We start from the raw sequence: 144179 nt of genomic DNA on the forward strand, positions 1-144179 counted from the left end.
AAGCATTTAGTTTCCACAAATCTAATAAAATTTGATTACCAACATTAATTAAACCCTGTATAATTAGTATTGTTTAGAAATCTTTGTCCTAACTGTATGTACATACATACAATGTACATACATATCTTTATTTATTCAATCTTGAACTCTCATAAAAAAAAAACAGTATATAAATTCATCTCATGGCACAGTTATTGCTCATATGCATAATGTGTTGTGGTTGACGCATTGCGTCCAAACTTATTAGTGAGAACACACTACAAGAGCAACAGCGTTCAGCCATAAATGGCTTCGAGTATTCCTGGTTGCATACAAGGCGTATGTGTAATGCTAAGGTGGTTAACCATTTTACATTGCGTATGCGTAATATTATCAGCAACGTATCCCACATGCTCAAAGATGCTTTTGCAGTAATGACAGCAAATACTCTTTCAGGATTACTCAATTGTTAAGTGAGCAAGTAACTACGTATGCCAAAAGACCCAAATATATGTACATTCAAATAGAAATGCATCTTCAAGGGGTTCATTTTAGTATTACTTGAGCTCTGTAAATAATTTCAAATGGCAACTGCAAGCCGCAAGAAATCAGATTTCAATTCATGAACATCAAATTAAATTTCTGTTTATTTTGAAATCGTTGTTGCTTTTTTTTCTGGTTGTCGGCGTAACCCTTACAGCAACAGTGCGTATGCGTAATGTGGCTTTGGCAAATGCCAAATCAAAACCAAAAGGGCCAAGTAAATTGACAAAAGCTCTGCAGGCTGGCACTCAATGGCTGGAGGCCGCAGCAGTAACAGCAACAGCAATAACAAAAAACCGCAAAATCCCTAAGCCGCTATAACATTTCTCAAAATGCTGCCGCGTAAGCCGCTAACAGAGGCAGCTGCAGCCAAGCAAAACGAACGTACGCTCGTAAGCCAATCCAAACCCAAACGCAAACCTAAACCCTACCCAAGGCAAGCCAAACAAAGGCTTAGTTGAGTTGAGAAGCAAGAGCAATAGCAGCAGCAACTGGAAAACAAAATGCCAAAGCCAAAAGCATCAAATCAAAGCAAATGCAACACTCAATTTCTATTATCGGTATTGGAAATGGCAATGGCAACAGCAACATCTATATTGCCCTTTCAACAAATGAAAATGCCATCAAGTCTCCATCGTATCCACTTCCGTGTTCATCTTCTTTTTGGGTTCTTTATATTAAAAACCGCGTAATGGAGTGCAACTTATTGCATGTGCGGCAAAAGGAGCTGAGTAGAAGCCAACTTTGTGGGCTTTGTGTGTGCAAATGTGCGGAAATGCAATGAAAATGAGAGCGAATACGAATGCATAAAACCAATATTAAACTCAGCAGAGTAATGGCAATTCCCATTGATTTCACCAGCAGACCCCCCAGGGCAAATATCTGTCGATTCATTTCGCAATCGAACAAATTGACCCTCAACGTAGCGTATTGAGTAAAGAGAATGGTATTTTTTTACTCACCATGGTTTTAATCAAGATGAAAACCTCCTCTCTCGGTAGCTTTCGATTTGTGATTTTATTTTCCATTAGAATATTTCGAAACCTATTTAAATTTCCCATACAATAAAGAAATCTTGTAAATTTTATAATTTCTCTTGTATCTCATTGTCAGTTGAGGATAATCAATTCGGACTTTTTTTATTTTAGTTATGATTAAACCTTCAAATGTTTAACTTAAACTTAAGTTATATTAAACATTAAACCGAAAAAAGGAAAGAGAACAATTTGCGTTGAAAAATTACCTTGTAGACGATCAAAATGCTTGGCCAATAACCCCAAGGAACTAAGGAGGACTTCACACTCTACCATATATTGAGTATGTAACACACATGCACACACATAGATTTTTTCACACACATAGACCCGTGCACTTGCCATGCATGAGAGCATATATGGAACACCTAGCCAAGCCAAGCTAGAGAAGAACCAAACCAAGTTATACAGTATGTTTTATATGTTCCTTACCGAATAAGTGAGTTAAGCAGCTCTTGCGCTTTTTTATTTTTTGGCTCCCTTTCCCCATCTTTTTCCTTTTTTTTTTTTAATTTGAAAAAATTGTCAAGCATCAAAATACTTTTAGAGAACTTGCTCTGGCGATGCCTTTGCACAGCTACTACGCGTTCTACCTTTTTTTTTTTTTATTTTCACCCGCTTACTACCCACCTGCATACCAAACACACTTGTCATAATTCACGTGCTGTGCGTACAAAATAAATCAAATAAATTATGGTGGTAGATATGATGGGAATGGAAAGAGGAAAGAGAGTGAAAGTAAAGTGAAAGAAATGGCATTGGTTTGGCCTATTCATATGCTTGTGTGCAGCAGCAGCAGCAGCTTAACTCACCAAGTAAGGCATAAGCATATAAATGGCAAAAAGAGATGCAAAAAGGATAGAAAAAGGCAGAAGTAACAACAGCCAGCAACAACATTATAATCAGCAAAAAGAAAAAAAAACCCGAAGCAACAAAAAAAGAGAGAAATATTAATGGAGTTTTCATGTTTATAATGTCATTAGCTCACAAATGCTGCGGATGCTGTTGCTGCTGCTGTTGCACATGTGCCGTGATTCTCTACCACATATTTTCTGTGATTTTTTCTCTTTTTTTTTTTTGTCCTTTTTTGCGTCTCTCTCTTTTTGCGCTCCATACAGAGACAGCTATAAACATCATGCAACATACACACACACACACAGTGTAACACACATAGACACCATCTATAAATGTGTGAACACTAATGTGCACATTATGTTGAGGCCATTATGTGAGCCAAAAGGCATTGGGCAAGAGCTAAATGTGGGAGTTGGAACTGAAGTCGGAACTAAAGTTTGCCTTAACTCCACCAGACCATGCACAATGAGTTAGTTGCCAAGCAGAAGGCGAACGCAAAAAAGAAATTGTGGGCGTAACGTATGGTGTGGTAGATTTAAGGGGTAAGCAAGTTACAAACCCCTTTTCTTTAACTCATTTGTTTTGCTTAACACACACACACACACCCCAGGATCAGAAACAACAACAACAAACATTTTGGGTGGTTCGTCGGCTGGTTGACTGTGTCTTGGTCGTCGCGGCTCTAGCGTAAAACAAGAGGCGTGTGAAATACCATTTAGCTTGATGTGCCTCCTTCAAGCATGGGAAAAACACAGATGTACACCATGTTTACATTAGTATGTGAGTGTGTGTGTGTGTGTGTGTTTTTCTATGGTTAAAAGTCGACCCACTAGGACATTTACACATACCAAAGGGCAAAGCTAATATAAGCACTGATCAATGTTTAAAAAAAATAAAATTGTCCCACAATAATCATGCCAACTTAAATAAAGTTTCATCTTAAAACTACTCAGATGTTGGCTCAGCTTAAGAAAATATATCTAAACAAGGTTTAATTACAATTGAAATTTCAATGTGCTTAATTATCTGTTGAAATCAAAAAGATATCGTATTCATCTTACATATTTTTGATTATATAACATTATAAGGGGGAAAGCTAATTACCGCTACATTCCTTGTGTTCCTTTTTCAACAGATTATTTAATAACGGGAGATTCTATAAAAAGTGTTGATTCAAATTTTCTATTGGGCCTTTTTTTTTGGGGGAGCGTTTAAACAATGTTGCAACAGTGAAATGTTAACATGTGGTTTGGCTCTCCATGTGGGCTCTGCAAATTTTTACTTTAACTGCACATACAAATATAAGTATATATGTACATATACATATATGTATGTGTATATAAATATTATGAATAATATAAACTTAATGACTTGCCACTTTTGTGAGTGTGTTAGTGTATGCGTGTGTGAGTTTATGTGTCGGGATGCGACTTTAAAGTTAATTTTCATATATGTACCTACATATATACATAAATATATATCTTGACGTCTTCATTGATGTCGTGTGAGGAAAATTGTCTAAGGGGTGGTATATTTTTGCTGCTGATTCATGTCATCCATACCCATTCCAGACCCTGCCGCAGACACGTATGTATATGGGCAACCACAAGCCACATTTTCGCGCCTTTTTGTCTATTTTATAATGATAACATTTTCATGTTTTACAATGTTGTAATTTTTTTGTTTTTGTCTTTAATGCTCTAGAATATGAGTCCCACCTCGCCACCAGCAGGGCAAGTAACTCTTTTAACCTCTCCAACCCTCCTCTCGTAGCCCGTTTCCCATCATTAACTTATTTTTGTGCGCTTAGAAGTTTTTCAGTTCAGTTCACGCGAGACATGTGCAGTGTGAGGCATTTACGGTTTTATGACGTCATAATGTGTCATCATGGTTGATTCATTAATTTTAAGTACTTTTTTGGGAAACTATTAAGCAACAGCAAGAACAGCAGCAGCAGCAACAATCTTTGCCAGATTTGTTGTCATTGCTGTCAATGAAAAGATTACGTTTCATTATTAAAGAGCTGCAATCAGCGCATTCTTCCGGAAACGGAAGTGAATTTCCAGTTGTTCCTTATGCACTTTTCCTTGTTCTTGTTATTCTACTTGGGACCACTCACCTCCTATACTCTGATTCTCTGCATCAAGTCAGTTGCCAGTTGCAGAAAGTTTTTTTACGCCAACTGCAACGTTGCGGCATTTACACCCGCGTTTAGTTCGCCTTTGTTTGAGGGCAAGCAAAGTTAGTGCATTTCATTTATTCATGCCTTCTTGACCAGCGTCCAACATTCAACTCCGGCTCCATCTACTTTTGCGTCTCTCTACTTTTATTTGTTGCGTTTTCTTTTCCGTTTCGCGTTGCAGCAACAACATCAGGAGCATGTCCTATGCTAAATGTAATTTTCCGTTGTTAAATCCTGTTTTTGTAAAACTTGTTTCCAAAGTGCAAAGGAAGTCAACTTGAGCGCAACAAGCAAAACACAGAAGCAGAAGACCAGAAAACAAAAAAATAAATAAAAAAACACCAAAAACAAGACGCAAAACAAAAAAAAAAACAACAAATATTTTCCTTTTCTGTAGAAGGGAAAATGTGAAGCCTCTGCTTTTTCTACATCTTAAATGAAATGCAAACAGGACAGGCAGGACATTCTAACGGCGACTTAGAAACTAACTAAGAATTTCTCCCTTTCGGCTCCTTCACTCTTTTACAAACTGGCATAAAATGTAATCTATAAACAAAGTGAGGCACTAACAATAAGAGGAAGAGAGAGAGTAAAGAGAGGGCTGCCAAAGCGCCAATCTAGCAACAACAATTATGTCCATGCCAAAAGAAACGAAAATTGGAACTGGATGTGGTAATGGAGGTGAAGTAAAGTTTTCCTGCGGCTCTCTCGAAGGATAGCGGAAGTGTAGAGGCAATTCTTATCAAGCAACGCAATGCATAAGTGATTAGGCGACAATGTCAAATATATAAACACCGTCCAGAAAATTATATATACAGGCCGTAAAATGAATAAAGATACTTAAACTAAAGCAAAACGTTAAAATTTCTTAATTCTGAATTGAGATGTATAAAAATCTAAATATGTTCAAATTGCCAATTATGCAAATATGTTATCTTAACTATATGGTTCTATTAATCACTGTATATCAAAAACATCTCGAATTACATTTGCTTTACAAATTGTTGTCATATTGCGCCCCTTTCACTTGTTCTGAAACCATTTGATGAAACTGTATCTGATTTCAAGAGCTGCCAATTCAATGCAAACAATTGACCATGGTTAGCCAGCTCAGCATTTGATTAAGTGCCAGTTGAAAATTGAATGATTGTAAACCGATATAGGACCGAGGTTGCCAATGGCCCAAACGGACGGAGATGCTGTGATGCGACGATGGTGCGTGCCGAGTATTTCGAGTGGGCAAGCCTTGACAGTGTTTGGCGACATGGCCAAGTATAATTACATACCGCATGCCAGCGCCTTCTGACATATCAGAATTCAGGGGGAAAAAAAAAACAAAAAAATTAGCAAAAGGAAACCGAAATAACAGCAGACAAACGATTGTGCGTATGAGAGTAAGTGCGGGTGATGTGTGTGTGTATCTGTGACAGTTTAAGCGTTCGCATAGTAAGAAGACGATGTTCCCTACTTTTGTAGATGTTGGGTTGTGTGATGATGATGCCGAGCTGGCATTGGGGCATGACCACCAATTAACGCAAGGCGCTGCTTTCCTTTCTGTCTATCTGCAACATAATGTGCGTACACACGTTTTGCCTCACTGTATGGATGTGCAGATGCATTGCGGTTGTGTGTGCATTGCACGTGTGTGTAGACCCCGAAACATTGTATGTTTTCACAAGAGAATGCAATTTAAATTGCATTAAAATTGATTGAATTCATGGAACTCAGTTGCCCCCGGTTGGGACGCTTACTCAATGCCAGGCATTTACCTCCCTGTCAATAGGCCTTGCACGTAAAAGCGTCTTTGTTTGTATGTGTGAATGTGTTTGGATGGCTGTTTGAGTGGGTACGCGGCAGCTTTAAAAGTTTACCCACACAATTTGTAGTTAAAGTATAAGGGAAACAATTAAAAAAAAAAAAAAAAATAAAAAGCAATTCCATTGCCAATTGATTAAAATGAAAGCCATATTAAAAATAATAAATGCCATAATTACACAATTATGGCAATCTGTTTAACAACTTGTAAAGAATATACTCGAAACGCAGAAAAGTAGACTACACAAAAACATCCGTGAATTCCATCTCTATCCATTCACGCTCAATATATTTACCAACGAATTCTTTTCATTTCGTTGGTGACTTTTAATAAATGCATGACATGTGCCCAGCAGGATTCGAAGTAGCTCCGACAGCAACAATGGCAAAAACAGCAACAACTACAACATTCTCAAAAGCTCATTGACCGCAGCACTCACGCAGCAAAGTGAGGTAGAAGTTTAACAGGTATAAAAATAACATGTTGCATGTTCAGCTCAATACACACAAATTTCGTATTAACAACGAAACTCTGACAAAATAATCATCTGATTAAAACCGATAGCTCGCTATTAATTTGCCCTTATGTATATTGCCACAAGGACACATACCAACACATTTTTAAGTACCTTATATAAGATTAGATTTGATCCTTTGATACGTATCGTGATTGCTTTAAAAAGATGAATTATCTTTGTCTATTTGCCAGACCATTTTGTCACGTTTAAACGCAAGATTTGATTTATTTTTTAAATACTCTTGAGAATAAATAATATCGACAGTAAATTTACAAAAGCGAACTCCAACAGTAAAAGGAAAAATCCATCAATATTTTGTAGGACGGTGTTATCAAGCAGCCACAAAGTTTGGATTGCAAGAATATTATCATACATATATATATTGTTGTTGTTGTTTCACACAGCACAGCGGGAACAATTAATGCGTATTAATGAATTATTAATTTGTGTATGCGATGCGCCACTTCCGAAAGTATGCAATTAAATTCTATTTGTTAATTTATGGCCGCATCCAAATATGCATTGATTATGCAAATGAAAATGGAATTGGCACGGCATATTGATAGCAGTAGCAAAAACGGCAACAACATTGGCGGCTATAATGCCAACACTCTCGGCCTTAATCAGCTCGTCTGTTGGTTATCTCACTTATTCTATCAAATATACACCTATCCTTAATTTAAAAAAAAGGGGGAATATACTGTTAATATTTAATTGCATATTGTATCACTTTCGGCTGGCCTTTCATCTCCAACATCCCTGTTTAATTTATTATAATTAGAGTTAATCTTACGTTTCATTATATTTAATTACCTTTATCGGTGGCGATACAAAGAGAAATAAGAGAAGGGACGATATAGTAGTACTTTTGGTTGACAAATACATAGATAACATTCTAATTGAATGATAATTAGAGGAATTAGTAGGTACTATGGTCCTGATAGTTAATCCATTCAAAGTTGACCGCAATGTGTTTAATTAGGTACTTATTAAGTAAATGTCTATATGGGATTTGACCCAAAGAACAGCAAAAATGACACTTGGACATCTTTTTCCCATATGACCTATAATAAAAAGCTATTCTTTTCTATTTACAAGGTTAAAAAAAACTAAGGTTGTAGGTCAGAGTAGACTTAAGCAAAAGCCAGTGAACAATTGAGTGAGTTAACAATTACGTCAGTGAATGACTAAATAACTAAGTGAACAAGTAAATGAGTCCAAACATGTTCACACACTCACTTTCACGTACTTATGAGCGACCCGATACATCTATAGGAAATTGCAACATCGATAAGTGTTCCTAGTTGTGTCGCAGCACCTAAGTGGCCATTAAGCCAGCTGTTTGGTGCAAAAACATCTGTTCTATGGCCTTAGTAAAATGGTCATGTTCTGACTAAGTTTCTACGTTTGCCCCTACGTGAAAGTAACATATGTATCTATGTATATATTTTATATTTCTTACTATCTGCTCTGTTCCTACTCACATTTAAAATTGTAAATTTTAAATATATATGTGTGTGTATGTGCATTTGTTGAAGAAAACAAAAACAAAAAGGAAAAAGAGAAACGTTGTATGGCAATAGTATAAGGAAAATCAACAGACAGAAGGCAAAGTGCTGATTTGTTGTTGCTCCTGTTGTTTTCATTGTTTGCTGAACAAAACTGTTACTTGTTTTCTCAGGCTGCCATTACCTCGGTTAGATACATTTTTCGGATGCTGGTAAGGTAAGAAAAGAATAATATGTATATACACCGACTCCATCTCCGACTCCATCTCTAGAGTTAACTCGGCGCTATGCTCTACACCATATTTATGCCAACTGTATTTGTTTATACAAATTTAATGAATACACACACACACATACAGAGCATAACGACATGCATGTATCTTATTGTTAGATAGATGCATAGTTACCTACACATATAGCCAAAAGAGTTGCCTCCTGAAGGAGAGAGCGAGCTCTAGAAAATTATTAATGCCAAAAAAATGCTGCAGGTCGTTTTGTTGAAATATTTCCACTTAGGTGATGTAAAACAAAATATTGCCCAAAGCTAGAGAAATTCAACGAAATAGTACACAATTTGCCATTTCCTATCATGAATTTGCTATAGTTTTCTTGATTTCTTTTGCTTATATATATTATTATGTTTTAAGGTCTGTTTTGATACGCAAAATCAGACACTTTTGCTTAATTTATGAAGATATTTTAATGAGATAGAAATCAATGAGAATTTGAATTCAAACTATGCTGATTTCATAAAGTTTTTTTTTAATATTTCATGGTACAAGTGGAACAAGTTTTAGAGGAATAGTTTTATAGAATTGCTAAAATGGACAATGTATAACATCATCTTTACCTTTTTATCCAAATCTATTTAAAAATTTTAATTTCTCATGAATGGACGAATATACAACTTCTATTGTCATTTAATCACATCATTTTTAATTTATCCTTATTGTTAGAAAGCGAAAAATTTAAAAGATTTTGTTGAAATTGTTAATTTTCCAAACACGTTTTGTGGTTAGAACAACAAAAAGAAGAAAAAATTAGGGGAAGAGAGAAAAAAACTAGTTTCAAGGCAATAACAAATAAAAAGTCGTGGCCAACTGCACCTTCCCCTTTAGCCACCAACACTACAAATGCACACGATGAAGGAGCTGCAATGTGAAGAGAAGGCGAAGAGAAAACTAACTAACTAGTGTAGTTTGTTTATGTTAAATGCGCGAGGCATGTGTATGAGTGTGTGCGGTGTGGTAGGTTAGATGGTTGGGTGGTTTATGTGGGCGGCTGCGACAAAACTTTTGCTTAGCTTTACTCGTGTCCTTGCGCTGTCGTTACAGTTGTAGTTGTTGTTTCTTTTTCTTTAAAGAACCATCGCAAGCTTGGTAAGATGGGTGTTGGAGGGAATGGGCGAGGCATGGAGATCGGCACAAGGCTGACTGACAGCGAACTACAAGCTAAAACTTTGCGTTTTGCTTAAGTGACGACGTGCGACAAGCGGCGGCAGTTGGCCAAAAAAGAAAAAGGAATGAATGACATACACAAAATAAAAAAAAAAATTGGGAAGTAAGAACTGAAAAACTTACCAAGGCCTGGCTAGCTAGCAGCTCCTTCTCTTCAGCAGGACTTTTAATATTTAAGCAAGTTGAGGCAGGAGTCCAGGCGTCCGACTACCCATGCTTTAGCGCGCCTCACTGACTGCTAACAGCATCAACAACAACAACAGCAAGAAAAATAACAAGTCTAGAACACACACATACACACACACACACACAGAAACTCACACGTGTAGTAGAAACTTTTTGTTGCAAGGAGTTGAGCTACACCTCTGCGGCTGCCTGTGAATCTGGATTGCACCGAAATGCCAAGAAGGAGTTGCTTTGCTGCTGTTGCCATTTTAATACCCTTTTGAAGGGTTTCAAACTATTTTTGAGATGTTTGTAAAACAGAGGACCCCATAAACTAAATATGTGCGCGATCAGTTCCATTTGTTCATCTCTTGGAACAATGCTTTGCCGATCCTTATACTTTTTAGAGAAAATTCAAAAAGACTTTTTGGGCTTACTGCTAAAGGACATGTACATATGTATTTCTATACATTTGAGAATTGATGCCTGTTTAATACCCCGACAATCATTTAATAATTATCCCAATGAAGACAGATTTTAAATGTAGAACTTTTGTAGTCCTTAATACACTGCAAAAAACAGAGAGAGAGAGCATTAAAACAGTCGGCATCTACTGCAAGGACCGAAAAAAAATAAACTTGGGCATAGTTGATTTTTTTTTTTTTTTGGTTTCGGTAAACTTGCCACTTGGCCAACGGCAGCAGCAGCAGCAGTGTTGTCCTTCTACTTCGTATCCTTGGCTTGTGTTAGCGTTTCTTTACCCTGTGCCCCAACACCCTCACACACAGGCTGTGTATCTCAATGTGTGGTAAAATAAATTTACAGCTTGCCAGCAATGACCAGAAGAGAAAGGACACATGAGAGAAATGTTTTTACACATCAACGAATTTGGAATGCGCTTTTGAATGCCAAAGCGAAACGAAAGAAAGGCCACCACCAATGGGTATCGAAACTACATATAAATGAATTAAAAACCTTTACAAATGAAGATGTGTGATCTTTAAGTCTTTAATACAAGTTAAAATTGGGATTAACAATTAATTGACAAATCTCACAGCGTTTATTAATTATAGATATCATTATTTACTTTGGTTTTTGATAGAGGTTAAAGACATCATTTAAGACTCTTATTTAATGAGTATCTCAAGTTGTCGAATAGATGCAATCATTTAAATTATATTCCTCATTTGTTAAAGATTCATATTTATTTTTAGGCTATGCAATTTGTATTTGGCAAGTCCTATGAATATATTTTCATAAAAAGCTATTTCTTAGCTCTCCATTAGCTGGCCAAATAAGTAAAAAAAAAGGGGTAGAAAGTTGAAAAGAAAATTCCCTCGTTACAATCTAAGCCAAGAAGAAAAAAACAAAAGAGGAAAAGCTTCCGTTGGGCATAAAAACTTACTTTAGTTCGCCCCCTGACCAAAACATCTTTGAGACCACAGAAAACTTTTAAGTATATGTATATGTATAACTTTCTATACTTATCAATATCCAAATATGTACACATATTTGTCTACACATAACTAATTAATGAAAAACTCATTTTTCGCAAAAATCCTTTGAGAATGTCCATTTCGGGGTTAGTTTGATGTGTTGTGGTTGGCATTTTGGGTACGTACATATAGAATTTTATATCTGGTTGGTTTAATTAATGACAACCTAATGAAAAGTGTGTGTGCTTGTGTGTCTTTGTGTGTTGTAGTTGCTGTTGTTGTTAATTAATTAGAAATATGACATGTTAAGATTTTTGGATATCATATGCGGTGTATTGCGCAATGCATTAGCACTTCATCAAATTGTAGTAATCCGTTTTCGTTGGCATGGCATGGCGGCGAATGCCTTTGCGCCATGTTACGTGCCTCTCCAATGTCCTTGGTTTAATTGAGTGTTTGATTTAATTATAGACCATTTAAATGCCGTTGTGCTGCTGCATCATTAAGCATTGATTACGAAAGCTGATTAATTAGTTGCTTTGCTACACACAGGCACACACCCACAGATGCCACTACCCAATACTCTACCCACCACCATGATCCATCCACCCTACATTGGCACACATGGTTACACTCACTTATGACAATGCATCAAAAGTGCCCAGCTATAATTATGTAATTGCTGCCTACAGAACAACAAAATTCACATGCAAATTACATTTAGTTCCAGAAAATTGCCGAGTAGCACAATATAATGCAGAATTGGGGCGGGCATTGGTTGAATAGAAGGTTGGTTAGTTGGTGGGTTCGGGGCCAAAAGCTTTTTCAATGGACTTAACTTTTAATGACAAAATGTTTAACAGCGCTTAGTCGTAACTTTCTCAGCTTGTCAGTCAGTTAGTCAGGCAAATAGATAGAGTAAAAGAGACAGAGCGAAGGAAAGGAAAGGAAGAGAAAGAGAGTTCGTCAGATGTTGCCGACATTGCCGCAACCGCTACCTCATGATTTAAATTTAATGCAACTTTTGCTTTATAGCCAAAAACTGTCGCTATCCTACAAACCTCCAACACCCACATATACACACAAACACCAACAACACACACACACAGAAATGAAAGCTGTATAGTCATGTACAACACTAAAAGAGAGTGAGTCAAAGTTAGCCCACTTCCGCCCAGGAGCCTGAAGTTGGATCAAAAGCAGCCATTTGGTCACTGCACTTAGTGCACTTCCTCTACTCGCATTGCTGGGGTTTTTGCAACCTTGCTCAGCTGGGACTGGATACAAATAGGTGTGGATATGTGGGGTTTCAGCTTTGGCTTTTCTCTTTGAGTTTCCCTTGGTTTATAATGTTGCCGCGTCTCAAAGCCTCTGCCGTCCCTCGATTGGCAGTCATCAGGATAATAGAGTTTTCATTAATTTGTATTACAGGTCATCAATATAGTCGACTAATTTCCATTAGTTTTACACTGTGTTGCCTTTAGTGCAACTGTTGCAAATGCCTGGCTTAGCGGTTAAGCTTTGAGATTTTTCAGGCATTGCTTCATCATCGTCAACATCTTTATCCACATCAGGGACGCGGCATATATGAAAGGTCCAGCGCTGTACTGGCCTCTTCCTTAGCTGATTTAGATAATGTTTCCAAAAAATGCCTCAAAAGTGGTTTACTGTGAGTTTAGCCAAGCGTATAAATGAAATTTTGATAGGATTATTTACTCTATGTATGTATGTATGTCTGGAGTTTGTCCCCTTCTTGCAATTGTTTTATATACAGTGGGTCAAAATATATTATTTTTTTTATTCTCAAGCTCAAGCTCTTGCCGTACGATTGAGTGGTATAAGAGTGAAACCGTTAGATGGTCAATTTTTTTTGAATTTCTTTTAGATTCAAATCATAAAATTAAAATCCACACAAAAGCCGAAATGCGCATGTTGAGTTCGAAAATAAGTTCGAAACGTAGAAGAGAGCTGAGAAAAAATCGGCTAATGGTAAGAGAGAATCGGCTTGGACCTCGGTTTCGGTTTAGCATCGTGGTTTAAATAAAAACTTACTCTCTTTGTTGTAACATTGTATTAGTACTACAAATTGTTGTTGTTTTTTGTTTAAAATTTTTAAAAGTTTATTGCCCAAAAAGGTTTCTCTGAAGAAAACAATATAAAATTATAAGTTGCCTAACGATTTTGGTCGACCTTTTAAAAAAAATGGGGCTCCTTAAATTGAGTGCTTTGGGTTTTCTATATATCAAAGTTTGGGTTATAGTTTGGTGTAAGGAAGGTCGCGATTCGTTTGATGTTTTTTTTTCTGGTTTTAGAGAGGCGGCGGCATTCATAATAATCTTCGCTATTGCCAACTAACTGCGGCCAGCTCTATAATGCTGCAGCTACCGAGCCAATAGTCCTTCGTTTTTCATGGAAACGCGAAAAGAAATTGAGAGAATACACGAGAGAGAGAGAAAGAGAGAGAGAATCAAGTAGCTGGAGTAGAAATATGTTCCACATAAGTCTGTAAAGGAATGCCAAACAAAAAAGGAGAGAATGAAAGTTAAGAACTTGAGGTAGGCCGTAGTAAAATTACTACAAACCAAAAATGGCAGATCATTTCAAATTTTTATCTCAATATATGTATACTTTAGGTGTTAAAGTTTGAGACATTTTTTTTTTAAATATCATAGAATATAATGTATCCGTATTTACTTCAAAGTACAGAGATCTCTGAAATGAAGAAAGGAAGCTTACATTCCACAAACTCTAACGTTTATCTTAAGAGTTTGGCCCACTTACAACCAAGTCAACATTTACACCCTATGCTCCTTGCCCCGCCACCACCCAAACCCAAACCCATACAGATACAAACACACACACACAAAACACAATCCACCATTCTATTATGAATCGTCGTGTGTACGCTATTTCGTACGCCATTTTCGATGTACACGAAGGTGGGACATAGACGACTTCGTTTGAAGTTCGTTGGGCGATGCCAAACGTCACGAATGAATGGCAAAACGCTTTAGTACTAAAAAGGTCGTGGATTTGTGTAGTTGTCGTGCTCCGTAGTGGTCAGTGTAAAGCGTCGTTACCCGTTGATTATTCGCCGTTTGTAGTTCTCGTCGTCGTTGTAGCGTCGTCGTGCTTCTACCGTATCCGCATCCGTAATATCGTTTGCCGCGTCGCATTGTTACTAACACAAAATTCTTTTAACATCATCGAAAATTGAGAAGAAATCAACAACAACTAAACCAAAGAAAATACATAGAAAAACAAGTGTTTTAATATAAAATAGAAATTGGAAATGCAAGAAAGAATTTCTAATTGTAGTGAACGAAGAAATAAACTCTTCTCTCTTCATCTTTTGCCGCTAACTTTGCCTCCTTCGCACCGCTGTTTTGTGTTGTTATGCAAATCGAATCGCTTCGCCAGCAAGAGCAACAACAATAACTGAGTAACGTGCGAGCTACTATCTCCCTCTGTGTGTGTGTGTGTGTGTAAGTTTGCTATTGTGTGTGTGTGTGAGGTGTTTGAGTTTGTGGGTTGGTTGTGGCACCCAGAATGCATAAATCAAAATACACATTATTGAGTCATAAATAAAGTTCACATCGCGCTACTTTAAATAAAGCCTCAGGCAGGCAGTCAGGCAGGAGGCACAGCACAAGGCAAGGCCAAAAACGGAGCAAAATTATTTATGCCCCCGCCCGAAATCCGCAAAACATATACTTTCCCTTACAAATACATACAATTTTTTTTTTTTTTGCTCAATTGCTTGGCAGCTATTGATATTTGGCTGGGCTCCACCATCTTTTTGCATTGATGATGTGTGCTGAGCATCGTTTTTGCCTCTGCCTTCACGTCTCCGTCATCATCAAAGTTGTTGTTGTTGTTGCCGCCGTCTCGTTTGTTGCATAAAACTTGCTCAATGCTTACACGCCCACAAAAGAAAAAAAAAACCTAAAGAACCAGCAGCAACAGCAACAGCAGCCAGCAACAATAATAAGCACGAACGAGTGAGCCCCTCGAGCGGCTTTTATTACAAAAGGCTATAAAAAAAGAAGGAAAACGAAAAAAAAAAAAAAAAACACACACACCAAAACGCCACACCAAAAACCGGAGTAAATGCCAGGAGTAAACGGATATCAAGAGCAAGAGCAGAAGGCATAACTGGGTAAGTGCAGGCATATATAGGAAATTACATAGATTTACATAAGGGTTTGCCCCATTCAGTTCACTTGATTCGCTTATGCCCTTCTAATATCCTAGGCATATCTTTTCTGAAGGTTTCACTCAAAAGAAACGGAAATTGAAGTTGACAAACATATGAGTCAACTTATTTGAATAACTAATATGGACCCACCTTAGCTCTGAATGCAAATCTTCTATGCTAATAGAGGCTTAGCCCGGGCTTAAGCTAGCTTGTCTTAAATGCTTATAAACACTGAAGAAGAGTTCCTGCTGTTATATTGTGCCAACCTTCACATATCAAAAACATTGACCATACATTTATTCAAAATGTAAAAGCAATTTGTTTTTTCGTAGTGTCCATCTAACTTGAATTAAAAATTTATTTCTTTCTTTTAAATAGTTGAATACGAAGTCTCTGATATTTAAGGACTTAATAAAACATTTCTGTTAAATTTAATTTCAGTTTTAGTTTCTGTTGTGGTAAATATAAATTTCCAAAATAAATTTTTGTTTCAAGAATATCCAACGTCAGTTCCATTTGGTGAAAACTTAAACAAATGTTTTATTTGTCTGTATGTGTGTTTGTTTAATCTGCAACATTTTAAGAGATTTAATATGGGTTTTCTCTTGTTGTTTTTAGTGTTACAATTGGGTCATGGAATTTACAAGAATTTTCATATTTTTTGTGTTGCCTTTGAAGTTGTTATTTTTATTTATTTATTTTTATTCTTTTTGTTTTGCTTTACGCATTTTGCAGTCATTTTGGTAGTCAGTCACTCAGATAGTTTGTCAGTTGTAGTGCGTTAGTATCTCACTTTCTCTCTCTCTCTCGCTCGCTCGCTCCCTTTCTGTCTTGCTTTATTTATCCGTTTGTCTGTCTGAATGAATGTCTGTCTATCCATCTATCTTTTTCTGGTTGTCTGGGGCCCAAAAGTAAGGCATAAAAATCATATTAAAATGCTGTCAGTGCATAACCTACTTTTTATTTTTATATATACATATATATTTGTATATATGTATGTAGAAATTCTTTACTATGCTATGGCCTCTGCTTCTCTCTGGCATTCTGTTTGCATACATATGTATGTGGCTGTGTGTATATTGTTGCCATTTCACTTTTGCTGAGCACGTCTTTGCGAGAACACACACACACACACTTATACACATATGATGTCCTGCGTATCTTTGTGTGTGCCTGCATGCCTGCAGGCGGCTTGCCAAATACGCTTTGTTCCCCGCCATTGTCAACATGCTAAAGGACATTTTTGCATTTTCGGCTGCTCAGTCAGCGCAAACGTGGCTTGGCACTAAGCCAAAACTCTAGCGAAACATAGAGGGAGAGAGTTTTCTCTTTAGCTAGCTTAAATTATACTTGAAAATTCCAAGCATAAATCATAATACAATACATCGTATAATACTGAAAATTGGTCAAACTAGGCAACTTTAATGACATCTGGTAGAAACTTTTCAACTCACAAGTGGCCAGGCCAAGGATCCATAACTTTGAAGAGGATGAAAGCAAGTTTAATGCAGCATGTAAATATTGTCGTGACACACCAAAACTTTCATCATGTCATGGGCAACGCAGACAGCACATTTATAGAGCCAGAAAGAGAGAGAAGCAACTGAAAGACTGTATACGACGTCAACACACATCAGAATGCAAAAGTTTAACAATTAATTTCAATAGTAAATGTGTGTATTTCTAACCAAGCTCCGGAACATTCTACTGTCACTTTCATCCCATTCCTACACAAATCAATGTGGTGCAAGGGCTTAAAGTCAAGTGACCGCCACATATCAAATTTCACAGGGAGAAAAAAAAAGACAAAGAAAATCGAGAAGAGAAACTTAAATCAAAGCAATGGATATAAGCAAATAATCCATCAAGTAGCATTAACTTGAAACAATAAATTTTACCCAGCTACATACCTAACAACTGATTGACTTACTTCTGGGGGCCCAAGCGCACTTGAAGTGCTTGACAACTAATCGGGTTTCAAATGCCTAAACACACACACACAGATACAAACAAACACACTCAATGATTCTTTCTACTGTTTTCTGTGATTGCAAAAAGGTAGCAATTTGAAGGGGTGAAGCTTACGTTGCTCTTGAGTGTCGGTAATCAAAGCTGCTTACGACTTGCGCTTTGATTGTACTTACTAATCAGCAAGGATAGACACAAGGGGGAGATAGACAATTGTATCTGGAATTTAATAGGTTGGTGTTTTAATGTTTCATGCATTTGGTTTCAGTCTAGACTCTAGACACTTTTAAGATTGTATTTCGTTGTAGATAAAAACAAAAAAGTTTTCGTATACTTGGAAAAAGAAAAATAAGATATTTTTCTTCGGTATCTCTGCTAATAATCGCGTAAACGCATCCTTAACTATTTCTATTTTATCCTCTTTCTTATCTCCTCTTTTCGGATGCTTTTCAACTTTGCCATTTGCTGTTGCCTAGCATTTCCGGCACTTCCGTCTTCAATCAAAACCTAATTCACATTTCGAGTGCAGCATTTCCGTTCTCTTTTCTTTTTTCTTTTTCTACTTTTTCTGCTGTTGTGTATTTGGGGTATTTTTTGGTATCTCCTTTTGCTTACATTCAGCTTAAAATTAGCACAAATTGTTTTTCAAAAGGCAATTGAAGCGTAAAATCGAAGCAATGCCATAATTCGAAATTCTAAACCGGATCTAAATCAAGACTTGACTGAAATTAACTAATGTAAAACGAAAATGCGAAATCCAAATAAATGGAGAAGTGGAATATAAAAAGTGAAATAAAAACAAAAAAGCCCAAATTGTGGATTTGAGAGCAAACTCAACTGAGTTGGTCAGCTAGCAGCAGGAAGGTTGTGGCAAACAGCATCAGCCTGAAAATGTGAACTCATTCAGATACTCTCGACCCAAATCTGAGAGCTCGCAACAACAAATAGCAAAGAAACTGCAACAGCATAGAAAAATATACATATATATTCATACATATGTATGTATTATACAGCGGCGGATTGGGAAGACGGTTAGTGGTTTAGGGGAGAAGAGAGAACAGTAAGCCAGTTAAAGTTTTGTATAAAAAGAGCTGACCAACTAAAGCAACAAACTGGCCATGGTCTGCCATATTTTAACCTCCAAAAGAGTGGCTAGATAGTTTTTTTTTAAACTTCCAATTTCTTATAAAGAGTAAAAATGGCTTCAACGAAAATGGGGCTCAATTCAGAATTTCAAGGAGAATTAAAATATGCTTAACATTGATTTTCAGAAACGAATATTTTACCTTTATAATTCTTTTGCTTCGTTTTTTTTTAGTAAGACATTTCTTTTCATTAATTATTTCTCCTTGGTACTAGATTGTTTTGAAATTCTCTATACATTTTACAGGTTTTCCTTTTTGTTTATATAATTCGCATCTAAAACTCTGTTTAGGAAATTTCATTAGCACTTGAAAATAATTCCCTTTTGGTATATACTGCCAGGGCATTTAGCGCTTCGTTTTGCTTTGGTAAACTTTAGTTTTTCTTTTCCTTCTCCCTGTGTGTGTCTGTGTGTGTGTTTTTTTTTTGTGTTAGATGCTTTCTTGCTGAGAGGATTCTTTTCTCGCTTTTTTTATATACCATTCTGCCGTTTACCGTTGGCATTGTGTGCGCATAATAGCCTGAAATTAAATCAGCTAGCGCGTGGGTAACTTAAAATAATAGCCATTGCTTATGTTTAAGTAAAATATGTACTCTGTACTCAGTGGAGGAGAGATGAAAGAGAAGAGACGCTGGCAGGGTACACGGTTGCAGAGATGGGAAAGAAAGTTGGGCAACAACTTCATAGCGCCACCTTTTTGTATGCTCATTTTGTGCTTTACTTACGTATTTCCGTTTCCGCTTGGCCAGAGCAGCCTGGTCAGAGACCGAACCCGGCCACGACGAGTCCGTGTTGAAGCCCGTGCCAGAGTCCGGGGCACTGCCTTGGCTGCCTGCTGCATTTTTTATTACCATCTCATTCCAAAGCATATAATTCGGATCTCCACCTTTCTTCCCTCTGCTTGGCTCTGCTGTCCCGTTTTGGGCCACTTTGTTGGCTGTTATCGCATTTCTGTTGCATACTTTAGTGAGATGCTTAAGCAGCTTTGCTTAATTTTAAGCTGCACTTTTAGCGAGCTTATCTTACTGGAAGTTAAGCGAACACGAATACAATTTAATCCACAATATTTGCATTGAATATTTAAAACATTAAGAAGCAGCAGGCAATTCTCTTTTCAAGGTATACTAGGTACAATGATAGCAATTAATAAATCAAAACGAAATTGAAATCGAAACTACATAAAGTTAAAGTTCAGCTCTTGCGTACAATCAACTCAACCATTTGACCCTTATTGATTTATGGCTCTGGTAAAATGTGGCACTTAGTGTAATTGTTTATACGCATGCACATACATACATATGTTTGTATGTACATAGCTACTAGAGTAAGGGATAAAAAGACAGTGTTTGATTATACCCTCACCTCTCTGACTATCTCTTTCTCTCGTTATAACCATTTCTGTTTCCTTACCCTCCCAATGGACACCTATACACTTAATATATATATTTATCCCACAAATTTCATTATAACTTAACTTGAATTATTCATTGAATTGTCTGAGTGCTGGTGCCGGTATCGCATTGTCGTTAGAGACTGAGTGAATGAATTCCAAGTTTCAGTGTGGGTTTGAGTATCAGGTATGCCGCCCACATAGGCATTTGACACTTTGTTTCCTTGCTTATAAAACATTTCGTGTCAACCCATAAATTCTAAGCAAATAGCTGGATTTCTTCGATAAACTTTACACATGGATTCTAGTAGACACTGCACTAAGTTCGAAATAAGAATTAGCAATGTGCAAAATGTTTGCCATTATAAAACCAATTCATTTTATCCATAAATGTCAGAATTATCTGGCGGAAAAAAAACCGTCTCTTGAATATGCATATAATAAATTTGTTAAGTAAAAAGTTTAATGCCCAGTCATAAATTTCTTCAGTTTGTGATATTGAAATTCTTTAAACCCTGTTTCATACCACATGAAATGCACTGTCAAAGTTCTTGTTTGGTTTTTATTCCAGCACATTAAAATATTTATGAATTTGTGAAACCATTAAATGACAGGGAATAGAGTACCACAAAAACCAGTCAAGAAAATAATTAAAAAAAAAAAAAAAAAAAAAAAAACGGTAGAGATAAAAAATAAATTATATGAGCAGGAAAAGTTTTTGGCATATGAAATGAGCAAATAAATGGAGGAGACATTCAATTATCTAAAAAGCAAAACAAATATGTATGAAAATTAATTTGACATATTTGACATTTGGGCAAACACAGATATACATACACACACACACACACGCTCACATTTATGATGGGAGAAAATATTCTCAGTCGTGTTTTGTGTGTACAGGAAAATGGCGTGACAAGCTTTTAACTCTTTAATCTGAATTTTCTTTTGTACTTGGATTTTTTCACTGCTAATTTCCAAGGCGAATGTGAGCATTTTTCATTGTTATTTGTTATTTGGTTGCTTTTTTCTTTTATTTTTTTTTGGCCATAATTTTCTTGAAGCGAGTCACGCAAACTTGTGCGTCCTCTGTGTGTGTGTGTGTGTGGACTTGGTCTCGTCTCTCGAGTGTTTGTCACGCATGAAATGCTGACAGTAAAGCAAACAGCAAGCTAAAAACCAAGCCTAAAAATGTATGCAGCAAGGACATTATATATATGCATATGTGTGTGTTTGTCTATAAAAGGATTTATTTTTATTTTTTTGCCAACAGAAAAGCAAAAGCCACAGTGTTGATGGTGATGTTGATGATGATGATGAAGAGGAAACAGTGGTTGAGATAGAGGAAGAATACAGGCAGCAACGTTTTCTTCAAAAGAAAAAGGAATATTTCCTGTCTGCGCTTAAAGATTTCCTAGACGCACACACACATACTCACACATATTCACACGCATGGACGTACGCATACAGACTCAAGCCTAAGGGCATGAAATTGAAAGCATTCGCTTGCATGTCAGCGACCCTCACATCTATTGCTCAGTCCTGGCTTGGACGATGTGACGAGCATGCAAAAGTTTTAGCAACGAATATGAAAATGATGCCAACGCACGCATATGTGTGTGAATCTCTATGTGTGTACATATGTGTTTTAGTGTGTGACTCTTTGCTGTGTGATATTACTTTTTTATATATTCTTTATTCTTTTGCACAATTTAGCTCGCCCTGGGTAAATTTGTTGTAATATGCCTCTAACTCGTCTCCTTTGCGTCTTTCTCTTTCGCTTTTCTTTGTTCGTATCTCTTTTTCTTCTATTACATATATTTACATTCTTTGCCGCACACTTTATAATAATTTATTTTCAAAATTAAGATTAAGTCATAGCATACTTTTTGGGGCGACTTATAAGTTTCCGCTTATTCCCCTTTTGGCTTTTAGCTTAACTTTTTTCCCCACAATGCACATAAATAAAGTAATTTTCCCATACACATACACATACTCAAACACACATACATTTGTGTGTATGTACGTAACACGAAGACCATAAAAATACTTAACCAAAAAAGTCGAAAGTTTTGGCAAAAGTTTTTCACCTAGCTTGAACATAGTTTTTTGTGGCTTGGCTACAAAATCGAAGCGTAATCAAAGCAACCAAATACAAACAAAAATGCTAATGTAAGAGCTTAGTTTTACCATAGTGTGCGTCTTAGTGTGTCAGTGTTAGTGTGGCGCGTGTGCGGTACAACCGGAAACGGCAGCCAGTTACGTGACTTTAATATTTTCAACGCATTCCTTATACCCTCACAGAAAAGACCTAATCTATTTTCTCATTGACAACACCTTGACTTTATGATTATTAAGATTTCTTTAATCGAAGCTCTAAACTTTTAAGCTTAAAAGAACATTGCTCCATTTTGTTATATTATTGGGATATAAATAAAATAAAATATTATAAAGTAAAAAAGGCTCCTACCCCAATAAAACAATCTATCCTAACACTGCACAAGGGAAACGAAACTTATTAGTGCTGTTAGGGTATAGAAGCTTTCATAAATTGTGCTATGCTTTTCCCCTTTTTGGCTAAATTCTTTTGAAAGGATTTGCATAGAAGCCGCAGAGAGACTGAATAAGTGAGTGAGAGCGTGATATGCTCGTTAATGTATAGTCAAAAAGTAACGTTTTTGCCATGTGAAACTAAGGTCAAGTTTGTGTGTGTCTTTCAAAGACTGGGCTTATGCGGCGACATGTCCTTTGAACGTGACGTAAAAAACCACGAAGCTAAGGAAAAATCTACTAGAGTCAATATTAAAATCCAAGCAACCCAAATCAATGAAAATAACTTTCTGGCTAATTAAAAAATTCTTCGACTTATTTTTATGCGGCACTTGAAGATCAAGCAATAGTCAACACCTTGTGTCTCAATTAGAGTAATTTGTTAGTGTCATTAATGCCAATTGCGGTGATTGTGGCAGTGGCAAGGTGGTGGCAAACTGTGGCAAATGACAATGAATAGGCAAAAGGCAATTGAAGCAGCAGGCAGACAACAAAATTAGCGCATGACTTTCATGCGTAAAATTGAAAATCATTGCAGCAACACCTGCCAGCTGAAGTGGCGCCTTCATGGTATGCCACGCCTCCTACTATACGTATTGGCGTTTTTGCTAGCCCTTAGCCCAAAGGGGATTACGTGATTTTCGTTTATGATTTCTGCTTACTTTAAGCACTTCCTCTCTGCCATTTCCGGCACAATGAACACAGACACACTCATACACACACACTCACACACACATACACAATACACGCCAATACTCACTAATACACATGCACGCACACTTACAAAAGTATTTCGAATTTGTTGCCCATGTCTTTGGCCATAAAAATGAATATTTATGCCACACACACACTTGGCAGACATAAATATGTTGATATATGTATGTTGTGCAAGTGAGAGCGTATGTGTATGTTTATATAAATATATGCACGGGACACACATACATACACATTTGGCATGCATCAAATCGCATCGATTATTATATATATGTTATGTATATAGCCACGTCCTTTATATACATATACGAGAGCAAAATATCCGTTCATCTCATGGGCTTAAACACATGGCTTTATACCGCTTGCTCGTTCGCTCGGCTGCCTGTTCTCTGCGTCATTTGTCATGGCTCTTCGCCGGGCCACGGTGATTTATCATATTTATGTTAGATATATATACAGACACACACACACACACAAATACAGAAACACTGAACATACAGTGAAGTGCGTAGATGGGAAAGGGAACGGAAAGAGGAGCAAGTTTACTGCACAACATGCCCAGGTGCATGGGTTCAGGACCCTAACGCAATTTGTTTCGCTGGCTGTCGTGCAGCATTTTATGACCAAAGCAAGCCATGAGAAGATGAGACAAGTCCCCCTCCTTCTACCCTCCTTCCTGGTTGGCCATCTAGCTTTCTCTTAGGAAGTGCATTCGTGTGTGTGTGTGTGTGTGTGTGCGTACTTGTATTTCATCAGGATGAAACTGTGCATCTTATTTAAGTGCTTTTGCATAATATTTAAAAGAGAAAGATAAGACAGAAGGGCATTATGCTACCAAAATGACTTGTAGATTCTTTCAGAACGAAAAAGATGTCTTGAATATAAATGATATTTTGTCATAGATAGATTAAGCTGAAGTTTAAAAATTTAACGTGTACTTTAGCAAGAAATGTGGGAACCCAAAAACGCCTTTCAAAATAATTAGCTTTGGTAATATTTCTTTCTATAAAAGCAAAGCCTAATGGAAAATTCGATCATTCAATTGGTACCATTAAAATTGATTGGGAGTCAGAAGGAATGCAAAATTTGCAAAAGTAGCAGCAGTTTATTGGCACATTGAGTGCTTAAAACGTTTTTTGTATCCTTTAATGCGATTCGTGGTCTTACATAAATGTACAGTAATCGTGTGTGTGAATGCTAAATGTGTGCGTGTGCGTTTTCATGGTCTCAGTTTAAACTTTAATTGTGGAATCGAAAATTACAAAGATTATCTTGATTCAAAACCTGTAAAAGTAAATTGTTTACAACTTAAACAATTAATCATGTCAACTGATTCCTTTATAATCTCATGTTTAAATCTGGAAATTTTCTTCGTATTGTTTTTAAAATTTAAACAAATTTCACTTCATTTTGATAGAGAGCAAAGAAAAAAACGACAACTGTCTACTTCCTTGAGCGAACGCCTCTGTTTTTATTGTTTGCGTAGGCGCAGGCGACGAGGATATGTCAGCTTCTTTGTGTTGGGTAATTTGATAGCCAAGGCATATTTAAATGAGAAAGCAGCGGCAACATCAACAACAACAGCCTCAACGCCGTTGCCTCTCTTCCTGATGCCATGCGCCACCTGCAGTGTTTGCGTTTGGGCTTCTCGTCAATTTCAGTTGCTTAAATCGAATCGATAATTCAATTTTCGGCATACTTTTGCATTGATTTTGATTGATTTGTTCAATATTGGAGAAGCGTATCGAATGACATTTTCTGTTGTTAATTTGCAACAATTTTTGGTCCTCCCTTTTGCCATAATGGCATGAAAGCAAAAGCAATAGCTTTAGCTAATTTTCTTTGATTAATGTGATCAATATAACAGCTTTGGCTCACAAAGTACAGTCAATGCTTTATGTTGTTGTTTTTTTGAACAAATTGAAAAAGGGTGGAGAGCGGATAGAGGACGAGAAGGAGAAGGCTGGCGAATGGTCCGCTGTAGACAGCATCAAAGCGCATTAGTTTGTATGGCACGCAAATTGGTTAGGCGGCAGGCACTTTACCAACACTCACACACACTCACACACATTTGTAGACTAATACACACACACAAACTTACACAAACACGGTGATATCAGCGTCGAAATCTGCCATGTGCTCCATTTTTTGGCACACAAACACAGACACCTGAAAAGAGCGAAAGCAAAACAATACAGCAAGAGCCCAAAGTGGGCTAACGTTGAGTGCAAAGCTCCAAAAAAAAAAAATCCACGACAAAAAAAGGGACGAAAAAAAAAACTCTGAGAGCCGTTGGGGCCATTGCAAAAGCTGACAGCCATGACGAGAAGATGGTAGTAGAAGGAGGCAGAAAGGTGTGCAAGGTGGGTCCCACACATGTGAGAGGGCTAGGTGGCTTTGATGGCGGCACCTTTTGTCTATGTGTGTTGTCCCTATGCCCAATCACTGTACACACTGTACCAGAATGAAAAGGAAAAGTTTTTCTACCTCTACCCTCTATTTCTAAAGAAGGACGACTTTTAGATATCCTGTAACACGTAAATTAAACATTTATTTATTAGGGCCTTTTTTGAAAAATATTTAAATAAATTAAAAAAGAATTGCAATTTAATTTAATTTTAAAAGCTTCTGCAATATATGTATATTTCTACTTGATTTCCATAATCGAAACCCTAGTAGACTATTTGACCTATTGTGTCAGAGGTATAAGGTCTTAAGAGTAGTGTAGGCAGAAAGCGCAGAAAGGGGACAACGAGTAAGTCTTCAGGCCAAGCACCTTTTTGTTTCTCCTATCTGTTTTCTGTTTTTATTTTGCTATTTCGCTATCCTCGGGCTCTCGGGCTTAGCTTTGACACATGACAAGTGCAAAAGAAGGAAAGAGGATGAGTTGAGTGAGAGGACAATGGTGTAGATGGGAGTAGTAGAGATGGAAATTGAACATTTTTACTTTGCTTAATTACCATTTCGGAGAAAGGCAGTTAAACTTTAAGATGTTGCTCCGATGATGACGACGACGAGAAATATATCGAGCGGCAGGCAGGCAAGAAGGCAAATAATTAATTTGATTTTAAACTTTTTGGCTTTTCCATAATTACAAAATCAATGGAATTAAATTAAAATTCTATGCACTAATTGCAAAAGTTGAGTTGAGGCCTATATCCAATTACTTTGTTTAACGATTTTTTATTAAACATCAGCCCCACCGTGACCCTCAATCGCCTTAAAACTGCCAGGCAACACATGCAAATAATTAATGGCCAAAGTGTTGCCAACTTTCACATGAAATAGCAAACAATGCGGACTGGGTAAATACGTGTGAATTCCTTAGCCATTTATTGGCAATTGTGTATATATATATGGAAAGAAAGAAATATCGATTTTATTTTGATTTCAAATAAAAGCAAAGACAATCTAACAGACAGACAATAGAAAAAGGCAAACAAACTCAAAGTGAAAGAGTAAAACTTGCCATTTGACTTAATGTTAAAAACAAAGACAGTCCCCCCATCGTACCTTTTTGTCAATGAATAGTCGTTCTCTAGCTCTTTCTCTATCTTACTCTCTCTCTCTCTCTCTTTCTTTTTGTGGGCTTGGGAAAATGTCCTGTAATTTATTTATTAACGATTGCAGATAAAATGCCAACAAGACGAAGGCCATTTCGGAAAATGTTTCAACTAATTGCCATTGGTCAAGGCCAATTCGTTAACCGAAAATGGCATTCAAAATATATCTGAGATTCTCGGAGGGCAATGGACTGCTGTCGCCTGCCGTTTGACCGACTGTCTTTTGATAAATGAGTTTGTTATTGTATATTCTCTCTTCTTAGTCTCTTTAGTTTTCCTTACCATGTTCATTTATTTTGTGTGTGTCTGTTTTTTGGCTAATAACATTGAAATCCAACTTAAGTTAGAAAAGATATTCCACCGAACTTTGTGTGCTCTGACAGTTAATTTCGAATTGATGCAAATCTCAAATTGCATTTAAAATTTATTCAACAACATTAATGATTCTGTATAAAGACCTTGATTTAAGCAATTATTTCAGTTTGAGCTTGAAAACCACTAACTGATGATGTCTCTGATCTAAATGATATTTATTAATATATACGTAGGCGACTAATGAGTTTTGATATAGTTTTCCATGATTGTGTGTGTGTCATAAAATTATAGTATAATAAGCCCTCGGACTGCTGAGTAATTATTATTTATACATATTGGATTTTAGCTTTTTGTTGGAGTTGGTAGTTGTATGTTGATATGTTAATTCATATATGCGTTTCGATTGATATGTCAAAGAACGATTTCTCTTTATAATTAATATCGCTTTTAGCTTCATGGATGAAACACAAATACACACAAACGCAGAAAGTGACTTCTTTAAAAGTCATAAACTCAATGCAATACACAGTGATAGCAAACAGACGAGTAGCCTTTGGGCTATGCATATCCTTGTACAGTATCTAAACACAATCATCAAAGTGCAGCAGCATAGGCAGCCAGTCAGCCAGTTTGGTATATTGAAATTTGATGACGATGTCGAGGTTATGTGAATGGCCCTAAAAGAGTGGAACCGCCGAGTTTACAATGTTGTTCCCAGGGGCAGAAACTGTTGTCAAAGCGTAGTGTGCCAATGTATGTAAGTGCGGGTGTGAAGGTTTACGTATGTAGTTGTATGAAGGTGGGTGGCTGAATGAAGGACCCTCATCTCACCCGGCAACATTTGATCCGCTGTTTGGGGAACAGGTTTCAAAGGCTTTTGCATCACTTTATGTGGAACTGGGGTTTGGGGTCGTGGCGAAAAGTTAAACAACAGAAATACAGGAAAATTTTGTTGAAGGGACAGCATCCCTCACCCCTAACACACACCTCATTTTGTCCTGACATGTTAAATATATATAAATCAAAGTCAGGAGACGGGAGGACGTCTTCCTTTTTAATTTTTGCCTACGTGAAATTAGTTGCGTAAATCCCAACACGAGAACGCACTTGACTGCTCTCGTCCTACAGCAACAACAACAACAACAACAACAGCCAAAACAACAAGCAACAAACAACGAATTAGGCAAAAAGCTTATGTAAGCCAGCTAGGAAGAGAAAAATGAAATGAGAGGTGAAAGGAAGCGGCGGCAGGGGGCGGAGCGGCAGCCAGGATATAAGCAAACTATGCGCCTAATAGTAGTGTGCAATAAACCAACACCAGCACCAACACATACTCGGTTGCCTAAAGGGAAGTGCCTGTCTCATTCTCTCTCTGTCTCTTACTCTATCTCCCTCTGTCTCCCTTGTTGTCTCATCTCTCTTTCTCCAACACAGACACACACACACACACATGTCGCTGTCGTAGCGTCTTTGGGGAAATTAAAGCGTGGCAAAAAGTGCCAAGCTTCATGTTAATTTTCATTAAAATTATATTAACTTGTAACGTGGCTGCTGCCTGCTGCTCTGCGATGCGTCCAGGCGACTAATTTTTAGTGTCCTTGCAAGTTTATCATGCCGGCATGTGCGAGAGTTCTGTGTCCTGCGGGACACTTAAAATATTTAAATGCGCAAAATAATAAATTAGAAATTTTCTCTGAAACTAAAACGAAACATTTGCCATGGCCTTTTTTGGCTTGCTTTTATTTTTATTTTATTTTTTTCTTTCCTGGTTCTCTCTGGCTCTCTTATTTTTGGTGTATCCATGTCCATGTCGAGGGTCTGACACTTAACATGACAGCCATGGGGGCACTACAAGAAACGTAGGGAGAAAGGGTGGGGCAAAAAGATAAAGATGAGGTCAGTGGGCCAGTTAAGGATTTATATGAATTCTGTTAAATAATAAAACGATTATCCAAATAATGAATAGAATAATTTAAAAATGTTGGCAGATAGAGATAAGGCCGATGGAAAATGTAAAGCAGAATGCAAACGCTCTCACTTAAAACAACATAAATGAATAAGCAACTATTTTAAATTAACATATTTATTTGTTGAATTCTTTTTTATGAGCGCCAAAAAAATTGAATAAACATGACTTTTATTGTATAACCTAAGAGCCAATCAGAGAACATATGTGTATAATTGAAGTTAAAGTTATTGAGAGCATAGATTTAAGCTAAGTTTAATGCAAAGTTTATATTTTTATATGAAATAAACTCTTTAAGCAAATCTCTGATAAAGTTTAGCATATTCTTTGCTCACTTTAGAGGCTCCCTTTATGATCAACTCCTGCTGCCGTTGTTTCTCATGTTTGATCAACACAAACATGTTGTCGGATGTGTCTCTCTATTTCTCTCTCTCTGTTTCTTTCTCTAACGTTGCTTGTATGTGTGGTGTAATGCCCTCATATTTAGCTGCACTTTATGCCTCTTTCATGCCAACACCATCTGTCATTATTGTAATTGTCAAAAGAAACATTCCAACTCTTATATAGACGCCGAGAGATATAAACCATTATGAGTGTCCAAGTGTCTAGGTGACTCGAATGTGAGTATGTGTATTTGTTGTTTTACGAGTCGGTTGGCGTCGGCGGCGGCGCCAGTTGGCCATTTATTATGTTGGCACATAAACAATATTTTATTTAACATCATTGCCAGTGTGTGTGTGTGTGTGTGTGTGTGTGTGTGGGGCTATAAAAATTGTCAGCTTGGCTTTTGCGGCACTTTGGTCTCAATGTGAATTATTTCACGCTTTGCTTTATTATAAAACACACTTTTATGTTTATGTCTTCTTTATATATTGCACACGCATTTTGCCTTCCTGCTGCTTCTTCTACTTCATCTTCTGTCATTTGTTTGAGTTGGCATTGCCTCTTACCATTTCCGCTTCCTGTTTGCCATTGTTTCATTGCACATCCCACTTGTGCTGTAAACATAAATTTGACGCGGCCGCGTGACAATAAAGCGCATCATAATAATCACAGAAGTGTGTATTTGTTTGTGTGTGTCATAGCACAGCATTTCTGAGCAGATCGGTAAAGAGCTTAAGGCATCGGCACATGGTGGAAATTGTATAAAAAAAACTTTTAAATTAAACAAAAAATGGCGCTTCAGTTAATTAAAACAAAACATTTTCAATTATAAACGGGACATGACTGGCGGCTGTTGCAGTTGATGCTGCATAGACACACTCACGCACACACCAACACCCACACCCATACACACACAACGTCATTCGCTCACTCACATACACAGTTGTGTGTGGAAAGTTCAAAATGTTTTCAACAAAGACACAAGAGAAAAAAAATATAGCATACTTATGTGAGCATCCAGCAGCAGCTGCATCCATTTTGCCTACCTTCATAGGTGGTGGGAAGTGTGAGGGTGAGCTTGCTGCAATGCCAAGAGTTATTGTCACTGCAGCTGTTGCATTTTATTTTTGCCTTGTATTTATTATTGCTCTTGTTGCACAGCATAACAGCAGGCTACAGAGCATCATGAATATATTAAAAATGAACAAAAAAATGTAACACATGATATGCTTTTAAGATTGCCTGAGAGGTGATAACTTATACCAATCTAAAAAGTCTTTAAAAAAATGTTTCAATTTAACAAGATTTACATACTATTTACTGGGTTTTGCTTTTCCCCAATTAATAAATAGACAATATAAATATTAACTACTCTGTTTTATTTATAACAAATTGATATCTATTTTAAAATCAATTCAACTCAATGGAAATCAAACATCATTTGACCTAAATCAATCAGTCAATCAATTAATCAGTCTTGTATGTTTGTTTTCTTCCCAATTAGCTTTTCAATAACAATGGGACAAATGCCGTTTAATTATAGAAAATCAGGACATTTGGGAATATGTATATCGTTTATTGGCAACTCCACAAGAGTCTATAATAAGTTTGTACAAAAAGCAAGCAAAAACAGAGGTACGGAATAGGGAGGGAGATGGGCAACAACAGAATATAAAAAAAAAAAGACATAAATAGCGTCTAAGTGCTTCATAGATAAACCCAAACAGACGCACAGTTGAAGGCAGAGGCCAGAGTAACATTGTAGGGTTCCGGTCTTTAGTCTCTTTTGTTGTGTGTGTGTGTGTGTGTGTGTGTTTGTGTGGAAGACGGAGACAAATTATGGACAAATTATGTCGACCTGGAAATGAGCAACGGTCGTGCCGCGGCCACCATGGATGGTAACTGTTAGCTTTAGCTTTGGCAGCGACTGGCTGCTGGCTCATTATATGGAACCACCCCCATCCTGCCAACACATTCTTCCCTCCCATCTTTCCGCTTCTCTTGCCATCGTCCTGGTCTACTGTCTGAATTCCCTCTCACTTTGGTTCTTCCTCCCTCTTTTTCCCACTCATGTTTGCATTCCGCTATCGTCTGTTTGGCTTTGGCGTGGCTATATTTAAACCGCAGGAAGTCAACTTCAAGGGACGCACTCGGCCTGGCTACAAAATATATTTTTTTCTATCTTTTCCTCACCATATGTGTGTGTGTGTGTGCAGATGTGTTTTACTCTCTTTCTCCTGTGTATGTGTCTAAGGTTTTTTTCTGTGGGTCGCTACTTCCGGTCGTTTGTCGCCATTTTCATAATGTCTGCCTTTTGCCACGGGCAATTGTTGATTTAGTTGACTATTTCTCTCTCTATGGATAACGCTTTCTTTTCCTCTCTATCTCTCTCGTTCATTTTCTCTCCACGGTCTATATGCCATTTGCAGCTGACTTTTGCTTTTTTAATTTAACAGCACTGCAAATATTTAGGTCGACCTATCCATGCACACCCACGCCACCCCTATAGCCGCCTCTCCGCCTAGCCAAAGCCCACCCTGCACAATATTAAAAATGCAAGTCGAAAGAATTGGGAAATATATTCAACGGTTTATTTTTACCTTAATCCTTGTTTTTTTCAACCTTTCCCAAACCCCACACCACCATTGGTCCCTTTCTCATGAACATTTTGTATTATTTAGTGTAGTTCACTTAAGCGTGTTGTCGAAATGAAAGTGGGCATGGTCACTCATGCCCTGAGGCAGCGGATAAGCCTTGTCGTTTGCCCAGTCCGCCGGTTCGATGGAAATCGAGCCACAACAAAATTGTTGCAGTTGCAAGAGCATTTTTACACTGCTATAAGTTGGGGCAGGTGTTGCCAGGTTAAGCCTTAAAATGAATGACCCAGAAGAACGGAAAAGTTGTATAAAAAATGTATGAGAAATATATAAAATATTCAAGCGACAAGCTTTTAAAATATTGCTTCAATTTTAATGATCGTATTGCATGGTCCGTTTTTGCCAACCGATTTAATTCACATTACATGTGTGAGTAATTGAAACTAGCTCAGTCTCAAATCGGATATAAAAATGATTTAAAAATCTAGCTTAATGCTTTTCTGTAGTAAATTTCTTTTATTTTATCAACAAATAAAGTGCATTTTCTATTGTTTCGTACTTTGACAAATTTTATTTACTTCTTAGACCGACTGTCAAACAATGTCACTTTAAAACTTGGTTACATTCAGGCGGCAATTCAAATTCAATCCAACAGCAAATAATACCAAAATCTCAACAAGAAAACAGTTGAAACGACAAAAGGAAACCGTTTGTCAAGTTCTGGCAAAAGCATGTCAAGCGAGTAAATTACCTTTATGTGGTTGCTCTCAACCCCACACAATCCTCCAAAGACCCTCCTCAACGAACCAACCAACCCAACTAACCACCTCCTGTTTATTGATTTCGCATGTGTTTCGTATTCGTGTTTGTGTTTGTAAGTCTGAATGTATTTGTTTATATGTGTGTGTGTGTGTGTGTGTGACAGATACTTTTTCAAACTTCTATTTTCTATGTTTTGCCGCTGCTGCTGCTGCTGCTGGTGACTTTTGCTTTGTTATAAAACTCAACCGCAATTCATTTGAATTCAATTGCCAAGCGGTTAGTAACTGAATATGTGTGTTTGTCTATGTATTTGAGTGTGTATGTATCAGTATATGTGTATGTATCAGTACTTTTTTGGCTTTGTTTCTTTCTTTTTTTTTTACATTATGCATGTTGCTCGCAAATTTAATGTGATTTACAATTGAGACGATGAACAGACAGGCCAGAGACAGAAAAAGAGAGAGAAAGATAGAGGAAAATAAAGAGAACGAGAGCAAAAAAGAAAACATTATAGCTTTGGGGGGTCATGAACTAAGTTTATTGTGCACATTTAAATGAAATTGCTGTGCTCAATTTATGCGCTAAACGCCAAAAGGCATTCGAAGGCTGATGTTGAGGTAGAGCAGGAGCCATTTGGTTGCAGTTGTGGTAAAGTGGGATGAAGTGGGAGGGAGGGAGGGAGGCAAGTTCATTTGCCTGCACTATTCACACAACAAAAACTATCAACCAACTTTACACTGACTCTACAATCCACTCCACTCGACAGCGACTCCTACCCGCATTCCCGTTTATTCCTTTTTTTAACCATTTTATTTCATTTTGTTTCGTTTTGCTGGGTTCCCCCCTTACCCACCACTTCCCTTGTTGTTGTTGTTGTTGTTGTTAAACAGTGCTGTCTGAGTGCAATAGTTTTATGAATATCGTTGTCGTTTTTGTTGCCATTCGGGTTTTTGAAATGTGTGCATATTGTTGGCATAATTGACTGGGTTCTTTTTTCTGCTGTGCTTTTTCTAGCTGTTTCTGTTATTTGTGCCGACATTTGCAATGTCTAATGTGCCATTTGTTGACTATTTAACATGCATTTGCAATGGGTTCACTGACTAGGCACTAGTGTGTGTCCCTTGTGAAAATTTAAGTTAAAAGTTGAACAACAAACCAATTGGTTTCATTAAATCAATTTGAATTTCTGTGTAGGTTTAATGACAAATTTGATGACTATATAAAATAACATCTATTTGCCAACTTATCACAATTGCAGATAGCACTTTACAGATAGTACACATATCATTTAGATTTGCCCGAATCTGAAAATGTAATTAAGGCAAATTTTTTTCTTTTATTTAAAAGGAAAAGTAAAACATTTGATAGACTCGAACCCGATTTTGTAAAAACACATTTTCATACATGTAGTTACCTTCTTACTTGGTATGTGTATGCAGACCAACCATATTCTCTTAGTTGCACAATTTAAAAGCAGCTGCTAATCGCTTCACTTGTTTCTCTCCCCTTTTTGCTTAACCTCATGGCACTTGCGGCTTGGCTACAAGTTTGTCTTGGTGCTGTCCCCTAGACACAGCAGCAGCAGCAGCAAGAGCAGTAACTACTTAGCCAAACTTGATTTTCCATCTCTTTCATTCTTTTACTGGCTCTTTCTTTCATACTGTCGACAATCTCTCAATAAACACTTGCACAGCTCTTAATTACCCAATGCAAACTTAGTCAAGAAACAACTTTGAGCCAAGACAGTCTGAATGTGTGTGTGCGTGTGTGCCTGTTGGTATTACCTGGTCCTGGTCCTCGTCCTGGTCCTGGTATAGGCCATGGGTGTTGCTAGCATTTGGGGTCCTTGGAGCTGTCATACAAGTACAAGTTAGTCAGCTTGTTCGACTGCGTGTTAAACAAAAACGTGGCGAAAAACTTTCAAGTCAAAGTTGCTCATGACTCTTTTGTCAATTATCGTTAGTTAGCAAAAGGGATTGACGACGATGATGATGATGATGGTGATGATGAGTATGAGGGAAGCGAGAGGAAAACCTTTTGGGTGGGAGGTCAGTCTGTATTGACATTTCGATTGCTTATGTCAAGGGATAACACGTGCTCCCATTTAATACACGGCATAAAACTTTGGCTATTCATTTGCGTAACTGCCATTTGGCTATACGTTTAGGTGGGTGTGTATAAGTTTGGCTAATCTATCATTATTGATTGGCATTGCTCTGGCATGCTCTTGTCATTTAGATATTAATGAGATTGTGTCTACTATGCGTATGTTTTATTCTAATGCAACTTTTAATTAAACTAACCACAGCAATCTCTTTTTCTTTTTTTATTCAAATTGCAGCACCATAAGAACGACTGCCTAAAAGGATTTTGGATTCGGATAACTTTTTTTTCGTATGCTAAAGGAAAACAGCAAAAACGGAATGAGCAACACGTGCGCGTTTCAGTTTAAATATTTATAAATAAAGGCCGTATACATATACATATATGTACATATACATATGCCTAAGTCTGTATGTGTGTGTGCTTTTGTCGAGCCTCCCCGTCAAATTCTATTAAAAATTCATCTTAACGGTTATGCCTTTTGGACGGGCAACGGCATAAAGAAACACCAACAGCAGCAGCGGCGAAAAATGTTTGTAAATATTAAAATGAATTTATGTGCAGCGAAAAAAGTTTTTAATTAAGTAAAAAACAGTAACAAAAAACCCCGAAAAAATAAAGAGAGAGGAGAGAGAGAGAGAGAGAGAGAGAGAGAGAGAGTGAGAAGCACGAGAGGACAACGAATAAGCAGAAATAAAGTGCGTTTTTTGTTTGTTCGTATGTGTGCGTATGTCCTTTAAAAAATGATGATGTTTGCCCAAGTAAATTTATTTGCATTTTTAATGCCCATGTCAAGTTAACTGGGCTTAAATACAACCACAACTAACATTGAAAACAACAGAAGAAAAGGAGAACGTCCACAGCAAAACTCTCTCTCTTTTCCTGAACTCCAGCATGCAGCTCAAAGCTGGCAGCATACGCTCCATTTGGCTGATCCTTTGCCTGATCATTAGCCTGAGCCAATGGCAATTGATTGAAACCCATGAGCATAGCGATGGCTTCAAGCCTGGTAAGTGAATCAAATAAATAAAATATTTTAATCTGAAAACTCTTTCGCACTCCATATATAATTTGCTTTTCACATTTATTTATGCTGGATTGGGGTATCAAATGTATTCACTCTGAAATTTTACGTTATGTACGTTATTTTATTTTTATTTTATTTACTTGACCGAAAGGCTTTTCTGTGGTGGCAATTTCTATGTACCCCGCATTTGTTATATCTATTGAAATCTTTTTATTAAGAGATGACTTATCGGACTTGCAGCAAAAGAGTATCCTGGCAGCACATTTCGTTTAGGAGCTCAAAGATACAACTTCAAGAATATCTTTTTAAAGTCGTTGAAACTTTGCAGTTGTTTATTTATTTTCTGATACTAAGTTTTGTAGAGTTGCTTAGATCAATGAATGTATGATAAAACGGAAAAGATGTAAATTAGATAGAAAGATATTGATTAATATATAAATTCATGAAATAAGGACACAAAAGCTATAAGAGGAAATTTAGCCATTTTTGTTAACACATTTAATATACCTACAGGAAAAAAATTGTAGGGTATGTTTTATGTGTAAACGAGTATGTGAAAGTGCCTGTTTTTTTTTTTTTTTTGGCTGATAAAGATAACAGCAACAGCCAACCAACAAGAACAAACATTTAATTTAATATGCAAGGGAAAGTTATGCATTTTTAATTGCTTATTTGTAACTTTTGTGTACAGAATGAACGAAAGTTTAAGCATTGTGATTAAAAATTCTGCTTGAAAGAATTTTTATGCTGATGCAAGCGATATTTGAACTATTTTCAAGTACTTAACTGAAGGCATTCAAATATGTTTTGATTCTTTCATTTTAAATAATTCCATTAACAACGCTTCATTCCGCTAGCAACAAGAGCAACAATTTCAACATTTTTGTTGCACATTTTGTGTGTGGGCGTGTGTGTGTTTGCGTGTTTTTGCCGTTCAGTCAACATTCCTGAGCTTCTCATTTTCTCTATCTATGAAACTTTTTGAAATTGCTAACAAAGTTTTATTTTTGCATAAACATTCAAGGTAAAATTGGTCAAAATTAAAACGACAAAAGCAGCAACAAAGAAAAAAGTACTTCAAATTATCAAAATTTTTACAACTTCATAATGAACTTTTATTTTTTTTTTTTTTTTGCTGGCCACTTGCGACATGTGCGTTGGACTCTCGGTTATTTGTTGCTTTACTTGTGCTTATGTTGTTGGTGTTGCTGTTGTAATAGCCACAAATCCACAAAAACGTCACCTGCGTCATTTGGTTACAGTTACCACCTCCCACCCCGTGAATCCCCTGGCCAACACGTCTCATACATACATCTCTCTTTCACTGGTACAACCAGTCCCCACAGTAGGAGGCTACTTTTCCTGGCTTGATGGTTGGACAACACACAACACAACACCAAAAAAAAAGGAAAAATGCATAAATTCTCATTTTATGTGTCTGTGTGTTGGACTTTACATTAGCTTTTGTTGCTGATTATCCCCAGAGAGCTATAAAAAAATATGTGAACGTATGCTGTTGTTCTTGGTGTTTTTCTCTTTGTTGCTGTAGTTGCATGTAAAAAAAAAAAAAAAGTATTTATATATATATATATTTTTCTCCCCACAGGATCTAGGGAATTTAATGTCAAAAAAGGAAAATATAGCTACTGTAAATAAAATTGAGTTAAACGTTATATAAAAAGAACAACTATATATCTTTATAAAAAGGAATCTCTTTTCAATGATAACTCCTATAAAAAAAACACCTGCCCGCCCACCTCTAATAAATAACAAAAAATTAGTTGAGGCGGCAGCGGCTTGGGACACTTTAGAAACGCTTTAATTTCATTACCCAACACTTCACCGAGAGCGCTTACATAATAATTAGTAAAATAAATTTCACCTAAATACACACTCCCATACAGAAAGGAGAGAAAACGAAGAGTAAGAACCAAGAAAGGCAACGACGACAACAACAACGACGTGAAGAGGCAAAAGAGTAAACATTGGCATCAAACCAAGCCACTAACATAGCGTGGGAAGGTACGCGAAATGGCCATGTCAAACGCACGTCCACGTCGACGACCCACTTACACTTTGCTTAAAGTTCTCGTCATCGTCGTTTGGCATTGCCATCGTTGCCGTTGTTGTCGTTGTCGTTGTCGCTGTTGATGTTGCCGTTGGCAAATTATTTCCCATCATTTTTCACGCAAAAAGCGCAAAAATTTTTGCCATGCCACATGCAGAAGAGGAAAGAGATAGAGCAAGGAGCAAGGAGTGAAGAGGCGCAAAAAAAGTAGATAGAGCGAGCGTGAGCGGCAGACAGAGCACACAGAACTTGGTTGTCAACAGGCCTTTGCTATGGTGCTGCGTGCTTGCTCCGGTGCGCCTGCCCTCTGCCTCTGTCTCTGCTCCTGACTCTAAAATAAAATCTAATTAAAGCTTGCAAAACGTGCACTCCATTGTTCCTCTTGCATTGTTATTGCAGTTATAGGATATTCCAGAATACGCTTCAATATACATACATAAAACGTTTTTCTGATGATAATAATGAAACACTCATTGTTAGCTTTAGCTGTGTGACTACTCTTCTTTAAAAGGCATTCAAACAGATACAAATATGCGGTTGCCCCAAATAGTAGGCAATAGTTTTTAAGACTCTCTTGGAAAGCTTGTGTATAAGCAGCATTTGAAGTCAGTTTAAAAAGAATGGAATGGAATGGAATATTACAAATATTAGATAATTCCCAGATCATGATTTATACGTATTTTAATAAAACTATTTTAGGTAGCCTTAAATGTAGGCAATACTTGATTTAGCAAATTGAATTCAAGATCTTTACTTTTGCTGTTTAATTAAATATCGTTTGTCCTCAATTTATAAGTATAAACGTTATAAAGTGCACGTTCTTGCATTTTTCACACTTTTCTACTTACCTGCCAATGTATGTGTGTTTGTGTTGATATACACATATATGAATGTATTTGTCCACAAATTGAGAAAACATTATATCAGTCGGTTTTATCTTCTAAGTCAGTGTTCTGTATAAGTATTTTTGGACTTCCAGTCATTGCCTTTATTGTTGTGTTTTTCTTTTGGTTCTGCATTACATTTTGTTACCTTTCGTTAGATGTCCAAACTGTAAATAATATCCAATTAGTAGAAAAATTCATTTCAACTCACCCACGGTTATTGGCAGACGATGCTTACTTGCAGAAAATATCCGGCCGACTGATCGTGGGGAGTCACCAGCACCGCTTATATAGGCACTGGGGATAACAGAAAATGTTAACTTTACATAGTCTGTTACTGAAAATGTAAAGTTAACAGATAATGTTAACTTTACAGAGTCTGTTACTAAAAATGTTAAGGTAACAGAAAATGTTAACTTTACATAGCCTGTTACTGAAAATGTAAAGTTAACAGATAATGTTAACTTTAGAGAGTCTGTTCTTAAAAATGTTAAGGTAAAAGAAAATGTTAACTTCCAGACAATCTGCAGCCGACTGATCGTGGCAGAAAATGTTAACTTTACAGAGTCTGTTACTAAAAATGTTAAGTTAACAGAAAATGTTAACTTTACAGAATATTTTTAAAAAAATGGTACTTTAACATAGTCTGTTACTAACTATGTTAAGTTAACAGAAAATGTTAACTAACACGAAATATTAACTCTAGAAAGTCTGTTATAAAAAACGTTACTTTAACAGAGTCTGTTATTAAAAAACTTAACTGACACAAAATGGTAACTTTCCACAGTCTGTTATAAAAAATGTAACGTTAACAGCACGTATTAACTGAAATGTAAAGTTAACAGAAATTGCTATGCCAACAGGAAATGTTAGGTTATGAGTAATTGTTGTTATAAATTGTTTGAGTTACCTATTTTGAATCGCCCGAATTGAAATCCGTAAGGGCATGGCGTTCAAAATGTGTGACCACAACTGTTTGTGGGTGAGTGTTTGTGTATCTGTGTGAAAATATGTCTTTTATATACATATCTATTTCATTAAAATCGTTGTACCATTATGGCGAAACTTCATCAATTTAAACAAGGGCATATACATACATACATGCTCAGTGATACCGAAGTAAAGTGCGAGAAAGAGAGAGATCGAGGGAGAGAGAAGGGAGCCAGCTGCCACGACATGCCGATTTCTAATTCAATTTTTGTGACAGCATATAAATAAAAGAAACATTTTCGGAGCAGCGTAGCATCAGCCAAAAGCAAAGTAAACCAACCAAAAACTGTAAAAGCAATTCCTTGACAAAATAGAAAGGCGAACCAAATGTCAGTTTTCCCATGGCCACATATGTATACAAACACACACACACACACTCACAAGCATAGATTCAACCACGACGGCAACTACAAAATGTTGTAGTAACATTTCGACGAATCGTTTACCAATTTTCTGACTGCTGCAAATCAAAAAAAAAAAAAAAAATACATTCATATATACATATATATATAAAAAATAGGAAGAAAAAACTTTTTAAATTAACTAAAAAAAAAAAATAACTTGTGCCATGCTGAGGGTAGGTAGTTGATGGGCAGGGACCATGCAGAGACCAGCGGGTGGGGACAGCTCGTCACTGGTGTTGGCATTCGGTTTGAGTATTTTAGAGCAAAGTGGAAAACTTTTAGTGGCATGTTTACAAAATAAACTTCAAGTTTTGCAAAACAGAACAAGAGAAATAAAGAAAAAATGCTGATTGCTACGAAAAGTGAAAAAAAACAAAAGCAGAAGGAAAAAAATGATGATTATGATGCGTGGGAGGGTAGCAGAGAGGTGTGTATAGCGACTGAGAGACACATTTTCGGCACAAGGTAAGAACGAGCCACCGAAAAACTTTCGTTTTTTTTTTTTTTGGTTTTTGTTCGGCCTGTTGTCATTGTCATTGTGGGCCAACCAGAACAAAACCCAAAAAAAAAAAAAAAAGAAACACAAAACTTTTTATGCTGTCGCTTTTGTTGCTCTTGTTGTCGTTGCTGTTTTTTCTGCTGACAGTTGGCAAACAAAGCATAATTTTTAATCTGGCCAGGCAAACAATGTTACATATGCGGCACACATGTGTACACACACACACACACACTCTCACATCCACAGACATATGTATACACCTACCCATGGTTTGCGAAACTCTACCTGAACGTGTGGCTTTTAGCTTGATTGTTGATGTTGTCTACGTAGTAGCAGCAAAACACAACAAAAATTATGTTTATTCGGCGTTGTCCTCAATTTTTGCCATATTGCGCATACGCAGCTTATGGAACGTGACAATATCATCAAGCAATGCAAATGTATAGAGAATCCAAGGCTTTAGCTTGTTGATTTAGAGAGGCAACACAAAAAAAGCAGAAATCAGCAACGAGTTGTGCAATCTATGAGGCATAATGGCCTCTTCAGTTTAGTTGTGAAAGAGCATATTATTTCTTTAAACTATATCACAGAAACGTCCTTGATCGCCTAGCCCTAGCTTAGCTGCTAGTTTTATCCTTTGCCGTAATTAAATGGTATTTAACAAAAATTCTGTTAGTCCTGACTAAAATTGAAGTTAAAACAACTTGCAATAAACACACACACACATATGTATAAACAATTTGTGTATATACAATTTATGACATGACAGTTTCTCCTGTGCCTATGTCAGTTTTGACAGTTATGAGCTTGGCAGTCCATTTCACAAGGGGTTAATATATAAACGATTTTATATTTGTTGCTTTTTTTCGCTTTTCTGATTGCTTGCAACTGACATTTAATGGCCACACAGACATGTTATTTTGCGGTTTTTGGGGCATTTAAAATTCAAGTTCATGGGGCATATGTATGTAAAACGATAACAGCTGCCATTGACAGCCTTCGGGCCCCCTTCGATAAGTGGCTGCAGATGGAATAGTTGGGATAAATGTTTAGTATTCGGTGGGGGAAGAAAAGTGCGTCAAGCATGACTAATGGCGACTTCAATTGGACATTAATCAACACGGCAAAACAGGAAAACAGCAGTAGAAAAAGCCAACAAAAGGACACACAAACGAGCTTTGTGCCATTTGCAAATTTCTTAACACGAAATTAGTCGCCATAAACATGGCCAACAAACAAGACCAGCCTAGAGACAACAAGAGCGACGGCTCTGGGGTTCAGACTAAGTCCCCCGAGGGGTTAGTTGTTTGCCCTAATCGAAAGCAAATAAAATGCATGCCATACACCTGCATACCATAAACTGTCACTTGCATTGCCCCAGACATGCAACCAACATGGCTAGACGCTCGTTCTGTATCTCGTTCTCTCTCTCTCTCTCTCTCTCTGTCTGTCTGTCTGTCTGTATGTCTGTCTATTTGACTGCCTGCCACTGACATGCCATGCCATGGCGTGTGCTGGTGCCTCTGGTGCAAGCCCTCGTCGTCGCTTCCTTCTGTGTGCCTCCTGTATGTATTACCATAATTTGCCACCAGTTTCAACTACTAACTCCCAACTATGTATGTATGCGGCTGTATAGCTCAAGGCATGCGCCATCGTTTGTCGTCTCTTATCGAATGGCTGAATTGTGTTTTTCATTGTCCCACCCTTTATATAATTTCCTCCTTTCCTGCCATCCATTGTAAATTATAAATGCAAAACTTGCCATGGACATTCAGAAATTAAAATTGTTTACGCAAGACATTAAATGGCACACGAAACTATTCCGCTTGTCCAATATAGTTACAACGAATTGCTTTTAGGGCGCTAAAAGGCAATTCTCCACTCTGTCAATATAAACTTAAAATGATATTTGATGTGAGAGGGCGAGATTAATTGAATGACAACGACAATGCCATAGAAATGTGACCTAATTGATTGGTCTGTCATTTAGTCAAAGTTTGTAAATATATGTACATATTAACTTCAATTGAAAAATGAAATCCCACAGATATTATTAACCCTAGTTCTGTTTGGTTTAAAGGAATTTCAATCAATCCTTTTATCAAGCTTGCATAGTTGAAGCACAAATGAACAAATTGAATGTAGAATTTAGAGAGTCTTAGCTCGATTTCAGTAGATTTCAACTAAATGCAATTTTTTTAGCCAACCTTTTTTTTTTTCATGAAATCCATGAATATTGTTTCACCTTTTTTTTTATCGTCCTGTCCACACACACCCACAGAATTTTAGTTTTTCCAAGCAAAGTAAACACCTTTACCGAGCAGCGAAACCAAAAAGCAAGCGAGCAAACGTTAACAGAAATAATTGAAAAGGTTTTATTGTGAGCGTGTTTGAGTGAATGGAGTATCCTAGCAACTCTCTATTTGCCTCCGCATTTTTTATGGTCCTGATTTTGCGACACACTGTGTTCAAGTGTGTGAGTGTGTGTGTGTGTGAGTTGTGGGTGGTAAATACACATAAATAACAAGGATCAGGCGCTAATCCAATGGCAGCGACAAAGAGCAATAGCAAAGAGGGTAACAAAAAAGGGTAGAAACGTTGGTACGTTGGTTGGTTTTGGTTAGCATTGCTTACATTGTCAGCGCATGTCGCGCTTTAAATGCTTTGATTTCATTTTTCATTTACCTGGTGGATGTAAGGAAAATGGAGAAAATTGTAAATTGTATGTGTATATACAAGCATACATACATATATAAGATGTGAGATTGGGGCTTGAGTTGGCTCAATTCAATCACAAGCTACTTACAGACAAAGCCATTACTCTGACGGAGGGTGCTGGGGTATCACGTTTTGTGTATAATGAATTTGCGTTTGTGTCGCTCATGTGAAAATGTTGATACTTCAGATTGAAAAATGAAGCAATAATTGTAAGCAGGAAACGTACCGCACTCACACCTAAACCAAACACACACCTAAACATACTCACATTAAATTATATACCTTTTAGATACACAATCCACTCAGACTCTGTTTTGCAAGATGCATAATGAAACTGTTGTTGTTTTGGTTTCTATCTCAGTCTGCTCTCACGTACTTGAGTTTTGTTTCTGTTGCTGTTGCCGGATGTAAGCAGGATTAAGGGCGCTTAAAAGTAAACTCTATGAGATTTTCATTCCCAAAAAAAGAAAAACAGGAATCACGGTCTTGTCCTTGCCAAGGTTAGGTGATATACACTAACAATTTGCCAACATGCAATGAGCTTTAATGTACTTTAATAGAAAGAGAAAAACTGTTTACCTTAGTTTTTCCAGCCTGTTTGTTGGTTGGTCAAGTGATTTAGTCCTCCCTTTTTTGGATGGGCTTCGAAAAAAACCATGATGAGGGGGAGCAAGCAGCAAGCTTCACGCGCAAATTGCCGTTACGCGCTTCAGTTGAGCAGCTTAAAGGCGGCGTCAATATAAGTATATATATATATATAAGGAGTAACGAAATTTCTTAAAACCTTTGTGTAAATTCTTCCCATCTTATTTTCTACACAAAAAAAAAAAAAAAAAAAAAAATACGAAAAATAAAACTAAGCATCTTAAGCATTTCTGTTTGCCTTTTAAAGAAACTGCCTGCAAATTTTTTTTGTTGGGCCGTTTTATTTTTATTTATTTACTTGCCAACACCACACAAAAAGTATGCCAGCGAGACAAAGTATGCCAGCGACGAAAGTGAGAGAGAGAGAGAAAAATGGAGACTACAGGCCTTTTTTTGTTGAGCTTCTTTTTTGTGGGTTGTCCGCTTGCTGATTGAATTTTCCAAGCGGGTAATTTTTAAATTGTCTGCCGGTTCTCCATTCAAAAGATAATTCAATTTTTTAGGTTGTAGGAACCAGGATCGTTTCGTTACCTGAACGCTCTTGTGGTTTCACATGATTAGCGCCGGTTCCTGTTTTATGTTCAAGTCCAACATTTTTTATCGTGTTATCAATGACAATCGCCAGTTAAATGTCATGTTCAATGCTCACACGAAACGCACACAAAATGCCACAATTTGTATGCATTATGCTTGGGCTACACAAGTAGAAAAAGGAGCTGAAAAAGATACACATGGAGTGAGCAGTAGCAGCAACCACAGATACAGATACTGCTCCAGCAGTTTCAACTGTTAGATATAGAGGGCAGCTTAGGGGCAGGACAAAGTCAGCTTGAGCTTTTGGTAACCGAGCTGCAGAACTAAGCCAAAAATGCCACAAAACATTTACCATATATCATGCATTTTTACGTACACTTTTACTCGGAGTTTCTGAGAGCATGTATGTGCTGTAGTTGCCTTTATTCTACCATCCTCCCACACACCGCTTTCCAGCATGTTGTATAGTGAAACTCGTAATTTACACATGTAGTCGACGCCATGAGTCGTTGGCATACAACTCTTGTGGCTGCACTTCATGGCGGAGGTGTTGTTAGGAGGCATTGGAATGGAGAATGGAGGACTGAATGCGTTTATCTGGCAAAAGCTCTGCGGGTAAGCTGGCCTCAACTGAACTCTGTGACTCGACTCTGGATCTGTGTGTCTATCTGTCTGACATTATGTGTGCTGCCCATGCTGCGTATGCGTAATATGCAGTTCAGAATACTTAAGTTGACATTTTGGGTACCACACATAAATGGAAGCGAAGAGGATTAAAGCATTATCGATCGATAGAAAAGTGTATGTACCTCTTCATTCATTATGATTTGTTGTGGGTTAAGCTGTTTATAGTCTTTCTCACCCTCAACCCCCACACTCTCCTGTTGCCACTCCCTTCCTGGTCCAATGTTGTATTCTCCAAACAATTTACTTCTAAATTGATGAAATAAATTTTCCAACACACTTATTTTTGTGTATTAGATATTTGCTCTTCTGTTGAGGCAGGGAAGCTGCTTAGCAGCTTTCATTTTCTTGTTGTTGCTTCAACCTCAATTTCGGAGGTTTTTTCTGGCATCCACTTTTCTTTTGTTGTGGAGCCTCAGCTGCCTGCCTGGCTATTGACTTGGCCCCCAGCCTTGGCAGAGTTTGGTTTCATTGCTTTGTTTGCTTTCTGCTTCGTTTTCTTTGCTTTGCTTTGCGTCTTCCTGCTTTTTGTGTGTTTGTGTATGTGGAAGGTGTAATTGATGTGTACCCTAGGCAACTGGAGACTTGTATGTAAGAAATCGACGAATACGAGAATATCTAAAAATCCTTTTAAAAAATTCTATTATCAACTTCATGTGTGCTTTAATTTTTAATTCTTTTCCTTTTTTTCCCACGTGATCAGGGGCAAATAAATTGTTCCATTTGGCTGACAGTTTTTTTCGTAATAACAAGTATCTTCTGAATCCTGTATTAGACTCATATACTTTCGTCTGGTGTCATTACTGTTCTTCAATTCCTTCCATTCTCATTGTGTACTCGAGTGTCTTTCTGTCCTTGCCTCTGCCTTGTGTCATCTTCATCTACATTTTCATCTGGCAGACATATCAATTTGGCCTCAACTAAATACTCAGCATGTGACCATAGTCTGGGATTTTACCTTGTCTATCTTTGTGTGTGTCCCTTCGTCTGCCTGTCTGTCTGGCTCTAAGAATTTTTAATGATTTTCTCACATTTTGCCAGTGGGGGATACAGCTTCCTTTTGTAGGCAAACATTTTTCTTGTCCTACACTTTAAGCTGGCCATTATTAAAATGTCTGATAACAATTTGGTTGGGAAGTCGAAAGTCAAACACAGACACACCCACACAAGCACACATGGCAATGGCTATAGTTATGCAAAAATCCTTAGAGCATGAATGTCCTTTTTATATTTGTTTTGGTACGTTGAACTTGTGTTGTTTGCCGCGTTGGCAACTCATAGTAGTAGATAATTTTGTGGTCAGGTCAGCTGAAATTTGAAATTTTTGTTTTGGGGCTTTTTTTCTTGCCAATATTCCAGACCGCAGAAAAAGTGATAAATTCAATAGATAGAACTAATATCAACTAAATTTTATACTGCTTTTTTGTTTCACCACATGAAATGGTCAATTAAAATGGTGACCTGATTGAAAATTGTAATGTTAGCAAACGATGCATATACATTTTGGCTTTTATTTTCACAAATTTTTTGACAGAAACCACAACAAAGTGTTAGGCAGGTTAATTGATACGCAGACACCGCACATTTACCAACCATTTATGTATATGTGAAGTCAGGTTAAAATCCTTTTTTAAATTATTCATGAATATCAATTTGCAAGAGAGCTAAATGAAATGTGCTTTCGCGTGTGTCTATATACGATATGGTTATATTTAAGTGGGGTATTTGTGGGTTAATCCCTTGAGAACAACACGTTCTATTCCCTCTCAAGTTTAAAACCTTTCAAATAAGCAATTAATCAATGGCAAGGAAAAATGCACATAACCGCAAATTTCATTTTCAAAAAATGCTCAAACAGCTGTTGCCACATTAGCCGCAAAGCCGCGAGAATGAGCCAAGGCAAAAAGAAGAAAAAATTCCTAAAAATATTCAAAAACACACAAATAAAAAAGTAAACTGAAAAGGGAAATCCAAACAAGTAAAATTGCTGGCAAAGTAGCCGCCGGGCAACATCTCACAGCTGCTGTGGCTAAGCGCAAAATTAAGCAAATTAAAAGCCGCACCGAGTAGTAGTAGCAACAGTAGCAGCAGCAGCATCAGCTGCATAACTCATGTGTTAGACCGGGTTAGTGTATGTGACCTTTGCGAGAGACCTAAAAACCGCAACAGCCACAGAAGCAACAGCAATGGCAGCCGCCCAGTTAAGTTCAGGTTTTCGCCTACACAGAAGAATTTTTGCAAGCCCTGCCATTGAAATTGTTCGCTTTGCTGGGCATTTTCAGATTTTCATCAAATTTCCCTTTCAACTCATACCACCCACTGCGGCAGACCCCCTCATCGTTGCTTTATTCAGATGGCTTTAGCATTCCCTTCATTTCACATACAAAATCAACGCAAAAGCGTCGCTGACGTGCAACTTTTTTCTCTCTTTTTGGCTGCTGCCAGAAACATTTAAATTAAAAATTCAGCACAAAAAAAAAAAGAAAAGTTCCAACCAAAAATTTCATGGCCTTGGCAGGCATTAACAGTAATGGGCGTGGCATGTTATGGTTCATGGTTGTGTGTGTGTATGTGGTCCATGTAAGCCGTTTAGCGCTCTTTGATGGGCACAACAAAAATTTATAGCACACTTTTTGGAGCCGACTTTTTGAAAGGCTGAGGAAGAGGAGCAGAGACCCATTCAAATCCTCCTCGCAATTGGGCAATTTTTAGAGGGCACCAACACTAAACAAATGACAGTTAAAATTGGCCACCGTGCCACACACACTCACCCACAGGCATACCCATGTTGAAATCAGTGGTTAGGAGTGGTGGAAAGTGGCCTGGACTAGAGGAGTAGAGTGGGCGAGCACTTTGGGTGCATGTTTAATGGCATTTGTTGCTAATCAATGAATAATTTATGTGCCAAGGTTTTGCTGCTGGTGAACCAACACACTCACGCACACTAATATACATGTATATATTGCCGATGGCCATAAGTGGCAGCTGTGTGTGTGTAGATGCGTGTGTATGTGTGTGCGTGTTAAACTCGACATATATGTATGTATCAAAAATCATTTTCGGTTGCAGTTAGTTTTTGGTGTTGGCCAGGAACACATTCTACCAGCTTGTTTTTGCACCCAAGTGCTTGTAACTGCAGCTGTTCTCGTTGCTGCTGCTGCTGCTGCTGTTGTTGCAGGCATGTTGCATTTAATATGCAATTTTTAATAGCGCAATTATTATTTGCATGTTGTAATAGTTTCTTTTTGGCGCAGCAGTTCAGGGAGTTCAGGCAAATGCAAAATATGCCGCACAAAAAGGGTTAATTATTTTCAAGTGGTAAGCGGGTTAAAAATTCTTAACCACTGTGGAGATGTTTCAGCGGTTTCCATTCAGATTGAGAAATTTTCCACATTCAAACATGTACGAAATTAAGTTTTCAATTATTTAATTGTAATTATTTAACAGAATTTTTATTGGTTTTAAGTACTTAAGAGTCATTTATAAGATAATAAATACAACAATTGAAATCAAAAAAAGAGTTAAGAAGAAATTCGAGGAAATCTAAATAAGGTTATATTTACAAAAAAGTCAGCAATATTTGTGTAAGAAAATGTGTCTCTCCTGTGTGAGTCTTTGTTCAAGGTTTATGTACACTACCCAATATGTTCGTAATTAACCCACCTGCTGCCTGTTGCTGGTTAAATTAGAAAACAATGTACGTGAATTTTCATCGTTTTTATCGCCTATCGATCGATAGATGGACATAAATATAAATAAAACTATTTAACATGCAACTAAATATTTAATGTGCTTGACATTAGGACTACCCAACGAGTGGCATAAAAATTTTCCAGCAATTAATCTTGATAAAGGCTTTTCAGCAAATGCAATAAACACGGCTATAATCATAACTAAGGCAGAAACTACCAACTAGCAAAGACACACACAAACTCTCACACCAACAAAACAAATAAATTGTTAGACAGCAAAAACTTTTAGACAATGGGCGACATACGAGAACACACATACAAATACACACATGGTGGAGGCATTTAACCGTTAGATAAATGTTGACGAGGTCAATGGGCGTAAAGCGGAAGTTATAGCCGGGAAGCAGCCGTAAGGCGACACGTACAAATAAACCCAGAAGATGCCAATGCCGATGACTATGCCTATGCCAATGTGGATGCCGATGCCTTTGGCTTTGGCAGTCAACTTTGGGCCATTAGTAGGAAGCCAGCATTACGTGCCCAGGCCAATAATCTCTGTCAACATCAATTTGCTCGATGCCGGCTGGAACAACTGAAACTAATTAAATGGTGTCCCATAAATTGCACATTAAAGCAAATTTATTGCATTCCCAAATCGAAATTATGGCCCAAAGTCGCGGTAGACGTTTAATAAACTTTGCGGCCAAAAGACGAACGTGTCGCGATCAGACAATTCAGGGCTCTGCTGATTTATTATTCGCACCAAAAATAAAAGCGAACAACAACGGCAGATAGACAGAAAGAGGGAAGAGTGAGTCACCGTGGCAAAAAGGAAGAATTTAATCAAGCGAACTTCTACTTCAAATTACTGCTAACTAGCAGCTTTTGAACTTCACTTGGCTGCCCTTTTTCTCTTATACAACTAATTTTCAATCTTTTTTTTTTTTTGGTCTTTCTGTTGGTATTTTTCTTGATTTGACGATTGCTTGTTGAGGTTTTCTTCTTTTCTTTTCTTTGGGTTTCCCACTTTCTGTTACCTTCTACAACAATTTGTGCTAACGATGTCCGTGAGCTACAAAAGAGAAAGAAAGAAATAGAAATTCCCAAAAAACCCGAATCGAGGCACGTGGCCGCACTGATCCATGACCGAATTTGTGGCTGGAACTTTCTTTTGCCTTTAGCTTCCTACAGCAAACACATACACACATGTACGACACATATATGTATGTATATATATGAAAATTACACATACACACATGTACGACACATATATGTATGTATATATATGAAAATTACCCGCCCCCAAAGAAAAGTTTGGCATAATTGAATATTTTTAGAAATCCTAATTATAATTGATAAGCACAATAGAAATTTTGAAAAGAAATAAACTTTTCTTCCCAAAACTCATAACTAAACCTCAACAATTTGTTTGCCATAAGGAAGAGCGTAACAGAGAGAAAGAGAATGTCAAAGTGTGAGAAAGAGATGAGGTCACGAAACTTGTTATTTTAAGAAAGATTGTCAGCTTTATTTCATTTAACTAAGAGAGTGACATTGCCCCAGTTTGCAACTAAAAATGTTATCTTGAAAAATTTATGAATGAGAGAATTGAAAAATTTAATATAATGCTGTTTCTATTTGATATTGTGACTTCAATTGTAAGTTGCTTGATATCACGCATACGCCTAGTTTCCCCATACAATTTACCTGCTCTCCTTGTTGCAAGAGAAACTTTTCCTCGTTTTTTTTGGCTGTTTTTTGTTCGTTCTGCTGCTTTTGCTTCTGTCAATTATCGTCTGCCGCCTGGTCTCTTCACAGCTTGATGCATTCCAATGTGGTTTTTCTTTTGTGTCGCTGTGTCGCTGAGTGTGTGTGTATGTGTGGATGTGTGTATACAAAAGCGACACAAAGTTGCCACCAACTGTGCTTGTTACTTCTTCTTCGTGTCCTTACCCTTCCTCAGTTTCTCTACCCCAAGGCATTGTCACTATCTGACGCCGACAGTCGGCGAGGTTCGCTTCGAAAACATTGTCACGTGGTTTTTGTATTTAGTTGTTGTGTGTAGCCCATTCAGCCAGGAGGAGGCCATGGCCACTGCAATGCTTACACTATCCCTTCACTCTTACCTGAGCTGTTGTCTCTATGTTTACTTGCATTCCCTTAACCATGTGCTCCCACTACAGGCACTACTTTTTCCTACCATCCTAGCCGTCATTGCAATAAATTCCAAGACCAAGCCACGTTCTGGTTTCCCATTGTTGGGAGCTCTTTCATTGTGCTGCTACAACTTGCTTCTGTTTTCATGTGTGGCCCATTATTATTGTTGTTTTTGTTGATGTTGTTACTATTAGTACTTCAACTTCTTTTGTTGTTAGGGAAATTGAAATAAATGTATGTGTAAATGCGTCAAAATTAAGTTTTTCCGCCACCTACACTTTTTATTTTTGGGTTTTTTCTTACTACTTGAAATGTCTTTGCCAGTGACAAGTGTCAATTAGAAAAAAAATTCAATTACATTTAACTACAAGGGATTCTAAAAGACAGAACGTGAGAGAGAGAGAGAGAGATGAACGAACAGAGCTACGGGGAGGAGGCAAATTACAGCGGTAGGCAGCCCGAGACATTGTCATTGTCGTTACCATTGTCATTCTGTGTCAAAGACAAAAGCCTAACAACAGTGCGAGATATAAATGAAATTAGTATATCTTTTTGGCCCAGAGCTTTTCAAGGACAATAGAAATTACTTTAATTGATAATTATTGTTGGAATCTTTTAATTGGTAAATAGTTCCTTAATATATATTTAAGTACATCTATTTTTATAAACTGACTCAAGTGTAAGTGTCTTAAGAAATTACAGCATTTTAAAGTCAGCGAATTTAAATGATTTTTGCAGAAAAGGTAAATTCTTATTCTAATGTCTGGTTTCTGTGCAGGATTTGTTTTCAAATTTTCAATTTTAAAGTGTTAACACTCAACTTGATTTGCCTTTTGTTATCTGTGAAATTCATTGGCTGGAATGCACCCACTTTTGGTCTAGGGTTTGTCACAAATAGATGTAATGGCAATGCCTTGGCATGTAATTAAGGCAACAATGAATAAATTAAATGCAGGAAGTGTGGAGAGAGGAATATTGCATTTCTAAACACTCACACACATTCACATAAAGGCTCACACACATACATTTTGGGGTCAGAGGTGCTGTTACACTTATTGGCACACTTACACACGCACTCATTATTTATATTTAAATAGGCTTGCCCTCTCACACACCCTTACATACAACCAACCATCTATTCATTCATCTATCCATCCATCCATCCATCCATCTATCCATTTAAACATCTATCCTCACCTCATAGACATCTGGTGTGTCCTGTTTTTTTAGTTGCTGTTGTTGTTGTTGGCTAACAACAAATTGAAGGGAAATGATTCCATTTCATGCTAGATTAAACATGTGTCCACATAATTTATCGATTATTTATCATGTGGTCTGGACAAAGTAAAGGAAGAGGCCTCTAGGCATGAAGTCTCTACCCAAGCCTCTCTCTCTTTCGTTCTCACTCTCTCTCTCGTTGTGTTCGGGTTAGGGTGTCATATGTATGTGTAAGTGTTTGGTGTGTATTTATGTATGTGTGTATAGGCCTTCTGCAAGAACATTGCGCACACAAGTGCAAAATTAGAAACAAAAGCCCAGCCGAAGGCATTAACTGCTGCCATAGAAGTTGAGTTGAGTTGCTCAAATGTTTGTGTGTTTGCCCTGACATTATCGTTTGTTATCAACAGTGTCCCGCTGACCCCATCCTTTTCCTAAGAGAAAAAGCGTATGCCAAATCTATTAGCAGTACATGAGAAGGCTTCTTCATTATTGAAACAGATTTTAGCCAAAACTTATCGGTAGAGGACTATGTAAGACATTCATGTAGAATAGTCGTACAGCTTGAACGACACAGAATGATTGACGGAAAACATCTATCCTTCAACAGTTTCGAATTATTTGGCCTACACTATACCTAGAGAGAAACTGGAGCTAATGACTTTAATTTTATTATAATTTCACTGATTAATGACCCTGGGAACATTCGTGATATAGACGGCTGGTAGGTAAGACCACAGCAAGTAAACCTTCAGTTAAAAACTTAATTTCAAACAGCTGATATGGACATGCAACTAATTATTAACGTAGGAAAGCGGTGTAAAATAGTAAAAGACAAACTGCAGAAACACCCATTAAAGGGGAATAAGAAATTAAAAGTAAAGAGACAAGCAGCAACGAAATAGAACCTAATTGTATACCTCTTGTTAGTAGCCGTTAAATACATTCTTTATGGTAAAACTAGAAATACAAATTAAATAATCTTTATTATTGCATTCAGTTTAATAAAACTCTATATATTGTTGAAGTGGTTTTAGAAGATCGAACTGTCTATCAGTAAAGCTCACATTTCTTTTTAAGCTAAATTATTTTTGTCAAATTTTTAGTTGGCAGCTGTTTTTCTCTTTTTTTTTTTTGCAATTCTATTGCATTTTTAGCTAACACACACACACGAAAATGTACCCGTATAAACATACACGCACATACACAAATACACACACTTTGGCTTAGAGAGAAAATGGCGGCCATTTTGTAATCCGCATGCGGCTGGGTAATCATCCTGGACGTCATCATTCCCTCTAGTTTCTCTGTGTTCCCCTCTCTCTCTCTCTCTAGTTTTATCTACTACATGTTTAGTTTACACGTGTGGCGGCTTTTACTGGGGTTTTTGCGGCACATTGGCATATTATGTGGTTGGCCCCACTCGCTGTTGGCTCTTTCTATCTCAGTGGATGTTGTGATTTTGTTTCTATCCTTTTATTCTGTAGCATCCTTTTTTTTTTTTTTTTTTTGTTGCGCTAGTTTTTCCTGTACACACGATCGATATTTTAAAGCTTAGCCAAATGGTGCGAACGCATTAAGCGGCTTAAAACTGTATGGTATATTCAACATGAAAAGCGGCAGAATTGTCAGCTTTTGTTAGTTAGAAAGGAGGAGATGAGGTGGTAATTGAATGAATTTAGCTTTCAAAATTGAATCGTTACCTTTCCCAATTACATGAAAGAATACTTTTGATTGTTGGTAAATTAAATTTATTTTATCTTTTGTTTTTCTCTTTTGCAGACGGTGAAATCTTACGCGTTCTTATCAATGGGTCAGCCCAAATCAAATGCGATGTCGGCTCTAGCTTACCTGATGACAAAGTCCTTTTGGTTGTTTGGTATAAAAATAATTTACCCATTTACAGGTAAGTTAAATTTCAGATTGAGATAGACATATTTTTGTCCCTTTTTTTGTGGACCGACGTTTACATGTTCCATATTCTGACAGCTACGACACACGTGGCGCCCATGCTGGTACCCCTTCTCATTGGCGTGACGAAGAGGTCCTTGAGGATCGAGCCGTCTTTCGTACACACAAAGAGCCAGCGGAATTGATTATAAATCCGGTTAAGGTAAGGGCCAAATATGTCAACCACAACAACAAGAACAACGACAATTTTATAATTGAAAAATGTTTTCATTCGTAGGAAAAGGATGCAGGCAACTTTCGCTGTCGAGTTGACTTTAAGCTATCCCAGACAAGAAACAGCAATGTGAATTTGGAAGTTGTTGGTGAGTAAACGAATTACAATTTGTCCCTACACAGTCACACACATACATACATACATACATACAAGAATGTATACATACAGTCGTTTATTTAATTTTTTTCCCGATTTAAAATCTGTTTCTACAAGTGTTTATTTATATAATTACAATTACAAAAGCAATTAACATTTTGTTTGGCAAAACATAAATTAGCTGGAAATGATTTTTCGGTTAGCCGCAAAACTTACAATTTATTATGCATAAACGCATAACTCTTTATGTTTATGAATATATAAATGTCTATCCTAATGTCAGGGACGGACTAAAAGACTATAAATCGTATGATTAAATGTTTACATTTAATTTAATAAAGCCTACCATGTTCATAGTCCGCCTCTGTTCGTATACATGCAAATGTATAGATGGTAAATTATATTCCCTTTGACCCTGGCATTTGTTTTGGCATTTTTCATTTGTGAACAAATTGCTTTTGATTTGCGGCTAGCTTGTTTGTGTTTTAAATGAAAGCCATACTAACACAAAAAAATACAATGAATCCTTTAATCGGTTGTTTTTTTTTCTGTTTTTGCTGTTTATTGTTAAATACTCAATTAAGTTCTCAGTGTAATTTTATGCTTGGTTTACTTTTTTTAGTTCCCCCACTCCAGCCGAATATTTTCAATGAGCGTCGCCTGCGAATCGATTCTCGTGCTGGACCTTATGAAGAGGGTGGCAGTTTGGAAGTTACCTGCGTTGTCTATGGCGGTAAGTAAATTGTAGAGTAAACAACAAACAAACAACCAACTAACTTGCCAACAAGTTGAACAGTTATCAAAAATTAAAATCAGAAAGCAGCACAGAACCCAAACAATTCTAGACAAAGGCCAATGGAATCATAAATAAGCTATATAAAGTTCAATTGTTTAACAAAACAAAACAAACGGCAACGAAGAACAAATCGAAAATGGGCAAAATGGGAAATAGGGGAAGGCAAAAGTCAATTTTTCAAATGTCTTTCTTGGTGGTATACAAAAGGATTATAAGGATCTGTGTGTACTACAGAAGGCAATGATTTTGAAGCCTTTTTGTATGTCGACAACTTGCCAACAATTGTTGATAATGAAAGCACCGCCGAATGTGAGGCTGGGCAACAACAATCACCGAACTCAGCAGTGGCAACAACAACAACAACTACTACAATGACCTACATAAGTGTGTCAGAATCGCTTGCTTTATTGCTCTCCCTTCTGTTCAGTCAGTATAGGGGTAACGGAAGCGAAACCACTTTGAATGGTTTGGCATGTCAACGTTGACATAAAATAAATCACCAGCAAGTAAAGAAAACTGCACTCCAAACTGCCCACTGCGTAAGTGTATGGGTGTGGGTGTGGGTGTGTGTGTGTGTATGTAATAGTGGATATGGGAGTGTGTAGTTGACTGGGCGGATTTCAACTCGTTTGTTACAATAAACAAAAACAAAGGGAAAAGAAAGAAGAAAAACAAGAAATTGGCCACTCAAAATGTTGTATGTGCCAATTAAACGAGGCAAGGAAAATGTTGCAAATGCGAGTACAGATGAGATGAAGAAACTTATAAGGGACAAAAAACATGAAGGGGGTTGCCAGGGAAAAACATGCACTTGGTTTTGTTGACAAGTGAGCGGGTCAGTGAGAGTTGCCATTTGGCAAATGAGGAAAGTTGCTTTCGATGTTGTGTGTGTGTGGGGGGGAAAAATGAACTATCATAAATATGCCAAACATTATGAGGTCAGTGGTGGACAGTTAAATGGAAAATGTCTAGCAAAACTCTAGCAACATTTTCAACTGCTGCAAACAATTAGGAGAGACAAATTATTCAAAATCACATGCAAGAAATTTTTGGGAATATATGTATAAAATACTACGATAACGTTAACTGATATGAAGAATCAATTAAATCAAACGATTATTCCTTCTACGAATTGTTAGCTTAGTTTCATATGAAATTGCCTGACCAACTTACTAGATAGTTTTTTTATGAAATGAATTACTAAATTAACCGCTTAAATTGTTGGGTTCTGTAAAACAAATTCTAGAGTTTATCTAGAATCTTAAGCAGAAGGCGGAAATAAATTATAGTCAAATGTTAACATTATGCTTGGCAGGCAGTCAGAAGCTCATTTCCCTTCCATACACATACACACACACCAGCACGTTTTCTCTTTTTGGGCTGCTGGTCATTCGACATGCAATGTCCATTACAAAAATTGCAATTCTGTGGTAAAAAACAAAAAGAATACGCTGAAAAACTTGCCACTTAAACAAGTGCAATCAGTAGAAGTGAGTCAAATGCATGGGGCAAGGCATAAGAGAAGGAAAAGATGGAAATGGAGACGACAACGTCAGGCAGCTTTTTTTTTTTTTTTTTGGGGAGGGAATGGACGGGGTAGTTCAGGGAGGCTTAAGGGTGTGCAAAATCGACAAAGAAGCAGTAAATTTTATGACACAGGGAACAACGGCGGGAAGTGGGTGGCACGGATGGCAATTGCAAATGAGCGCGACACGCCAACGCCAAATGTTTGAGGCCAACAAAAGAGAAAGGGAGAAATGAAGTTATAAAGCCAACACAAACACACTAACAGCCTGTGTGGGTAGTAAAATAATATTAAAAGCAACCAGCCACAAAATCATAAAGAATATATTGAAGGAACTTTCGGCTGGCCTCGCTTAATGTACAGCCAAGGCATAGGGTTGGCTCTACGAAGTTTTCGAAATGGTGTGCGGCATTAGAGGATTGAGAGGGGCGGGTAAATTCGTTGCTGCTAGCTACTAATGTATAATATTCATCGACGCCTTTATTTCTTCTCCTCTTTGGCACGTCATGAATTTTGCACGCAGCTTTTTTAACACCTTCCACACACATCGGCAACTGCGCAAAATCAAAAAAAAAATCGTTGACTATTTAATACTCTATTGACAATTTCAAAGAATGAGAATATAAAAGAACATTCTAGCAGCAATTGTGGGCAAATAAATATACCCACTCATATCTATTTCACTGTGAATGTAGGCTAAAAATTGAATATTTTAGAGTGTGGCAAACGGAAGTGCAGGCGTTTTCCGCTCTTTTCCCAACCCAGTTTAACAATATTTTCTTATTTCGTTTTGTTTTGTTGGAAATTGTGTACATTTTTATAACATTTTGCCTGACTTTAGTTTTCTTGTTTGTCGTTGTTATTGTTGCTACATCGCATTGTGGCACATTTTAAGCACGGAAATGCAACAATATGGGGCCAGGGCGAAATGAAAAAGAAAAGAGAAAACTATTTAAGTCTCTCTTTAGTAGTTAAAGTTAGTTTTGTTTTTAGCTTTAAATTTTTACCACAAATTTTAGAGTCAAGCAACAGAAATGTATGTTGTTTTCTCTTGTTTTCACTAAAACCAACTCTTAAGATCTTAAAATTTATTTTACTGCTTCCGCAATGGATGTAAAGAACAAAAGACCAAATGGCAAATGCCAAAATACCAGACACGCTGTTAGAAGGGGGGCAAGACAGAAAAGAAAGTGTAGAAAGGACAACGACATAAAAAATATTTATGTGGCATTGCATTTTTTTTTTTTTTTGTAACTATCACCAACAGTAGTAGCAGAATCATCAGCCAACCATCCAGCCAGCAATAGTGGTGGCAGTAGCAGTTGTTGTTGTTGTTATATCTTTTACTTTATATTTTTTTTTGTTTGCCAGACTCTCCCAGGGTTGTTTTAGTCAGTGCACTGACTGACTGACATCCCACTGCAGTGGGATGGTATCGTAGTATCTCTTAGTTACAAGCACTAGCAGCAAAAGCAAAAGTAAAAGCAGATGCAAAAGATATGCAAAACAAAACAAGCAAATATTTCAGCATTACATAACAGAGAAAACATTCATGTATATATGTGTGTGTGTGTGTGGGTGTGTGGGTGTCGGGGTGTGTATATATAAACACAACAATAAGAAAGAAGAGACGAGATGTGAGTGAGTAAATTCCAAGCCCTAAAAAGTATGCTTTAAGTTTTTTGTCAAAAGGAAACGCTAAAAACTGGCACGCATTTGTATGCTACTACTACTCATTATGATAGGGGGAGTGAGGAGTGTGGGCATGAGCTCAGCAAAGAAATGCTAATGTTGTCGTTGTCGTCACGGGCCTTTGCTGCTGCTGCTTTTGCTGTTGCTGTTGGCATATAAACCTCTTTTAAAAAATGGCAAAACTCTCCTCTTACAAAAACGACCAAAAAGCAAAGAAAACTAGTGCAAAAACCTTTCAGTGTGTGGTGTGTGTGAGGACCGTAGCGGTAAATGCTACTACAAACATCTGTGTTGACAAAAACCAAAACTAGGACGCAACAGACTGGTAGTAGTTCGTTTACTTGGCCTTTAAAATGAGTGAGCATTCAAAATGGCTAAGAGGAAAAGCTAATTAAAAAATGTTGGACAAGCCAAGAAAATAAATTTATAGACCAAATGCACGCACGATTCTTCAAGTGCAATCAAGTAACCATTTTTTTTGGTTTGCTTTAAGCTTTTTAAATTGGCATTGAAATCGTTTTAGCTCTGTTTCTCTTGTGTTTGTTTCGTCTTTTACTGGTTAATAAATCACAGGCAACCATTAAGCTGCCTGCCACATATGAGCTAATCTACTACCCACTGACACATTGACAAAAATATATAGACACACACACATACATATATTTACATATATGTATATACTCTGGTAGAAGAACGAAATGCTTTAGAGCATATGAAATATTTTCATAAACAACATAAAACTCAACCAAATGGCAGTTATTAATCAAAGTAATGTGCGTTTAGCGCCACATCTGAATGTCTAGCTATATAAGTATATCGTATATATATCGTTAATATCAAGTGCACAATAACGGCCACAATGTCTGCTAGTTTTTACTGTATTTTTCAGGTGAATTTGATGTGGTTGTGGGGGGGGGGATGTCGAAATGTTTCTGGTTTATTAGCATCATCAAGCATTTTCGGTAATAACTAAGTAATAATAGAAAAATATATACGAAAATATTCTATATATTTATGATACACTGTAAAACTAGGAGCAACATGAGATTGTTGTCCAAAAGATGCTGATCTAATGTGTGTTTTTTTGTTTTCTTACAGTGTATGATTTTTATTTTTACCCCCCTGATTTGAACTGGGAGAAGGCAACGACGCCAGAAAATAGAGTCTGGGAGTCCGTTGTATGCGGTTCGAGGCCAATTCTAGTCGAGCTCACCCGCTGCTATTAAATTAATGTACGCTCATATACGCACACAAAAGCTAATTTCAGCGCTTGATTAAGTTGAAGTCGTTAAAACCGACCAAGTGCCACACGCTGCGTATGAGTAATGTGTGTTGATTTAAGTGGCTCATGCTGCCACTGGACTAGTCACATAACCAGCACAAACTTGCACATTTTTACCATGGCCATGCGGCTAATACAGTGACTACAATTACAATTACCCAGCCAGCAACTAGAACAAAGTCTTTATCACAGATGAGTAATGAGTGTGAAATATGAAAAATATCCAAATACACGGCAAAACAATGATGTTGATACTGTCCAATGAAGTGGCCACACATTTAATATATATTGTTAATGTTGTGTAAGGATCACTCACATTAGGTTTTGAATTTGAGTCTCAAACTGGTAGCAATAAAAGAGGATAAAGAAAGAAAACTTTTAATTCTAAATGAAATGAAAGCTTATCCTTTCAAATACGAAATAAAACATATTTAATGTCTACAAAAGGTATTCAAGAATCTCTTAATCTTTTGGCTAAAGTTAGCTTTTTTCACTTTGTAGTCAAGACATGGTTATTCCATCCAATCACAGATATATATTTGTAAAGGAGTCTTTTGAATTTAAAATCCTTTAGATTCAAAAGGTTCTAACTTAGTTTTGTTTTTAATTGGTTTAACATAGTATCTCTTAATCTCTGATTATCGTTTGGCTAATGTTAGCTTCTTTCACTTTGTAATCAAGACATGGTTATTCCATGCAATTAGAGAAATATATTTGCAAAGGAGTCTTTTGAATTTGAAATTCTTTAGATTCAAAAGGTCCTAACTTAGTTTTGTTTTTAATTGGCTTGTACATATCAATCTTTAATGTGAAATAACTTATCTGAACTTTTAAAGTACTTTAAACTAATGTATTTCCCTTTCTTTCCTTCTCTCCCTTCCATGCATTACAGGTTCACCCCCGCCAACTGTCACCTGGCTGATGAATGGGCAACTCCAGAACAGCGTTGTCGATTACACCTACGATGGGACCATCAACAGCAAATTGGTTGTGCGCAACTTGTCACGCATCCACCAACATGCGGTCTACACGTGTCAGGCTAGCAATTTCCACAAGAAATATGTGGCCACCAATATAACCATCGAGCTATATCGTGAGTATATGACAGCCAATTCTCTTCTCCCTTCCTCTTTCTTTTGAGTTGATTCTTTGCTCTTGATCTCAACAACCTGGACTGAATGTCTAAATGTCTCACTCACTGATTTTGACCTTCGTCAATAAGGGGTAAAAGGCAACTTCCAGCTATGCATAAAATTTAAAAAAAAAGTACAAAATATTTATATTTTTAAATTGAGTTGCTCGAGCGGCAACAGTCAAATTGCTAAAGAATATTGCAGAACACATTCATAGTTTATATTTATTTATTTCACTATTTTCGTTTATTTTTTGTTGTTACTGTTGCTGTTCAGCTTTGTTTTAAGCGTTGCGATAAAAGTTTTAACAAATAGCCAAGCAGATAAAAACTTTCCCATTCACCAAAAATGGGCGTGGCTCTCAAAAAGGAAAAATAAAAACTAGATAATAAAATGACTTATGCAAATACTATAAACCAAAAAAAAAAAAAAAAAAAAAGAACGAGAGCGAGAGATATAGAATGAGAGAAAGAGATGCAATGAAACGAGGCATTTGGCGTGTGTTTGTGGCTGTGTGTGTGCATTTTGTGTTGTATATCCTGACAGTTTTTGCTGCCTACACATTGGCATATTGTTTGCCATGCGTTCAGCGAGTATTTTCCAAAACGAATTTATTATTTTGTGACAATTTTTAAATGCCACTCTGATGCCCATATTGCAAAATTGCAAAAATTGAATTAAATTGTTGCCAATTTACAGCTAGATCAAGCGAATTGTTGGGCCAGAGAAGGGGGAGTGTAGGTCTATACAAACAACCTTTCAATAAATACATTTTCCATACATAGGTTTTGTTTTAAACCTTTCCTGCTTGTTCATTATTTTCTCTATTAAATTAAATCCTGTGTTCTGTAGAGATTTATACTCTCTACTAATGAAGAAGGTATTTCATCAAGCTTATTTTTTAGGAAATGCAATAATTTAACTTTGGAGCTTTCTTTATGAGGCATTAACTTTAAAGGTGCCAAAATTATTGAGTTCTTAAATCAAATTTCTAAACTTTTGCCTCAAGACTTTAGCTTAGCCTTCAAGCAAAAATTTACTTCAAAGTTGCAAATGATTAATAATATGCTCATTTATGTGTTTTTTGTTTTTGATCTTGCTACTCTTTTTTTTATTAGGCCCAAGGCATTGGCTGTGCCGAACAGCCAAAGATTGGCCATTGAGTTTTATGGCACTTTGGCGCGCTATGTGCGATGTGGCAAACAGAAAATAGCAATTGATGTCAATTTTTACTTAGGGCTAATAAAAATAAAAATGCTTTTGCGGCAACAGCTGGTGATGCGCATATTTGATATTAAAGTCGTGTGTATGTCTGAGTCTTGTCCTTGTTTCTGTCTCTCTGTGTGTGTGTGTGTGTACTTAGACAACATAAAAGTTAACATGTCGATAATAAAAGAGCATTGAAATGTCTACGACTTTTCGACAGTGTCAATTAAGGCATGCGAATATTAATATAAACATGCCTACAGATTGCCATCATCATTTGACCTTGAGTTGTTTCGGGAAGGGAAGGGAATGGAAGACTCCCGGCTCCCTACTCTTCTTTATCGCTCTCTTTTTCGTGGCTCTACGAATTCTTGTGCGTGTCGTCAAAGCAGGTTGAATAATAAGTATGACCTTAATTAGTTAATTTTATGGCCACTAACAATTAGATTACTAATGTCACGACTCTCATACAAGCAGCCCAAAAGAAATAATCATAATTAGCTATTTACAGAAATAAAATGTGCGGGGTGAGAGGATAAACTGAAAGTATATAATAAATTAAAGATGCTTTACCATCCATTTGGCCATGTCTTTGTTTAAGTTAACAAGTAATGTTTCTATTACAATTATGAATCAAACAAAAGTTTAAGGAAACGATTGGGTAAAACAAAGTTGTGATTTTACTTTTAAAATGGTTTTCCTTTCAGTTACAGGATTGTGTCGTTATGGTGTTGAAAATTTTTGTATAAATCTTTTGCTGGCATTAAAAACAATTTAACTATTTAATAGTCTCATTTGCATAATTGGGCGCAGGGTTAACCGTTTTTCTTTTTGGTTTTTGTGTTTTTTTTTTTTTTGCCGTTTTGGTTTGTATCTTGTATTTCGTTTTTCGATTTTTTTATATTTCTGCTCTCCTCGATTTTCATTTTGTTGTGCGTTTAATTAAACATTTAAATGGTTTTCCAATGCGCAATGTGCATAATTAATTTAATTACAATAAAGTGCAACAACACCAACACCAATGCCAGCCTACCAATAAAGAACAACAATAATATTGTAATAAATGCTTGTATAACAGCCGCAACACACACTCACACACACACACATAAAAAGAAAATGCGATTAAAATAAATAAAAATATAGATAGTTTCAATCCCTTGTTATTTTCCACATTTTTTTTTTTTTTTTTTTTTTTTTTTTTGTTGTTGTCGTAACTGGAATGTGTCACACTCTTTAAAATAACGCATAAAATGCGCGGCCAACCGCAGTAAATGCAACAGAAGCAGCAACAACAACAAAATCAACAACTACAATTAAAAATCAAATAAAAGTGAAATAAATAAAATACTCTGGCAGGCTATGATGCAATGTAATTACAACAAAATCTATATATTTATATAATATTTGTTGTTTTGTTATTCCTATGAAATACATAATTGAAATGCATAATTTCAAATGAATTGACTAATACCAACTATATATAAAACCATCTGTACAATGAATCGAGCCGATAATGAACCTGCCCAAGCTTTCGGGTGCTATTACCACATGGACAGCTGAGCTCTGTTTCATAGGCGTGATGTATCCAATAGATTACTATAAATAATTAGCCGACATATAGACGTAGGAATATAGTCCTTAAACTTAAACTTAAACTTAAACTCGGAATGCGACACCACTTTAGATGCTGCTCTATAGTCCAATCAATCCAATTACTTAAACAAATTAGTTGAAATGACATAAATGGCAAAAGGATAAAATATCTACTTATTTTCTTTTAAAAGTTAATTGAAACTAATAGTAAATGTTAAAGAAAAATGTTTACTTCAATTTAATTTATGCGGAATATCAATTAAAAATTGGCCAAATTAATTTCATACAAATTATGAGAATCTATGCCTATTGTCAAATTATTTTAGTTTGTTTAAAGCGATTTTCCATTCAATGGGCCAACAAATTGGTTCAGTCGCAATCACAATGAATATGCAAATGTGTATTTATTAACACAGAAATGTGATAAAATTACATAAATCTATTTTTTTTTTTTTTTTATTTTTCATTTATTTACCTTTATTTTATTCTCAATTTCTGTTTTATTTTGAATTTCAACCAATTGGCGATATGCCAATTATGTTTGGAAATTGACATAAATGAAACAGGCTTTAGTAAATACCCTAGTCAATTGCCAAAAAATATATGGCTGAGAAGTATTTAAATATCATGGCAAGTTGTTGGTTTTGTCATAAATCATTTACATTATTATTGCTTGTTTTAGTTTTGAGAAAAAAAGGAAATTCGAAATGGTTGATGGTTAAGATCGAGATGGTTCATGGCTAGCAATTTGTTGCAATTAATTTTAATTGCATTGCATGTCATTTGCATTCGCATTTCGATTTCGTTTTCGATTTTTCACACACAATTTGAATAAATCAACACAAAGAATAAGAGAGAAGAGAGAGAGAGAGAGAGAGAGAGAGAGAGAGAGATGGAGGGAGAGAGAAGTGAGAAAAACTCATAATATTTCCACCACAAACAGCACCAACAACAACAACAGCATCACCTTAAATGCCATTTAAGCAAATAAATTAACTATGAAAATTAATGCAAATACACACATGCACACACACTCAAACAAATTTATATTGTTGTCATTGCAGTGCGACCTTTATTGGTTGAAATCAGCTTCAACAATCAGCCCATGTCGGCAGATCGAAAATATGAAATCGAATGCCAGGCTATTGGTTCTAGGCCACCAGCCAAAATAACCTGGTGGATGGGCAATGTGGAACTTCATGGTCACAGTCAAAAGGTAAGCCCATATTTATCTCTTATTTATAATTTCATTTCATTAACTCAATTGTCTAGGTATCTGAGGATGGCAATGTCAGTGCCTCGGTATTATCCATTACACCATCCCGAGAAGATCATGGCAAAGCATTATCCTGTCGTGCCACCAATGAACTCGTACGCAATGGCATACGCGAAACGGCTATGAAACTAAATGTATTTTGTAAGTATAAGCACTCCCTAGACTTAAACAAATTAATAAACTCTAGCAAAAAGGAAGTAGGGAGCTTTTTTCACAGCACTCAATTAAAAAATCTAGTTGAAATACATACATAAAAGAGCTCTTTTAAGCTGTTACTAAGATACAAGAAGGAAGAGCTGATTAATATCATATTTCGGAAGCCAAGCTTTTGTGGAAAATTATTCTATTCTTAGGGCTTAATCTTGAATTACAATCCTTTTCCATTTTAAGGCCCACGCAAAGGTTATTATGAAATTCATTAAGAGGACTCGTACGAAATCCAGTCCATATAACCTTTAGCTGGCTTTCATGTGCCCTGAAACTAAACTTTTAACTAATTGCTTGCAATTGATGAAGACGCTCAAATTACATCTTCACGTTAAATTTGTATTATAGGTTGAAGTCAAATGGTTCATTACAGTCTCCATAGAAACGTTTAAAGTTTTTCGTGTAAGAATTAATCATTTTTAAAGTTCAAACTAATAGGTGTTCTTTATTTAATGGTTTCATTCACATGGTAGCCTAATTTCAGTTGATTTTGGTATAAGTTTTTTCTTAGTCAACGCTCATAAATCTAGTTGGTTGAGTTTCCGTTTCTATCCATCAGAACTGGGCCGATAGTTTAACCTCCGTTCGACCCCTTTAATTGCACACATGTTTGACATATGTGCGCTTCTGTTTTATGACTGCGACATAAACTAACGACAAGCGCGCGGAGAAGTTTGGCGGGTTCGGGTTGGGAATCGGGGTGGGGTCTTATGGTTGGCAAGGGCATAAAAGAAGCGGAGAGGAACGCCAGCCAATCCCATAAACTATGTCAAGCGCTTATCGCCCATGTCCTGGGAATCAATACTGTTTTGCATACAAATGCCATAGACATGGCAAAGAAGTATTTTTTTCTGCTTTTGCCCGCGGAATGCGTACGTTTTTCCCTTTTTTTTTTTTTTTTGGCTCAAATGTCGAGCTTTTGTTTGTTTTATGGGCCAAGGCAAAAGTTTGTTAATAAAATTTCTATGGCAAAATATTAAAAAAAAAAAAAAAAAAGACAAAGGGAAAATGAGGAGACGTGAAATCGTGGCACACTATAAGGCAATATGTGTGTGTCAACTTATACTTATAACGTGGCAACTCAAAGACTTAAACCCACTCACACACAATCTCAGGCATGTAGCGGGAGGACCATGCGAGGTGGGCTCATGGTAAACCCCTTTTATGTTTCAATAGTCTCAAGTATCTCCTCTGACGCTGTCGTCAGTGCGCCCCATGTCCTATTATCTTTAGAGAGGACTTTTCTCTACCAACATTGGCATCGCGAAACTTTTCTTTCTCTACTCCTTTCGCTTCTGCTGACTTTGACTCTCTCATTTTTGTGCGCGCGCTGCGTTGATATAAAAAATTAGATAACAATTTCAATTTCCATGCTCATTTACATGTTTATAGCGTGCTTAAAATATATTTTGCCCTCCATCTCCTGCCATCTACACTCTCTGCTGCTGCTCCACTTCCTGGCGTGTGAAAATAAAAACCAAACGAGGGAAAACAAAAAGAAAGAAGGAAAAATGTTTTGTGTCTTCTTCAAGCGAGTTCTTTGTTTGCCCTGCTTTCTGTCTCTGTCTCCATTTCCTTCCTCTTTTTTTTTTTTCTTTGTTTTTTGGAGATTGAAAAGTTGAAGCAGTGCCAATAATTTCCTCATTATTTCACATCATACTTACTTATACACTTTATAATGGTCATAAAAAAGTTATCTTAAATACCTTAATCTAAAGCAAGGGGGCGATGCGCAAACACACAAACTTATTTTCCACACAATCAACTCGCATCAGCATTAAAAAACAAAGAAAAGTAAATGAAATTACCCAAAAAAAAAAAAAAAAAAAATGCGGAAAAAAATAACAGAATTTAAAGTCATTAAATGAGAAGCCAAATACTAAATGTATTATCAGGAATCTACACGACTTCTTTAAAAAATGATTTAATTAGCACTTTGGCACTTAAAGACAGCGTTTCTGGATGCGTGTTTTTTAAAGTAATTTTCTAACATATTTAAAAGACAATAATATACAATTAAAATATCAAATTAAACACTGCTAAAGAAAAGACATGAGCCAGCTCATTGTTTTAGACTGTATTTAAGTGTCTTATGCAATTAATCTTTTGGCAGTATAAGCCAATTTTTCTCTGGCCAAAAGAAATAAGTTTCAACTTAATGCAATTTATATGGCCAGGCAATGTTGGTCAGAACGGCTTGTGGAATCAATTTAAGGGCTGCTAACGAGCAGTGGTTCAAGTTTTTGCAATAGACAATGACAGGCAACACAGACAGAGACTCACCAAGAGACACACACACACACAAAAATATATATATATATACTGATTGTAGTGCAACATAATGTGGCAACTGCACTCAAAAGTCGTTACTGGTTTTGGTTTTATACAGAGTCTGTAGTTTCTTTTTTTTTATGTCTGTGTGTGTGTGTGTGTGTATTTGAGCCATAAAATGCATTAGCCCAAGCTAACTTGGCTAGCTTGTCCAGCTTTGCCAGTGACAGTTATTACCACTTAAGCCCATCCCAACCGCAGCAACTCTATGTATGTGCGTGTGTGTGTGTGTGTGTACTCCTGGTCTATTTTCATCCTCTTGGCCTCATCTAGTTAGGCTTAAAGTCAACGCTAATGAACTTGTTGAGCACATGGAAAAAGTCTTTAAATTATGCAAACTGCTACTCCAACTCAAACTGCCATTGCTCGTCCTACTTCTGCGTCTTCTTCTTAAAAGTCTTCTTAGTTTGTCTCTTCCCTTTTTCACTTTGTTCAATTCTCTGTGTTAAGGCAAGCGAATTTCATTTTCATTAACAAGTCTTTGCAAAAGACGAAATCGGCTTAAAGAACAAACTTGCTGCTGCTTCTGCTGCTACTAAGAACGTGGCAAAACAACAAAAAATAAGAGGCAAGGAAAAGGAAAAGCAAAAGACAGAGAACAAGCTGAGAAAAGTTGCCAAAAAAAAAAAACTCCAGAAAAACAACAATAAACAAAATAATAATAAACAAGTGAAAGAGGTGGTTAGAGAAGAAGAACGATAGAAAGAAGAGAGAAGAAAAAAAGGAAACGACACTAATCACAGATAAGCTTAGATTAACCCCCTTTTTTTTCTCACCAACTAAAACAATAGCAAACAAGTTTTGTCTAAAAATTGCTCATGGCAGATAGATAGATAGATAGTTAGGCACAAACTAAGAACTCTAAGAAAATGCATTCAGCAAATACTGGCTAGGAATTTTCATTTTTCATTCTGTCTTTCTGTCACTGTACTCTTATCTCACTTCCTTACATTGCAGTCATACCCACCTTACAACTGGATCTGGGATCAAATCTAAATCCGGAGGACATTGAGGAAGGCGATGATGTTTATTTCGAGTGTAAAGTGCATGCAAATCCGGCTGCTTATAAAGTTGTCTGGAAACATAATGTAAGTAACAACATTTTCATTTTGAAATATTTATGAAGTGATGATGTGAATGGAATGAATCAAGCAAGTGGCAAAACAAAAGCAAACCTGAAGAGACAAAAAGGGAGAGTGGCTGCGAGTGTAAGTAAGATGAACTGTTAGAGTAAACATATGGGACAGTTCTCAACTGGACAATAACTATCAATCTAAAGGCCAAAGATATTTGCATACATGCTTAAGGTCTAATCAAATAACACTATAGAACAAGTCTTTTATTTTATTTACCCCTGAAGAACAATCGAAATTGCCAAAAAAAAAGAATATTCTAAAAGGTCAAAATCCCCAGAAATCTAGAAATCCTAATGTGTTGTGCAGTGTAGTGGAAACGATTATAAAACCCTTTCATTTTACTTACTTTTTCTTGCCAAATATCAATACATTTTCTTGGAAACATCGAACGACCCTCGAGGATGAAAAATATTGACCTTCAAATGTTATTCACAGTGCTTAATGCACTCAGGGCAAATTGAGTATAGAAATAGAAACGAAACTCTTGTCGTCTTCTATTAGTCACTTCCGGCAATTCCCCAGACATTGGCGTGTCTTCGTCATAACTCAGGAAACTTTCTTTAACGTACGAGTAAAATTTTTCGTTAGTTGTTTCTCTTGTTCTCCGTGTTATGAAACAAAAATTAAGTGGTCATTTTTACTGAATTATTGGCCAATTATTTTAAGGCAATTGAGTCAAGTGGTCGAACAAACGGTAAAATGGAATAGGTACCGAGAAAACGGCAGAAGGAGATGTGAAGCAAAAAAAGTTTACAAGTAAAATTATTTGTTTATTACTTTTACCCACAAGGCACAAAGAACTTGAGCAGACAATACATAGATAAAACATAATACACAAGCAAATATAAATTTCTAACAAGGATGAAGGGCAACTCAAACTGGAACTGAATTGAATCAAGTGCATGAATAATATGAATACTAATTGAATTCATTAGAAAAAGCAACAACAACGACAACGTGAAGTACATGAGCAAACAACAAGAACAAAAACTTTTTGCCCAAATTCACATAACAATAATAAATAAACAGCAAACAAACACTTGAAACTTTCTGTAAGGCCAACAATGTACCAACAACTTGTATATACAAAATCCATAATTTTTGTATACAATGGATGTTTATTTGATGGTAACATGGAGGGGTAAAGGGAAAAATAAATGTAGAAAATGCTAATTATTTTTGCGTTGCCAATCAATGAGCTTTAGAAGTCAATGTTAAATGTAATTGAATGTCAAAGTGAGATAAAATAATAGTCAGTGTGCCATACAAAAAGGGACTTCTTCATGAATCATGGCCGAAATAGGTTATAGTAAATCGTAGCTACAATCTTGTAAGCTCTAAATAAATGATACTTAATCTTGTTTCTACATACCATATTTGTATTCGTTACTGAGAGGTGTGTTTGAAAATTAAACAATGTTTTTAGACTCTTTCACTGGGTTAGAGAATCAACTAAATACCAGAAGGAGACACTTTAAGCACATTATTTTGTTGTATTTGAATATTGAATATAATTTTGCTTAGAAACTTTAGTTCTGTTTTTCGAAAGTGTCTATATGTCTTAGCCTTCTTTATAAAACGCCCTTACATGCAGACAGCTTATGTCTGAGTTGTTCTAACAACACGAAAACTAAAAAACACACTTAGTTAGTTAGTTCATTTGCAATTTTCACTTTCACGCCGTTGCCATGCCTCCCCAGAACACACACTCTTCTCATTCCCACACTATCCGTTCCTATCTCATAACAATAAAAGTTTAGTGCCAAGCAAAAATGGTAATGAAAGGAGGACCTGAAACGAGTGGGGGCAAAGTAAGAAGAGCAACAGCAAACGTTAACGTTAACGGCAATGGCAATGCCAACATCGGCAATGACACTTTTCGTCTAGCATATATGTATGTATGTATGCTCCGACTCACATGGCGTATGCGTAATGAGTTCAAGGCTAAGCCAAGCAAATTGCATTCATTGCATAAGACGAGGCCACAACCCGCCCAGGTTCGAAACCTTCATTAAAAGTCAATGGTTAATTGGCAAAGAAGCAAGAAAACAAGTAACTAAAGGGTAAAAGAAGAAGAAACCGACCAATGCCTTTTTTTCTACAATGAAAGCACAAATTGCAATTAAAATTCAAGACAAATCAAATTAAATTCAACCTAGCTACACTAAAGTGCCTTATGCAATTATCAACAAGTATATGAAGACAAAGAAAGAGAAACTGAGAGAGAGAAAAATGATTTATTCTGCTTGTGCAATTAATTGATACCACATACATACAAATGTGTACATATATACATACATTCTCGTATATGTGTCTTTGTAACTAAAACAATGAAAATAAAGAAGAAAACAGGCATGAAGATGATGAAGAAAGTTATTATTCAATTATACATGCTGACAATTAACGACGAACTGGCAAATTAAATTAACAATTAGTTTTATTAAACTTCAACACAAATACACAGACACAGTAAAAGTTCTTCATGGCATGTGGAAAACTTTCGCATGCTCATTAACAACAACAACACCAACATCAAAAAGGGGGGAAAATTGTTGAAGAAAATGTAACTTTGATGTGAATTTCGACTGGCAGTAAAACTTGCTTGTTTCACACATTTTCGACAAATGCTAAAAGGCAGAAAATTTGATTGCAAAATCAGTCAATGGGAAGAAAACTTGAAAACCTGGTCTACATGGAAAACGAAACAAAATTTAAATAAATTCAACAAATTTACATCAATCTCTAGAGCCATTAAGTAAATTACCTTAACTAATTGGGTATTTATAGTTGGGAAGGGGCTCCCAAGCATTAGAAAGGCAAACAAACAAACTGACAAACAAATAGACAAACTACAACAAATATGGCAAAACAGAAAAGAAAACACTGAAAACAAAAAATATTTTTTGGCTCCCATTAGCATTGAGCAAAGAACCAACAAACAAAAAAAAAGGGTTCAGACCTGCGGAAAAGCTGCACAGGATGTGCCCTGAAACTGTATGAACTAATCCTTCTGCTTCTCGTACTCTGCAGTTGGTGAAGCGAAACAATTTCTACTTATATTTTGTCAACCTTGAACTTTATTTACTTTTACTTTTTTTTCTTCTACCCATTTATTTGCCGCTGTTGCTGTTGTTGTTATTTTTGGTGTATGGCCTGGTGACATTTTTATTTGTTTTATGACAGACAGCGGCAGAAGCAGCGACAGCAGTCGGCAGCGTTGAAAAGAAAACGCCCTGGGTTGCCTCTGGCTGAGCTCAGCAAATGGCTGAGCGAACATTTTGGGGGCTATTTAAGTAAAACCCCAAGGGAAAGGTAAGGCTCTGTGAACATAAGAGGGGGCTGCAAAGTAGACAGAGAAATATAGGTGGCCGAATTGAGGGCGGACTATTGAAGGCTGTTTGTGTATTTAAAATTCCTGAATTTAATGCCTACTCTATGTTTATTTTGACGATATATGTCACCATAATAAGTATAGGTCTTGGGTATATGAGAGTTCAATTAATACAAGGGCGTAGACAAATAAATTCAGGAAAATGAAAAAGGTTCAAAAAGAATATGAATATCTTTTCAAAAATTTTTTGTTTAACTCAAAAGTACAATTAAAAATAAGTCTTGAGAGACAGTAGTTCGTTCAATTTGCACTTGATATAATTTGATATCTTATTCCCCAATGAGTATATCTAAATTTTTTAGCCTACTTCTATGAATTTTATGGCATAAATAACTGTCAATTTGAGGCGAACACTAAATATATTGTTTAGCAGTCGAAATCTTGATGGCATTTGTCAAAGCCATATCCACTATATAATTATTGACAGCGCTTATAATGACTAAAAGACAAATTTGTCTTGTTTCAAGCTTAACAAAAGACACAAATGGGATAGCACCATGCCCCCCATTCCCTCACTTTCTTTCTCACTCTCCCGCAATCTTTCTCCTTTTACACTTCTGTTCGGCCCATTTTGGGTCGGCAGACTTGAATGTCTATAAGCAACATTATTATCAAAGTGTTGCATTGTTTCAAGCTATTTGCACATATTCTCGAATGTATTTGTATGCATTGTGAGTGTGTATGTGTGTCTGTATTGGTGTGTGCGGTTGGTGGGTGTTTATTTGTTTGCATTTGTGCTAAGGTCATAGAGGCTGAAGTAGTAGAGGCAGCTTTGGGCTTTTGTTTTGGCCTCTTTTTGACTTTTGTCGACAATATTTATACACATTTTTATTTATTTCAATGCCTTTTGTGAGCTCCATGCTGCGAAAGTGCGAATTTGTTGTTGCCGCTGCTGCTAAATGGCACAAGGCTCTGGGGAAATGCGTCAAAAATGTTGTTGCTGCTGTTCTGGTTCTCGAGTGCCGGCACATTGGGAAAAGCCAAGAGCCAAAGCTACAGAGAGGGGTAGTGCGAGAGAGAGAGAGAGAGAGAGTGTGTGAAAGAAAGAGAAGAAAAAAGGTCAAGCCTGCCAAGATTGTTTACACTTGTGTATGGCTATAGGTGTACGTATATATATATATGTGAGTGTGTAAGAGCGGAGAGCAACTTAAAGTAAATATTGGCTGATTTTTCAGGCATTTTTACAAATTCGTAACACGTAGCACCGGAAACTGTATTGCTGCTGCGCTCTAATGAAGCGGCTCTTGGCATATGTGAAGAGGGATTTATGTGATTTTATTTCTTCCTTTTTCTCAACATCTAAAAATTTAAGGGCAAAAAAAAAACACCCTAAATGTTTATTATTAATTCTTAAAGACACATGTTCATGTTAAAAAAAATACAATAATTTAAAATATTTGTTTTTTTTTTTTCAATTTGCACATGGTATATATGTATGGTATTAATCATCTAGGATTAAGTGCTGGACAAATGATTTTCCATCACGACATGCCATTTAGAGGTTTTAATCTCTTAGTCGGACTAATTAGTCCTAATTAGGAAGGTAGAGACTTTTCTCCCTGTCTCATGGTCTTTTTGTGTGATTGTAGGTTCTTTTGTGTGTATGTGTGTGTCTGTCTCTAACTACTAGCTGACAATATAGACAAAAGCTGATTAGCCATTCAAGGTATGCACTTGACTTGTTCTCTCATTTCACATACGTATATACATATATGGTATAACACCCCAATTATAATGAATTTTCATTTGTATTTACCTTTTATGTCTTTTCCCTTTGTGTGTGCTTTGACTGCCTGCCACCTGCAGCATCAAATCATCCAACACAATCAACGAGCTGGCGTAATTGTCAGCAGCGGAGATCTGGCCCTCCAGGGTGTCACGCGTCATCAGGCGGGGAATTACACCTGCACAGCCTCTAATGTGGAAGGCGATGGCGACTCAAATGTGGTGGAACTGAAAGTGATGTGTAAGTACAATACAGTTTATTTAAACGAATATGTATGGAAAATTATTTTCAGTCTAGTTTTAACGTTCAAATTAATTTAACAAGAATTTTATATGTACATTTGATGCAAGTCTTCTAAGATTACTGTAAACTTAGCTAGTAAAATATCTTTAAATGTATTATGATTTTCTTTAAAACTTTCATTGATTACGCATAAATCTTGTTTCTAGCTTTCATTCTTATTTGGCAACTTTAACTTTTTACCTTATGACCCATAAAAAGCCAGCAAAAGAAAAGGAACCATCTCAATAGGGGATCATTAAAGACGTCAATATGGCCATTGGCCATTAACAAACATTTTCAGCCGCTTAGGGCCAGAGATGGCCATTTAAAATCGAAATCATGGCTCTTTCTCAACACAATACACACACGAGCAATTCAAACACCAAACCACAACCAACAGTTAACCCTTAGCTAGCTAGGGGGATGCTGTTGTTGCTGCTGCTGCTGCTTGGTTTCACGAGTGAACCTTTGACATACAAAAACGAGCATTATTGAGTGTTCGAGTGCGACCATAGAACGGCAATGACAGCGTGCCCTTTTGTGGCCCTCTTGCAGTTTTATTGCGTATACGCCCCATTCTCCCATTTGGTGCTCTCTATTGTGTATGCTATCGGCTCGGCTCGCATCAGTTCATTGTGTGGTTCACTAGCGACCTTAAGTTTAACAGCTTTGGTGAAATCTTAAATTTCTCTTCAAAATGAAATATCAAACATTTTGTCTCGACTACAACAATTAACTTTGTTCTAAAATCTTCTGCTCAATTTGTGCTGAACGCAAGCCCAGTTTGGATAAAGAAAGATAGAGCGAGAGAGAAAGAGAGAGAGAGTGAAAGTGTTTAAACCCTTAACTTTTGGTTAATTAGTTTGCCTTTTTCGAGCAATTTAACAGGCATGGGATTCTTATTCTCATTGTCTTGCTTTTGTGTCGTTTCCACATTGTAGTAGCCGTTGTTGCCTTATGCTTTTGGTTTTCCTGTGCCATTTCCTTTACGGGTTTAACTTCGTTTTCTTTCTTTTTGCGCTTCTAAAACTTTTTTGCTCCTGTTGTTTTTCTTTTTTATGCTCCGAAGGTCGTTCGGTGGGCAGAGAGTTAAGCTTCCGCTTGGTACAACCAAAGCTTTTCTTCCTCTGATTCTCCACACACTTTTCGGCACCCGAATTGCGGCTGCCCAACAATCCCAAGGCAAGGCCTCCTCCTTCTTCGACTCCTGCAAGTGTCTAGTGGTATCCTATTTCCTCTATTCCTTTCGAATTTGTTTACGGCTTTCTTTCGCATACAATATCGACAGTTGTCAAATTGAACAATAAATTGTAGACTTGCAGTTGCAACTTTTATAACCAGCAGCAGAAGCAACTATAGCAGCAACTGGCTAGTAAGATTTGCCTGCCAAGGATTAGAAGAAATTGAATTTTCAGTTGGCTAAAAGTTTTTCTTTCACTTAACGTTTCGTGGTAGTCGCTTTTTTGTTTTCTCCCATTTTTTGTTTTCTGTTTCGGTTTTTCTGTTTAGTTGGTTTGCCCGGTTGCCCGGTGGTTGCCATCTTGAGTTTGAAACTTTTCTACTTAGGATTTGAAGTGCGGTTTGCCTTTACTTTGCTCCCTTGCCATATTGTAGAAGGCATGCAAAAACAAAAAAAGACAAAAGATGAAGCCCTACTGGGTGCCAGCCAGCTAGCTAGGCAGCTAGTCTGTTTGATGCGATTATTGATCTGGCTTGGTTTTACTTTGGTTACTGCAACAGAACAGCAAAATGCACTTGAAAACATCAAAGTTTGTATTACCTTCTCTCCCCCATCTCTCATCTCTCTTTTTTTGCCTTATATTTTTACTTGCAGATAAACCAATTTGCCGGCCCGATCAAAAGAAAATCTATGGGGTGGCCCGCAACGAAGCAGCCGAAATTGTTTGCGAAGTGGATGCCTTTCCGCCGCCAGAGAACTTTAAGTGGTCCTTCAATAACACCGCCGAGACTTTCGATATGCCACAAAGCGGATTTCGACCACATTCAGCTCAGGGTTCAACGCTGACCTATACACCAGTTAAGGTAAGTTAGAAGCGTAACAAATAAATAATGACAAACTATACAAAAATATGAAATCAAAGGAAAAACACACACACACTTTGACACCAAATCAATCTCAAAATATGGGTTGGAGGTGGAAGAACATTGAAATTGTGAATGTAACCTTTTGTTGTGGTCCTTGGTTTTTGGTTGGCATTAAATTTTCATTTTTCCGCCTCTTTTGCTTCTCCCTCTAATAACGATGATGATGATGATGTTAAATTGTTATTGACACATTTGACATTTTCTGGTAGCATGGACTATGGTTTGATGAGAAGGGAAGGTTTTTGGGGTGGAAAGTTGAAATAAAATAGCAAAATTTTAATTAATAGGCGGTTGTTGCCCGCACGGTCTCGCATGTGCGTGTCACGCTGTCGGTCGAGGAAAATGTAAAAACAATACACACCAAATCCCACTGAACTGAAAAATGCGGTGGAGTGAGGTACAGAGGCACATGGAGACAAAGACAAAAACAACAACCAGAACAACCTTTTGGGGAATTTGCTGTAAAACAATTTTAATTAAAAATTCTATTAGCACTGCTTTCTAATTAAAAAAAAAATACACACACATACACACCAAAAGCTAAAGGTTATGGAAAAGAGAAATGCTAAAGTAAATGCCAATAATTTTTAATGGTTAACATCATGAGTAGATAAGGAAATGTCGCATTTTCTTTCTCTTCGACTCCTACACACACACAAACGTAGACAAACACACACGCTTTCTCTCTGTGTCTCTGAAATTGCCAATCGTCAACATCAATTGCCATAGCAATTTTTGAACAATTCCACCCCAGCAATTGACCAAACAAATTGACCATCAGTGTCCTGAGTTTTCAGTTTTCAAATTTTCAGTTCAGTTTCATTTTTGCCAAAATGCCATGGTCAAGCTCTTAGTCTCGTCCTCTCTGTCTCTGTTTCTTTTGTATCTGGCATTTGCAGCATTCACATTTGAATTTCATGTGTGTAAATTTTTATTGTTAGATAGCACAAGTTCAGTTCGAATAAAAGAGTAAATTTTTGCTAAATTAATATGTATTGCAAACAAAGTAAAGTCTGTAAAATGTTAGTAGATTTAGTTAGTCATTAAACTATTAAAATCCGACAAATAAGTTATGAATTGATATTATTTTAGTGGCTGGTTGTTTGTTATTTAGGTAATGAGCTCAGCAAAAAAATACTTTTCTAGATAGTACAAAAAGTTAAAAGTTACAGTAAATCTCAATGAAAAGATATCTGCGTTCGATTCTCACCATTTACCTTTGGCTAACTCATCAAAGATGGCATCAAATCTGGCTTACATTTCAACGATCAAAAGCAGTCCAAATTTTTATAGTCAAACGGCATTCAAATGAATTCCGTTTACAAATACAGACAGAACATTGATTGCACGCCCACATTCATGTACACTAACTAACACACACGAACAAACATAGCTCATACCAATACTTATAAATCATTTAGCTCAATTGAATATGAGAAATCCCTTCCGTTCTGTTGTCATATATGCTGTTTCCGGCTTCCGCAACCGCAACTCAAACATGTCGGAATTTTTCTTTACCATTTTGCCTCAGTCTGCTATTTTTCTCTTTCCTTTTCTTCCATTCATTTGCTATATGTGTGTCGGGTGTGTCTGTGATTTGCTCAAAGGGCAGCCGACATCCAACAGCTCATTAATTTCTCTTTTCCAGCATGGGTATGTTTCTTTCTTCACTTTTTTTTCATTCTGCATTCTTCCTTTTCATGTCTAACAATTTCCGCCTTCTGACATCTATGTAAAAGAACAAAATTTGTCAAAAATATAAGAATTCTTTGAATTAAATCTCGTTAGACTGTGACTTTAATGTTTAAAATTTGTCATTATACATTGCCTTAATAAAACATAGAAAAAATGTTTCTCAACAACTTAGTGAAAGAGAGGGAGAATTTTGCCGCATTTTGCTGGCAGCTGCAACAATATTTACCTTTGGCTTGCCGCAACATTAAAATAATATCAACAAAATCAAATAATAATCATACATTTTATGGGCATGCATATATTTCAAAAAGTTTTGTTGCAGAGACACTTGTTGTTGTTTCCACTGTCACTAGTCTAAAGCTGACAACAGATTCTCTCTCCCTAAAAAGTATGCTATGCTTTTTGTATACACAAGTAAATTGGATATTACTTAAAATGCTGGAAAGTATCTGCTTGCGGCAGCTCTATTATTATTTTACATCCACACACACATACGCATACGCATACGCACACACACATCCACATTCACATACACATAAGTGGCTTTTGATACTGACATGCATTGCTGGCAGCTGCCAAGTTGGCGCCTTTCTGCCAACACTATGTAAAACAAAACCTCAAACACACACAAAACACAGACACGGAGAAAGACACATACGTACACACACAAACACGCATCCCTTGGGAATAATTGTAAATATTTTAATTTTCATAAATTTGTCATAAATTTACATAAATACCTGAAATGCAGCTGCAATTTTAAATGGTAAATGTTAACACTTTTTGACATAAAATGCCAAGCCATCTATTCAGATCTGTAGCTATGTTACCCTTAGTAAATTGAAAACCTTTTTTGACTTATTTTGGCCAAATTGTTTTTGTTTTTGAGCTCTAGCTTATAATTATCGGGAAAAAAACAATATTTAAATCAATTATCGTTAGTTTTTTAAGCTTCTGTTTAGTTTGAATACACATTTTTGATGCGAGTTAGGAGGATCGCTTAAAACTTTTGGACTAGGTTACTTAAGGCTCAGGCTGACTGCTTTAAACAGCGAGTTTTGCGCTTGTTTTAATTAACTTGACAGGCGGAGGTGGGCCGACTGTTTTTTGGTGGCTCCGGGCGGGTGGGCTGTGTTGGTAAGCTAACTTGTTAGCTCCAAGCAAGTACAACGCGTTCTGACTGATAAATAAGCTGCAATTTGTGTTGACATTTTCTTGTTGTTGTGTTTTGTGTGCTTCATGTTGTTGTTGTTGTGCAAGTGATTTTAATTTTTAATGAGTCCTTGCCGCTGCGACGTTGATTAAGTGGTCCGATTTTGTCAGAGAAGGGGGCATTAGATAGATATACACCCTTATACTAACACAAATGGGGAAAAATCAATTGTACCTCCCTTTCTCTCTTTCTCTCTCTCTCTCTCTTTGAGCTTTTTCTCTAGCCCTGTTTGTTTTGCTTTTTGTTTTGTCTTTTGTTGCTGTGCACTTGACCATTAGGCCATATGAAGGATTTTCATTAGCACAACATTTGACAAAATGCAAACAAAAATAAGTTAGCCAACCAAACAGAGGGAAAAGAATGGGAAGGTGGAAAACAGAAGAAAAGGACAAACAATAGACCTGCAGGCGGGACACTTAGCAGGATACACACAGAGACATGGACACGCACAGTTGAGCAGCAGCAGCAGTAGGAGTAGCTCAATGAAAGCCATGTTAACATAGTTTTCTCTGTTCAAGCAGCCGCATCCACCCACAGCCACAACCGCCCCCTCTTTCCAGCCGTCAGCACATGACATGAAATTATATTAATGAAAAACTTATTGACAGCTGTGATCAATCAATGATGAAGCTGACAAGACATTTGCTTATATGGGTTTCCTATTGATTTAATGAATTAACTTTCGTTTCGTTTTAAATCACAAAAATACAAAAGATTGATCTGTGAGTGTGTCTGCGTTTTTTTTTTTACAGGAAATGGACTTTGGCACTATTATGTGCTGGGCCGACAACAATGTGGGTCAACAGAAGGAGCCATGTGTATTCCATTTAATAGCTGCTGGCAAACCGGAAGCTCCCACCAATTGTACGGTGGTCAATCAAACGTCCGATTCACTTGAGGTTTATTGCATTGAAGGTGAGTTGCTCCAACAACACAAACCATTAAAATTGCCAGCCAATTTGTTCCCTTTTTATAATTGCTGATGAGCCAATCAATGGGCCAAGGAAATAAAACAAAAAATGAAATAAAAGCAAATGAAAAAAAATGGTCAAAGGGATAGGATAAGGAGTCAAAATATTGGTTCCATGTAAATACTACTACAAAATATATGTATATACATACATATATGTATATGTAGTTTATTTCCTGCAAAGGATTTTTTTTTGTTTTCAGACTCATTTAAAATACATGAGGAACTTAAGTGCACTTTGGCAGCCATCTAGAAGAGCGGCGTGAGAGTGTGTGTGTGTGTCTGTGTATAACTTATATAAAGCACAGCAACTTCCTTTTCGAGTTGTTACAGACAAATAATAATAAAAATGCAATGAAAGCATAAAGCTAGAAAAAGGAAATACAATCCCACACACATATACTGAGAAGGGAACAAAATAGTTGCTAAATTTTCAATTCAAGTTTATATTTACCAGGTCTAGCTAAAAGCACAAGCCGAGGCAACTAGCAGTAAAGCTAAAAGTTAAGCTCAAATTTGTACAGACAAAATGTTTTTGGCTTGTTATGCAGGCCAACAAGGATGAAGGATAACGGAAACGAAAAACGGAAACTTTAAATACAAATTCAATTCGCATATTTTATGCGAAACGCTGAAAATGCAAAGACAGAAAAATGCCAGCAAAGCGCAAAATAAGCAGCAACAGCAGAAGCAACGCCAACAAATTGAGCTGAGTTCAAAGTTCACTTTACTTATGTTAGCATAGACGAATAGTGTGCGGGGATAGGAAACGATATGGAAGCCTTGCATATTAGCAGACAGAAAATGTCCTTGTGAATTGCAACTGCCGAGTTTATGATGCATTTATGCGCAGCCCTTGAGTGCAAGGCAAAATCAAAGTAACAGCAAAAGCAAAGGAGGAAACAACTCATAACGAGGCGGCAACTGAAGGCAACGCCAGCTACTGAAAGTGCAACAAAGAGCGCATAATAACTGCATACTTAATGCTGCCTTTTTGCATTTTTACTTTCTCCCTCTGTGTCTCTTATTCCCCTCTTTCCTTCAATTATGTTCTCCCTCGTTAGCATTACTGCATCTCTTTTTTTTGTTTTTGTATTTTGTTCAACATTTGCTAGCAATTGCCAGCAATTGTTGTGAGGTAAATATCGTCTCGAGTTCTCTTTGACTTGCGGTCACATAGCGTATACTTAATATGTGTAATAACTAGTAACATTTATACCACCGACTCACATAAATATTTAGAAATTTAACAACGGTTAGTAAAACGGGTTTATTACGACTTTGTGTAATTATTGGCGACGGAATTATAGAATTATATCAAAGATTGTGCTCTCTTCTTCAGCTAGAGATGAAAAAATGCACATTATTTCATGATTTCTGATTTATTTTGCTATGACCCTTCAACCAATGAACGAGTTGTTCAGCAGAATCCAGAGAAAATCGATATTGAAGGTTTTGTGACAAAAGAGAAATAAAAAAGTCAAAATAAAATGAAATAAAATCAAGAGGGCTAAAACCTTTGTTGTATGTAGTCTTTCCTATGACTTCAACCGACTTTATTTAATACATTTTAGAGCTCATTTTACACATAACGGTAATGGATGCCAAGCACTTTAACCCTTGGTCGTCCCCTAACACAAAAATATTTTAAGTTTAGCTAGAATTATATATTTTAAATGCCATTTAATAAGACCACAAAAGAACTTGAGTCAAGTCAACTGAATTGGCCTATCTTCCTACCCCTTGCCGCATAATAACGAAGACGAAAATGCTTCTTTTGGCTTTTTCCTCTCTTACTGCGCAAATGGCACTTCATTCTAGACACAAAAGCCGGCTTAAAACACTTGCGAAAAATGTTCAAATATTTTATAATAAAGGCAGGCAGCGGCTGAATAGGTTCTTTACCGTAATTTGTTGTTGTTTTTTCTTCTTTGCGTTCTTTCATTTTTTGGCTAACTTGAGAAGGGCCCAAAGGGAGAAATTGTTGCGCAAAATGTTTTATATGTTGCCATGAATTTAGTTGATGTTGTTGTGGCCAACACAAAGGCTGGCCCTACTGGCCACGGAAATAGAGTGAAAAGAATGTGCTTGTGCTTGGTCTTTTGCTTCAAAGGCGGCTTTTGAGTGTAAGTTTGTATGTGTGTGTGTGTGTGTGTGGGTGGATCCCTCCTTTTGCAGTAGTCCAGTTGGTTTCTTTGTTGTTGTCGTCGCCGTCGTCGTTGTTGTCGGACTTTAAAACGTTTAGCTAATGAAATTTTGCCATGCCGGCAAAAGAACAGAACAGAGAAAAAAAAACCTTCATTGTAATGGGTTAATTTTATTTACTTGGGCTCTAGCAACAATGGAAATTGCGCAAGTGGAGTTAAAATAATAAAGCAAGGGCAACGGCAAAGGCAACGGCAACAGAAGCCGAAAGCGGAGGGGTTAGCAAAATGTTATAAACTGAAATTTTATTATATTCAACCGACGCTTGATGAGTTTGCTTAGTTGCCGAAGCAAAAAAGAAAAAATGTGAACGAACAGACCAAACAAAACTTGCCCTGTCTGCTCTTGTGAAAGTTATCCTGCCAGCAGCTAACATTGGATTCAATTCAAGTGGAGATGGAGAAGGGGGCGGGCTGATGCGATGTCTCGGCCAACTTGCGTGCTGGCTTATTAAAGTCGAAATGTGCGGCGACCGAAGCTAAAGTTGAGTTACTTATTAACAACAACAACCACAACAACAAGAACAAAATATTAAGGGCATATGATGGTAGGGGAGAAGGAGGTGTGGCATTTCAGTAGTCTCAATTTCAGTGGCAGTCATTTGCCTTAATGTAAAGTGCAATATAAAAAGTATCGCATTGTGTTCCCTTTTTTTTTTTTTTCTCTTAGTCGGTGCTGCTCTTGTTGTTTTTGTAGTTAAACAAGTTGGCTTAAAGTTTTAATGATGCTGATGACTATGATAATAATGTGCAGCCACTAAATTAGTAGAGACGGATGGATGAACTGGGCAAACAATGGAGGAAACAGAAACGGAGAGAGATAGACGATAGAGAAAGAAAGAAACCGACAAGGGAAAGATATCTAAAGTTCAGTTCTTTGGGGATATAGAAAAAAATTAAAAACAGAATTGGTTATGTCCCAAGGAAGTTTTTCATATTTATTTCTTTTTTCCCAGAACCTTAAGCAACTGATATATATAACTGCATCGGCTGTGGCAACGGGTAATAAATATTGAAAATAGTCCAAGTGTTTTTTTAAGTCGATGAGTCGTTGAATACCAAGCCTTATTAACCGATTTGTTTAAGTATCAATAACTAACAATGAAATTGACCACATATTCAATCGCCTCTTTATAGGTTTCGATGGCGGAATGCGTCAATGGTTCCTTTTGGAAATCTATGATCAGCACAGCGGGATACTTCAGGCCAACATCAGTGCCAAATTTGCGGTGCTCAGTGTGACGGGCCTTGATGCGGGTCGACTATTTCGCATCTATATCTATGCGGTGAATGGACGAGGACGCAGTGATGCGGTTGCCCTTGATGGTTATACCCTAAAGGCGGCCGAGAAACAAACTGGTGAGTGAGTCGTGAAAATCTGCCAAGTTTTATTGCCTGGCAAAAAAGCGGCATGGCATAACCATGGGGGACATCAGCAGCAGTAGCAATAGCAGCAGCGGGGGGATTGTAGCTGGAGGTTGGGTTGTAGACTTATGAATTTTTAATGCATTTTTATGTGGCGCGTGCGTTTTGGTTTTTTATGAATTTTTTATGTTAATGTTTTTTTTTTTTATGCCGACACAAAGCAAATTGCATAACTTTGCATGGCCCGCATCCGCAGCCACATACGCATTGGCATCAGTATTATTAGCATCGACACCTTACAATTTAATTACGCTAAACTGCTGCTCAATGAATTGTAAATTCTGGAAAACGGCGAAAAAACTTTCACGTCAAAAAGAAAAGCAAAAAATTATGCAGACCCTTAAAAAAAAGTGGCGCAAAAAATCCAGAAATGATTAGCATTAATAAATAGAATCTAGAGCAAGAAGAGTGTAGGGATGAGATGGTGACGTTGTCGTCTGGGGTGTCCTAAACGCAAATGCCGCCCAAAAGTAAATTGTAATACTAATTAGCCAAGGCAAAATGCCGTAAAGTAAAGTTGTGAAGAGTTTTTTTGTCCCCCAGTTTATCCCCCGTTCTTATTTGACCCGTCATGGGATGATGATGATGATGAGGATGACGGGGATGACGATGACGACAGACGACGGGAACTGGTAACAGGGGGCAGTTGAAAATGGAAAATGTTGTGTAAACAACTTGAGCCGACATTTGAATTTTTCATAAAGTCAGGGCAAAACGGCAACAAAACAAAAGTGCAAAACAAACAGAAAAGAAAACGAAATATGAATACAAGAAATTGCCTTTTTTTTAATGACAAACTTCAGATACTCTGAAAAAAAAGTATCTGACATAACTGCGAAAATGGTAAAACGAATTGATATTTAGAAGGATATTACAGTACACATTCTTACCCCCTTTAGTGAAAGCTTACATTTATTGACAGCAACATTTTAAAGATAACTTCTTCTAACATTATTTAATTAAACCTCATATTGATTGTCAAACCATCTCCTGTTTTGATATCCGTTTGAAAAATCTTAAAAAGCTTTGAAATGGACATAAAAGTCTAAGCAGAAAGTAATAAATTGTAAATTAATTTATAATTTTCTTATATGTTAAGGCGATTTTTATTATGTTTTGTGAAATATGTATTTAATAACTTTATGCTTTCGATTTCAGTTGCATTGACCTCGTACAAGGGAAGCTCACAGAGCCCAAACAATTTCGAACTGACACCCGTCCTATCGATTGGCATCTTTGTGGGCATTCTGGTGGCCATTGTTTGCATTGGTATTGGGACAATTGCCGCATTGAAGCTGCGCTCGCACAAGCATCAACATCAACAGCAGCATCAACAGAAATTTCAACATCCGAATGCAAAATTCTCACGTCCAGGCAATTTACAAATTAAGGATAAAATCTCATTGCCATTGAGTCATTCGGAGGAGATGTACGATGAGAAGAATCCCGATGTTGTGCCCTACAATGAGGGTAAGTCCAACTGCTAATGCAACTAGCTTTAAGATGAATGTTGTGTTCCGGCTCCTTTCGTTCTGTTTTGGAATTTATGTCCGTTGGCTTGAGGCAGCTGCCGTTATGCAAATGCATTTGACTGGCAGACAGGCAATATAGGCAGAAGGAGATATGCAGATGGAAAAGCTTTGGCAAAACATAAGCACAAGGAGTAGCCTGCCAACTGCATTTTTGTGTGCCAGTGTTGAAATATTTAAATGACAGCTAATTGCTGTCAGGTTGCTTGTTGCTTGCTTCCTTCCTTTCAGCCAGTAGCTTGTTTGCTCATGTGTCTGCTCTTGAATGGAGTGGAGTGAAGCGAACAGAGTGGAGTGCCTCAAGCCGAAAATGGTTAAAAATTGGGGGGCTGGTTGGCTGGTTGCCTCGCTTGATTAAGGGCAATCAAGAGAAACAGCAGCAGCTTCAACTACAGCCGTATACACAACAATTTAATCAATTTGCCTAAAGTACAGCTAAAAGAAAATTGAAGTAAAGTTCCTACCAAAAATCACCCGAAAAGATTTCTGTGTGGGGATGGGCCCATAAAACTTTTGCGCTGGCTACTTAACAACAACAACAACAGCAACTACAAGCAGAAACTTTGTGAACCGACTAAGTGCTCACTCTTCTCTCTGTCTTCTTTGTCTCTCTTCTCTTCCTCACAGTGGATGGTGAATATAAACAAAAATCAGCGACACAAACGCCATCGGGACATCTTTCAACGACCAGCGAAGTGGAAATCAGCTGCAAACCAGGCTCCACATCTGCCGGCGTTTCCTCTGCTAGTGGCCCAGTTGCTGGCTCTGCACCGGGGGGTGTGGGTGGTTCTGGCAACGTCTCAGGCTCTGGCAACAACTCGGCGGACACTGGTAGCACCTACCAAAGCAGCAAGGTAAGCCAACACAGACACAGATAGCAGGCCAAAAACTGTCAACGTAAAAGTTTTGTGTGGTCCAAAAAAGTTTTAATTACAGTCTTACTAGTCTATAATGACCTTGTAGCAGCAAAATAAATGCCTTTTTCATGTTTTTCTTTGTTTTGTCGTTCATTTTCATGTAATTGCTATAATTTTTCGTATTTCTGTTTTACAAATAAATTGAATATCAGTTATTGAAGAGAAAGCGTAAGAAAATAACTTTGAAAAGCTTTAAAATAATGTTATGTTTAATAAAGACTCCAAGTTATAATTTGCTTTACCTTATTCTATTTCGTTTCCTATAAATTACTTTAATCCACTTTTATTTTAAACTGTTCTTAGTTACATGTACTTCACTGTGCTCAGTTGATCCTGAAGTTAAATCCAATTGAATATTTAATGATTGCACTTGCAACTTTCTTAATTCTTTTGACTAACTCCAGGACGATGAGTTGCACTATGCTGAGCTATCATTGAGCGGCGGGGCCGGCGCCACTTCTGCCACAAAGAAGGGTCAGTCAACGAGTGGCGCTTCGCAGCAGCCACCAATTGGGGGCACTTTGCCACATGGCTCCAGCATGAGGAAAATGTTGACCAGCATTCCGGCCACTGCCACATTGCAGCGGAACAAGCGAAATGCGGGCGGAATGCAGCATCCACATCAGCATGCACCGCCTCCCACATATGACTACGATTACTTTGAGGAGCCCACGATATACGCTCAAATCGATGCCTATAAGACGCGAGGTGGTGGTGGGCAAGTCGAAAGTGGCGGAGGATTCGCTCAATGCATGTCGTCGCCGGGCTCCCATGGTACACCATCGACAGTGTCACCTGGCACAGTGCAAATGTACACCCTACCCTCCCATCCGGGTGGCTATCATACATTGCCCCACAATCATCATCAGCAACAGCAGCAGGGGCCACAAAATTCGGCCTCTATGATGCAAATGATGCAGCAGCAGCAACAGTTGCATCATCACCCCATTGGCAATATGCCCATGCCGCCCTCCTACCAGCAGCATCAACAGCAACAGCAGCAACAACAACAACTGACCCATGGCCAATTGCTCGTCTCGAGCAATAGCAGCGGATTGGCCTCTACCACGGCGGCTGTGGCCAGTCCAAGTAGCTCACTGTCCGGTCTCTCCGGAGTGGGTAAATCCTATTCGCGTGAAATAGTTACCGTACGTACACCGCTCATGTATTCGCAGCAGGAGAGCTGCGTCTAAATCCATCCCTGACCCCGCCCCGGCCTCCAGCCATTCGGCTAGCCCTCGTTTTACCATATTCACTCATTAGTCATGTAAGTCTTGAGCTCTATGTGGTTTGTGTCTAGGCTAAGGGTTTTTGCCAAAATGAATTGACCCCCTCAAAACTCTTTTAGTTTGCGGAAAAAAAATGCAACAACCAAATATTAATTTATTACCCTCAATTCATAAAAAAAATCAAAATTGTTATAAGCTGATTTTTTATGTATAATTTCTATTGAATAGAAAATTATATGTATATTAATCTGGCAAAATGAATTTTAAAGTATTCATCCCTGCCGCTCCCGCTCCCACTCTCCGTTCTAAGGCCCAATCAATTAAATAATGAGAGATATTTTTCAAAAAACTTTTGTAAATGTTTTGTAAATGTTAGAAAGATAAATAGACAAAAATTAAAAAATTGTTGCCATAATTAAGCTCAATAGAATATAAGGCAACAATTTTTTTTTATTTTTAGCATAAATTAACATAAATCAATTGCAAAAACTGAATGCAAAAAAAACACAAAAAAAAAAAAAAACAAAACAAAAACACAAAACAATAAAATTCACAAGCAAAGGCAAATGCAAACTTCTTGGCAATTATATATGGTAAATGAATTCTCTAATTGTATTTAAAATCAATGATAAATATAAATAGATTAATCCATACACACAAATACAGACACATACACATACACATACACATACATAGAAAAACCAATAAAAACAAATTAGCTGCAATTAGTTTGGCATAAATGATTAAATAAATGTATACATACTAAAAACTAAGTATTATTCTCTGTGTAAATAGCGACAAAGGAAAAATCAACTTGCAAATTTAAACCGAACATTTTGACTTTATTTTTCCTGAAATCAAATCAAAGCATTGAAGTTGGGCAATTTACTGCGAGGATTCGTCTACTAGATACCCTGTACCAACAGCCAACATCCACCAACATACTAACATAAATTCAGAAATATTTCAACAAATTGTGATCAGAAATATGTATGTATGAAATACTATTTAATTTACGAAACAATTTCTGTTTCTTCCTGCCACAAATATAACTGCCTTTCTCCTACTTTTCGTACAGGGTATGTTTGTATACGCAAATATACAAAATGAATGAAAATGAATGAAAAATGGAAAAACTCAAAAGACTATGAATTAAATGAAATAATATTATTATTTGCAATTGCTAAAGAACAACAGCAACTGAGAAAGAAACGAAAAAAAAAACGCAATTTGCATTTAAAAATGAACATTTATTTAATCAATTATTTTTTTTTTCCTAAGAATAACAAAAACAACAACAAAATGCAAAAAAATGTATCCACTGTAAATTATTGTTGCAACTTATATTACATTACATGTGTCATTAATTCTTTAGGATAAATTGTAAAATAAACGCAAAAGGAAAACATCAACAACAACATCAAAATGAAAATTTATGAATAAATACCTACAAAAAAAAAAAAAAAATAAATGTTGATCTATATTCAAGTCAAGACAAAAGCAACAAAAAACTTGTTTTTTAAAAACAAATTCCAATTAGTTAAGGATAAAAAAGAAAAAATATAAAAAATAAATTTGAAAAAAGTGATTTCTCTTGCATACATCTAATGAAATACATCATCCATATATGCATATATGTAAAGAAATGTTTATGTATATGTATATTTATGTATATGTATGTAAGTGTTCCAAATCTATTAATTAAGTGTAGTTAAATTAACATTTAATGAATATGATATAATTGTACATTATAAAAATTAGTTGAATCAGAGAAAACAAAATAAAAAAAAAAAAAAAAAAAAAATGATAAAAAGAAAAACACTTCAACACGTAAATGTAAAATTCAATATGTATTTATCCATAATGAAAAATTATAAATGTTACAACTAAGCACTCCCAGAACAAAAGTGAAAAACTCCTCAAAAGAAAACAAAAAACGAGACAAGGTCAAGCAGAAAAAAACTCCAAAGAATACAATAATCCAAAAACAACAAAAGAAAAAGAATGGAGAAGAGAAAGAAAACCACTGTAAAACTGAAAACTCAATAAGAAATAAATCCAAACAAAAAATTTCAATGAAAAATTACAATTCTAGTATTTTTATTATTTTTTTCTAGAAATTTTCAATTTAGGATCCACCAATGGCAAAAGTTGCATTTTAGATAATTATTATTCCAACAAATTTTAAAAGTGAAAGTAAAAATTTCCTTCCGTTTATGCGAAATTTCCTATAGAGCTTTTCTCTTTCTTCCCACTTAAAGAACCCAAGGATATTATGAAGAGAGGTAATCAACACTTTAAGCACTTAAACCAAACAACGACACTATGACGTCACAAATAAAAATCTCTGTGCTTTTGCCTCTTTTCATACAAGAATTTCGAACATTAAGTTAAAGGGTTAAACGCTACAATTATAAGGTGTGTCAATTTAATTATTTAGCATATCAGATTTCTCTTTATAGCTTTGTTACAAATCTGCTTAAGCCAAATAAACACAAAACTGCAACTCTTATTGTTAGTTAGAATCTGTACATGCACATAAACACTTAATCCCATACAATTTCACTTTCAACTAAATCGTTTTACATATCCAAGTTTTTTTGGAGAGTTCATTTAGCCCTCGATGAAAATGTTGCAACAATTTTGTACAAAATTCTGGAGAAATGTGACACTGTCGTTGCATTTAGTATGCCTCAAGGCCGAAACCGAACTCACGACTCAGACCCAGACCGAGACTCCAATTCAGACAAGAAAGTAGCCTTTTCAGCTTGTGCACTCAAATGGACATAGAAGCGAGGACAAGCGGGCGTATGAGTTATATACACGTACACATGAGAATCTTTGTGCGTTTGTATATGTGTGTGTGTGTGTCTGTGTGTAGGTGTGTGGGTGCGTATTTTCTTACAATTTCTCCCAGTGATTTCTTTTACTTTTATTTTTTTGTAAAATTTTTCGAGAAACGTTTGCATGTGCAACCAAGTGTAGATCTGAAAGAAAGGAAATACTACGACAAAGGCAGCGACATCAAATGGATTTGTGGTCATGTTTGACAAAAATCTCGAGCAAGATTTCTTTCTCTCTCTCTCTCTCTCTCTCTCTCTCTCTCTCTCTCACACTGTTCGTCTCTGCCTTTGCCTTATCTTTCTCATCCATTCTCAAAGTATTTTCCTTACTTTGTTTTTTTTCTCGTTGGGCGAAATTAAAAAGTTGAAAATGAAGCACAAAATCATTGCAGCACATATAACGACCCAAACGACGAAGAGTTCGAGTTTGAGTCTAAAGTCTGAGTCACATGTCATTTTGTTGCCTGTGACATCGGACTTCATGTTGGAAAATTTATGTGCCGCCTTTCATTCTCGTTTTCCTTCTCTTTTTATACCCTTGCAGAGGGTATTATAAAATTGGTCAGATGTTTGTAACGCACAGAAGGAGACGTTTCCGACCCCATAAAGTATATATATTCTTGATCAGCATGAGAAGCTAAGTCGATATAGCCATGTCCGTCTGTCCGTCTGTCCGTCTGTCCGTCTGTCCGTCTGTCCGTCGGTGCGTACGCGTTTTACTCAGCCATCTTAAGAGCTATCGGGATGAAATTTTTTTTGGGAGCTTTTTTTTTACCCGGGTGAGATAAAGTATGAAAATCTTTGGGATCGGACTACTATATCATATAGCTCTGGAACAAAAATTTTTGCAAAAATTGGAGTATCCCCATGAAATTCACCAATATAATAGAATTTGATATAAAATCTCAGATCCCAAAATTTGACCCTGATCGGATAAATAGAACACAAGTTACAGTCTATATAAATCGGTTCAATCGCTGCCGGCAGCTCTGCTTGCTGCCTACTACGTCATCATCAAATCAACAGAGCACATGCATACACACACAGACGCAACGCTACATAAACTGTATGTGTATGCGTGCGTTGCTTTGCTTAGGGAATGAGGGAAGAAGAAGAACAAATTGTACATAGTATGAAGAGTAAAATTGTTTTGTTTGTATATTAATGAATTGAGTTGCAGAAAACAAATTTTGAACATGTGAAATTATTATTGTCAAGGACTGCAAGGGTATATAAACTTCGGCATAGCCGAATTTAACTTCTTTGATATTTTTTTTTGTGTGTTTTCTCCAATTTTCTCGGGTCGTTCTCTGTTGATGTTGCACAAAAATGTTGTCTCTCTCTGTTCCGGTGACAGATTTTCAAATTAAAAATTGAAATGTACGCTCAATTAAACACATTGCAGAAGTAAGGAAGAAAGTGTGTTTTTGCTTGAGTGCTTTGATGACTGTTTTCAAGTTTTATTAGAAAGTTAAAAGACATTTATTTGGTACGTCGAAAGCACAGATATTAAAAGAAAATTAACCCAATGTTTAAAAATTTGACATTCGATTGTGTCCATTTGCAAAACCATAAATAAAATTGGCTTGTGGTAAAGGAAAAAATTGATTAAAGAAATTCAAATAAATATTATTCCAATTTGTTTGACTTAGACAGGACCTAACTCAGCAAGGATTCACTTTGTACATTCTTTTTTATTGTGTTGTTCGCTGGCCGTTTATTGTAGCCCAACTGATTGTGCTATACTACATGCTGGACATATCCATCAAACTCAGCCATGGGAAAATGCCAGCATATTTATAACGGCTGGCCAAGCATTCATCAACAGGCAGCAGTCAACATGGTGAATGATCAATATTTATAATTATCGCAATGGGTGAATGACTGGCACACACACACACACATGATGTCTTTTTCCAACAGACTCTCTCTTTGTCTCCCTCGCTGTCTGTCTATCTGTCTGGTGGTGGCACAAGCAAAAAACAATCTCATTACCATTACTTTTTAGAGGCTGCTGCAACATTCAATCAATTTCCGTTGCAATATCCGCCAGCCGACACACACACACACACACACGTACAATACAAGGCAAGGCAACTTGTCCCCAAGAAAATCTCAAGCAACGTTCGACGCGTTGGCCTTCCTTTGTTACTATCGCTACTGTTGTTGTTGTTTAGGTTGTTTTTGTGCTTTTTGTTGCCTAAGTGACAGGCATTGTTTTGCGTCATGATGCAGCTGATGCTACACGAATTGCTTGCTTTGAAGTAAACAAGCAATTTTGCTAAAGGAGCAGTAACTCTCACCACCCAAACCCCACCACTGTCTTCATCTTCATATGCATAACTTGCCTGACTAGGGTGATGTTGGGAAAGACCGAACATGTGTGTGCTTGGGTGTTTGTGTGTCAGTGTGGACTGACTGAGTCTCTGAGCACTAGAGTTTGGGGTCTGACTCCAGCCTTTTTGCTGTCAACTGTCAATGCACTGGAAACGGCTGCTGTCTGCGACGCATTGCCGCATTTTTTATGCTGCATTGCACTTTGACTTGCCAGCGCTTTGTTTGCTCCTGCCATGCTCGATACGCGTAACGGCTGCAGCTGCTCCCACACTTTCAGCCCCTCCTTCATCAGTATCTACTGCTGCAACATCAAAAATGTGCGCAATGAAAGCATAAATAGAAAGGGTATATATGTATGAATCAATCTCTATATTACACATATGAATGAATATTTCTTACGAGAATAAAACTGAATTGAGTTTTATTATAAAATATATGAATCAAAGAAGAAATTGTAAACTTTTAATTCATTTTATAGTTTTTATTCCACTTGCTAGGGTATTGAATCTTCACTTATCCTAATTCTCCAAATGTTCGCTTTGCATGTGACAGGATGTCATCAACATAATCATCATGTTCCTTTTTTTTCCCCTACCCATTTCTTGTCTTTGAAGTTGACAGTTTTTGGTTGGTTGTTGTTTTTATGCTTCATAATTATTAAACAAATATATGTTGGTATACATGTATGTACATATATACAACTACATATGCTTGAGCTTAAATCCAGCTATATGTATTCAAGACGTTTCAGCATGACAAATGTTTACCAATAAATTACATTTATGTCTTGCAATAAATATGGAAAGTACAAAACCCCAAAAAAGGTCAAAGCAAAACCCCAAAACGAAGCAAACTAATGACCTATTAGCCAAGACTTATGAATCTTTCTGCATGTTTGTGTGATAGTCGTTGAGTGTGTGTGTGTGTGTGTGCCTTATTAGTGCACAAAAGTGGCCACAAATTTGACTTTTATTAGAGCAATCGTAGATAAGAATAAAGCTTGAAATTCAATTTGTCTCAATGCTAATGTAAATTTGATTTCATACGTTTGCAAATTTGACAAAAAAGTGGAATTTCGGAAATTTTTGCATTTTGGCAACAAAAATAAAACGAAAAATCTAACCAAAAAAGTATAAAAGGGATGGAGAAGAAGCAAACTCAACAATAAGCGGAAAAGTGTTTTAAAAACTTTACAAAAACTTTCGAGTGCTAAACATTTTATTGCACTCTGAAGAAAGTACAGTCTAAACTCCCACAAACACATACATATAAACACATACAGTGACACACACCCACACACGAACACAGAGATGGAGAGAAGCTGCTCCCAAAGCAAACGTAAAATATGAAATATATTTCAACTTTTACACTGAGAGCTAAAGAAGAAAATCCAACACAGAAATATGTGCGGCATGACTGGCTTCTTCTCTGCTACTGGGACTTGGACTTGGATTCAATGACAGAGCTGGAGCTCTGTCGGAGGCGAAGTTGGAGCAAGCAAATATGCTGCCATTGCCACTGGTGCTACTACAATGCTTGAGCATCTGTGGCATGCAACAAACGAGAGAATGCTTAGGCTAAAAAGAAGAGAAAAAACGCGCTCAGCTAACAAAATATGCCATGACACAAAAAAAAAACCCAAACATTACAAAAAGTACACTATACAGCTATATATATATAAAGGTGCCGTCATTCCCGCATACCTGCCAAACTGTTCTTGGAGTGCAGGGAGGATGGGCACAGAGAGAGCCAAGCAAATTGTCCTTGTTGCAGGTAGCAAAAAAGTTTTTCAGTCAGGCATTTCAAGGACATTTCGCCAAATGGTAAATGGAAAATTATTTGCACTCTGTCATTATTTTGTCCAGCTTGAGATGCCAAAATACTTTAACCTTTCTTTTCTCTCTCTCTCATGCTAAGGTTTCTTGCATTCTTATTTACTTTTGGACTTTGAAATTTCAAATAAGTTTAATTTTTTTGGCAGATTTAAAGAAAGACGATAATGATTTTGGTGATGACCTTAATGCTGGCAGTTTTCAAATAATAAAAAAACGATTACCCTCATTTGAAGTTGGTCAATGATATTCTACAAGGACAAGTGTCAAAACTGTAAATTAAGAAAATTTAATGAGTTGAAGATAATACGCACGTTGAGTAGCGAAAGTTTAATTACAATTGACACATTTTCCAAACTAGTTGGTGGTTTGTGTTTCCCTCCATGGGCCAGCAATGACCCTTACTCTGATACAATTATGGATTTGTTGGCTGACCAACCGCAGGAATCTATTTGTCCTCGTGCTTAAGACCAAGTGCCCACAGCCCTATATACACAACCACACACATACATACATACATTGAGTGTGGACTCATGTTAAGTTTAATATGAAATCGATAATAATCAAAGAGGTATGACAGTTCTCTCCAAACTCCCACCCCATTTCCTTTACACAAACCCATCACTTCACTCTCTCTCTCAATCTCTGTTTCCCTCTATGGGTCTCTTTGCACTGCTCATTGCGGATGTGCAACGCGGCGTATGAAATTAATGCCGATGCGGTTTGTAACACATTAATTGATAATTAATTAAACATTGCGCAAAACTGCAAGAGCTGTGGCTAAAAGTGCATTTTCTGCGTATTACCACCTATGGTGGAATGGCCGCGTATGTTGTCCATAGGATTGCTCTTACTCTTTCTATCTGCCTCTTTGTCTTTCTGTAATATAACCTCTTACTATCTGGTTATGTGTGTTATTTGAACAATTCATAAATGTGGTTATATACTTTAAAGGGTTCCATTTAAAGTGAAAGATTAAGAAACACAGTTTAAAGAGTAAAGTTATTTAACTTCTTGAAAATATAGAATAAATCCATAAACCATTATATGTATACATGGTTTAGCATTTGTAAAAGAAAATTATACCTATACGAATTTCAGCTCGCACAAATATGAAAGGATAATAAAAAAAAAAAGAAAGAAAATGCAAAAACATTTTTACATATATATGTAGGTATATGTATGTATATACAAAACCCAAGTAGGATATAAATATTGGTTCGTATGTAGCTCTAGCTTCCCTACGCTAGATCGTGATATTTATGAATGCCCCAAATGTCCAGAGAACTGAAGGCCCTAGTTGCCTTGGCTTTGCCACTGGCTTTTACTTGGTGTTGCTGATTTTCTTGTTGTTGTTTCTTGCGTTTCTGTGTGTTTGTTTTTTCACTCAAAGTCAACTCATTTTTCCTCATCTAATGCACGCTTGGGATCAATTTGCCATGTAAACAATTTATTGACTGTTTTGTTTAGTGCGCTTTTGGGATACTTTCGTTTAAGTTTCGCTTGTGCGGCTTCTCTTTGACCTCACTCTCTCTCTCTCTTGCTTCACTTGGTTCGTTCGCCTTAAAGTTATCTTTAAAAAGAAATTCATAAAAATGAAAAAAAAAAAACAAGAACACAGCAAAATATAAAAAAAGTTGTGTATAGCAAAGCGTGTTAATTAAGACGCTGACCACAAGCAAAAGCCTCCAATTAATTTTAATTACAATTTGGTTGTAACATCAGCAGCAACAAACTGTTTTGTATTTTCACACCTTTTGGCCAGCAAATGCTGTGAACATGTCCAAGACCGACCTACCGAGCGACCGACAGACAGATAGACCAACCGGCCCAAGCGGCAAGTGCGGCAAGGACAAAGTACAGTGAAACCTCGATATAACGAATCTGAGGGGGATCGCAAAATTATTCGTTATATCTATTGATTCGCTATAGGTACTGAAATGTAAAACCTTAGTCCTTTCAAGGGACTTAACAAAAAATTCGTTATATTGGGTTTTTCGTTATAACGAAGTTCGTTATATCGAGGTTTCACTGTATATGGAAAGATATAAACCCGACCTGACCAGAACAACTTTGCACACAGTGTTCACAGTGTGTTTTTTCTTCATGCTTTCTCTTTTAGCAGCCACAGCAACTTTTCTTTATTTTTGTTTTTGCTCTCTCTTTGCCATTTCTTCTTGACCGTCTTTGGGCCAAGATATTTTTTTTCTGTTTCTTCTTCTACATTTGCTTACACTAATTATGACCCCAGGTGACTTGACAGATCCCACCTCGAATGCAACCCCAACTCAATCCCTTGGTGTCTGTCAGTGCATGTAATTAGTGGTTAAATTGCCGCCCAAAGGTCAAAGAAGCACCTGAACGGAAGGAGGGTGGGAAGTTAGGGAGACGTACTAAGAGGGCCTCATAGCCGGGGAGTTAAGGCGTCATGCTCATTATCAAGTCATAGTCACTCAAAGTGTCTCCACACAAGGGCAAAGCCTTCTAGTCTCCATTACTTGTAGTTTCATCATCTAAAGTTTTATTGCATTTATGTTACTAATAATAACAATAAATCAAAATATATGCATTCCATTCAAAAATTCTCCACTAATACGAATCAATTGTACTTATATCTTTTTAAAGATATGAACATAAAAAAGCATATTTAATTTTAATGTTATTACCTTTTTGTCAAGGGATTACAAACTTATACATGGAGTAAATGAAGTCCTTAAGAGCATATAAATTCATTAATATCTTACTAAACATTCCCTCAATGTCAAATTGTATAACCTTGAGTTTTCATATGCAAAGAATGACATTCGGAGAGAATGAACTCAATTTTGCAGTTACATTACAAGGATAAGGAATATCAGTTTTTCTCATTTCCACATTATATGTGCATATATATGTATGTTTGTAGGTATATACAATTTGTTAACAAAAAGCCACAGATCAGCCAAACAATTATCAGTGAGCTTTATGACCAAAAGATATATAAAAACAAACAAAGAACAGATTGCTAACAGAAAATTGGAATGAATAGGAGAAAAGTAGTGAGTTAGAGTAGGAAAGAAAGGGAAATAAAAATGAAATCAGCATCATAAGGCATTTTAATTCATAAGCTGACATTTGTCTCACTGGCTCGTTGCCTCTTTGGTTCGTTGGCTCGCTCGCTGACTGAAATGGAAAAGATTTTTCATGCTCATTTACATGAAATTTTCATTATGCGCCGCACGCTAAAACTTATGCAATGCGAACGATGACGACGACGACGACAAGCAGCAAAAGCAACAGCAGTAGACTGAAGGCGGATACAGATTTGGCCAGTAAAACGGATGGACTTAGGGATGCGTGTGGTAAGAGGAGTGTGGGATAAGAATGAGGGTAGAAGAACGAAAGCCAACAACAAAATCACGTTCGTTTATCATCGCGTTCGCCCGTCGCCGCCGCTTGACTATGATGTTAATGTTGATGAGCATCTAGTTAGAATGTCGGAGAGCGGCGGTGGATTCGAGGAGCAGAAGCTGAACGAGAATAGGAGGATGATGACGACTGACGACTGAGGACAAAGCGTGTGACAGCATTTTGCATACGCTGATGAATCCATCATCTTTACTCAACGTCACATCATCAAATCCGCAACGCTTAGTTATACTTTGTGCACGATGTAGAAGAGATATACAGAGAAAGAAGAAGAGACAACAGTAAGAGAGAGAGACAGACAGATAAAGCTTCGGGCAGGAGAAATAAAAATGCAGCAGGAATTGCATACGTTCAAAAGGCACTCTCACATATGCAAATATAGAGGGTAACGCACATCAAACACTCAACGCATTGGCTCTGGCCTGTCTCTACCATTCAGTTACCTTTGGGTGCACCTTTTGATTTGTTTACGCGGCGTATACGTAATGTCTTTTCAAGTGCAAACCTTTAATTGTTTAACGCAGTTGACAGTCTCGCCATTGGCTGGATCTCTCTTTCTCTCCCGACTTGATACTCACTCCTCACCAGTTCAAGCGGGTGTCTGTGTTGACAAAGTGGGGTCCTATTCATCCGTTCAAGTCCCCCACCAACAACCCCCTTTTCTTACGCCTTGCACGTACACGCCTTGGCACTTAAGGGGATTTGTTTAATTGAAACGAATGCAAGGGCGAGAACGAACCCAAAACAGAAAGAGAAACAGAAACAACAAAAGGATATGAAAAACCAAAGACAAACTGCGGAAAGTGTACATGGGGGTGCAAGCAGTGACAGAGACAGAAGGAACGAATAATAGACAGCAACTGAGTCAGAGACACAGACAGAGACAGAAACAGGGGCATAGAGCTTAGTCTAACAAATAAACAAAAATGCACTTGGACTCTGTGCAAAGAAATAGAGACAGAGAAAGAGAGAGTGAAAGCCAAGCTTAACGGGAAAAGGGGCCACTTTTACAATTGTTTTGCAGAAAGCTGTCAAAACCAAGCAGTCGGGCAACAGCTGAGCAGCTGCCAAAGCAACAAACAACAAATGGCCATTTGTTTAATTAGAAAACGCTTTTAGAGATAACCAAGGTCATTCCTTAGGACATGAATGGTCCCCTGATTCATAATTCATTTGCCTTGGGCATCAAAAGGTCAAAATGCCAAAAGGCCTAAGAAATTCTATAATTAGCGGTTAGAAGGCAAATAAAGACCTACTATCTAGCCACACGAAATGCAGAACTTAAATGTCATTAAGTCTAAGTTAATGTGTAAATTAAAATGTCAACAAACGAAAAAAAAAAAAACAAATAAGGCCTAAAAATCCAGAAGAAAATATCAAAAAACAAGCGCAAACAGTGAAATTGAAACTGAGTGGCAGATGAGTGGCGGGTGGAGCAGTGGCTAAAATCAAACAAATGGTCAGTTTAGTCTGTTTTGGTCAAAAGGAAAAGGTCTTTAATTAAATTACGAGCAGTCAAATACAACTTTGATCCCTTTCATTCGGTTGCTTCCCTTCACTCAGTCTCTCTTTCTCTCACTCGTCCATTGAAAACTTGTCTTGCGTTTGTAATTGCGTTTCTTTTCCACAGTTTTCAAGGCAAGATACAACTTCCATCGACCTTTTTTTTCTCTGCCTGACTTTTCATTACTTTCGTCAGTTCTTGGCGTTCCTCTCTTGGTAGGTTTTTTTCTTGTGCTTCCTTTCCAAGCAACTTTCAACTTTTACATTTCGTTTATGACAAACAAACTTTTCGTTGAAATTTCCAGCAAGTGACGTGCGTGTATGTGTGAGCCTCAAGAAATCAGGAGAAAAAACGAACAGATATGAAGTGCAAAGTGTAAGTGAAAGTCAAACGGCATACATAAAATCCAACTCGAAATGACGTTTAGTTAATTTTTTGTTTTTTATTTTTGTTATTCGTTTCTTAAAATTGTAAATGCTTAGTCACCTAAGAAAAGTTTCATCTTAATTGCCTGATTTTTATAATTTTCCCGATTTCTTTACAGCAATTCAGCAGTACATAAAAACGAACTAGGGAAGAAAATAAGTACCTAATTGGCTTCATTTTATTGCTTAAACAGAAACCGAGAATGCCAGTTTTTAGCTATAAGAGAACATAAACAAAAAGCATAAAATTGTTTATCAAAGTCTATTCAATTTAATCAGTGGTATCACATATGCGAATATGACTTGCATCAAACCAAAGGATTTGGCTATTGGCACACAGAAAGTATTATTAACATGAAGACCCAAGACCACCTACAGGACCAAGCCTACTGAACAAATCACAGAAACAGACCGTCAAGCTAAGGGCGTCAGGCAGCAAAAAAGGCTCAAAAAGCAAAAGCTGATTGCAGTATTAAATGGGATTTCTCATTGCTGTTGGACAGGGCCATAAGTAGTCTCGTTTTCTGTTGGTCCAGTTGGCATGGTCCTTGTGCAAATCGAAGAGACCAGATGGCCAGAATTCTGTATTGAAAATCAATGGCAACAGCATGCAGCAGTCTGTAGTATAACTTGTTCATTTCATTTTTACTTTTGGCCCCCTTTAGCCATATTACTTGATTTTTCTGTCTCTCTTTCTCACTCTCTCTCTCTCACTCTTTCTCTCTCTCTTTCTATTCTGCAAAACCTGCATTTATAATGCACTAAGTGATACCCTTACCCAACTTTGAAGTGAACATGTTTAAATAAACAGTAATAATTTTTGAAGCGAAAAAATAACTAAACTTCGTTTTTCACAAATTGCCTCTCCTATCTAAAGAAAATATAAAGTTGAACTTTAAATTGGGTATAACTAACTAAAAATTTGTGCCACAAAAAATCTGTGGTTTTCTACACAATACTGAATAATTAGATTCTTCAAATTGTTCTCTTCCTCGCTCTCTCTTAAAAAATCGAATTAAGTCTACTTTTCTTAATCCGACTAAATTGATTTCTCTTGTATACCTTTATACCTATATATACCTACCTTTATACCTTCATATACCTACACTGTCTGCAAATCCACATAAAGACTTTGTTCATTAAACATTTAAGAAAGGCTTCATAATGCTATTGAAAAGATTGATCTTTGTTTAATAAACCAAAAAGAATTTCATATAAACTATTATGGTGCTTAGTGCAGTAAGAATTTTCATTTTACCAACCGTTCTTTGGATATATTTTAAGCCTGGCCAATGTATGTACAAGAAAGTGAGGTGGGAAACGGAGGTGGACGCAGGGGAAAAAATGCCTGCAGTAAATGCAAAAGGCAAAGGGAAATTTAAATAAAAAAGGCACATAAATCGAAATCTGTCACAAAGAACATGCGCAGCCAATAAATTTTCTTATCTCAATAGCAGCGACAAGCGCCAAGTAGGAGGAGCAGCCACAACAGCAGCAGCAGCAGCAGGAGCAACGGCAAAGGCAATAGCAACAGCAACAGGAGCCCAAGGACGCATAGGATACCCAACTGTAAAGTGGGCGTGCCTGCAATCGAACATGTTGCATATGCAGTGATGTGCAGGGTGTGTGCGTGTGTGTGTGTTGTTTGCTTTTGGGTTGCGTAAATTGAAATTATTGCCTTGGAAGAGTGATTAAACTTTCAACATATAAAATTAAATATATAGCAATCTTTACACCAATATGACCAGAAAGTGTACACAAAATTGTATGACGATAGTCCAGTTGGCTGTTTATTCGCTCGTTCTTTACAATCACGTAACTAATTATGCCAAAACGATAAAACGAACAAACTTCGTTTTAAAACTTTTTATTCAACACCAAAATAACAAACTAACAAATTAAATAACCCATCCAAAATCGGGTTAAAAATAAAAGAGAATATTAGCCACTTTTAAATCCATAAATCACACATATAATTATGCAAATCTGTAGAAATATAGCCCAAGCCCAAAAATGTAGGCATCCGTAATTCAACACTAACACTCCACCACTTCCTCCCTATCATCATCATCATCATCAACATGAAGGCAGACAAAAATAGAAACTAAAACCGAAACCGAAAAACTTCAACTTGCAATGCGGGCACGTGTTTGGCTTGCTGAAATCTACATAAGCTGGCTGGCAGCCAATTTGGTAAAGGACTAACTAGCCAACCAGCCAGTCAGCTAGGCAGGCAGGCAGCAAGCTATTCACTTCTGCCAAGAAACGGTTGGAAAGTTAAAAAAAAAAAAAAAAAAAAAAAACAAGCAAACGCATCAAAAGAAGGACAAAAAAATAACTGGTTAAAAAATCTGTTTTGCCAACATTTGCATGCAATGCGTCGTTTTGCCATAGTTTTTGGGTTCCATTTTTGCATAACTTGGTCACAGACAAACACACACACACACATTCGGCACACACATCCATATGGCTTTGCATTTCGCATTTTGGGCAGATTTCGCTAAGATCCTACCTACACGTATATACATACATACAATCGTACCTATATGTATTTCAAGTTTTTGGTTCGTTGAGTTTCCGTGATTTTGACAGGCTAGCCTAACGAAACGAAACGGTCAGTAAAAAAATAAGAAAAAATTGTAGAAATGGAAAAGCCAGGCAAAAATTATGCATAAATTTCAATGGGTAGCTACGCAGATAAAAAAGAAAATATGTAAAAATAAATGAGAATAGGGGAAAAAAATGTAAAAAATCTTCTCTTCAAATATATGTATATTAATTTATTATGGGATACGTTATGAACATTTCCACTTTTCAAATGGAAACTTTTTAAATCTTTTGGAAAATTTGAATGCGGTCAAGTGTTGTCCAAGAATTTCCATTCAACAGTTTGTTGAATTCATCGCTTGCTTTTGCTTGTTCTCGTTTGTTTATTACATTTGCATATTATTTATTATTTATATTTTTTATGACTAGCTCACGCACTACGACTTGCTGATTTTCATTTCTTCATAGAAATGCCCACAACATCCCGACACCCTAGCTCTCTTAGGCTCTCTTTCTCTCTATATCGCTGCGTTGCTTATTTCATTAGCTATTCTGTTGAAAATATTCTTTTTTTTTTTCGGCAAAAAAAAAAAAAATAAATAAATAAATAAAAAAAGAAAGAAAAAAGAACAGATCTGAAATTGGGAGGCAACGCTTTAACTACCGGAAATTCCTTTGTACTTTGCTTTTCATGCTCATTTGTAGGCAACCACGCCCACCAGCCCCGCTCTACTCTCTCCGCCGTCGACCAACACTCACTCACTCACGCCCGCTCAATTTTTCGCTGTTGACAATTTTTCGGCGGTTGTTGTGGCAACACGTGACTTGCAAGCTGAACAAGCCGGACCGACAATGAAAGCGAGAGAGCAAGTGAGAATAAACGAGGAGGGAGAGACAGAGGGGAATGGCAAAAAGAAGTAATGTAAAAAACAGTAAGAAAAGAAAAACCGAGAAAAAGTTACTCCGCGAATGCCAAAGAATGTTTGCTCTTGTACTTTAAACTGGTTTCGTTTCATTGAAATCAGTTTCAAAATAATTTGCTGCTGAAAATTCAATTTGTTATTCCTACTTGGCTCACCTCTCCTTTTTTTTCTCTCCATTCTGCTGTTCACTGAGACATTAACGCTTCAATGGCTTTATTGGCCAAGAATTCTTTTTCATATTGACAAAACATTTTTATGTACTTGTAAATAAATTATATCATTAGATCTTATTAGAGCTCATCAATGTGCCAAAAGAAAAATGAAATGAAAATAGGAAGGAGTTGGTGGGGGTATGGGAAAACCAAATGAAATGTAAAAGACATATTTCCACTTCAATTCAAGTCCTGCACTTGCTTGCTTGAGTTGAAAAGGAAATGTGTTCCATTGGCACACATGTCGTATACGCAATTGTCGTAAGTGTCACTTAGAGAACAGAGTGCAAGTGGAAAACTAAAAAGAAAGAGAGTAGCCCAGGAGCGTTTAGTTCACAAAGCCACTTAAATACTTTGTTCCACAGCACATACTTTAATTCAATTGGTCTTCAATTTCTCTAGTAAATATGAAAAAGAGCGCTTTAATGTTGAATCAATCTTAAACCGAATATTATATCGTAATTTCAAAGCTTTAACCTATGTTTGCCTTAATAACTTCGCCTCAGATACGTCAAAGGTATCAACCTTTGTAGGCTTACTGTGACATGAAATCGAAATCCCTCTGGATTCTTATCCAACACACACTTAAAAGTTAGTATTTATAGGTTGAGAGTGACACGGGGGCATTTGAATTGTCTATAACCTTCTAGGCAAAACCTATTTTAAATTTGCCTATAAATAATGTTGACCTGTTTTATCCTCTAACCAGACTTTATATTGATCCATGGAGTATTTATATTTATTGGCAATTTTTCCTTCATAGCTTGTAAATGATGATGATGCTGCCGCTGATGCCACCTGCTGCGAGGCACACGCAATATCCTCAGCATCATTCGCATCATCCGCCCGTTGTATATCTGTCTAGACAAGAGTTAGACCTCCTTTTTTTCGTTGTTGTTGTTCTTCTTCATTTTTCTAGGTGGCTTTTGTGTTTTTTTTTCTTTTTTCTTTGTTGTTGCTTACTTGATTTGCATTCGGCCCAAGTCAGGTTATGTCTGAGCACTGAACCAAAGAGCTAAAGTTCAAAATCAAACACAAATCGTTTATCATTTTACTATACCATCACCTCTGCCTGCCACCCCTGTTACCATTTGTTTGTCAATTTTGACCAAAGTTCCTATTTCGAATAAAGATTCCATGCAACGCTTGATGCGTTGCCTGTACTTAGCCACTAACAAATTGAGCAAACAGTTTGTTAAGCATTGATGGTCAGCTCCAAGCATGAACAAAAGCCAACGAGATAGCACAAGTTGAAAGAGCAACAGACAGGGAAAGCGAGATAGAGAGAGAGAGAGAGATAGAGGGGGAATTTCAGCTCCGATGTACGCATAATATATGGCTTCAATTGTCTGCTCAGACTAAGGGCTGAGAGCCGGCTCCGGCAACTGGCATTGGGATTTGGATTATACGGGGGCAGGCAGATAACGAGCCACGTCAATTTTCGCTAATAAACTCAAGAAGGATTAATTTTGTGATTTATGACATTCGGAACCCACTGGCTAAAATATTCCACTGACTCACTATGCAGGACTTAGCGCAAGTCTCCTAGTTATTAGTAAAAGAAAAATTATAGCATACTTTTCTGCTGACATTACAACATTAATTTGATGGACACTTTAATTAATGCTACACCATATTATAATACTCTATAGGTACATACTATTATTAAGAAAAGCGCTAATTCGAGAAGAAGATAAGGTTGGAATCTTAATACTTGTTGTAATTTCTATAAACAGTAAAATTACATAGCAAAGACTTTAAATTTAAGACTTTAAGTTTTAACTTCAATCTAAATGTACATTTTTATGACTCACGTAATTAATATTTCTAACCACAAATTACTTGGAGCAAATTTAATTGCTTCTTAATGCTTCTTTTTTTCCAATACAGGTTTCGTACTCTCCATAAATAAGTAAATTTACACTTTGATTTATTTCTAAATTGAGTTATTTGCGAAAAAATACAAAAATATATGATACTAAGTTTTACTTTGCTAGCAAATGATATAAAGTTGTGATTTATATTTGTTTTGTTATTGTTTTTGCATTCCTTCTTTTACCTTTTCAACTCTGTAATATAGTCACTTTATTTTCCATTTTTCTATTTATTCAGCTGGCTTTGAAAGTCAATAACTTCCAGCACAGCAGCAAAAGGCACAACAACTACACACACACACACACAAACACACATAAAAGACTAAGTACAATTCCGCCAGTTTCGCCTTTTGCCTTTTTCTTTCTTTCAGCCACAAGACAACTTTTGCATTGAGCCATTTATGCTATCATGTATGAAATGGGCGCCCACATGACTGCTATATTATATATATATGTATGTACATTCATGCATATGTATGGTACAGATATTTGTATATGTATATATACATACGAGTATTTGTATTATAAAAGCAACCACAAAACAAGCTGTTAAAACAGCTGCCAGCAGCTCAAAAAACCAACCAAGTTGACTGCACTAAGCAGAAGCAAAAGGAGCAGCTCCTCTCACCATCTTTCCCCCTTTGGTGCGCTGTACCTCTCTGACAGTTTTTGCCTTGACTATAAAAATTGTTTGCTGAGGCATTAAATTGAATGAAAATTTATGATCTTTTCATATTTGCTTATGTGTGTGTGTGTGTGTGTGGGCCGCCTGGGCATGAATGGAGCTGCGTGGAAATGGAAAATGCCTACGGCGCTTCTAGGCCATTTTCCGAGGCATCCGTGTAAGTGTGTCTGTGTGTGTGAGGATGTGTGGAATGCAATATCTGAAAACGGCTTTAAACTGAAACAGAATGGCTAAAAAAAAGAAATGAATATAAAAATCAAACAACATTTTATCCAAAGTCAACAAATCATCAATCAAAACTGAACAATCTATATGCTATACATACATATATAGTATGTATCGATATCGATAGATAGATAGATATATCCAATAACTGACCTATGCCCTATCACGAAGTGTACTTCCTTCCCTCTCTCCACATTGTCCGGGGGAGCAATTTATCATCACAAATGGCAAACAAAATGGACCGTGTGACAGAAACGAAACGCGACTAAGCCATAATCTGGCCAGCAGTTAGTCGCCATGCTAATCATGGCCTACTGAGGGCAGGTGACAACAAGTTTTTTTGTTTTGCTTTTTTCCCAGGCAGTTTGTTTATTTTTTTCCGTTTTTTCCTTTTTTGTATTCTGTGTTGTGGAATGCCTGGAATTTGGTTAGCAATGCGCTGGGACTAAATAACTGCTAGCACGTACTAACCTTGGTACTGGTCAGGCATCAGCTAAGCAAGATTAATGATCCGCACAGTTCCCTTATGGGTGGAAGACTGGAACAACACCAAATATTGAATAGCAGACAGATATGCAAAATGTCAGTTCAATAAACTGGCGATAGGACTGCAATCAGATCGTTTATATAACCTTGAGTCCGGGTTAAATTTAAGAAGTACATATTTTTATTTATTACAAAGAGAATGGCTTTCTCAAAATCACTGTTATCCCCTTCTGCGATGTTGACCCGACTCGGCTAAGAATTCTCAAAACTTAACAGGAAAAAAGGCAATTTTGAAAAAAGTATTGAATAATACATACACAGTCTATTTATAAATTTCTACTAGTGTACTAAGAGACATTCAGATTTTTCTTGGGAGCTTGTGGTGTTCGGTTTACTAATAATTCTAGCAAATGCATTAAAGATAACTAAATGTCTATTTCAATGGAATTTGATTTCTTTCCCAACCATTATTTGTGATGTTTTCCTGCTAACTGTTTTATTTGATTATGCTAAACATAGCCAAAATTTCAGTTGTGACACGAAATTGACTTTATGTCAATGTCAAGCATTGATTTTTATATGACAACTGCATACATTTGTACATTCGAAGGCGGCATAAATTTTGAGTAATTTAAGCAGCAAATGTCTCAAGATATCCTCCCCCATACAAACACACACACATACAGTCTTACACATAAACAACACACATGTATAGAAAATGGCTCCATAACTCTCTCAGCCTTGTCATGTTGGACATGTTAAAATCTGCCCGCCCGCATATGGCATGAATAGCTGATTCTGGCTCCGGCGCTAGTTGTAGGGTCGCTCCCGGCTCTCCAGGCTCTGGGCCTGTGCATGTTCACTTGTCAAAATACGTTTGTTGCATGTAACTCAATGTCAGTTTAGAGCGCAAAGCTTGAGCGAGCAAGCGATCTAAGGCAGAAATAGAGCTGGATACTGAGACAGAGACAGAGGCAGCTGCTTTATGTGCTCGCTGACACAAATGCACTGGGACGCCCAGCCCCAAAACATGAAAGACAAGCGCAATGTCAAGCGAAATAATGGCAAAAGACATAACGACGGAGACTACGACGACGACGAGGACGAAGAGAACGACGATGAGGACGACTATGATGTTGTGGAAGCTAAAGAAAATGCCCCACAGTGATTTATTGTAGCACTCAGCCAGCTGGCGATGCAAAAGCATCTGCCACTTCAAACAAATGCGCGAGCTTGTAACTCCATCATCAGCTGGCAAGTACTGCATGTGCTCATCATTGAAATAATTATCATCATCTCCACATAGTCATCATCGTCAACAACAATATCTTAGTAATGTATTGGTCCTTTCAATAGCTGTACTTTTAAGCGGTTCGCGTCCCAAATGTGTGTGTTCTTTGTTTTTTTTATCAGCTTTATTAACGGAGAGGCCTTTGTACTTTGTAATATCTTTTTAACTTAACCAGCCGCTCACTAGGCCACACTTTATGAAACAATACTTCTAAAAATCCATAGAATAACAATATACATTAATTTCTGTTGAGATTAAAAGAAGGTTTGGTACGGCTGTATCAGTCAGTGTTAAGAGGGCAATGATTAAAAACTAGACTTGATTTGTCACATAAGTTACCAACTAAACGCATAGATATAGATGCATTATTATGTATCTTTCGTACTTAGTTTTACTTAGCAATTTCAATATTCTTGGCATAGCCAGATATTTCGGCATATTAAGACTTTTTGCTTGCTGCAGGACTTTGGCTTTACATCTTGTCCTTTTCTCTATTCTAATGCCGCCCCGTCGGAATACATTTGCATATGACAAACGCCATATGCAGAAACTTTTGCAAAGTCAGCCGAAAATCTGAAGTTATATTAGTGGAATGCTCCAACTACATGCATATAATAAAAATCAAAAGTTTCTCTTTTTTCTTTTTGCTAACTGCAAAATTGAAGTTATGGCTGTTTCAGCTCGTATTTTATTGATATCCTTCTTCCTTTGGAATGCCCAATATTGCTTATTGAATTTATTTGAGAATTTATATTTTTCCTTTAGGATTTGTTTACTAGAATCTTTTAGCTATCTCACTGCGCCATCAACAGAAATCATAATTTTTGGGCCAACCTTTTGTCTGAAAATGAGCAAGAAGGCAGTGTCTTTCATGTCTAATCAACAGCTTTTCATCAGCGTAAATTTTAATTAAAATAAATTACAAGAACTGGCTGAAAAATGTCGGACGCTAAAAGGGTTTCATCACAGTCAAACCGACGAGGCATTGGCCAGGTAAATTCCAGCTAATCATATTTCAAGCCCGAGAGAGAGAGGAAAAAAAAAAAAACAAAAATGTACAAAAATCCATAACCGAAACAGAAAAATGGTGAAGCAAATTTTTTTTTTTGTGGGTGGAAACTTTAAGCTGCGGCTCATCAGGAGGCTCTGTTATTAGCAATGTCATAATTTCATTACTGTCAACAGCCGCTCGATGTTGTTGTTGCCGCTGCTGCTGCGCGTTAATGTTGTTGTTTTTGGTGCTGTCGTCGCCTCGTCTAAATTACACACGCGTGGCAGGTCTATTTATTACAGTTAACGGTAATCCTAAGCCACGACGGTGGCGATGCCAACATCAGCATCAAAGAGACAAAAGGCAAAAACAGAAAACAGCTAATGAAAATTTTACCAAAGACCTGGACTTTGGCTATACCCTGACACTGAAAATTCCAAGAAAATTCTTGGCCAACAAAACGTAAATGGAAAATTAAATATTTTAACAGTTTTCTTAAAAGAAACACCTAATTAAAACAAAGGCCAAATTTTAAATACAATTGAAGCACGAACTAAGCTCACATTTTACTTCAAACTGAAAACTGTATCTGAATGTATTAACTAAAACGTTGCCACTTAAAACCCGAAACATAAACACAGCTCTAATGATCAGCTAACATCCTTAAAGAATCTCAATGATAACACACATTTGTTTCTTTATTAAATTTATTTTCAATTTTTTTTTCAAATAATATCAATAGTAAAATTTAAGATATTAAGATAAGTTACACTCCTTACTTCAATAATTTTGCCAAATATATCATTTTCTGTCCAATATGCCCAGCTTATCCATCTTTTTTGCCTCGATAAAGTAAAGTTCTGCAGCTGGAAAACTTGTCGCTGTCTCTTTCTCTTTTATGCTCTTTGCTTCTCCGGCTGCTGTCGCGGAAATTTTTCACAGCCAATATATCATTATAATTTGCATTTCCGGCGTTGTTGAAAAATTGAGTACGACTCTAGCTTGGCTTGTTGGCAAAATATAGGGGAAACGGCCAGAAGGGACAGACAGAGAAAGAAAGAAAGGGAATGATGGGGAAGAGGAGGTGAATATAACAAGAAGAATCCCTTTCGCTGGCAGCTGTTGCCACACAAATGTCTCAAGTGGCAATCAAGGCGCTTCCATTCAAATTTACGTCGCAACAAATTACCGCTCATTTGTCAAGTTGCCACGCCCACTATGAACGAGTATATGCCGCCATACCTTCTCTGTTGAATGCTTTAGCCGCTGCTGCTGCTAGTGTGGAAAATCTATGCTTGCAACAAATGTGCCGCGAAATGTGACCAGAAAGAAAAAACGCACGCACTTTTGCTAATGCTCTCCTTTCGTATTCTCATTTTCTCTTTTTCTCTCTTCTGATTTTTCTCTGCTTTCCACGTTTTTCTGAAGCAAGTCAAAAAGTGTTGACAGACAACAAATGCGTTTTTGACTTTAGCTTCGGTTCCTTGGTATTTAATGTAAATTAGTTCATTAGCAGAATGAAAATAAAGCGAAAGAGCCGAGCCTAAGCTTGAGCCTAATTGAGCCCGAGTGGGCTTAGCTGTCAGGGTAACCCGATGCTCTAACCTCTTTTACTACCCACATTTTTGCTGCCACTCGATGTCTGCTTTTGTCTTTATCTTGGGCTCACATTTCTTGATTAAATTCCATATTCTATTATATAACTTTAACTTTGTTTAAACATTTTTAGCTTAATGACTAAAAAAAAAAAAAAAAAAAAACAAAAACAATAAACCAAAAAATATAAGGACAAGAATGAGAAATAAGAAAACTTGCAGCAAAGTTGCTTCAACTATTTCATCACTTGGCAAAAATGTTCTCATCTCATCTCATACCCTTGACGTTGGCTGCCGGCAAAGCAACCGCAAGAAATAATAAAGAACACCGAAGAATGAGGGCAACAAAATTGCAGCCGAGATGAGAGAGAAGCACCCCTAAAGGCTGGTAGGTAGCAAACAAATAGTAATTTCTCACCTATTTATGGGCGTAATAAACGTTTATGATGATACCTTCTACTTCTCTTTTACCTTTGCTTCGCTTACATCCTTTCTTGCTGTTCACTTTCTCATACTCTGCTAGGCCAAAGGTTAGATTATGTCCAAACTCACTACAATGTTGGTTCGAATAAAAACTTTAAACATTTCCTCACATGAAGTTAAATTTTGGCTTTGTGTTGAGTATAAACTGGTTTGATTTGAAAAGTTCTTATTCCCTTAAAAACCATAAACTCATAATGAAAGCATGAAAATTCTAATAAAAACTCAATACGGAATCTTAGTTAATATATTCTTGATCGGCGTTTGAAGACAAACTTTCAAGAAAATATTTGGTTTCTAAGCTTTGTATTGCCTAATTGAAGTCTAGGTTTTGATAAGTTTCTTTTTAGACACTGTTAACCCCTTAAATCGACATGTGAACTCAAGATTAATAACAATACATAATTTAAGACTCTTTTCTATGTATATACGATGTTAAAGACTTGAATTTACTACTTCTAGATGTGGTGAAATCAAAGCATAAGTCTAACCTCTCCAATATTGTGCTAGCTTCTAAAATGGATTCAAGTAATGTTTTCACAGCATTGTGGTCAAGTCACACATTCTATGTAATAGAGAGGGAGAGACAGAGAACGAAAATATAGAAAGGAGACAAATAATCTTTAATTAATTAAAATTCATAGCTAGTCGAAGGACAACTTACAAATCAAAGCATTCAAATGGCATATTAACTTACTTAGATAAGCATGAAGTGAAATTTCTATGACAACGTATATGTATGTATGTATGTGTATGTAAGTGTGTATGTGCGTGGGAATCTGTGTTTAGTCAGTTATTATTATTGTTGGTCTATGGTTCATCTTGTGTATATGTGTCTCTCTACGAACCACTTAAAACAATGTTTATGCAAGCAATATTTGACCAACTGCAGACAAAGCAAGTAGAATCAGGCACTAGGCAAATTGCTACTTGCCAACTGACCAAAGGCAAACAAACACACTGGTTCATAGAAACAAGGTGAATTATTATTTGATTTCTACTAATTTACAACAAGCTTGTAGGATATGCGTTTAAACATACATATATGTATGTACATATGTATAATGATAGTTTCGATTTCTCTCATTATAATTACGAAAGTTCTTTAGTTAAATTCCCATGTTTCATTCGACAGCTGCAAGCCATTGAAACTCAATTTCGTTCGAACGAAAATCTATCAAAATCGGTAAACGAGAATGATACATTAAAACGGGGTAAGCGAGGGTAAAACGAGGGGGAGTAGAAGAAGATGTAGTGAGAAACAAGGAGAAAGCGAGAGAGAAGGAAGAAGAGGTTGGAAGAGAGGGAGAGTTATTCATGAATCAAATGCAGAAGTGAACACGTTTGAGTTTCGAGTTGCCCGCCAGTCACTAAGATTTATTGTTATCCATATATACATATATACTTCTATATACATATATGCATGTGTGTGTGTGTGTTTGTGTAAAAGTATGCAAATGCCCGGAGTCCTGGTCCTGACTGCCAGCAAATGGGTGAAATATTACTTGTAGCAATATTTTATGCACAGATTTTTATATAGTAAAAAAAAAAAAATTCGAATAAAAGAAAAGTGGATAAAATAATAGGCTGCTGCTGCTGCTTAAGTGGTTTTCAATGTTCTTTCTACCAGTTCAACACATACACACACAGATAAATAGAGTATTTACCTACGTTCACATTCAAACACACACACACACACACACACAAAATTAGGAATCTTCTCAAAATACGTACAATAAAATTTATCAATCAAAATTGTAAACATTATTCATGGTCTGTCACCCAGAAATTCAACCATACAACAATAAAATCGAAAATTTCTCTGTTGAAATATGTTTTAACACTAATTAAAATTGAATATGCTAATCAATTGCCTAGTGTGTGTGTGTGTGTGTGTACATAGGCAAACATTTTGCATTTGCGGTTTTCAACGCAATTTGTTACAAAGCAACCCAAAACTACACACAAATATTTCACACACACACACACACATTTAGACGTACAAAAAGGTAATTTTATTAAACAACAACAACAATAACTACAGTAAAAATAACATGAAACATTCATTTCAATAATATCAACAAGAATAACAACAACACCAACCGAATCTACAAAAACAAAACTAGAAAATTGTGTTAGTTGCCATTTATTTTCATTTTGCCGAACCGTAAAATGACCCAGCAAAAAAAAAAAACCGAACAACAACAACAATGGCAACAAAAAAAGTAAGTGAATACAAAAACTTAATATCGACATTGCCAACAAAATGCAAATAGCCCAAAAATTGTTTTATTTCAACTCTAATTTAGGCAAAATTTTAATGATGATAGGCCTCCTCTCTTAGCCCCACTCATCCAATTTTATTTTGGTTTTTGGTTTTGGTTTGGTCCACAAATGTAACCCTTTTTATACCCTACAATTCTTCATTGAATAAATAAGAGTATATCAAAGACCCGTAATTACAAGTAAGTAAACATTATTGAAACTGACAAAATTAATTTCCCCATAATCTTTAATTTTCTATTAAAAATTTTCAAACAAATCATTCATTAATGTAAGTAAATCAAGCTTTAATTTTATCAGATCTATCTCAATTACGATTCGATTATATGTAAAAATATAATGAATTTGAAATTATTCATTCATTCATTTAATGGACATATAAATAACTACATTTTACTCACTGCAAACCTTGGCAAATCACAAGTGTTTGATAACTAAAGTTCAATTATTTATATGGTATCTTTTATTCGAATCATTACTTCTAAGTTTGGCTGTGGCTCTTGATTATCCATACAGAGCCGAGTGAAAAGGCAAACAAAACAAAAACCAGATTTTCATTTTCTGTATGGGTGTGTGTGTGTTTGTGCGATTTTTGGGGTAGGCAAATTTTAATTATTTATGCAGCTGTTTTGTCAGTTCTCCTTGGGTTTTCATCGACTATGCCAAAGCAATTAATAACAAGCCAAACGTATCTTTAAACATTCAAGCAGGAGACCATGTTCAGACTTAACTCAAACCCACAAAAATACCTTTGCCAGTTGATTGCGACACTTTCAACATTACTTTCACTAAAATAATGTGCGTGTGCATATACACAGGGGTGTGTATACATATGTATGTACATATTGTATATGTATGTGTGTGTAAATTGTGACAGGCGAAAGTTTTCTTCGGCATGTGGCTGCGGTTAGCAAAGAGAGAACGAGAGGGTTCTCTCGAGGTTCTACATTTATGAGCAATATGTGGCAACTGTCGAAAAGGCCAACAACTCGACGAAGACGAAGATGGAAATCGAGTGCGAGTAGAGCAGCAGCAGAAGAAGAGGCGAGAGACGTGACTCGCACCCAAGTCAACTCAACGTTTGACATGTGATTGAAAACTTTGACTTTGTTGCATGTGGTTGAGGACAACAAAGGAGCACAGCACAAAAAAAAAACAAAAAATAGCACATAATATGAGAAGAGCTTGGCTGCTGACAAGCTAAAAGAAACAACAAGAAAAAAACACAGGAGAAAAAAATTTCTGTATATATGGATGTGTGTGGGAAAACTTTGCGTGCGGGTAAGCTGGATGGCAAGTTTTTAATAAAAACTGGCTTGTCTTATGACAAATTCCAGGTTGCCTTTCGTGGCACACACAAAAAAAAAGCGACGAATATACGTTGAAGCTGAAACAGCAGCTGCCACACTTTGCAGTAAATTGATGAGCGACAAAGGCAAAGGAAAAAGCGAAATCAAATTACATTGCATATTAGTATGGGAAAAATGTAAAAGCAAAGAAAAATTGAAATAAGTAAACTACTTACACGTGGTTATCAATAGACAACGGGAAGTAGATATATTCAAACCAAGATCTACGGTGAATTTAAACACTATAGTTAAGTGTTATGTTATTATTTTCATTATATGAGCATCAATACTAATAATAACCACAGTTTTTATACCACAAAAAGAACGCCAAGTAAAGTGAGTCTGACTTAAACTATTTGCATTTAATTATAAAATTTGAAAGACTATTACATTTATTAATAAACTTTATAATTATAGTAATACGTTTTTTTAAAAACAACTTGTAAATTTAATTCAAAGATGAATAAAATATTATACGCATTTAAATTATGTTTCATATCATAAGCCGATTCCTTTCAATTTATGAGCACTGACTTTGTTTAAGCTGATTTAAACATAGATATAAATGTATATATATAGAAATACCTTATATGGCAAACAAATGGCCGTGACATATAAAAAATTAAAGAAGACAAAGGGCAAAAAATGTAATTACTATAAATGCGACATTTAAATGCCTTACTTATCGGGGATGCCATTTTAATGACAACAGCCAGCGACAAGCAAACAAATTGGGAGACAGAGAGAGAGATGACAACGGAGATGAGAATACAAATGGAAATGGACATGAAGATGAGGATAAGGATGGTGAGATTGAACCGAATCCGGAGACAGTCCAACCGATTCACATTAATGCGCATAAATATGAAATCATGCGTTAAAATCAACAATTCAACAATTAAAACTTAATTGCATTACCATGAAATGTGCAGCATCAACAATTGGGTTGGGTAAGTCGCCGGTTTCATCATTATGCAATGGCCAATGGGTGGGATCACAGGAATCACAGGCAGATAACCAACCACTGCACTTGAACAAAATGAAAGAAATTATTTCATACTATGATTAACTCGTTTCAACAATAATGCATTCACTGGCGTTTCGTTCTATTAGTTTAATTTATAGAAAATTGTTTTGCTGCCACATTTAAGCCATAAAAAAGTTTTCGTTGGCCCAAAAAGGTATGCTACATATATTAAAAAGGGATCACGGACTATAACATACATACTCCACACATACTCACACCCGTTCGAAGGCTCCCATGGTAAGTGTGTATGTGTGTGCTATAAAATTGTGAGGTTATACTCGTAAAATCCCCCAAAGGTATGGTAAGAAATGAAGCTAGAGCTGGAGAAACTGAAGCTAACTGGATGGAGGAGCTGAAACAGCAGCCGCCAACCTCAAAATGCTTAAATGGCTTTTTTGTTACACGTAGCAAAATACTTTGTTGTCTGTGTGCCGACTAAGAAGGCGGGAGTGGAGTGCCAAGCGGGGAATGGGAATTTTTTTCTGGGTGGTAATGGTGAAGATGGAGGGGTAGGGTGGGACGGAGCGGTTCGGGGATGGTTGTAAGTGCTGCCTTTGTGCGTTGCTGGCATGCTGGTGTGAATTTATATTACAAACTATTACTGTCAAAAAACACGTTTACATAGCACAAATATACCAAGCCACACTCACATACATACATACATACTCCTACACTCTCTCCCTCTTGCACACACACACACACACACACTCACCCTCTCCTTTTCTCTCTGTCTCATATACACAATGCCAGACAGAGTCATGCTCGCCCCTTGGGACCTACATATACTTATATACATTGCCCCTCTATAACCCCTACATCACCATACCCTATGTCTTAGCTGTGTGCTTGGGTTTTAGAGTAGGTAACTTCAACATATTTGCTACAAGTTGGAAAATATCTATAGAATTATAGACTTAAATATATGCTCTATATTCAAGACTATTTAATTGCTGACCGACTGAATAAACGTTACATTTGATGTAATTAATAATAAATTAATATTTCAAATTATTTTCATAAAGTCGACTTTATTTTTTACTCTTTAGATTAACATATTATAAAAAAGAACTGAAAATAGTTTTCAAATAGGAAATTGTTCTACATCATTATTCTTTCTAATACTGTTGCCCAATAACAGTACTATCTTCTACAACTTTTGAAAAGGTGTGTGTGCTCTGCAATGTCAACAATTTGAGAATAATGGGCGCAAAATTCCTGATGATCACGAAGTCAGTTAAGATATTGAATTGAGTAGTTACAAAAATTTAGTCCGAACCATCAGGTTATTTTTCTGGATATTTTCGACGACAGAAGTCTCTTCCTTTTATATTTGATTCTCAGTATTTCAGAGGAAGCAGCATAGCCAACACTGACTGCGATCCGTGCAGGGTATCAAAAATTGCTTTGCTGACACAGTTTGTGGCAATGGCTCTGAGCTTTGGCATTAGGCAATGTGGACGTGGCTGCTACAAGGTGTTAACGGTCGGCCTTATGGACTTGTCCATAAGCTCAAGTCTAAGACTGTCTGTCTTCCACATACACGCACACACACACACACACATTTACTCTCCCATACTCCATCAACGTCTTCGTCTATGTCGTAGTCTATTTTCCAGCTCTTTCTCTTACCTCTCTATCTCTATCTAACTCTGTATCTTTGTCATTCACTGCGTGTGTGGGTGAATGAGACGCCACATCAGCATTAGTTTTAATGCGTCGTCGGTAAGGGGTGGGGGCAACAAACTGAAGCTGCTGCTGTTGCTCCTGCTGCCACGCCCATTTTGTAGTCATGCAATTATCTTATATAAATTTCATTAGCACAGCTGGCAGTCACCATATTTAGGATAAACATGAAGAAACATTGCCTCACATATATGAAAATTCATTTATTTCATTTTGCAAATTGTTTAATTTATTGCATGTTTACCATTTACAATTTGTACAATTCGATTTAAATGAAAAACCGAGAAAAACTGTGGTCCTGGCCAGGGGTGGGGTGATAGGGGGGTCGTTTGAAGTGTGGCAGCCTTTTAAAAAGGAAGAGAGGCTGAACGCATGACTAAAAGTTAGCAAATGAAATTAAATACTGAAACATAAGCATTGCATGAGGGTAGAGAAAAGTCTGGCCAAAAAACATGGCCTGATTGTTGTTGCCATTTGGTTTGTTGTTGCTGGTTGCGTGTCAACGCTTTCACTTAAATGTCTGTGTCATTTGGGGTCACGCCCCCATTGCCCAATCGCCTTCCCTTGCTGCCGCCTACGTACCACTTCAACCATCTGCCTCACTTGAGTTGCCTTTTACCCAATGCCTTTGCGTTTTGCCTGTGGCTCGTCTGCCAAACAACAAGCCAACAACAACAAAAACATACTTTAACTAGTTTGTCTGTTTGCCCCCGCTTGTTTGCCCCAACCAATATCCACCTACACTTGTTAGCCTGCAATTTTTGTTTTTGTGTGCATGTCCTCGTTTATATGACAGCAGCAACAAAATGTATTTACCTCATATTTAATTAAATTGCCAACGCAACTAAAATTTCAATGCTTTATTTGTATAGTTAAGTATTTGGTTTATCAAGTTTTTTGTTGAACCAAAGCACGCAACATTCCAAAGGTTTGAATCTTTTATACTTTTGAACTACAATGAAGAATTATGATAATAAAATCAAATTAATCAAAATCTACTTACTTTTTATTTGCTATTAATTCCCTTTAGAAAATCACACAATCTAAAGGAATAAAAAGAATTAAAAATACATATTACAACAAGTCTTATAGAGATACAAAAAAGATTCAAAACTATATATAAGTCTGATTGAGCATCTAAAGAAAATGCAAAAAGAATGATTTGAATGGAGATTTATAATAATAAATCTAATTGGACTAATTGAACTAAGAAACGAAGTATTTTTAACGTAAATTTATGCAATGCATTTATTAAAAATATATATATTTTTAAAAACCCTGAATTCTTGTTGTGTTGTTACTGCAATCGGACGACTCTTTGCCGTCTGCCAGTTTATATTTACATTCATTTAAATGCATTCTTATTTGGCATTCTCTCTTTTTATTAGAAAGTTGCAAAATTAAAAATGCCTTCTGCAGCCAGAACAAGTTAAAGCTAAATGCATGTACAAATATTTATATTGTATTTCGTTTCGTTTAATTTTTGTTCTATCTTTTCGTGATGCATAAACCGAGAATTGAGCTAATTTAATATCAAGGCGAATTAGAAATTTTTCGGTTGATGACGATGATGATGATGATGAAGTCAAACTCTTGTTGTTCTTCTGTTGGCTGAACTTTGGCCCTGACTTCTTGAATTTATGTGCACGTATACGTAATTTATTTATTAACCCCTTGAAAAGGGCAAACATGCTTTTCCTATCTATCTAAACATTTCAGTGCCTACTCTGCTGCTTGCTTGGCATCTTTACACGAATGAAATAAATTTAAATTAGTTTTAACACATTAAGCGTAAAAAGGCAGGCACAGGCCACCCACAAAAGTCACTCAACAGCCAGGAGTGAAGAGTGTAAATGGGGTGACTCGAATTGGGTTGGATCAGGTCGGGTCGGGTCTTTTGTTATTCAAAAACTGTTGAAACATAAGCAAACATAAACTTTAATGAATTTCGCCATATCCACATATACAAACACACAGGCACATTTACATCCTTAGACACACACACACCCCACACAAACACACACATATACTCAACGTTCTGTTTGTTTGTCTGTGGGCGCGTATGAAGTTATTTTGCTAACCTTTCGCCGCCATTTCGTTGCCATAGCAGAAACAGCCCAAATATTTGCATGAACGCGAGAAAAACTAAAAAAAAACGCTAAAGAAAAATGAAAACTCAGCTGCTGCTACTGTTACAAAAAAAAAAAAAAGAAGCAAAAAATACATTTTAGTTTGGTGAGAAAATTAAATGCACACACACACAGATATACGAAAATACACATATACACAGACTATGCTAGACAGTTATATTTTGTTTTCGCTGCCAAGGGGCCAGAAGTAGGGAAAACTGCAAGTTTTTCCCACTTGAAAATGCCAAAACTTCACACCCGAATATCAGCTACACTAAGGCCTGGCGGCAGGCCTCTTCAAACTTGTAAGCCGCAATGCCAAGTTTAGGCATCTAAGTGAAGAAGGGGGACGGGGAAATCGTAGTAGGGGTAAAGACTATGCGTAAAGGTACGGCTAAGAGTGGCAGTTGGCGGCTAGAGGTGGCAGGCTGTTGCCTTGGGTAACGCCCTCACATTACGCATAAATTTTGCACTTTACAAATTTACCACGCACACGTTTGCGGCATTTTGTATAACATTTACACAGCAAGCAAGAGGGACCATAAGAAAGAGATAGACAGATTCAGGAAGTTAGTACAAAATCGTTAGACGGAGAGAAAGAGAGATAGTTAGAGAGAAACAGAGGAGTAAAGCGTCAAAAATTAGGAGGGTCGACCTAACTACATATGTAAAACGTGCGCCATTTGTCAGAATACAAATGCACAACAGGGTGACAGTGCGGATATGTGTGGAGGTCTCCGTTTTGAGTACTGGTATGTGGGGAACTACCTGCTACAACATAATTTAACACCGTCAGATGAATACTCTTGTAAAAAATCAAAGCTAAGGCCTGCCAGTATGCTCCAGGTGAAAATTGAGTGAAAAGGCTTACGTAAATGCTCAATAGGTAGCTTAACCAAAAAAATAAATTCGACCATTTCAAAAAAGAACTAGTCCATATTTGACATAATTTACAACTCGTTGATAAACTTTTAAGACATTTTTAATATTTTTGTAATAAAATAGTATGAAAATTATGAGAAAATATAATTTTTTTCATTTTTATAATTCTCATGAAATCAATTATTCGAAATTACCTCTCTTAGTGAAGAGTATCTAATGAGCTGTGTTGTAAAATTGCTTGAAGCACTAAAAACTCTACACGTTATAACATTACTTATATACTTTTCTATCTATGTGGAAATTTCACCTTTCGAAAATAAAGGAGGTTAGTTCGAAATTTTTGCCCTGATGCCCGTAAACAAATTAGAACAAGGCGACGCGGCGTATGCGTAATGCCTATGTTGAAGCCTTGTTTTGTTGTTGTTATCGTTGTAGCTGCTGTTGTTGTTAATGTTTGTGCTACTGGTATTGCTGGTGTAAACTTGCCGCGCTGTCAAAATGTCAAAAATGTGCGTGGTGGGCGTTACATTTTTAGCCGTACCTCGGTATCTGGGCCATCTCGTCGCTGTTGACGATGAGCTACGAAAAATTAAGCCAAAAAGTGTAATTGGGCGTTGCTGGGTTAATCGGGGTTATAACACACAGTTTTCAGTTGACGTTCACCACTTAGTTTTAATTAGTGGATTACGTTACATGCACAGATATATATTTATATATATAAATACAAGTCTATTGCCGTGGGGGTAAATGTGGGGAGTGAGAGAAAAAGTTAACTTTTGCGAAATCTTTCCAATCAACAATTTCTGCAAATAGGACAGGACCAACTTAATGTCTATAAGGTTAATTCTAAATTAAATTTAGGCAAGTTAAGCAAAGTCTTGGGAAAGTAATTTAAAGCAGACCGTTTCAACAACCAATCGGTTTTTTTTTTTAAAAGTTCATAATTTTCTTACACTATATCATTCTGATTCTTGACTCTATGTTTATTTCTATGTCACTTTGGCTCGACAGTTTAATTGCATAATAAACTCTGAAGTTTATTTGCTTTGCTTCTTTTTTTTCTACCACCTTGTCTTCTTGAGACAGCGTTACCTGTTTTAACCCAGTTGCTGTTGTTTGTGGCATTGTTTCCTGGTATTTTCTGTTTGCCACTCGACATGTTCTACTTTGACAATAACAACAGAACAAAAGAAAATAAAACGCAACAGCTACAACTCATATTTACACTTTCCTTATATATAATTACAAGCAATTCATTAAAGTGTAAAAATTATGCAATAAAAATTGAACAAAAACAGGTGACAAAACATCCGACTTTTTATATACTTTACAAATACTAATTTCCAAAATATTAAAAGAATAAGAGATAAAAAAAAGATTCTTGGGAAAATATAAATAGTCTAATTGACTTTTCATAAAATAAGCCAAATTATGGAATTTTTCTACCAGAATTACAAATAATTGAATGAAATTATAATATAAAATCCTTAAATTTAAATTTTCTGAATATAAGAGAAGAAGCTTGCATCTCAGCGGAAGACAAGGCGAAGCGAAAATTATAGAAACAAAAAATGATTGTGGACGAAGTATAAATTTGTTAATAAAAAAACAAAAATGTATACAAAAGAAAGTTAATACAGATTCCATTAAAATGAAAGCCCAAAATACCCTAGTTACCTAAAGAGGAAGAGCCCACAGAAAGCTGATAACAGAGGAGGACGAGATTGAAGCCTAAAAACGCTGCTTTTTACAACCGCAGCTTAATACAAGACGATGCGGCTATTACTTAGCCCACCTACGCTGATGCCGTCAACCATTTTTAGCCATTCGGTGCCTACTCCACACACATACTCTTTCCGTGCCCCTTATCCTTCTCCATTACTAGGTATCCCAAGCAAGGCAGACAACAGGCATTTAAATTGTCATGGCAAGCAGCAACCTAGACAACGACAAGGACGAAAACTGAAAGGCTTGTAGCTAGACACCGGAGAGAGGGACGTTGGCGGTGGCTTGCGCTTTTCAGTGTTTGCTGAGCATAAAAAAAATTACATGACTTTGGGGTAATGGTAGCAGGAAGATAGGTAGGAATCTGGGAAACATATTTACACCTTGTTGCCGCCTCGTTGCCATATGCTTAATGAGCAAAAAAAAAGATGAGGAAAAAAGTAAGATGGATGGGATGAATGACTGTATGGCGGGGGGAGGCGTAATGTAGGAAACAGAATGTGCGTTGGATGCTCTTCTTATACCGGTACGCGACAATTGTAATTTTTGTTAAATTAACACGTTGCCAACTGTTGCCGCCTGTTGTTGTAGGAAGGAAGTTGTCAAGTGGTGTTGGCATAAATTCAATTAGCAAAGTGGCTTGCCAAACATAGCAACAAACACACAATGAATCCTTCTCACACACACACACACAAACAACGAGTGGTGTGTACATATATATGTATATACAATATATTCAATAGATGTTTGCATTTGTATTTCGTTAGCATTTCTTTTTTTTTTGTGCCATCGCTCTCACAATCAGAGCAGTGAAGCGCACATCCTGTCAGCCTGAATGATTGTCCCGTTCTTGATTTAAACAGAAACTGAAATGCACACAAATGGATTTCGAGTTTGACCGACTCTACCCATCCTCTGAGTAGGAATTCTATTATTATTATTATTATTACTACATATTTCTTGTCGTTTCTTGTAAGCTTATTTATATATAAATATAGGTACATACAAAGATATATAAGCAAGAGGTATATATTTTTTTTTGCTTATTTCCCTCAAGTCAATTTCATTTTCCCTTGCCAGAATGATTCGAGATACGTGGGTGGAACAAAGAATTCGTTTATGCTTGAAAGCAAAAAGACGCAGGGGCAGACTAGCTTTAGAGTCTCAAGGAGTCCGTTGCCGCGGCGACAACATCTTTCGATTTGCGATTTGCACCTGCAATTTGCCAGAGGCAACCACTAAAATGTGTCACTAAATGCTCACTGCACGCAAGAGTTTATGATGTTGCTGTCGTCTAACCAACAATCAGGGCGAAATGCAAAAAGGAAAATGAAAATGCGAAAGCAAAAGAAAATGAAAACTCAACAATGCTGCAGGGTAAACAAAACGGGTAAACACTCTTCAATATAATCATAAAACACAACGAAAGGTAGCAAACGCCAAAAGGTATAAGACGCAACCACCAACAAGTACCGATATTCCATACTGGCATAGTGTCAACTGTATAATGGTTTTTACTTCGTCTAGAAGAGTAAAATATAACAGAAAGCCATTATTGATTAATTATATAATGATAAGCAAATGGTGTAATTTATGGAAAGTAAGCATTTTGTTTATTTACAAACACTAAATGTAAAGTATATAAGAGTGTTTCGAGTTCCATATAAAGGTTTTGATTTAACAAAACTTTAACTTGTGCAATACTCACAATTGAGTCTGAGTAAAGATGGGCGTGGTCCTGAAAGGGAGTCGCCTTTTGCTTACGAGGTGTAATTGCCAGCATTGTTGCTGCTGCTTCTCCTACAGTTGCTGTTGTTGTTGTCGTCCGTTGCACTAAAAACAAACCGCAACACCAAACTATTTTGTTCACGCAATGCGAAAATGTTTCGCTATTTCGTTATTGTGGTTGTTTCTGTTGCTCTAGCTCTTGCCATTTCTGGCCTGGCAGCTGGTATTACGTATACGCAACGTATGCATATCGAGCAATTTGCATTTGTATGCACATTGTTTGCGTTTTGTGTGGGCGTCTGACTGCCCTAGTAATTGCTTTAAACACAATCATCATCATCATGATTTATAGTTATGATCTAGTCCTTCTTACTTCAATATCTCATATTTGATTTTTTACTCAAATTGTTTTTAAATAAACTAACCCAGCAAAATTGTTTTTTTTTTTTCATTAACACAATGTACGATCCTTGGCTAGAATTTGGTGTTCTGAAGAAATCTCATCCTCCACAAAATCTCAAATTAAAACACGTTAAAAAGGGCCTCGCAAAATGCAAACGAATCTTTAAGGAAAACCAAGAGGAATTCAAATTGCTACGATTGAAAAATCGAATGAAGCAGTTGATAATTAAGGATCTAGAAGGCAAGCTAAAACGGAGTTCTAAAAAAGCAGCCAGCCAAAAGTAACCAATGAAATTTATCAATAAAGTATTTAGAAATGGACTTTAGCTAAACTAATCTATCTATATCAGAACCAAGCGAAGAGGATGCTTAGACCTATTGATAACTACTACAAAGCACTGTTACTTAATCGATCTTTAATTTCAGTGGTTCAAAATGCCAACTAAATCAACTAATTTTTAACTAAATTCTGTTATAATTTTAAGTAGTAAAAATTTATTAATCATCATAAAAAGTTATTATGTAATTTAAGTCCAGGGAACCAACTAAAGGAGAACCGATCTATATTTCTGCAGGATCATCTAATTCCACATGTTATCTATCAATGAATCGTTGAAAGAAATTGTAGAAATATAATTTTACCTGATTTTTGAGGTAAAACATAACAAAACCTTTAAACAAAATATTCGAAATAATGGTTTCAGTAGAAGCTTTAGAAACATTTAAAGTAGAACAAATTTACTTATACAAATAAATTTGATTGATTTTTTTTTTAAATAAATTTTTATGGGCTTCAAATGCCAACTGCTAGAATATTGAGCAATAAAAACAAAAACCAGTGAAACAATTGGTCCGTAAAGCTCTTCTCACCATACAATACGCCCATAAAAATCAAAGTAACTAAACGTATTGCATAAAGTCCACCAAGTAAACCCCAAAATGGAAACTTTCACAACATTAATAAATATTTGCAGGCACGTCGCGTCACCGCCGTAGTCGTCGTCATCGTCTTCGTTCAGTGCTTGGGCTACTTAGTTACCTCCTGGCCAGTCTTGGCAATGAAATCAAATCAAATATGCGAGGCTGACGCCTTCTGTATGTGCCGTCTCAACGCATCGCATCGGATCGCAGTGGAACGCAACGCTTTGGATGGCATTCGAGGGCATCCTTTTTGGCTTCGCCAGCTACAACCCAATCCCTTTTTGCCAACTCCTGCTGACTGACTTCCGTTACCCCAATTCACTGAGTTGGCGTGCTCACAAGAATTTAAATCATGCGCTCTCCTCTCTGTGTTCGACTTACATCGTACTTACAAGCTAAAGCGCCTATATAGATGTATGAATGGATATGTGCTAGTGTGCGTTTGTGTATGTGGGTGTGTGAATCTACGAGTCTGTGAGTAGCCATAAAAATGTGAGTAAAAATGAAACTGAAAGAGCCCAAAAGAATGAAATGGAATGGTCTCTGGCGGGCAGTTTTTGGACAACGTGAATAGACAGCTAGATGGATAGATAGCTTTTCCAACACCAAGAACAAGAACAACAAAGTTATTATTCAGGTTCCTCTTGGTCTTTGCTTTTTATGCACACGGAATTTTTATGAGTTAATTTAATTTATAGTTTTATTATTATGTTCAGCAGCATTATTCGTTCGAAAACGGCAAAACGGGGGGGAAAGGAGGCAAAAATGGATGGGTGGGAACGGCAGGCTAACTTAAAGAAATGTTGGGTAAACCGTTAAGCTTGACCTGTCATGCAGTTTTCAAGTGTGAATCTTTTAGCAATATTCATTCTTGCTCACTATATCTCCCTCTCTTTATCTGTTTCTCCTATTTCTCCTCTCGTTCGCCCTTCTCTAGATCTCACTCTCCACTTTGGCACTTGTAAACAACTTGAAATGGCGCATAAATTTAATTTAAACATTCTGCTACGATTTTTGCCCTGTTGATTTATACGCTAATAAAAGCAATTTCAACTGAATGCCAAATGAAAGTAAGTAGCTGCTACTGAATTGGAGTAACTGACAGACGACAGACGGAGAAGAACGAAAGGGGGTTGGGGTTGGTGAATGTTGGGAAAGTGGAAAAGCAGCCTGCCTTTGACATTGTAGACAAGCGCCACACAGTTCAAGTTGTTGTCCTGCTGCGTAAGCTGAACAGGACCAACAGCAACTTGAGGCAAAAGGCCAGTTGAGTTGAATTGAGTTCGTGCTCAGAGAAGAAAGAGAGAGAGAGATAGAGTTAAAGTTTCTGAGTTGATATAGCCTGAACTTTTATTTACACAACAAATTTAATTATTTACTTTCTGGTCTTAACAACAACATTTTCAATTTTCAATTGCAAAATATACCACCAAACAAAAAAAAACAACAACAACAAATCTCTATAACCATTTAATATTTAATGTTCAATTAAATTTTCATAATAGCTTAATTTTATGCAAAGTTTTCAGCAGCAAAAAGTAAAAACAATTAAAACAACATGCACATAAATATTGCAACAATGAAAGTGACAATTACAATAAATCCAATAAAACTAAATACTAAACGCATTTTAAATGGATTGTTTAATGCTTTAAGGCAGTAGCATTAACAACTAAAGCAGGGCAATAATACAATCAGACAAAATCAGGAGCGGTGCCGAGGGTGTTCGTATACAATATACACACATAGAAAAAAAAAATAAAATAGTTTCCCAATCCAAAAAATTTTCCAAATTCCATTTGCATTACATTATTATTATCGTAGAAAAAAATTTGCTATGTTGCCACCGCTACTGAAAAATATATATTGAACAATGTGTAAAATAATTGTGAGAAAGGGCACAAAAAAATATAAACGAAAAGAAAGTAAATACCATGCCAAATCGTGAATATTTCACCTGATATATACTGACTCCCACACACACACATACACACAAATATATATATTTTGTATATATAGCCATTGGGTATTAAGCTTTAATGAAGCAATAAATTTAAAATTCGTTTTTTTTTTATTATTATTATAAACCCCTCAAAAACGCATACACATACACACAAAATGAACGCAGTCATTTTCCTCCTTTCTGTGCATTTGTGTTTATATGGGTGTGTGTGTGTGTGTATCTGTGGGTTGTATGTTTGGGTGCTCGTGTATATAAATACATAAACCTTTTTAAGCTGTCATGTGATATGTCAAAATTGATATCCGAGTCATTTAAAATGCATGCAAATATTACGCGAGCCACCCAAAAAACAGACAGGAAAAAGAAAACCTGCCAACGAACAAAAAAAAAAAAAAGAAATGTTAAGAGCTGCCGCCCGTCGAGGGCAGAAAGTGTTAAGAGGGAGAATTAAAGTGTGTCAGTCAGTCAGTCATTGAGTCAGACAGTCAGTTAGTGGACACGTAGAGACCAAAGCTCACTGGCAATACATTTGCATAAATACGTTTATGTAATGTGAAATGTCAGCGACAGCATCAAGAATACCACACACATCCACAAACACACACAGATAAAACACACACACACGCAAGCAGCCATACTTCGCATACATTTTTCCTGGAATGTTAAAACGCACTCAATTCCTTGTTATTGTTGTTGCTGTTGCTGTCGTAGTGCCTTTTTGCAATTTTTTCGCGGTTGATTTTTTCCTGGTTTTTTTTTTTTTTGCTTCTTTCTGTGTCTTTTCCTTTTTGTTCGTCCTTTTTTTTTTTTTTGGTTTCTTTTCGCATTGAAATTCATAACACATCTGATGCATAAACGCCCCCAAGCATGAGTCTATGGAAATTTTACGCATTTTATTGACGCCACAGGGGGGCGTGGCATTATGCTGCAGTGGCAATGACAGTTGCTGCAGCGGCACACACTAGCAACAGCAGCAACAACAACAACAAGAACATCTACTATATGCCATGCAATGCACACAATGATAGATTTATTAATTATGATTTCACTTTCAATGCTGCTGCAACATCAGCAGCAGACAACAGAAAAAGATTTCATTGTGCAAACGAATGTATTTCATTTTATTTATTTTGTGTGACATTTTAATTAAAAGTATATTGAAAATTCTTTATTATATCGCATAGAGATGCATTTAAACAATCTTTAACGCATTTACCAATAAATACAAAGCAAATTTATATAAATCAAAGTAGTAATTTCTGTTGGCATGGATAGTTAAGCATACATTTAACATTTTTGGGAAATTTTATGTAATAGAATTTATAATTAAACGATTATTGATTTAGTTTTCAACTTTGGCATAAAGACAACGCTGAAAATGCATTTTTTCTAACTAGAAGACTGTTGACTTTAGTTGTAGCAAGCATTATTTCAAAGGTGGCAGAAAAAGGTGATAGACCATATATTGTTAATAAGATAACTAAATTTTAAATAAAGATCGCAATAAAGTTATTATTGCAGTTGTCTTTCTCAGTATAGGTTTTTGAAAGCTCTGCCTATTTTCTTTGTAATTTCAAAGTTTGGAAACTTCCTTTCTTCATATGAGTCTTCATTTTTTACACATTCCTGAAGCCATGTTGATGCCTTCATTCGGTTGCCTATATAGAACTACTCCACTCAGACGTTGCTGCAACATATGGAGAGCTACGTGAATTACTGTTGTTGCTGTTATTCGAGGGTCGAATTTTTGAATGCGGAGATGAGGTGCGGGGATAGGGTGAAGCTCTCGCAATGTTGATGCATTGCTTTCAACTTAACGCGTTTATTGTACAATATAACGCGCTGCATACTGCGGCACCAACACTGCAGGATGCACGCTGCCATTGCAAAATGTTGCTTATGAATTATTATGAGCCATGGCCATGCCACGCATTTTGCAACATTTTATGGCACAAAATTTGTTGTTGTCTCTCTGCTGCTCTGTACCTCAGTTGGCCCGTCTATTTGCAAATTGCAAGCTCAAAACTTTCACATAGAGATGCCATGTTGCTTGGTGCTGCTGATGGTTGGTGGTGGAGATGTTGGTGGTGGTGGTGCCGCTGGATTGTGGTCGTAACCATGGGCCATGGCCCAGCCCCTATCATATGCTCCGGTCTGGCCATTTATGAGTGATTTGCAACTGGTTTTTAGCCATGCCAACCGCGACGCGCTCCAATTTTGCAAAACAGAGAGCCAAACTTATTTCCAAGTGCATAATTCATTGTTTCGCCCACATTATTTTCATGTCATAAGTTAGGCAGCTGTTTTACAGTTGGTTCTACTTTTTTGCCTCCGCGGCTCCAACTCCTTTAGCCTCGGTGTCGTCAAATAATTGGCCACAAGGCATATGGAATTAGTTCTCTGTTTTCTATTCTACAGTTAAAACTAACTTCGTCTTTTTCTTTTGCTCACTGTCACAAGAAATTTTTAAAGTCGCAACTTGTCAGCCTGAAATTGGAGTTTGGAGTGCTGCAGTGGAAATACAATTTGTGCTTTTCTGAGTATTTAATTGAATTTCGTTTTGCTGAAAGCGAAAAAAAAAATAGAAACACCAACGAAAAGAAGAAAAAAGTCAATATAGCATTAGACAGTTGAAAGAACTAAAGAAAGACATGAATGAGATGGAAAGAGAAAATGTTGGGGGAATACAGTTTCATTTTAGCCTAGAGCACCACAAATTACGCGGCACTGCAAAAGTTTTAAAACCACTCTTTCTAGGTGAATGTGTGTGTGCGTGTGAATGTGCAACAGCATAATTAAATTTTGAATGTTGCTTAAAAAGAGCAGTCAATATTTAATAGAGTATCTGAGGTTTCGTTTGATTCCTGCATACATTTAAACAAGGAAGCACAAATAAATTTTACCCAAAAATTGATAAACTAAGACTCGCAACTTCTGCAAGAGTATTGTCTTTACTTTTGATTTAAATACAATAATGGTTATTTAATAAATACAACCCACAAGACTTAAATTCATAATCTTTCCACTTAATTATAATTAAAGATAATATAAAAAATATAAAATATTGATCTATGAAAGGAAATTCAAAAGATATATTGGGCTTACATATGTATAGTGATGGGAAAAAAGGGAAAGTTTGGTATTAGGATTTAGCTGGTTATGAAATTATAATATTAATATATTCTTTATAATGTTTTCTGCAACATAACTAAAAGAGCATTTGTGTTGCGACTTCTTCATTCTCTTTTAGCAGTTATACTACCTATGTTTATATAAAACTATATGTATAGGTGTTTTTTATTTTTTGTTTCGCTTACGCTTAGTGCATTTAACAAATCTAGTTAGCTGCTGCCGCTGCTCTAACTTCATTTCCTTTGCTCTTTCTTGTTTTGCTCCATCTGCTTCATTCTAGGCGCATCTCTACCTCTTTCCTACTTTCTCCCCTTCTCATCATATATTTTGCTTTTCCTGATGGCAAGTGCACCTTTAAGCAAATTCAAACTCGATTTGCACTCAAACTAAATGTGTTTACTTTTCACTTGCAGGCAAAAAACTATTTACTACACATCTTTTTCAAACGATGCCAGAGCGAGACGCTGTGGCAAGGGATTGTGGAGGGCGTGGGTCGCGGGTCGCGGGTAGATGACGCCAACTTTGACAGTGTGCCAGAGGCTTAGTTGCTTATTTACATTTTGCAGACGGCAGCAGGATCAGCAACAACTTACCCTGCCCCACAACCCCACAACCTCATTTTGTCTCTCACCTACACTCTTATTGGAGTGTAGGAGTATAACTTGACTATATATATGTACATATATATATCTGTACATATATATGGGAAACTTATGCACCTTTGGCAACAATGCAGCCCACTCAATTATCCACAATGTTCGCCATTTTGTGCACTTTTCAAGCCCTGCCAGGCATTGGCAAGTTACAGATACTTCTGCAGAAGTAACAACAGTTTCAACTCGGACAGCATCAATCACACAGATACACACTAACACACTTACACACCAAAAGCACACACTTCCAAAGAGCAAAATAACTTGGAGCTGATATTTTTGAGGCAATGAACGTAGCTGCCGTCGAAATTTCAATTGTAAATAAACTGCAAATAAGTTGGCAGAGTTGAAACTTTTCTTCAATTAAATCGATTAATTTGAGGCAAAAACAATGGGAAAATAAATAGAAAAACGAAAACAAAATGAAAAATGGACGACAGAACGAAAGAAAATAAAAACTTGGGAATTGCAACTCCCAAAAAATTACTTGAGGTAAATGGCAGCAGTTTGGTTCTTCTTGGATTGTTGATTAGCAGGCAGGAAGGCGCGGCCAATCCAATGAGAAAAGACTAAAGATAAAATTGAATGGCAATACAAATGGATTGAGATGGGCTGAGTCTGTAGGGGGTTCTGGGGGATAAATTGCACATTTTCAATGTTGTTTTTCTAGACCAGCAGGAGCATCAGCATCGGCAGCGGCTGTGAGCAACAAGGAGTACTTTTCACTTTGTCATTTGTCTACTGCTGGCATTTTGTTTGCCTTGTTCAAAGTTTTGTTTATTTTAACAAAATTGGAAGTTTATTTAATTGCCATTGAACGGAGAGACCGAGAAAATGACAGAGAGAGAGAGAGAGAGAGAGAGAGAGTGAGTCGAGTGGATGATAGTGACAGAGAGGCACTTGCATTAAGGACTTGAAATTGTTGATAACAAAACTTTATGAGCAAACAATTAAAAAAAAAAATAGAAATAAAATGGAATTTAAACTATTGATAATATTCAAGCAAGTAGACTAAGCCGATTGCTTTCAAAATAATTATTAATAAAATTAAAAGAACTGAACAGTTAAAAAAAACCACAATCTGAACGATAATATACATAGATACCAAGTGAAAAATACGAAGAAGTATTTAAATTTGTGCTTAATTTATTTTACCAGCCATTTCATTTACACACACACACATTCCCATTTGCAGTTCGTGATGGTATTTTCTTTGCCGATCTTTAAGTGAAATAAAGCTAAAACACAATGATGAAGAATACAGATGGAATGGGATGCAGGATGCAATTGTTTATGTTTCTGGTTGGCCAGGCAATAAATATTTTATGCATTGACACTTTTTTGGCAATAAGCCAACACAATACGCACACGACAATGAGTCATTGTTGTTGCAGTTACTGTGCTGTTACTGTGGCAAATGCAAATAAATTAAATGCAGTTGCTTTTGTTGCAGCCCGCCTGTCTGTTACTGCTGTTGTTGTTGCTATTGCCATTGCTGGCGAAACAAATGACACTGTTGCAATTTGTAAAAGCTAATCACAGATTGGATAGAGGGCAAAATGTGGCAAGAAGGGCTGTAGATACAGGGAAAAAGTGTGAGTATGAAATAAGGAGAGAGCGAGAGTGGGAGGTATAGATAGAAACAGGAGAGTGAGAGGCAGAGAGAGATTCGCCATAATCAAAAGCTTTCATGCGCATTACCAATACAATTAAGCGCATTAAGTGCATGTGTCTCTATCCAAGTGTGTTTGTGTGTGTATGCGTGCTTGTGTTGGAAAAGTTTCAAGTGGCGCACGTAGGCTATAGCCTAGTTTTGGGGTCAAATGGCCTACAAATGAAAACACAACTGCCAATGCAGTTAATTTTGCATTTTCTATGCCACAAATTGGTGGAACAACAAACAGCACAAGCAAACACAGAGCAAGCTAAAGGGATGAAGCACTCAGGGGGTGGTAGGATTGGTGGTGAATTTGAGTTTTGACACAGCCTATTTGACTGTTAATCTGTTGGGGCACTTGCAAATTTATGGCAATTGCCTTGATAAATGCCCCCAAGCAGCGAACGAAACGAACAGAAACAAAACCCAAAAAAAAAAAAAGGAATACGAATTGCCAGAGCAAATCTAACACTCAGTAAAGCGAAGCAACTGAAAGCAATATAAATTGACAAATGTGCAAAGGACATGCCAACAAGGACAGCAAGCGCAGTGGAGATAGATTAGAAACTCCAACTTCAATTCTTTTTGCTACATTACCCGTTCTCTCTGCTCCTCTCTCTTTCTCATTTTTTCTTTCGATTTGACTAGAAAATTTTTTAATTAAAACGGCAACATTGGCCCCAAACAAAAGCAAGGGCAAAGGCAAAAAAGCTTTCAGTTAAGCATCCTAATTAAAATGTTTATCATTTTTAAGATAACAAACGGAATGAGGGAACTTTGACCGGGAAAAAGCACACAAACATAAATACATACATATGTATATGACTATACATTTATATAACATACATTTCAATTTACTTAAATGGCACGAAGATCTCTGTATAAACAAATGTGGCCCGACAAAAACAACAACAACAAAATGAAAGAATATAAAAAAAACAACTGAAATAAATAAATAAAATGAAAATTTGTAGCTCATGCGAAACCCAACACAGAGAGGAAAAAAATTATTAAAAACCTCAAAGCCTAAAGTAAAATGTACCCTATAAGCGCTCTTTGCTACTAATATTTATATTTATTTCCATTAAATTTTGTATTTAAATACATTCTACTAAAGGCCATACCTAAGAACCAAAAACTCTCCTTTACAAGGGTATAAAACAACGAAAAAAGCATGTAAAGTGCAGAAAGGGAAAAGCAAACATAATTTGACTCAAGTTCAAGAAGAGAAAGGAAAATGAAAGCAAAGCCAAATGATACATTTAGCTGTTGTTGTTATTATTATTGTTTGTTCTGTTCTTTTTTTTTTTTCTTTCTTGCAGTTATGAGTAGAACCCTTAATCCCATGTTTAAGGGATTGAGTTGCAAGTTTACAAAAACTGTTAACATGACATAGGCGACAAAAATTTACACTTAACTGCTACAATATGAATTTTCCATAGACTTTTGAAAACTTCGTGATTTATAAAACTTTATTTTGATCATAAAAAAGTTGAGATTAGAAATACTATGTATAAAACCAAAGTAAATAAACATTAGCCACTAAGGAAATATTCTCAGAAAATACTCTTTTCTGTGTGTATATGTACATACAACAATTTCCATACAAAATTTATGAAATAAGACCCATTAAATCACCTCAGTTGAAATAACATGGAACACACTTGTTTGCTGTATACATACCAACATGTGTACATATATAGGTACATATCTATATAAATATGTAATATATATTTATATTTGACTGAGTTTTTTGTATGCTTTTCTCTTTGGCTAACATAAAAATCAACAAGAAGAAATCAGACCTTACCTTATACATACATAGAAATCTCTTGGTACACATGTGGCCAAATTTTCAACTTCGACCCAATCCCATTGCCACGCCCATTTGCAAAAAGCATTCGAAGTGAAAGGAAGCGAAAGTAGAGGCAAATCTTCTCTTTTTTTCTTTTGTGGGCTAACACACACTACAAACTAACTTGACCCGAGCGGTCAGTTTGGATGATGATGATGATGATAAAGATGACCATGATGATAATGACGATGATGAGGGTGGAGGACAGGCTGGAGAGTTCATATTTTATGCGCATAGCGGCACATGTTTAAATTAACATAAAGCGAAATTGAGCTGCTACTTCTTGCCCCACTCACTCACTCAGTCACCCATCCACAGACAAAACTCAAAAATTCAACACGAAAGTTGAATATAAAATCTAGGGGAGGAAAAAATGAAAAGCAGGAGAGTCAACAAGATTTCTCGATTTGCCAGCCAACCCAAAAAGGATTTCTGCGAGGCCTTTTTACATATTTTTTTCGCCCCACAAACCCTCCTTTTTTTCTTCTTCTTTTTTTGGGTCAGTCATATAGCTGTGCATGGCATAATAATGATGCGTGTCGACTCTCAGTCTCACAGTCAAATTTGTGGGTGTGGCACCTATGAAGGCATCTCAGGCATCCCATTATGGTGACCGCAGCCGGCGCGACCAACTGGCCGCAGACCTATCCAAAATGGACAAAAAAAGAAAAAAAAAACAACTCGAATAAAATAAAACCCAAATATAAACAAAAAAAAAAAAAACATTAAACGAAAAATCAAGGCAAAGTGAAGTCTCTACAAATCCGATTGGATATGCATACAGGATGCCAAAAGTGTTGCTGGCTACAATAATTCGTTGAGAAAGTCATATTTGTTGACACATTTTAAGTTTTCTGAACCATTTGTAAACTTAATTGAACCAAATTGCAGTTTTTAAACTTAAACAAACTTAAAAAAAAAAGAAACAAATCTTTTTTGCTTTTGAAGAAAATAAAACAAGTGCGAAATTTCAAATAATTCCGGTTTTAGTCAGTATTGACAGTATTCCTGGGTTTCTTTTTCTTTGTTTGAACATATCTAAAAACCATCACTGATCTAGAGAAACGGCTGGGATTTATAAAAATATGCGAAGCATGACAAAATCGGCCCTTTTTTTACATTTTTTTTATTTTTAAATTTAAATCTAAATTCAATTTTCCGAACTTGCTACTAATTTGTTGTCTCAAATTGTTTTTCTATTTGCTCGTGTTTCTTATTACTGTGTCTTTTTGCCTTTTTTTGGCATGCTTCTTTTCATTTCTAATTCAATTTCATTATAAGTGAAATCTTCAACCATAAGCACAGTTTCAATTCCTCATCAACAGTGATTTATTTGGCCAACCCAAAGACCCTATGACGACCCCTACCCACACAGAGATTCCGGCTCACAGCTTTATGTGTGCTAAATGCCATAGACATAGACAGCAAATGCGTTCAGTCTTATTACATTTGGAATGCCAATGCCACAGCTATGGCCGACATATCCTTCTTGGCATATTCCTACTTATGCCAAATACATACGCATACATACACGAACACATACTTACGTAAATACATATGAACATGCATGTTTGTGTGTACGAGAATTTCTCTTTTGATTAGGCGCGCTTGAGCGGCGTCCCGACAATTTCCTGGTCAGACTAAGGATATACAAAAAAGATATAAAAAAGGACATCACATAAATTTATGTGCCGCCCTTTTTTTTGCGCTGCCTCCAATAATGAGCAAAAAAAAATTTCGATAATTCGACTTTTCAGCATTGGCTCGTTCTCTTTTGGTTTGTGGCTTTGCCTCGTTGGATACTTTTCCACTCCGTTTCTCCCCCGCATTCATTTGAAATTCACTTTCACTGACTTATTCACAATTTATTATAAAGTTGAGCACCAAATGGAAGAAAAAGTAGAAAAAGAAAAATGAAATGCCGGCTCTCTGGATTACCAAAGTGACTTTGATTTGCCTTAGCCTCAAGTGAAGTTGGATTTTGTTGACGGTGGGGAGTGGCAGTGGAGAGAGAAAAAATGCCATAAATGTTAATTGCATTGCCAAGCAGCCAGTCAGTACTGACTTCTTGTGCCCCTTCACATCCTGACAGCTGTGTAGAATGAGACTGACAATTATGTGCTCACACACACAAACACACACATGCACTTAAGCTCACACAAGCACACACATATGACAATAACTGGCCCTAAAGCCAAGGCTAAAAGAATTTTTGGACATCAAATTCATTAGATTCGCTTTGGAGTATCCTCACACGCTCATACACAACCACAGAGGGGAACACTCTGTCTGGATCTCCTGCATGCAAAACGATGTTTTAATATGAAATTAGTTGAGTCCTTTCGGTTTTCTGGCTTCAGTGCGTGCAGTGGTAGAACCAGCTTCAGGAAAAGCAACTCTCGACTTGACTCGAGTGCCTGGCCTTTTGCAAAAGTAAAACAAATACAAATTGCTTGCCATGTACTTATTTGGTCAACAAATGACAGGACATTCACACACACATACGCATACACATGCACACACAAAATATCCAGTTGGAATGTATAGCCAACATTAACACAACATTGCGACTGTTGACTTACGCAACAAGAAACAGTTACCAACAAAATGCCAAAGTTGAAGGAGACACAACCCTGAAGGACTGAAGGATTGAAAGCGGGAAAACTCAATGAGTTTTTTTCCTCTAGTTCGTAGTTTTTCCTTTCCTCTTTATTTTGTTTTTTTATACCATACACCCATAGGGTGAAATGGTATATTAAAGTCGCCAAAATGTATGTAACAGGCAGAAGGAAGCTTCTCCGACCCTATAAAGTATATATATTCTTGATCAGGATGAACAGCCGAGTCGATCTAGCCATGTCCGTCTGTCCGTCCGTCCGTCCGTCCGTCCGTCCGTCCGTCCGTCCGTCCGTCCGTCCGTCCGTCCGTCCGTATGAACACGCAGATCTCGGAGACTATAAGAGCTAGAGCCACCAAATTTGGTATGTATACTCGTGTATTATGCACGCGTACAGAGTTAATTGGAATTTCGGCCACGCCCCCTTACGCCCCCAGGAATCACATAAAACTATTTTTCTTAAAAAGTATAACAGCTAGAGACATCAAATTTATTTTGTATACCCGTTTAGTTAGCGCGCAAAAACTGATTGTTCAAACTTTTTGCCACGCCCCCTTACGCCCCCAGGAATCACATAAAACTGTTTTTCTTAAAAAGTATAACAGCTAGAGACATCAAATTTGGTATGCAGATTAGCTTGATAGACGCGCAGATATTGGCTATTTAAAAATTTTGCCACGCCCACTTCCGCCCCCGCAAATTAAACAAAACTGATTTTCTCAAAAACTAACAAAGCTAAAGTCACCAAATTTAGTATGTACACTGGCTTAGTATGCGCGCAGGGTACATCTATTTTCATATTTTGCCACGCCCACTTCCGCCTCCATATTTAAGAAAAAACCGATTTTCTCCTGTAGATTTTTGACTATCGCATTCAAATTCGGCAGACTAATTAATCTTATCTATTTCTACAAAACTACCAAATTTTATTGAAATCGGACTAGAAACATGCAAAATATGCGTATGAACGTATTTTACAAAGCAGTCCACAAGGCCAGAATTGGCCGTTGGCTAGTGGCGGCGCTAGAGTGCTCGTATGTTCGTAGAGTGAGCGAGATAGCACATACTATGATACATGTAAAAACAATTTAATAGACATACATTTGGTTTTCGAAATTTGAAATATTTGTTTCGCCTGGTGTATGGTATACCCAAGTCGACGAGTCGACTTACTTGCTTCATTTTTTTTTGTTCTTCTATTTTTGGCAGAAATTAAGACAAAGTGCAAATAATGTTGGTTTCATTGACTTTTCAACTGAGCTTTGGTTTGTTTGACTTGTGATCTGATTTCTAGTTTAGTTAACTAGCAACAAAAATACAATGCATCAAGTGAACCGCTTAAATTAAGTGTTAGATGTAACTACGAAACTAATCAACATCAGTCCTTATTAAATGCAACAAAATTTAATGCTATAGAACTTCATTTTGCTGTTTAAACTTTGTTTCACTCGAACGATGAAATTCTTAAGTCAAGATTATAAGTTTTTCTCTATATTAAAGAATTTAGTAATTGAGCTGCAAGACAGAAAATATTTCAAATATACCGATTAGGCCGAAAATAATTATTAATATTGATTTTCGTAATATTGACTGTACATTCCGCAGTTTGTTTATTCCAAGACCAATTAAAAAATCGAAACTAATTAAACTTTTGCAGTAGCCAGCGAAAAGACAGGTAATTAATCGGTACATGAAACAGACCTGTAGCAGAAAAAGCACCCTTCTTTTGCAAACTATTTGATGAACTTGAAGTTTAATTAAACTTTTGGAAACCAAACAAAACAAAAAAGCCACTCATTGGTATTGGACAATGACGTGAATTATTAATCAATTTGCGATTTAGTTAAAGCAAAAAGGATTTACGAAAGTAAGAAACAAAAAACCTAACAAGAATTTCCGTGGGCAAACGAAATTATTTCCTATTCCCATTGTTTTTATTTTTCCCCGCTTCTTTTTGTTCTTTCGTTAGTATTTCCTTGTCTTTCTTGCTTTTCTTTTTGCAAATCAAAACGGTGGAAGCAGAAAAGAAAGCACATTGTCATCATTTTTGGTGTGGTTTTGTCCGCCAATGGTGGTAAATGACAAAAGCACTAAAAACAATATGGCGTCACTTCCGGTTGGGCATTAGGAAAGCGACAGGCAGCGAACCATTGTTGTGGCTCGATACGGCCATTGCATTGTCATGGCGCGTGCGACGGCTCAGAGAGAGTGTCATTTTCTGTTTGTTGTTGTCGCAGTTGTTGTTGTTATTGTAGTTTTTTTCGGGGCGTCATCATCATTAACAGGAAGGCTGACGGAGACAAATAACAATAACAACAACAACAGCTAGACAGACAGTTTGACTCACTGGATAGGTGAAAATTTTGATTTGATCGATAGGTGGCGCAGACTTGTGTACAAACACCTTTTTGCAGTTCGGCCAGTCAGTCATAGAAATAAGTATATATATTTTAAATTCTCCTTCATCCCTGTCCACGAGTTTTCGTGGATGACTTCAAATTAGATTAATGACCTGGGCGTTAACAGAAGATCTAGTACCTAGTTAGAACGAGGGATAGATAGCCCGCTGAGCGCTCATTATGCGCCGCACGAGTTCGATTTGATGCTCATTTACTTGTTTGTCTGTCCGTCCCATTGGATTCTTTTTTCAGTTGGTTGTTGTTCCTACTGGTTTTGGTTTTCTTTCGGTTTTTTTCTTGTTTTCTGCTTTCAGTCTCGTCGCTCCTGGTTGGCTCACCGCAATAATTGGAAAAGTTTTCATTTGAACGCCATCAACGACACCAACAACAAGAACAATGGGGCGTGTTACTACTACAAGAAAATTGCGGTTCCCAACAACAACAACGAGAATGTTGGCGAAAAGTCATCAAAAGGCTACTAAAGGTTGACGCAGGCAATGGCCATTTTACCCATTCAGCAGTCACCATACCAACACAACCCCATCCAAAAGCCATCTTCAACTGCTGTCCGGCAACTTTTTGCGGCCATCGCATGCTCTCATAGATTTGGCACGCAACGGACCACGAAAACGAAACAAAAACACTTTGTGTGAAGTTCAGACAGAGACAGCCGGCAACGACCAGGACGATTCCAGGACCAAACACCAGGACGCAGCAGATGCCCTTGGTTGCAATTCGGCTGCGCGTCACACACACACACTCACATTTACAGAGTTTATTTGCTTTTAAACTGAAGATGATAAAAATTGTAAAAAATCCTAAAGATATTACCAACCTGTATAATAAACGTCCAACTTACTATATGGAAAGTATCCTTTATATGGCTTACGTATTTTTCATTTCCATTTTGTAGTATATTTTCCAATTCGTTTGCTTTTCTTATATACATACGTCGCTTTCGTTGCTTGCTTTTTGTTGGTTTCATTTCAGGCATTACTGTTGCAGTTGAAGTTGCAGTTTGCCTACAATGATTCAAGTTTTCATTATCAGCGTCGGGCACTTCACGCTCCTCCTGGGTCTTTTGTCCATTCTTTCCAACCATACCAACCCAGTTATACTCCCGCACATTGTCAGCATGCAGTTAAATGTGAAAAGTTCCATTTCATCTGGATTACATCGTTTATCCTGGCAAACAGGCGCATATATATACACGATCCACGCACACACACACACACACACACACACGTCCATAGGATAATCATCCAGGCAGGCAACCGCTTTCGATTCTACTCCAAATGCATTTTCGACGCGCTGCCGACACTACCACCAACCAAGAAAACCAATGAAAATGTTTGTCGAGGTCCACTGCCAACTCTTGTAGCAGAACCATCTATTCCACACTCAGTTCCATAGAATGCACGTGCGTATGTATGAGTGCGTGGCAGGGCATTTGTTATACCGAATGCTAATGAAAAGTTGCTCGTTCCTGGATATGGCCACGGGATTTGAGTTTTGGTTTTTGAATTGGCGTTTCGGCCAAAAGGGAAAAATAACGGAGAAAAAGAAGAATAAAAAACACTTTTGGTTATTTGAATTTTTAGTTTTGCCGTGCTAATTTGGTCAGCTGAGAAGGATAGCGTGCAAGTAGCTAACCATGGTAACAGCAATTGCAGCCACTACTGATTAGCACCTTACCAAAAGAGCTTCTGAAATACAATAAGCTTCCGCCTACAGAATTGCAGTTTCTTTATTCTTAGACAATAGCGAAACATTCGATGAGGATTTTTCTCGTTGTTTTAAGCGTTGAACATCCTTTCCATCTAGAGCCACAAAGCAGTACGCATCTATTGTTTTAATTCCCAGCCACTGAGTTCATTTGCTTCTATTTGCTTTTATAACCTATTAGCTCAAGCCACTCAGGATGTAGACACACACTCACATACATACATCGACCGTACCTTATATCTACACCTACTTGCAAACCTCTCCTCTCATTAGCGTCTGTTTCGCACAAATTTTGTGCCAATAAACCGGCTCACTCAACTCAACTCCTGAACTCTGTCGAGAAGCTTAGAGATTTGCTTACTGCTGCAATGCTATGCAATTTACTTGAATTACCAAGTGAAACAATAGCGTCTGTTAATTGGTTTCCTTTGTCCTCGGTCCCCAGTAATGGGACTGCATCCGTTCAGCCAGAGTCGCACCAACCCCATTTTCGCCATTTTGCAACCCGGCTTTGGGCCATTTTCTGTGGCTGCTGTTTGCCAAATTGCTAGAAGAATTTAAAATTGTCTTTGTAAAATTTATTAAACAAACAAAAATTGCCAAGACTTTAGCCCCAGTCTTGAAGTCAAAATCATGCCAAGAGCAAAACCAACCTAAGTAAACTCCAAGTGAAGTGCATTCATTTCGACACGAAAATTTGCATTTTACACTAACTAACTAACCTAGGGAAAGAGAACAAAGGGGGTATGGGATGGGCGACAGCTGACAACTGACAGCTGAGAGCTAAGAGCTGACAACTGACAGCTTCTTGGCCATTTGCTAATGAATGCCAATGTAGAAAATCTGGACTTGGAACCAGCTTGCTTATCTTTATGATGGCGCATAACTAAATGGCCAATCAGTAGCAGCAGCAGCAGAAATACTGCTGGCACCAAAAACCAAAGGGTACAAAAAGTATCTGAAGCTAGCAAATGAATTGCAGCTACAGCTGACTGCCTTTTGGACAGCTCCATAACGTCCTAAGCTACTTTATTTATCTTAACTTTTGTTGTTACTTTGCAATATTTTCAACAGAAATTAAAGATAAAAATGTGATGAATTCTGACTAAATTAAACTTAATTTTTCTAGCTAATTTGCTATTACAGAAAAAACTAAATTAAGTTGTAAATGAGGGCCAAACTTCAATAATCAATAATCAAAGGAATTAGTTTGCGTATTTTTTTTATACTCCAGAAAATTTATCATATTATTACAATATTGATAAATATTCACTACATTCCAACACTTTTTCACTTATATTATTTCTTCGACTTCTGCTTTCATCGAATTCTTTTTGCACCCTTTCCATTTTTTGCTTGCTCTGTCTTCGTCAATTCAGCATAAATCCTACTATGCCATTTCAATATTGCAATTGATTTTAAACAGTTGTTCAGAACACACACCCACACAGAGACTAACGGACAGAAGCACAAGTCTTCGAAATCGTATGCTTAGAAAAGGCCTTGCCATTGTGAAACTTTATCCTGCTGCGGCAATATTTGCATATCCTCGCTTTTCATGGCTGCTGCCATCGACGCCCAGCTAAAAGTTTCAGGATTTAGCTAAAATTTCATTTTTTTTCAAATTTCTTTTTGGTTTTATTTTTCGTTTTGCTTTGGGTATAAGTCAATAAGCAAGTGTTGAGGTGCAAAGAGAGACAAGTTTTCGGCAAGCATTTGAAAAATGAACTCAGCAGTCAAGACAGTCGCTGAAGCTGTTTGTATATATGTATGTATATGGTTATGTGGATATAATTTGTCTGGTATCTTTATGGCAGTGCATAAATCGGTTGATCGGAGCAAATTTCTATGGCATTGATGACATCTACAAGGAGGGTCTTTGGTCTTTGCAATGCCTGCGCGACAGTAAATCAATTATGATTCAAGCTCATTATAGTTACAATTCCCTATCACATACGAACATAAATACACTAAATGAGAGAAGGCGTAGTTGTTTGCCACAAACTAGTACGGAAATTGCTACAGGCTGCTTTTGTGTGTTTGTCTTTTATGTGGGTGTTGGTGTTGGTGTAGGCTTGTGGTTACGCCCTAGCAATGACAATGATTTGCTTTGCCATAGATTGTAAACATGCTTAATACATATGAGCATACATACGCAAACACACACAGTTAGACAAACGCACTTGTTGTTTCGTCACTAATGCCGTTAAGACCCCCATAATGTCCGCAAACCCAAATATTACGAGTTACGAGAGTTTATAATTAGATGAGCATTTGCTGGGCATTTGTCTCCATCGTCCAGTCTCTCATTGAAGCTTAATTTGTTCTCGACTATTTTTGCTAAGCTGTCAACACTTGACTGAACAGCGCCCACAAAGCACAATAAGAGTACACTTAGCAAAACCTTAACGATATTATGGAGGACATAAATCAGCGTAATATGGAATACTTTTTCTATGATCTTTCATATCTAAATCTTTACAATTCAAGTGTGCACCAAAAAAGTAGGCAATGGAAAACACCTTGACCTTCATCAGGACCCAAAAATTGCAGACCGAAAGATTATAAAAAATTGGTCAA

At 36.8% G+C, this 144179-nt stretch overlaps 1 protein-coding gene across 1 annotated transcript; it reads left to right on the plus strand.

Annotated features, from left to right (window-relative positions):
- The first annotated feature begins 14526 nt into the window (after positions 1-14526).
- On the plus strand, positions 14527-89359 carry side-VI (sidestep VI). Its single transcript, XM_068301144.1, has 17 exons — positions 14527-15651; positions 35385-36155; positions 54449-54572; positions 54656-54779; positions 54855-54939; positions 55570-55680; positions 61135-61335; positions 65239-65390; positions 65447-65591; positions 68946-69076; positions 74322-74481; positions 76358-76566; positions 80290-80452; positions 83849-84070; positions 85295-85606; positions 86293-86519; positions 86987-89359. Exons 2-17 carry the CDS (start codon positions 36041-36043, stop codon positions 87773-87775), a joined length of 3270 nt encoding a protein of 1089 aa, XP_068157245.1. The 5' UTR covers positions 14527-15651; positions 35385-36040; the 3' UTR covers positions 87776-89359.
- The last annotated feature ends 54820 nt before the right edge of the window (positions 89360-144179 follow it).

Source organism: Drosophila tropicalis, unplaced genomic scaffold (genome assembly GCF_018151085.1).
Source record: "Drosophila tropicalis isolate 14030-0801.00 unplaced genomic scaffold, ASM1815108v1 contig_878, whole genome shotgun sequence".
Classification (NCBI taxonomy): Eukaryota; Metazoa; Arthropoda; class Insecta; order Diptera; family Drosophilidae; genus Drosophila; species Drosophila tropicalis.

What these genes read in the sequence shown, in the direction of transcription:
- side-VI (XM_068301144.1), top strand. Translation starts at nt 36,041, where the DNA reads ATGCAGCTCAAAGCTGGCAGCATACGCTCCATTTGGCTGATCCTTTGC. An exon ending in TAGCGATGGCTTCAAGCCTG is followed by an intron (nt 36,156 to 54,448) that starts GTAAGTGAATCA and finishes TCTCTTTTGCAG; the next exon opens with ACGGTGAAATCTTACGCGTT. An exon ending in TGTGAATTTGGAAGTTGTTG is followed by an intron (nt 54,940 to 55,569) that starts GTGAGTAAACGA and finishes TACTTTTTTTAG; the next exon opens with TTCCCCCACTCCAGCCGAAT.